The sequence below is a fragment of the Bufo bufo genome, chromosome 5 (assembly GCF_905171765.1).
Source record: "Bufo bufo chromosome 5, aBufBuf1.1, whole genome shotgun sequence".
NCBI lineage: Eukaryota > Metazoa > Chordata > Amphibia > Anura > Bufonidae > Bufo > Bufo bufo.
Window position 1 is genome coordinate 173,923,013 of NC_053393.1, and position 144,179 is coordinate 174,067,191.

Consider the following 144,179-nt stretch of genomic DNA (forward strand, 5'->3'; position numbering starts at 1 on the left):
AACATAATCAGATACTTTATGGGAACCCAGTTGGAGCCTCTGAACTGTGGAGAACGTATGATTATAACTATAGACGCTACCAAAGCCTTTGATACAATAGAATAGCCCTTTTTATTTGCTACATTGAAGACAATAGGATTTGGAGACCATCTTGTATCCTGGGTTAAATTATTATATACTGAAGTTTCTGCAAGGTTAATATTGAACGGTGAGTATTCGGAGAAAATACATATCGCTAGGGGGGTTAGACAGGGTTGTCCCCTGTCTCCCTTATTATTTGCTATAGCTATGGAATCCCTAGTGGATATGATTAGACAATATAAAGAGATTGTAGGATTTAGGTTTGCGGCATATGAGGAAAAAATATCACTGTATGCAGATGACATTATGCTGTTTGTCGGATCTCATGGCTCACTGAGGAAGATTTTTCAGGTATTTGAAGAATTTAGTGAATATACAGGACTTAAAATAAACTGGTCCAAGTCGGCATGTATCCCAATTGATCCTCTGAATGGGTTTGTACCGGGGCCACTTGAAATAAAAAAAAGGCAAGAATCAGTCAAATATTTGGGTATTCAGATAACATCTAATTCTAGGGACTACCTGCAGTTGAATGCGCTCCCCAAAATACAAGAGATACGTAAGAAAATAGACGTTTGGAAAAAAAATCATATATCGAAGGCAGGACGCATCTCACTGGTGAAAATGTTTATCTTACCCTCTTTAAATTACATGTTATGGAATGCACCAATAATAATCCCTAAAAGATTTTTTTTAATTATAGTCACTTTAATAACAGATCTGGTATGGCGAGGCAAGAAACCGAGAATAAGAGCACAGATATTGTATATCCATGAGAAAGAGGGTGGCCTGTCACTTCCAAATTTAGAGCTGTATTCCATTTCTGGACAGATTAGAAACATGATAATATGGAGTCACACATATAGATATAAAATGATGGTAGCTGGGATTAATAAATGCTTAGAGAACTGTAACATTTTTCAACTGATAGAAACAGATATTCTGTTTCAAAAACAACTCAAGAAAATACCCCTAATGGATATGTGGATTAAGTCTTGGAATAAGGTAAAAGATCTTTGGCTGTATAAGGGAAGACATCCAGATACTTTGTTATGGGGAAATATATACTTTACGGAATTAAAATCAATTGAACAAAAAGTCTGGTGGAATTTGGAAATATGGAATTTTTAAATTGGAACAGATATGGAGAGAGGGAGACATAATCACTTATCAAGAACTCAAAAAGGAATATGTAAAAGATGACAAAGATTTGAGTTTTTATTATCTTCAATTGAAACAAGCCTTGCGAGTAGAGATAGGGAAAGGAACCAAACTGTTCCTTTTCCGCTAACTTTAGCTAATATCGTGAATTTATCAATAGGGAGGAAAATGATATCGAAAATATACGGAAGTCTGTTACATCAGTTGACAAAAGATAAAGCTATCACTTTGCTAAACCATAGATGGCAAGATGTTCTGGGGTACAACGACAAGAATTTTGGGAAAAGGTTATACAAGCAAAAAACAGCGTGTCAAATAGTTTTGCTTTTAGAATTACTCCGTTTAACATTCTATATCGCCTGTATTATTCCCCCAAGATATAAATGAAATGCTATAAATCCAAACAATTCAGTTGTAAAAAATGTGGGGAAGAAGGTGTGGATGACGTTCATATACTTTGGACATGTATAAAGATCCAGAAATTTTGGGGTATAGTGATTGAAAAAATAGAGGAATATCATTTTTTCAAAGACTCATCTTCGCTCGAGATTTGTATTTTGGGCATCACTGATAATATAGAAAAGGCTAAAGAACGGGAAGTAGCATCCAAGTTACTTTTTTATGCGAGGAAATGTATTGTAGCACACTGGGGAGATAACACCCCCCCTACACTTAGGGAATGGGAGAACCTGACTAGACTCTCATTAGTCGGAGAGAAATTTCATATAGCATCACTTAACAAAAAACACATGTTCGCCAAGAGGTGGCGGAGATGGCTGAATCATTAGACTGTCACAGGGATGGTTCTGTGGGATTTCGAGGGAAGGGAGGAATCGGGGGGAGGAGTGCGACGAGTAGGGAAGCTGCAGAATTTTATTTTTTTTAATATTTTTTTTCATCGGTGGACAAAGCAACAAGTAGGGTGGGAGGAACAGGGTAAAACTGCAATTAATCGTTTAATGTATAAAAAAGAAGTATGTGTGTGACTTTTTGATCACTTTTTATTACATTTGTTTTGGGAGGTGAAGTGACAAAAATGGCAAATGAATAATGCCCATGATGTGTATATTTTTTTTTTATTGGCTATGTATTTTTATTTGGGGGAAAGGATAGTGATTTGAACTTTTTTTTTAAATATATTTTTAAAACCTTTTTCTTACTTTGTTTTACTTAAAAAAACCCCATCTTAATCATTAGATTGCCCATTGTGTTCTGTGATGGCTGTATAGTCATCATAGAACACTCCATTTACAATATACAAACACAGTGCTGCCACCTGCTGGCTTGTATTGGTATATTCTAGTAGTAGCTACTGAAGCCAGCTTGAGCTTGGGCTATTACTATAATGTAACAGGTTCCCTGATCTCAGATGGGGATTGCTGTTACCAGACTGTTTAGATGCCATGGTCACATTTGACTAAGGCATCTGAGGGGTTAAATGTATGCGAAACAGTTGAAACCCACCGGCTATGGCACCTGCTGCCCGCGTGAGCAGGCATACATTTTAAAGTGGTGACTTCCGCCGTACATGTACGGCGAAGGTCGCCAGAGGTTAATAAGTTAGGCACATCTTACTCCTTACTGCCTGGCCCCTTGTTTTGCTACTGACTGTGGATTAGTGGAAAAACAATTGAACCATGCACTACTTAGACCTTATTCACATGTCAGTGTTTGGTCAGTGATTTCCTTTATGATTGTGAGCAAAAACCAAGTAAAAAAACACAGAACAAGTGCAAATCATTCTATTATACCTTATCTCTGTGTTGGCTTCACTCCTGATGGAAATCACTGACCAAACAGTGGGGGGAATTTATCAAACTGGTTTGAAGGAAAACTAGCTTACTTGCCCGAAGCAACCAATCAGATTCCACTTTTTGTGTTCCAAAGGAACTCTGAAAAATGAAAGGTGGATTCTGAGTGGTTGGTATGGGCAATTAAGTCAGTTTTCCTTTTAGGCCTCTTTCACGTGAACGATACGGATTTTGTCAGGATGTCTTCAGTGAAACTCGCACCATTTCGCAAGTTCAGTCAGTTTTGCCTGCGATTGAGTTCAGTGTTTCAGATTTTGATGCATTTTTCACTTTTGAAAAAAACCCTAAAGGTTTACAAACAACATCTCCTAGCAACCTTCAGTGAAAAACATCCAGATGTGATGCACTTTTCACTTAGGCCCCATTTACTTCTATAGGGGCAGGGCTTTGTGAAAAACGCAGAATAAAAAACATGCTACGATTCTGACGCAACGCAGAACTAATGCATGAAAAACAACGCTCATGTACACAGATCCGTTGAAATGAATGGCTCCGGATTCAGTGCGGGTGCTATGCACTCACGTCACGCATTGCACCCACGCGGAAAACTTGCTCGTGTGAAAGGGGCCTTAGGGCTATTTCACACGAGACACAATGGACATGCTCATGTGAAAGAGCCCTAAACCAGTTTTGATAAATCTCCCTGTGTGAATAAGGCCTTGGGGCCATGTTGTGGAATAAATATACCCATTGAGGCCTAGTTCACACGAATGTATGGCTTTTATAGTTTTTTGCGGTCCGTTTTTCACAGATCCGTTGTTCCGTTTTTTGTTTCCGTTGTGTTTCTGTTCCGTTTTTTGTTTCCGTTGTGTTTCTGTTCCGTTTTTCCGTATGGCATATACAGTAATTACATAGAAAAAATTGGGCTGGGCATAACATTTTTAATAGATGGTTCCGCAAAAACGGAACGGATACGGAACACATACGGATGCATTTCCGTATGTGTTCAGTTTTTTTTGCAGACCCAGTGACTTGAATGGAGCCACGGAACGTGATTTGCGGGCAATAATAGGACATGTTCTATCTTTCAACGGAACGGAAAAACAGAAATACGGAAACGGAATGCATACGGAGTACATTCCGTTTTTTTTGCGGAACCATTGAAATGAATATTTCCGTATACGGAACACAAAAAAACGGCCCCTACACGCAAAAAAACCGATCGTGTGAACTAGGCCTGAAGTCTAGGTTCCATGAAAACCACTGATAGAACATGGATGGCTTCTTGGATGGTTTTCTGTCAGTGGTTTTTCACTGACCATTGGTAGGAGATGCTCTGGAAACCTACTTTTCAGCCTAGCAATGCATGTTGCATACGAATAACTTATGGAGGACAAAAGATGGGCGCACAGACAAAAAACAGACCTTTCATGGACTTGAAACACGGACTGTCACAGACTTGTGAACAAGGCCTTAGGGCAGTGGTCCTCAACTCCGGTCCTCGGGATCCACCTACCAGTCATGTTTTCAGGATTTCCTTAGTATTGAGTAGGTGATATAATTAGTGTCCATGCATCAGGTATTCTATGGGATATTCCCAAATCCTGACCGGCAGGTGGGCCCGAGGACTGGAGTTGGGGAAACCTGCATTAGGCCTCTTGCACGTTTACATTCCGTTTTTTGCGTTCCGTATACGGAACCATTCATTTCAAAAGATCCGCAAAAAATACAGAAGGTACTCCGTATGCCTTCCGTTTCCGTATTTCCATTCCGTACAAAGATAGAAAATGTGCTATTATTGTCTGCATAATGGACAAGGATAGTACTGTTCTATCAGGGGCCAGCTGTTCCGTTCCGCAAAAAACATTTTTTGCGGATCCGTTTTTTGCGGACCGCAAAATTCAGAAAAAGCCATACAGTCATGTGCAAGAGGCCTTCGGGTATCTGCGCACAGGTGTGGGTAAACATGCAGAAGATACGCACAAATCCCAGCACCAAAATCCACGTGTTACTTGGGAGTTTTGAAGCGGATTTGATGCTGTTTCCAGTAGATCTTACCCATCTGTTGAAAATCCAAACATCTGTTTGTGAAATCCAAACAAAACAATTGCACAACGAATTGACATGCTGTGTATTTCAAAATCCACACAGCAGGTCAATTTCTGCACGAAACAAAAAAGGATTTGTGTAATTTCATACACTTTGCTGGTACTGTATTAGGCTACATGCCCACGACCGTATGTGTTTTGCGGTCCGCAAATTGCGGATCCGCAAAAAAAAAAGAATGACATCCATATGCCATCCGTTTTTGGTTTTTTTGCGGATCCATTGCAACAATGCCTAAAACGGACAAGGATAGGACATGTTGTATTTTTTTTGCGGAGCTACGGAACGGACATATTGACGCGGACAGCACACGGTGTGCTGTCCACATTTTTTGCAGACCTATTGAAATGAATGGATCCGCATCCTATCCGCAAAAAAAATGGAACGGACACAGAAACAAAATACGTTCGTGTGCATGAGGCCTCAGCACTGAAAACACGTGCGTAAGGCTACATGCACATGACCGTATGTGTTTTGCGGTCCGCAAAAAAAAAGGATGACGTTCCGTATGGCATCCGTTTTTTTTTTTTTGCAGATCCATTGTAATAATGCCTAAAACGGACAAGAATAGGACATGCACTATTTTTTTTGCGGGGCAACGGAACGGAAATATTGACGCGGACAGCACACAGTGTGCTTCTGCATTTTTTGCGGACCCATTTAAATAAATGGGTCCGCAAAAAAAACGGAACGGACACAGAAACAAACAACGTTCGTGTGCATGTAGCTTAATCCGCATCATGTGCAGGTAGCCCTATTGTTCACACAGTGGGGGAGATTTTTCAAAACTGTTGTAAAGGAAAACTGGCTTAGTTGCCTATAGCAACCAATCGCATTCCACCTTTCATTTTCCAAAGGAGCGCTGAAAAATGAAAGGTGAAATCGAATAGGTTGCTATAGGCACTAAACCTGTTTTTCTTAAAGGGGTTATCCCATGACAAATGTAAAAAATGAAAATCAGACATCATAAAGTACATGACAATCTCTTTCTAACAAAGCTAGAACCAGCCCTGCACCTCACATGGATCCAGAGATCTCCACATTCATTGCTCTGCTAGATTTATATCAAGCTGACAGCTCAGGGGGAGTGTCTTTTCTGCTGCAGCTCAGGAGGCGTGTCCATGCTCTTCCTATCACAGCTCAGGAGAGAGTGGAGAGATGAAACTGAGCATGTGCGGCCTTCTCAGTGAGCAGGACAAGGAAATAAGAAAAAAACAAGCAGCAGGTGGCGCTATACAGATACAGATGCAACATTTTTAATTACATGCAATTACAAAAGTAATCAATTTCAGGTGCTGGTTGGAAACCCCTTTTAGGACCCTGTCATTTTTCACCTTAAGGTCCAGGCCATTTTTTTGCAAATCTGACATGTGTTACTTTATGTGGTACCCTCTCCTGAAGATTGAGGACACTTTGGCTGCATACCTGGCGACGGGACACTGATTTTTACATACCTATAATAGTGTTGTGCCTATCTCTAGCACAACCACTGAAGGTGAGCCTCCAATTCATTGTTCTATCAACTGGTCTCATAATCCAGAACATACTGCCCTATGTCGCGCTTTTTTTTTTTTTTGCATGCTTTTTTTTAGCTACATAACGCCCAAAAATCAGAACTTTAGGCCTCATGCACACGACCGTTGTTGGGTTCCGTGTCCGGTCTTTCCGTTTTCCGTGATTTTCTGTGGACCCATTGACAACTCGGAAAATGCACCGTTTGTCATCCGTGTCCGTGATCCGTGTTTCCAGTCCGTGAAAAAAATATGACCTGTCCTATTTTTTTCACGGACAACGGTTCGCGGACCCATTCAAGTCAATGGGTCCGTGAAAAAACATGGAGGCACACAAGATTGTAATCCGCATCCGTGATCCGTGTTCGTTTTTTTCCTATCATTTTCAAGGCAAACTTGACTTAGATTTTTTTTTCACTTTTCATGTCTGGTGATCCTCCAAAAATCAAGGAAGACACACGGGAAAAAAAAACGGAAACGGATCACGGAACAACGGAACCCCGTTTTGCGGACCATGAAAAAATACTGTCGTGTGCATGAGGCCTAATGTGGTGATAACTTTAAAACGCTTTTACTTATCCAAGCCATTCTGAGATTGTTTTCTCATCACATACAGGGAGTGCAGAATTATTAGGCAAGTTGTATTTTTGAGGATTAATTTTATTATTGAACAACAACCATGTTCTCAATGAACCCAAAAAACTCATTAATAGCTGAATATTTTTGGAAGTAGTTTTTAGTTTGTTTTTAGTTTTAGCTATTTTAGGGGGATATCTGTGTGTGCAGGTGACTATTACTGTGCATAATTATTAGGCAACTTAACAAAAAACAAATATATACCCATTTCAATTATTTATTTTTACCAGTGAAACCAATATAACATCTCAACATTCACAAATATACATTTCTGACATTCAAAAACAAAACAAAAACAAATCAGTGACCAATATAGCCACCTTTCTTTGCAAGGACACTCAAAAGCCTGCCATCCATGGATTCTGTCAGTGTTTTGATCTGTTCACCATCAACATTGCGTGCAGCAGCAACCACAGCCTCCCAGACACTGTTCAGAGAGGTGTACTGTTTTCCCTTCTTGTAAATCTCACATTTGATGATGGACCACAGGTTCTCAATGGGGTTCAGATCAGGTGAACAAGGAGGCCATGTCATTAGATTTTCTTCTTTTATACCCTTTCTTGCCAGCCACGCTGTGGAGTACTTGGACGCGTGTGATGGAGCATTGTCCTGCATGAAAATCATGTTTTTCTTGAAGGATGCAGACTTCTTCCTGTACCACTGCTTGAAGAAGGTGTCTTCCAGAAACTGGCAGTAGGACTGGGAGTTGAGCTTGACTCCATCCTCAACCCGAAAAGGCCCTACAAGCTCATCTTTGATGATACCAGCCCAAACCAGTACTCCACCTCCACCTTGCTGGCGTCTGAGTCGGACTGGAGCTCTCTGCCCTTTACCAATCCAGCCACGGGCCCATCCATCTGGCCCATCAAGACTCACTCTCATTTCATCAGTCCATAAAACCTTAGAAAAATCAGTCTTGAGATATTTCTTGGCCCAGTCTTGACGTTTCAGCTTGTGTGTCTTGTTCAGTGGTGGTCGTCTTTCAGCCTTTCTTACCTTGGCCATGTCTCTGAGTATTGCACACCTTGTGCTTTTGGGCACTCCAGTGATGTTGCAGCTCTGAAATATGGCCAAACTGGTGGCAAGTGGCATCTTGGCAGCTGCACGCTTGACTTTTCTCAGTTCATGGGCAGTTATTTTGCGCCTTGGTTTTTCCACACGCTTCTTGCGACCCTGTTGACTATTTTGAATGAAATGCTTGATTGTTCGATGATCACGCTTCAGAAGCTTTGCAATTTTAAGAGTGCTGCATCCCTCTGCAAGATATCTCACTATTTTTGACTTTTCTGAGCCTGTCAAGTCCTTCTTTTGACTCATTTTGCCAAAGGAAAGGAAGTTGCCTGATAATTATGCACACCTAATATAGGGTGTTGATGTCATTAGACCACACCCCTTCTCATTACAGAGATGCACATCACCTAATATGCTTAATTGGTAGTAGGCTTTCGAGCCTATACAGCTTGGAGTAAGACAACATGCATAAAGAGGATGATGTGGTCAAAATACTCATTTGCCTAATAATTCTGCACGCAGTGTATTGTACTTCATGACAGTGGTCATTTTGAGTCAAAATATTTCATTTTTATTTCTAAAAAAATACCAAATTAACAAAAAATTTGGAAAAATTCACAATTTTAAAATTTTCAATTTCTCTGCTTTTAAAACAGATAGTGAGTGATACCTCCTAAAATAGTTATTACTTTACATTCCCCATATGTCTACTTCTTGTTTGGATCATTTTGTAAATTACATTTTCTTTTTTTGGGATGTTAGAAGGCTTAGAAGTTTAGAAGCAAATCTTAAAATTTTTACGAAAATTTCCAAAACCCAATTTTTAAGGACCAGTTCAGGTCTGAAGTCACTTTGTGGGGCTTACATAATAGAAACCACCCATAAATGGCCCCATTTTAGAAACTACACCCCTCAAGGTATTCAACACGGATTTAACAAACTTTGTTAACCCTTTAGGCCTCTTTCACACGGGCGTTGCGGATTGGGGCTGGATGCATTGAGGGAAAATGGTGCGATTTTGACACTAAAACAAGTCAGTTTTCACTGCGATTGCGTTCCATATTTGTGTTTTCTCCGCGCAGGTGCAAAACATTGTAATGCGTTTTGCACGCGCGTGAGAAAAATTGGCATGTTTGGTACCCAGACCCGAACCCGGACTTCTTCACAGAAGGGTTAGGTGTTGTGTAGATTTTATTATTTTCCCTTATAACATGGTTATAAGGGAAAATAATAGCATTCTTAATACAGAATACATAGTACAATAGGGCTGGAGGGGTTAAAAAAAAATAATAATTTAACTCACCTTAATCCACTTGATCGTGCAGCCCGGCATCTCTTCTGTCTTCTTCTTTGAGGAATAGGACCTTTAATGACGGCACTGTGCTCATCACATGGTCCATCGCATGATCTTTTACCATGGTGATTGATCATGTGACGGACCATGTGATGAGCGCAGTGACGTCATCAAAGGTCCTTTTCCTCCTTCACAGCAAAGAAGAAGACAGAAGAGAAGCCAGGCTGCACGATCAAGTGGATTAAGGTGAGTTATATTATTATTTTTTTTTTTTTAACCCCTTCAGCCCTATTGTACTATGCATTCTGTATTAAAGAATGCTATTATTTTCCCTTATAACCATGTTATAAGGGAAAATAATAAAATCTACACAACACCTAACCCTTCTGTGAAGAAGTCCGGGTTCGGGTCTGGGTACCAAACATGCCAATTTTTCTCACGCGCGTGCAAAACGCATTACAATATATATACAATAAATATACTTGTTATAAGGGAAAATAATAATGATCGGGTCCCCATCCCGATCGTCTCCTAGCAACCATGCGTGAAAATCGCACCGCATCCGCACTTGCTTGCGATTTTCACGCATTCTCATTCACTTCTATGGGGCCTGCTTTGTGTGAAAAATGCAGAATATAGAACATGCTGCGATTTTCACGCAACGCACAAGTGATGCGTGAAAAAAACGCTCATATGCACAGCCCCACAGCCCCATAGAAATTAATGGGTCCGGATTCAGTGCGGGTGCAATGCGTTCAGGTCACGCATTGCACCCGCGCGTAAAAACTCGCTCGTGTGAAAGAGGCCTTAGGTGTTTCACAGGAATTAAAGGAAAAGGAAATTTCAGAATTTAACGTTTTTGGCAGATTTTCCATTTGAATCCATTTTTTTTCTGGTAACAAAGCAAGGTTTAACAGCCAAACAAAACTCATTATTTATTCGGCCGCATGCACACAACCGTTTTTCGGGTCCGCATCCGAGCCGTCGTTTTTGCGGCTCGGATGCGGACCCATTCACTTCAATAGAGCCGCAAAAGATGCGGACAGCACTCCATGTGCTGTCCGCATCCGTTGCTCCGTTCCGTGGCCCCGCAAAAAAAATCGAACATGTCCTATTCTTGTCCGTTTTGCAGACAAGAATAGGCATTTCTACAATGGGCCGCCCGTTCCGTTCCGCAAATTGCAGAAGGCACACGGGCAGCTTCTGTTTTTTTGCGGATCCACGGTTTGCGGACCGCAAAAAACGGAACGGTCGTGTACATGAGGCCTTACCCTGATTCTGTAGATTACAGAAACACCCCATTTGTGTTTGTAAATTGCTGTATGAGCACACGGCAGAGCAAAGAAGAAAAGGAGCGCCATATGGTTTTTGGAGGGCAGATTTCACTGGGATAATTTTAAGTTGCCATGACACATTTGAAAACCCCCTGATGCACCCCCTAGAGTAGAAACTACAAAAAAGTGAACCCATTTTGGAAACTACGGGATAAAGTGGCAGTTTTGTTGGTACTATTTTAGGGTACATACAGTCCTGATCAAAAGTTTAAGACCACTTGAAAAATGGCAAAAAATCATATTTAGCATGGCTGGATCTTAACAAGGTTTCAAGTAGAGCTTCAACATGCAACAAGAAGAAATGGGAGTGAGACAAAACATTTTTTGAGCATTCAATTTAATGAAAACAACGAATAAACTGAAACAGGCTGTTTTTCAGCTGATCAAAATTTTAGGACCACATGCCTTTAAAAGGCCAAATCTGTGCAAAAATGTGGATTCATTGTCATCACGTGTTTTTATTATTATTTTTTTTTCCATTATGGAGCTCACCGCACAGGACACTTTCGGACGCGGCGATAACTGTTAAGATCCAGCCATGCTAAATATGATTTTTTGCCATTTTTCAAGTGGTCTTAAACTTTTTTTTGGTTGCGTTAGATTACATTTCTTGTGAGGCAAGGTAACAAAAAAATAGCTGTTTTGGCACTGTTTTTATTTTTGTTTTTACAGTGTTTGTCTGACAGGTTAGATCGTGTGCTATTTTTATAGAGCAGGTTGTTATGGAAGCGACAATACCAAATATGACTACTTTTTTTGGTTGTTTGTTTCAGTTTTACATAATAAAGCATCTTTGAAAAAAAATTATTTTTGTGTCTCCATATTCTGAAAGCCATAGTTTATTTTAATTTTTTGGGCGACTGTCTTATGTAGGGGCTAATTTTTTTCGGTATGAGATGATGGTTTGATTGGTACTATTTTAGGGTGCATGTGACTTTATGATCGCTTGGTATTACACCTTCTGTAAGGTGACAAAAAATGGCTTTTTTGACACAGTTTTTATTTAATTTCTTTTACGGTGTTCACCTGAGTGGTTAGTTCATGTGATATTTTTATACAGCAGGTTGTTACGGACGTAGCGATACCTAATATGTCTACTTTTTTTAATTTATTTATGTTTTACACAATAAAAGCATTTTAGAAAAAAAAGAAAAAATAATGTTTTAATGTCTCCATATACTTGGATCCATAATTATATATATTTTTTTTTAGACGATTGTCTTAGGTAGGGTCTCATTTTTTGCGGGATGAGATGACTGTTTAATGGGTACTATCTTGGGGTGCGTATGACTTTTTGATCGCTTGGTAATACACTTTTTGTGATGTAAGGTGAAAAAAAATGGCTTTTTTTTACCCTTTTTTTTTTTTTACGGTTAACCTGAGGGGTTAGGGCATGTGATATTTTAATAGACCTGGTTGTTACGGACACGGCAATACCTAATATGTCTACTTTTTAAAAAAAAAAAACACTTTTAACACAATAAAAGCATTCTCGAAACAAAAAAAAAAATCATGTTTTAGCGTCGCCATATTCTGAGAGCCATAGTTTTTTTCTTTTTTGCCCGATAGTTTTTTTGTAGGGGCTCATTTTTTGTGGGATGAGGTGATGGTTTGATTGGTACTATTTTGGGGGGCATACGCCTTTTTTATTGCTTGGTGTTGTACTTTTTGTGATGTAAGGTGTACGGCGTTCAGGTGTGCGAGTGGATCATGTGATATTTTGGTAGAGCCGGTCGTTACGGACCGGGCAATACCCAATATATTTTGTTTTCAATTTTTTTTACAATTTTATGTGTTTTATGTTGGGAATTATTATATGTTTTTAACTTGAAACTTTATTTTATTTTTTATTAGTAAATACTTTTTTTACTTTTAATTTTTGGGACTTCAACTGCTGGGGTCTGATCCCCTCTGCAATGCATTACAATGCAACCTGTATTGTAATACATTGCATGTCAGCTTGCATGATGACAGCCTGCCTGTGAGACCCAGCCTAAGGCCTCATTTATCACGGTCCGTGAAAACCCGTCCTGCACGAGCGTACAGCGTCATTGGTTGCTATGACGCCGTGCACTTTGTGCCGTCAACGCTGTACAGTAATCCACTCGTATAGATCAAATCCACGTAAGTGTGAATGAGGCCTAAGGGCTGGATCTCACAGTCTTCCGTAGAAGGCAAGCTCCGATGTCTATGGAAGGCATTGGGCTTGCCTTCTCTGCCATTGGGTCCCCGCCACTGCACCTGTACCCTCCGTGAATAGTGTTGAGCAAACTTGTGTTTTAAGTTCGGCGTCTAAAGTTTGGGTTATCGAGGAATCGTGTTATGGATTCTAAATTCCGTTATGGTCCGTGGTAGCGGAATCTGTAACGCGATTCTTCGATAACCCGAACTTTAGACGCTTAACTTAAAACACAAGTTTGCTCAACACTATCCGCGAACCCTCTGCATACATACAAGGGGTTAACAAGTCGGCATTGGTCGGCTATCAGTGACTGCCAGGTCTGTGCCGCTGATCGGGCGGGACCAGCTCCTGCACCTGCAGGCGCTGATCCTTAAGTCACGTCCACCAGCACCGTACATGTACGGCGAGGGTCCTTAAGAGGTTAACACCAGTTTAGAAAAATCTTTCCTCCCTGTGTCCTTTCTGCTGCAGATTTCATTGTGGCTTCTATATCTGAGATCCACACAATTAAATGCTCATGCACACAAACGTAGGCCGTCGTGCCCATATTGCAGACCGCAAACGGCGGGTCCGCAACATAGGGGCACCGGCCGTGTGCAGGCCGTATTGCGGATGGGGTCCCATTGACTTGAATGGGTCCGCAATGCGCAAAATGCGGTGCGGGGGTACATATCGTAAGCCCACAGAAGCACTACAAATCGATTCCGTGGGTTTCAGTCCGTACATCCACAACGCAAAAAAAGAGAACGTGTTCTCTTTTTTGCGGTGCAGACAGTGTTTTGCGCATCACGGACCCATTCAAGTCAATGGGTCTGTATCCGCAAATGGCATGCACACAGCCATGCCCGTGCATCGTGGACCCCTATTTGCGGTCCGCAGCACGGGCCACACACACTCGTTGGCCTTAGCCCTAATGCTCCCAATTTGCCGCCCATATTTCATGCACATATTTTAATCCCACGTTTTGGCGAAATATTTTTTTTTTTTGAAAAGTTCATTGTGCAAATTAGTACCATTGAAAGGGACTAAATCCAAGTGCAGATGCATGGCATGTGCAACTGCAAATCCAAGGATCGGGATCCTCCATGTGAACATGCCTTAATCACATCAGAATTTCTGCAACTGAAAATCAATTCCACACAAATGAATGGGTTTGTTTCTGCAATCTCTCTCCAGATAAATGGAAGCAACAAATCTGCCCTGTGTGAATTCACCCTTACATATAAAATATTCATCGTGTATTCCTCCCGTGTGAATTGATCAAAGAGGTTGTGCGTGTTCTAGGACTCGTTAGTAGAAGAAACCACACTAGTCCCTTGTAGTCCAAGATATAAAGCAGCTCTGAGGGCTGTGAGCAGTGGAGGTATCTAACAGAAGAATACCAGTCATTTGTCTATGGGGATGGAAAATAGGAGGGAGGTGCTCTGGGAACTGACTGCTACTTTTTTTGTGAGCATATTGGGGGCTGGGATATCCCTGCTCCTCCTTCTCCTTTTCTTCCACACGCCATCAGAGTCTAGGAGGTTACAGAAAGCTGGATAGTTTGAGCCTTGTTGAAAAGGAGAAGTATAGTGAGACAAACCCTAAGGTGAAGACGAGGTCCCATCCCATACAATTTACTGGTAAGAACCTGGGAGGAGGTGGGTTTAGTTCTCCATGGAACATGAGAAATTATCCTTCCTTTTTCTTTTTCCTTGGGGTGAAATTCAAAACTGTAAGGAAACCAAATGTTCAGACTAGTGACTAATTCCTTTTCACTTTTTGTTGTCAACACAAGAAAGAATACAGGGTAGCCTTTTTTTATAGAACGTGCTTATAGGTAGAGGAGGCCGGAGAGAGATTTGGATCCAAACTTTACCTATGGCAGATGACTGCAAGGAATGTTATGCTGCAATTACTTACACTGGGCTGTGTTGCTGTTAACCCATTAAACCCCTTCTTTCATTCAGTAGTTATTGGAATTCTGCACAGTTTTGTGTTCACATTCGGATGGTTGCAGTGTAGATTATTATTACTATGCATTCATTATTAGTGCTATGTTTTTACATCAAATAAGTCTTAAGGAAGGGGTTACACTTGTATCACACTGGTATATATATTTTATCACTCTGCTTCACTTTACCTTTCCTAAAACCAATTAAATCAGGAATGCAAGAAAATCCGATGGGATGTGTCTGTTCATTTACATGACAGTTTAGGCTGATTCCAAAGGCAGATTGCAGACCTTTCAGTGGAACCTTTTAATGAATGCGACTCTTCTGGAGCAACTTTATTGAGCATCGCTAGCCCCCTATGGAAACCTAATTCTACATTTTATTTAACAGGTCAAAATCATTACAATGAAAGGGTTAAATGGCATGTATTTTGTTGTGTTACGCTCCAGTTATTATAGGGTCAGGAGAGGCATGTTTCAATTTACTGACCTTTTACATGAACTTCTTTCTGGACATTAGTGCATTTACTAACCCTATAATTAATTTTATGTGTTTTTGTGCATTTTAAAGCTGCATGACCAGGATAGGTCATCATACAACATAATACACTGTCATGTGCGCAAAACCAATAGAAATGTATTTCTTGGGTATATATGCTAAATAAAGCAACCTGTGGACTTTAGTATACAGCAGATGAGTAGTCTTGAGCTAACTTGTGTTTCAAGTTCGGCGTACAAGGTTCAGGTTGGGGTTATCTAAGAATTTCGTTATGGATTCCGCTACCATGGTCCGTGGTAGCGGAATCTATAACGGAATTCTTAGATAACATCCCAACCTGAACCTTGGACACCGAACTTGAAACACAAGTTGGCTCAAGACTACAGATGAGTGGTATAGTATATAGAACTTCACTGCCAAACACTCTCATCATATGAAATGCATGGATAGTATAATGGGGCCTGATCCACATTATATCATGGTAGTGTATGCGACACGATAGAGAAACTATAGTATTATCGCTCAATTACAGGTCATCAGTATAAAGCGTGTTAGGGTTGGTGTCACGTACAGCTTTTTGTGGCCTTTTTGGATCCATTATTTTCAGCCAAAGCTAGAAGTAGGTTGGAACGGAATAAGAAATATGAAGTAAGGACTTATACTTCTTTCCTGCTGAATCAACTTCTGGCTTTGGCTCAAAAAATTGCCCTTAGGCCCCTTTCACACGAGTGAGTTTTCCGCACGGGTGCAATGCGTGAAGTGAACGTATACCACCTGCACTGAATCCTGACCCATTTATTTCAATGGGTCTGTGCACAGCCTTTTTTCTTTTTTTCACGCATCAGTTTTGCGTTGTGTGAGAATCGCAGCATGTTCTATATTCTGCATTTTTCACGCAGCCCTGGCCCCATAGAAGTGAATGGGGTTTCAGTGAAAAACGCATTGCATTCAGATGTAATCCCAATGCAGTCCGGGTGTAATGCGTTTTTTCACTGATGGTTGCTCGGAGATGTCGTTTGTAAATCTTCAATTTTTGTTTTTCACGCTCGTGAAAAACGCTTCAAAACTGACTGCACCCACGCAGAAAAACCTGAAACGTTGAATGCAATTGCAGACAAAACTGACCCTGCTTGCAAAATGGTGCGAGTTTCCTGAACGCATCCTGACACAATCCGTATGAAAGAGGCCTTAGGTTCCCTACACAAAGTAATTTGCTTCTGGCGTTTTTGTTTTTTAAATGTCAAAATAAGAAATTATGGGTTTGTTTGTTCTTATCCATTTGCAGTGTAATTTGGACAAAGCGTTTCTTACTACTAGTATTTTATTAATGGCGTGTGGCCATATATTTGTGGTGAGGATCATCATATTAGGGCTGATTCACATGACTGTGCTCGGTCCATTAAAGAGGACCTTTCATGGGTCCAGACTTTATAAACTAAGTATCAGGGTATATAAAGGCATACAGTGTGGATCTAATAGCGCTTACTATTTTTTTCTGGGCGCTGCTCCATTCGCCCGCTGTGGTCCCCGTTGTATTCTCCCACCTGGTATGCTAATTTTTGCATTGGTGCAATGGGGAGGAGACACATTCTTTCTCCGTGGGCATCTCCTTCTCTCTGGCTGTAGCGCTGTCCAATCACAGCGGAGAGCATCACAGCCAGGGAGAAGGTGAGTTTTTTTTTTTTTTTTTTTCTCTCTCCTCCCTGGCTGTGACGCTCTCCGCTGTGATTGGACAGCGCTACAGCCAGAGAGAAGGAGACGCCCACGGAGAAAGACTGTGTCTCCTCCTCATTGCACATGTGAAAATTAGCATACAGGGCGGGAGAATTTAACGGGGGCCACATCGGGCGAATGGAGCGGCGCCCAGAAAAAATAGTAAGTGCTATTAAATCCACACTGTATGCCCTACATACCCTGATACTTAGGCCGAATGCAAGCCACGGTTGGTCTGGGAGATGCTACCATTGCATGGCCTGTGTTTAAAGAGGACCTTTCATGGGTCCAGACTTTATAAACTAAGGCCGAATGCACACGGCCGTGTTCCGCAGCCGAGAGCGGTCCGTGGTACCACGGCCTGGATTCCTGTTGAGAGCAGGAGCGCACGGCGTCATTGGTTGCGCATGGCGCATGGCAGGAAGCGCATGGCGTCATAGCAACCAATGACGCCGTGCGCTCCTGCTCTCAACAGGAATCCAGGCCGTGGTACCACGGACCGCTCTCGGCCGCGGAACACGGCTGTGTGCATTCGGCCTTAGTTTATAAAGTCTGGACCCATGAAAGGTCCTCTTTAAACACAGGCCAGGCAATGGTAGCATCTCCCAGACCAACCGTGGCTTCCCTGACCCCAACTGACTGCAGCAGCATAGTGATTTATGATGCAGTCAGTTCATATCTGATTGCGGGTCTATTGTTCTGTACTCGCATCATTCCCGGGCCGAGCATGGTCATGTGACCAAGCCCTAAATTGGCGACATTATGTTCTGACATGGACAACAAAAATTTTGCAAAGAATCAGTCACTGAGTGACAAGTTCTGGAAACCATTCTCATGCCTGATGAAGAGACCTATGTAGTCTCCAAAGCTTGACATTTGTCTTTAGACATTAAAAGGTAACCACCACTGAGGACTCTCAGCTTTTTTGTCTTCTACCAGTATCAGAGACTGCTTATTCTTATAACCTGCCCCCAACAGTTTTTGCGTACTTGAAATTACAGCTAAATATTTTATGCATAATAACTGAGTACTCTGTAAAATGTATTTAAAGGGACACTAAACCTAAAGGACAAAAAACCTATAACATTTTTTGCTTTTAAAAGATGCTATTAATAATTCACACATTATTACACAGGGAGATGTCCTGCTGATAATCGGACATCTTTCATTTTGATGATAGAAACTCATCAGCCGACAAAGTGTTAGCTGGTTTAGTGGCTGATCGGCAGCTCGATTATACGGCCAATTATCAGGTATGAGCATTCCTATGAATACTTGTTCCTGATAAAAATAAAAAAAAATTGGGGGGGTGGGAGATTTGTGAATTTCTTTATTACACTAGCAGAAGGCAGAGTTTAGAGAAGATACTTCTCTGAAATAGAGGTTTGAAACTTGCCAAGATAATTAGGTTTCCATCAGTCAGCAAATGAAATGTTTTCTGGTTATCTTATCTTGGTATGGGGTAAACCCGTACTAATGAAAAGATTTAACATTCCGCTTGTGCCAACTCTGTAACCAACAGCGGGAATAGAATCTGATCTTATTATCCTATAATGAAACTTAAGTCAGAGATAACTCTGCTTCTTGTACTGCGGCCTAGCAGATCGTGGTGTTTAGCTCAGTAGGCTAGAAGGACGAGGATACTTATCAACAGTCCATCTGAAATGCATCACTAGGATTAATGGTCATCTGTTTCTATATGGTCCTTAATCTCCGATAAAAGACACAATCTGGTATTTAACAAGTCACACGAGAGAAACTAAATATAAACTGTTCTATAAAATGCACAGTACTGGTAGTGTGTTAGTAAGATTTGCATTTGTGAGGTTCCTAGTGTATCTAAAACATCCTAATGTATTCACATGGAAAGAGGGTCAATCACTAGACATTCAGGGTTCTCCACCATGATGTCAGAGCATCATCAAGATTAATTAATAGTTCCAGCACTTAAATCCTCAGAGTATTTAGAAATTAGCTGTCTGATTCAGGGCTCATTCACACGGCCATAGTTTCTGCATCTGATCCACGTTTTTTGCAGGTCAGATGCAAACCCATTGATCTCATCTGGGCCACAAAAGCTGTAGACAGCATACCCACGTTCAGTCCTCATCTGTAAGTCCTTTTCGTGGCCCTGAAAAAGAGTAGATCATGTCCTATGTTTGGCCGTTTTGCGGACAAGAATAGGACTTTTTTCTAGAAGGGGGGGGGGGGGGAGGAGGCATTCTCACAGCTGGAATCTTTATTTTGCGGATCAGCGATTTGCAGACCACAAAACACTTACGGCCGTGTGCATGAGGCATTACACGTTTCAGGCCAAGCGGTCATAGAACAGTAAGAAAACCACACATACTGTCAAAATTTTTATTTTATTTTACTTTGCCACTTAACCCGTAGAGCAGTGTTTCCCAACCAGTGTGCCTCCAGCTGTTGCAAAACTACAACTCCCAGCATGCCCGCACAGCCAAAGGCTGTCCGGGCATGCTGGGAGTTGTAGTTTTGCAACAGCTGGAGGCACACTGGTTGGGAAACACTGCCGTAGAGGACCAGCGCTGAGTGCGGTGACATGTACGGCGGGCTGATTGGACGGGTGCAGGAGCTGCGCCCGTCCGATCAGTGGCACTGACCCGGCAGTCACTGACAGCCGGGCCCCTGCTGCATACACCAGCATCAGTGAAAACACAGATGCCGGCATATTAACCCAGCTTTGACTGCGGCATGCAGAGGGTACGGGTTCCCCACCGCTTTCCCATCGGGTCCCCGCACTGCAGTGACTGGGACCTGATGGCAGAGAAGTCAGCCCGATGCCTTCCATAGGAATCGGGGCTTGCCTTCTACAGAAGCCTGTGAGATCCAGCCCCTTAGGCTGGGTCTCACAAGCAGGCTGTCAGCATAAAAGCTGACATACAATGCATTACAATACAGGATGTATTGTAATGCATTGCAGAGGGGATCAGACCGCAGAAGTTGAAGTACCAGAGTGGGACAAAAATAAAAAGTTAAAAAAATTTATTTTTCATAATAAAAAAAAAAGAAGTTTCAAGTAAAAAAAAAAAATAAAAAAAACTTTCCCAAAATAAAACACATAAAATTGTGAAAAAAAAAGAAAAACAGACATAGTGGGTATTGTCAAGTCCGTAAAGACCGGCTCTATAAAAATATCACATGATCCACCCCCTCACCTGAACACCGTAGAAAAAATAAAATAAAAGCTGGGCTAAAACAAAAAGTGTAATACCAAGTGATTAAAAAGGTGTATGGCCCCCAAAATAGTACCAATCAAACCGTCACCTCATCCCGCAAAAATAAGCCTAAAAAACAATAAACAATCGGGCAAAAAATAAAAAAAAACTATGGCTCTCAGAATATGAAGACACTAAAACATGATTTATTATTTTTTTTTTGGTTTCAAAAATGCTTTTATTGTGTAAAACTTAAATAACTAAAAAAGTGTACATATTGGGTATCGCTGCGTCCGTAAAAACCTGCTGTATAAAAATATCACATGAACAGTTTTTATTTTTTTTATTTCTTTTACGGTGTTCACCTGAGGGGTTACTCAGATGAACATCGTAAAATAAATATAAAAACTGTGTAAAAGAAAAAGCCATATTTTTTTGTCACCTTACATCACAAAAAGTGTAATACCAAGCGATCAAAAAGTCATATGCACCCTAAAATAGTACCAATCAAACCGTTATCTCATCCCTAAAAGATGAGCCGCTACATAAGACAGTCGCCCCCCAAAAAAAATATGGCTTTCAGAATATGGAGACGCTAAAAAATTATTTTTTAGAGCAACCAAAAATCATATGTACCCTAAAATAGTACCAACAAAATTGCCACCTTATCCCGTAGTTAACAAAATTGGTTCACTTTTTTGTGAGTTTCTACTCTAGGGGTGCATCAGGGGTTTTTCAAATGTGACATGGCAACTTAAAATTATCCCAGTGAAATCTGCCCTCCAAAAACCATATGGCGCTCCTTTTTCTTCTGTGCTCATACAGAAGTTTACAATCACAAATGGGGTGTTTCTGTAAACTACAGAATCGGGTTAATAAATATTGAGTTTTGTTTGGCTGTTAACCCTTGCTTTGTTACCGGAAAAAGATTTATTAAAATGGAAAATCTGCCCAAAAAGTAAAATTCTGAAATTTCATCTACATTTTCCTTTAATACTTGTGGAACACCTAAAGGGTTAAGTTTGTAAAATCTTGAGGGGTGTAGTCTCTAAATTGTGACGCAAATAACCTTTGCGCCACAATCTGTCACATTCCCCTTTGGGCAGGCCCGACTTATTCATATTTTCTACACCTGTTTTAAGCGTAGAAAATGGTCCAAATTTAAGCCAGCAAGGAAGCTGTCTTACATTTAGATTGGCGCTGGATATGCTGAATTTATGTAGAAGCCGGCGCCTCTACATAACTTTGACGGATCCACAGTCGGCTATAGGAATTATTAAGACCAGTGTCTAAAACGCTGGTCTTAATAAATGACCCCCTAAGTTTGTCTACACTTTGTTCAGGTGGACTTTTTAATGGTATTTAAAGGGGTTCTCCGGGAATTAAGAAAATGGATATACTTAAATATTACTTTATACTAAACACCTTTCATTATTTATAATGGCTAGTTTTTGTCTGGGGAGCAATCGGGGGGGGGGGGGGGGGGGAATAAAATGGCCGCTCTCCCATTAGTTCACACAAAACCTGTCCTGATCACACATGAGGACAAGTTACTTTACAACACTGAGGTAAAGAGCTGCCTCATCCTCCTCCTCTCTACTTGTTAGAGATTATGATCCTGAATACAGATGATAAGAACTTTATCTGAATCTCTGGGGAATTTAGTCCATGAGGAGACATGAAGTACAGAGAGGATGGACAGGACGGACTGTGGTAATGTGTTGCTGTGGTAATGGAGACTGTAAACAAGTGCTGCTGCTCATTAGCCACACCTCATCCTCCTCTTATGTCTCCTCATCATCTCCATTCCCAGAGAGATTCACCTGTATTCAGGATCATGATTACTGACTGGCAGAGCAGAGAGGAGGATGAGGCAGCTCTTTAGCTCAGTGTTGTGAAGTAACTTGTCCTCATGTTTGATTAGGACAGGTTTTGTGTGTGCTGATTGGGTGGCGGCTATTTTATTTCTCCTAATGATTGCTCCCTAGACAAAACATGGCATTCTAAGTAAAGAAAAGTATTTTGTGAATATATTTATTATAAAATAATACTTTTTGTATTCCTGGAGAACCCCTTTAACTAAAAAGTCCACGTTTTTACAGTATCTGAGTGCTGGATTGTCTTTAAAAATCTGGTAGGCTGTTACTGAGGTGGAGTGTACCCTGGAACGCACTGGAATCTGGACACTTGCCTCTTCCAATGTGTTTACTGCATGTGTGAACATACCCTACAGTTTGACAAGAACTTTATGGAAGAACCTTTAGCAAACTGGAAATTGTATTATTTGTGCAAGAGTTTGTACACCTTTCTCCTGGACTCTGTATTCTTACATTTATAAATGTGGAAACTAAATCCAAATTCATGAAAATGTTCCTCACATACTTTTCTCCATTTTACACTAATGGTTATACAGTACAGACCAAAAGTTTGGACACACCTTCTCATTCAAAGAGTTTTCTTTATTTTCATGACTATGAAGGCATCAAAACTTTGAATTAACACATGTGGAATTGTATACATAACAAACAAGTGTGAAACAACTGAAAATATGTCATATTCTAGGTTCTTCAAAGTAGCCACCTTTTGCTTTGATTACTGTTTTGCACACTCTTGGCATTCTCTTGATGAGCTTCAAGAGGTAGTCCCCTGAAATGGTCTTCCAACAGTCTTGAAGGAGTTCCCAGAGATGCTTAGCACTTGTTGGCCCTTTTGCCTTCACTCTGCGGTCCAGCTCACCCCAAACCATCTCGATTGGGTTCAGGTTCGATGATTGTGGAGGCCAGGTCATCTGGCACAGCACCCCATCACTCTCCTTCATGGTCAAATAGCCCTTACTTTCAAAGTTTTCCCAATTTTTCGGCTGACTGACTGACCTTCATTTCTTAAAGTAATGATGGCCACTTGTTTTTCTTTACTTAGAATTTGTATTATGGCAAGAAAAAAGCAGCTAACAGTCTATTCAGTAGGACTATCAGCTGTGTATCCACCTGACTTCTCCTCAACGCAACTGATGGTCCCAACCCCATTTATAAGGCAAGAAATCACACTTATTAAACCTGACAGGGCACACCTGTGAAGTGAAAACCATTTCAGGGGACTACCTCTTGAAGCTCACCAAGAGAATGCCAAGAGTGTGCAAAGCAGTAATCAAAGCAAAAGGTGGCTACTTTGAAGAACCTAGAAAATAACATATTTTCAGTTGTTTCACACTTGTTTGTTATGTATATAATTCCACATGTGTTAATTCATAGTTTTCATGCCTTCAGTGTGAATCTACAATTTTCATAGTCATGAAAATAAAGAAAACTCTTTGAATGAGAAGGTGTGTCCAAACTTTTGGTCTGTACTGTATATTGCATTTTGTGTCAGGAAAATATGATTGCAAACCACTTCAATAAAAGACCTGCATATGACAAGAATCAACTTACCACTGAATGTATAGCTGAAAATGGCATGTAGAATGACCAGCCCATTTTTTTGTATTCCTGACAATACATTTTGGGCTATAGTTTGACCGGCAGGATATAACCTCTCTGTTCTGTATATTTTCAGCTTTCTTTGGAAATTTTCAGTGTCCTGTATAAAGAATGAAGCCGTCTGTCCTTCCCATTCCAGCAATAGCCGTTGTTTTGTGTCTTGCGTGGATTATACCCATTCAGTGCTGCAATAAAGCTCTCTGCGCGAGTGACGTCAGCAAATGCTTAATACAGGTACCTTCAGTATATTATTTATATAGTAAAGGACAAGCGTTCCCTCAGCCCACCAGAGGGAATTATGCAGAGGGTCCACCCATAATGTACACATCTACATGTTAACTGCATTCACAGGACATGGAATTAGTAAGGTCTAATTATATTATCTCCAAATCAACACATGAAATATAGACCCTAGTAGCAAGTGTTCGGCTCCAGTAGTTTACCACAAATAAGGATAATCTTCTGCTGGAGCTTTGAGGCCATTATTTTGGCGGATCATCTGGTACTCTGGTGGACCTGGTCATCTAACAACTTGGCTATCTTGGTTTTTTTATTTTATCAAATCCAATCCATATTTTCCAGTATAGAACCTTCAAGGGTACTTGGAAGGAGGTTTATGCTGCCTGAAAATGGGCATCATGGACTCTATTATTACAAACAGCATTGTTGACTCTGAAATATTGCAGAATAGGCAGAAGTCATCTCAACACCTCTACTCTGGATTCTCCCTGCCTAGCTTGGCTAGATGTGACATGTCATTCCCTATACAGAAATTGAGAGAGACCTGGTAATTGGGCCAAGTCGGGCATAGAGAAGACAATGGGAAGCTGCCATGATTACTCTTCTCATCTTCCCCCATCTGGGAACCTACCTGTCTTCTTTCCACACCTGGCTCTGCTAGATTGACAGGTATCTCACTATACAGAAATAGAGAGTGACCCTGCTAATTTTGCCATCAAGTATCAGATTGGTGTCTGAATGCATTTTATTCATGTCATAGTTCTCATAGCACAATGTGGTCAGAATCCCCATAGTATGAAAGGAATTCCCACCATAGATATGTTCTCACATAGCTTATTGATAAAATAGGATTGGAGCTGCTGTGATGCAGTTCCATCATGAGCGTGTGGTTGCATTGTCACCTATTCCTTTGAATAATACTTTTTTGTGAGAAGGATTTTCTGACAATATGTTCATCATATGGTGTAGTACTGCTTCGACTCCCAACTATCAACTGTAATCTGTATGGAAACCTGTCAACCATTCCCATGCATTGCCACCACAGTGAAAAATAAAGCTATGAATGGGTTGTCCACATAGTGCCTTTATATGACACGTTCTCCAAAATGAGAAGACTTCTTCTCGGGCTAATAAATGAGGGAAACCCCTTAATATTTTAAGTCTGAATTCCCCAAAAGGGTATCTAAACATACATCATCTAAACTAGAAAACCCCTTTATGCAATATTGTGTACTTTGTTAAACCGTCTGAAGGGGACTGGGGGGTTTCCTAACCATTCGTATAATGAAGACAGAACATAGATTGATACCACAACATTGATCCATAGCTTTATACTAGGAAAAGGTGTAGAGATGGAAGGAGTAACTATGACATAAATCACAGACTAAATAGTAGCCATAGGCAAGTTTTTCCGCTGCAGAAAAAGTGAGGAGCATGCCGCCATTATTACAGCTGTCTGGACTCTAAAGCTGTACAGACACCCTGGTGCCTACACAAGGCCTAGGAATGGAAAGACGCCCAGTCTTCTGCTCACTATGCCTTTAAGAGCAGACTCCACCACCACTTCTAAAAGCGATCTGCGCTGCATTGTAATTTTGCAGTTGTAGATAACATTTTTTTCTAAACTAGATTGTGAGCTGTTGTGACTTGTTTCATTTCGCTGCTCTTGTGCTTGGCTTTCCTAATGAGCCCATTCTGTTCTCTCACAATATTCGTTATCTAACCAAGAAAACCAAGTACTGGTGATCAGCATATCCCCACCGATCCACCTTTTGGAGCCCCCACAATATTACTAGAGAATCTTTGTCCATACATTTCCCCGCTACTGATAATGTATACTGATTATCCATACAGATGAGACAACTGTCGGCAGAAAGCTCTGGACCCCCCATACACCCGCCCGAACAAGCACGTGTTGTAAATGGGGAGAAAGCGGGTTAGTGGGCAGCTTATCTCCTGAACAACAAAATGATCAGGCATGTTGAACTCTAACATGCCTGTCTCTTCTCTTTCCTGATATTGGCTGAATATTTTCACCCGATCCTTTTATTCTCCAGGGAGATAAGCCGCCACCAGAACTGTCCGGCAGTGGCTTTCTCCTCTCTCTCCATAGCATACACAGTATATGTGCATAGGGAAGCCGGGAGGGAGACGGGAGAGACAGCTGGCTTGTTCGGCTGTCACCTATTGAATGTATATAGCCAGCTAAAGAATCGTTGTGCACTGAAAAGATTGCATTCAACTATTTGTAACCTTGTGCTCCATGCTTACAAAGGTAATGAGGCATCTTATACAAGATACATCTTGGAACTTTACTTGGAGTGTTCTTGGAATACCATTAGAAGGTTGTGGTGTAAACAGGAGCTTAATGACTTCCTTTTGTGTGACCCCCTCCAGACATTTGTTCTACTCCAGACCAGAAGTCTCCGCATTATAACATTTTTCCTGCTGGGAGCAATCATGAGCACTGTGACAATTTCAATGACTGTTGTCTGTCTTGATTTTATCACACTTTCAAATACAGCTACTGCTTTTTACATGGAAATGTACACAAACCAGAAACAGAAATTCCGGATGTCAATAGTTTTAGTTGTTTTTTTTTTTTAATTTTTTAATTTTGAGCTTGAATTTTTATTTTATTTTTTTACCAGGAGCTCTGCCAGTGTCGTCCTACAGACGGAAACTGTTCATGTTGTAAGGAATGTATGCTGTGTCTGGGTACACTCTGGGATGAGTGCTGCGACTGTGTTGGTAAGTCCCATCTTGCAATGTTAGATCCTGTAGTTAAAGGGGTTTTCTGAGACTTACAAACTGATGACCTATCCTGAGGATAGGTTGTCAGTATCTGATCGGTGGTGGTCTGACACCCAGGACCCCCGCCAATCAGCTGTTTGAGAAGTCAGCAGCGCCACAGCCTTCTCTTTGCTTTTCCTAGGCCAGTGATGACACATTCATCGGTCAAGTGGCCTAGGCGCAGCTCAGCCCCATTTAAGTGAGTGCAATACCAAGCACAACCTCTATACCATGTAGGGCGCTGTGCTTGCTAAGCATGGAGTAGGGCACTCACAAGAGCTCCGGTACTTTCTCAAACAGCTGATCGGCAGGGGTCCTTGGTGTCTGACTCCCACCAATCAGATACTAATGACCAATCCTGAGAATAGGTCATCAGTTATAAAATCCTTCAAAACCCTTTTAATATCTGGGCTGGGCAGTTGGAACTCTGTCCTGACTATTGGCCACAAGGCTTCTGTCCCAAAATAAAAGTTTCATATGGTCAGGATTTGCGCAATGTTTTAGCCACTTTTGGCACACTGCATAAAAAATTGCTGTAATATCGCTCTGAAATAACTGTTCGTAGGAATGTATTAAGTAGCGTGAAGCAGTAGCTAACGGTTCTTTTCTTCTATCGTTACATGCCAGGATTTTAAAAAGTAGCACATAGTTTTTCCTCCATAGGATATTCTGAAATTGCATAAAATGTCTTATGCTACTTTCACCCTAGCATTAATATTTCCCAGTATTGGGATCCGTCATAGTGTCTCAATATCGGAAAAAAAATGCTTCCTTTTTGTCCCCATTCATTGTCAATGGGGACAAAACGTAACTGAACAGAACTGAATTCTCCAAAATGCATTGCGTTCTCATAGCGGAGAGCTTCTCATAGCGTTCTCATAGCGGAGAGCAAATCACCTGGTCAAGTTAAAGAACTAGATGATCTACTAGTTGAAGAAATAGCTAAAATGACAATGAAAGGAGAAGTTATCATTATGGGAGATTTCAATCTTCCAGATATAAACTGGAAAACCAAAATAGCAAGTTCTACCAGGAGTACAGATATTCTAAATTCCCTACTGGGGTTATCTCTACAACAAGTGGTTGAGGAGCCAACCCGGAGGGAGGCCATTTTGGATTTGGTATTCACAAATGGGGATTCGGTATATGATGTCATTGTAGGCGAAACCTTGGGATCTAGTGATCACCAGTCAGTGTGGTTTAATATAAGAACTGTGAAAGAGTCCCACCACACAAAAACAAAAGTTTTAGATTTTAGAAAAACAGACTTTTCAAAAATGAAATTAGTCATAAATGAGTCCTTATCAGACTGGAACGGATTACATGGAGTCCAGGAGAAATGGGACTACTTAAAAGGTGCATTATTGAAGGCAACAGAAAATTGCATTAGACTTGTCAGTAAAAGCAAAAAAAGGAAGAGATCACTGTGGTACTCAGCAGAAGTGGCCCAAATCATTAAAAATAAAAAGCTAGCATTTTGTAATTATAAAAAAACCCAGAGCAATGAAGATAAGGAAATCTACAAGATTAGGCAGAGAGAGGCCAAGCAAGTTATAAGAACTTCTAAAGCGCAGGCAGAAGAAAAACTAGCTCAGTCTATGAAAAAAGGGGATAAGACATTCTTCAGATATATAAATGAAAAAAGGAAATTAAAACAGGGAATAACTAAATTAAAAACAAAGGACAGAAGGTATGTAGAAGAGAATAAAGGGCTAGCCGACTGCCTTAATGAATACTTCTGTTCAGTTTTTACAAAAGAAAAAGAAGGACCTCCACTAGAAAGGATGACTAATAAATCATTTGATGCATGTATCTTTACAGAGGAAGATGTTCTAAGTTTGCTGTCTAAGGTGAAGACAAATAAGTCACAGGGGCCTGATGAGATACACCCAAAATTATTAAAAGAGCTTAGTGGTGAGCTGGCAAAACCGCTAACAGATTTATTTAACCAATCATTAGTAACAGGAGTCGTCCCGGAAGATTGGAAATTGGCAAATGTCGTGCCCATTCACAAGAAAGGTAGTAGGGAGGAATCGAGCAACTATAGACCAGTGAGTCTGACATCAATAGTAGGCAAATTAATGGAAACCCTATTAAAGGATAGGATTGTGGAACATCTAAAATCCCATGGATTGCAAGATGAAAAACAACATGGGTTTACTTCAGGGAGATCATGTCAAACAAATCTTATAGATTTTTTTGACTGGGTGACTAAAATAATAGACGGTGGAGGTGCAGTAGACATCGCATATCTAGATTTTAGTAAGGCTTTTGACACTGTCCCACATAGAAGACTTATCAATAAACTGCAGTCATTGAGCATGGACTCCCGTATTGTTGAGTGGATTAGGCAGTGGCTGAGTGACAGACAACAGAGGGTTGTAGTCAATGGAGAACATTCAAAACAAGGTCATGTTACCAGTGGGGTTCCACAGGGATCTGTACTGGGACCAATTTTGTTTAATATCTTCATAAGTGATATTGCAAAAGGCCTCGATGGTAAGGTTTGTCTTTTTGCTGATGACACAAAGATATGTAACAGGGTTGATGTTCCTGGAGGGAAACGCCAAATGGAAAAGGATTTAGCAAAACTAGAAGAATGGTCAGAACTCTGGCAACTGAAATTTAATGTGGATAAGAGCAAGATAATGCACCTGGGGCGTAAAAACCCAAGGGCAGAATATAGAATATTTGACACAGTCCTGACCTCAGTATCTGAGGAAAGGGATTTAGGAGTAATTATTTCAGAAGACTTAAAGGTGGGAAGACAATGTAATAGAGCAGCACGAAATGCCAGCAGAATGCTTGGATGTATAGGGAGAGGTATAAGCAGTAGAAAGAGTGAAGTGCTTATGCCGCTGTACAGAACACTGGTGAGACCTCACTTGGAGTATTGTGCGCAGTACTGGAGGCCATATCTCCAGAAGGATATAGATACTCTAGAGAGAGTTCAGAGAAGAGCTACTAAACTAGTACATGGATTGCAGGATAAAACTTACCAGGAAAGGTTAAAGGACCTTAACATGTATAGCTTGGAAGAAAGAAGAGACAGAGGGGATATGATAGAAACTTTTAAATACATAAAGGGAATCAACTCGGTAAAGGAGGAGAGCATATTTAAAAGAAGAAAAACTACCACAAGAGGACACAGTTTTAAATTAGAGGGGCAAAGGTTTAAAAGTAATATAAGGAAGTATTACTTTACTGAGAGAGTAGTGGATGCATGGAATAGCCTTCCTGCAGAAGTGGTAGCTGCAAATACAGTGAAGGGGTTTAAGCATGCATGGGATAGGCATAAGGCTATCCTTCATATAAGATAGGGCCAGGGACTATTAATAGGATTTAGATATATTGGGCAGACTAGATGGGCCAAATGGTTCTTATCTGCCGACACATTCTATGTTTCTATGCTGCGGTTTGCTTTCCGTTCTGGGATGCGGAGCAAGACTGATCCGTCATGACCCACAATGCAAGTCAATGACCCACAATGCAATTCTCTGACACAATAAAAAACTGATCCGTCCCCCATTGACTTTCAGTGGAGTTCATGATGGATTCGTCTTGGCAATGTTAAAGATAATACAAGCGGATCCTTCATAACGGATGCAGATGGTTGTATTATCAGTAACGGAAGCGTTTTTGCTGAACCCTGTCGGATCCAGCAGAAACGCTATAGTGAAAGTAGCCTTACTCATGATGTTCTGAACCCATCAACTCTGGTTAGACTGGGCCTCCTGATTGTCCCCTGATGGCCGATGCTGGCGGAGATAAGGATTGGGCAGTTGGATTTCAACATGCCTTTTCTTCTCAGAGAGATAAGTCACAGCCAGAAATGCCTAGCAGCAGATTTTTCCCCCTTCTCTCCATTTAGCAGAGCCAATTCCACGTTCGGCTCAGCCAAGTGTGCATGTCAATGGGAAGGTCAGAGATAACTGTTGGCCGAATAAGTGTTTTGGCGACAGCTATCTAGTGTGTATGGCCAACTTTACTACAAAAGTCTCGACGTAGCCTAAAGGTAAGGCCAGATGGGGCCCATTGTAGTCCTACCATTACAGTATATGCAAAATGTGCCTAAGGCCTCATGCACACGAGCGTATGGCTTTGTCAGTATTTTGCGGTTCGCAAAAAATAGGGATGACGTCCGCGTGCATTCCATTTTTTGTGAAACTGAACAGCTGGCCCCTGATAGAACAGTACTATCCTTGTCTGTTATGCGGACAATAATAGGACATGTTCTATCTTTGAACGGAAATATCCATTGAAATGAATGGGACCGTATACGGAACACAAAAACGGAACTTAAACGGAAAGGCCGAACACTTGAGCAATATTAACCATTTACTTATAATACTGTAAAAATATCAACTGCCACTGTAAAGGGGCATTCCCTTCTGGACATTTATGGTATATCCACAAGATAAGCCATAAGTGTCCAATAGGTATAGGTCCCACTTCTGGGATCTGCACCTATGTTGAGAACGGGGACCCTGTCTTGTATCGCAATGAATGAAGAGGTGGCCACACGTAAGCGGCCCTCAACATTTACTTCCAAAAAAGGCAAATATTTTATTTATTCATTTTAGCTCCTATAGAAGTGAATGGAGAGAGCTGCACTTGTATGTCCATTTCTCCATTCACGGCTGTGGGAGTTAGGGCTCCGTTCAACCTGCTATAATTCACCGTGCAGATCCAGCCGAATTGAGCACTGATACAGGAGCACATGTGTACATGTAAGATGTCTAATATGGCCTATATAAGGTGAAAGCATATTATAGCTGGTCGTGTGAAGGTTGAGATGTGAGGCTGATCACACTTGGCATGACTTTACTGTCTCCAGGCGTGATTGAATGCAGGTGACTCAGCCGAGTACCAGATCAGGACCCACCCCGAGGGCCTGTTGTATGCACAGCACTTTTCTCCAGATGTGCAAAGTTATGAGCTGACATCACTGCTTACAATAACACAGGCCGGAGCTCCACTTCCATTACACCTCCTCTCGTGAACTCCAGTCCTTCACCACTTGCCTGATTTATTTTCTTACATAGAGAAACGATTCTACATTTTACAGATGTTTACCAGTCAGTTCAGGCTAGGAAAGGGATGTAGAAATAACCCAAGGGCCAAGTTTTTTTTTTTTTTTTTTTACTCCCTTCATCTCTCTAGCGGAGATTGCTGATGAACTACAAGTAGAAGCATCTCCTACCAGTTCAAAGACACGTAGTTTAATTGAGCCACTTTTATTATCTAGATCCGCAACCTCAGTTGTTGTGAAACTACGACTCCCAGCCTGCACACTTATGATGTAATTCTTGTAAGTCTCATAGACGTGAATGGAGCATTCTGGGAGTTGTAGTTTCATAACAGCTGGAGTGCTGGAGGTCGCTGATCCCTGATCTAGATCAATGAATGTTCTTTTGTTTTTGTTTTTAAATACATCAGTGTTATCAAGGACTGTTACTTTTTGCAGGACACAAATATATATACAGTGCTGCCCATAACTATTCATACCCCTGGCAAATTTTGACTTAAAGTTACTTTTATTCAACCAGCAAGTAATTTTTTGACGGGAAATGACATGGGTGTCTCCCAAAAGATAATAAGACGATGTACAAGAGGCATTATTGTGAGCAAAAAATACAAGATGTTCCGCACTGTGGAAAATCTCAAAGGACTTGGTCGGAAGCCAAAAGTGACACCTGTGCTGGCCAGGAGGATAGTTAGAGAGGAGAAAAATAATCCAAGGATCACCACCAAGGCCATCCTGATGAATCTGGGCTCTGCTGGTGGCAATGTCTCAAGGCAGACAATCCAACAAACACTGCACATTGCTGGGTTCCACTTCTCCAGATAAGGCACACAAAAGCTCGCTTAGCCTTTGCAAAAGCTCATCTGGACAAAGAAGAAGACTTCTGGTCTTCTGTTTTATGGTCAGATGAAACAAAAAATTAATTGTTTGGTCACAATGATGTTTCCTTCATTTGGCATAAAAAAGAAGCCTTCAACCCAAAGAACACCATCCCCACTGTCAAACATGGTGGTGGGAACCTAATGCTTTGGGGGTGTTTTTCAGCCAATGGACCAGGGAACCTAATCACCGTAAACGGCACCATGAAAGAGCAATACATAAGGATTCTCAACGACAACATCAGGCCGTCTGCAGAGAAACTTGGCCTTGGGCACCAGCGGATATTTCAGCATGACAATGACCCAAAACACACAGCAAAAGTGGTGAAGAAATGGTTAGCAGACAACAACATTAACGTTTTGGAGTGGCCCAGCCAGAGTCCAGACTTGAATCCAATTGAGAATCTGTGGAGGGAGCTAAAGATCAGGGTGATGGCAAGAAGACCCTCCAACCTGAAAGATTTGGAGCTCATTGCTAAAGATGAATGGGCAAAAATACCTGTGGAGACATGCAAAAAGCTGGTCTGCAATTATAGGAAGCGTTTGATTGCTGAAATAGCCAATAAAGGCTTTTCTATTGATTATTGAGAAGGGTATGAATAATTTTGGACTGGACACGTTTTGCTCAAATGTAAATAAAAGCTGAAAAATGTTGTTTTTTTCCCCACAATAATGCCTCTTGTACATCGTCTTATTATCTTTTGGGAGACACCTATGTTATTTCCAGTCAAAAAATTACTTGCTGGTTGAATAAAAGTAACTTTAAATCAAAATTTTCCAGTGGTATGAATAATTATGGGCAGTACTGTACGTTTTCAGTGTTTCACTTATGCAAGTAAAAAACAAAAAGAAAAAAGTCTCTGATACGTTGCCTGGACTCTTGGCACTGCTGATCCTAGAGTGATGTGGGTCAAAGTCACCATGTAATTCTCTGTATTTCATGTATAGGACCGCGCTGCAAATTTTCTGGGATCCCTCTTTATACCATAAGGCTCCTTCTTGTTAACCCGGACATGGAAAAAAGATAGATTCCACAGAAACTTCTCCCCTAATCCACACAACCTGTAGAATGGCAAGGGGTCGCAAGATAGTGAAGCACTTCCTCGTCTGTTTCAAATAAAATTCATTTATTATACTCTCAAGCATCCACTTGCAAAAGGCATACCACAAAGATAAAATCACCATGCTGCCCGACCCAAGTTTCGCAATTAAGCTTTGCCAGGTACGCCCCTGATGAAGCATAATTGCGGCACGGCAGCGCATGCCAAGAGGCAGCCGGAACTCCGCCCTGCCCTCATAGTCAATGGGGCTGAAGCGGTAGTCCGGGGACACGCGTGCACTAGCGCCAGGACGGATCCGACAGGCTGTTCACCCGCCGGAACAGCCTGCCGGACTTCCTTGCCACTAGTGTGAAAGTACCCTTATTTCAATATTTATTTTATTACTTTTAACGGTCTGTCGCCGTTGGGTCTTTTGCCTTCCAGCAGCAGGGACAGACATTGAAGTCCTGTGTCCCTCACTGGAGGGCGCAGTCTGCATCAGACTGCAAGGCCTCTTCCTTTCTCCTGTAAGACATGTGCAATGTTCCTGGGTCTTAAAGGGCCAGGGCATAACTGCTTCAACCTCTGCCAGCCAATGTCTGGTACCTGTGGGTACTTGAGGTGCTTTTCCCAAGGGAGACGCCTGAGCTTTAGTTTTCTAGCTTGCTGGTTTACCAGTAATGATGTGCTTTCTGTCTGTCTGCTTAGGTGCCAAACTTCTGTCAGTTTGCCGAATCTGACCCTCTGCTACCTGCCCTGACCATAGCCTGTTTACTGTATTTGATCCATTGCTGCCTGCCCTGACTCTAGACTTGTTTTAAAGATTTACATAGCCACAAGTATTGCCTGATCCCTCTGTGCTTTGCACTGGTGTCTCTGACCCCCATGAGTCAGCCATAAACTAAACGGGACTATTCCAAGAGGTGGCGGCCTGGTTGGTTCCTTGCAATGAAGGCCAGATCCCTGTATAGGGGTTAAAAGGATGAAAACCAGGGGACTGCCAAGATAACATCCAGAAGTCTAGCCCAAGCCAGTTGGATGACAAAACGTCTTCAAGAAAAAAAAAAAAAAGTCCAGTTGCTCTGACTTACCACTACTAACATTTCTGCTGCCTTTTTCATAACCTATTTATTCTTTGCCCTTTTAGCCTATTGTGGTATCATGAGCAGTTCTTTATTGGTCCCTTTATCCCAAACTCTAGGGCCATTTATTCTGCATCATTCTATAGTATATGCCTGTAGGTCTCCAGAAATTTTAGGTTGATGTTTATAACCTATAATATGGATTGCCTTGTACAGGGGGAAGACTACCTTCTCTGCACAACATATTCTGTAGGCCGTAGCAGCCATTTCTTCTCTCCCTATGGAGAACACATGCACACTTAGTTGTGCCAGGCTTGCATATATATGGGGAGGAAGATTTGAACTCAGAAGCAATAGCTGGTGGCCAAATCAATGTTAATCTGACAGCTTTCTTAGGTGTATAGCCATGTTTACTATTAAAGAGAACCTGTCAACTCTCATGACCTATTTTAGTAACTACCCGCATTCCCCAGTTCTGGAGCATCTTGTTGGTATGTTGTGACTTTCTTCTATTATTCCTCCTATATATTTATGAATAAATTGGCAACTGGGTGTTACTGTTCACCTTGACGAAGGGGTGCGCCCCTGCACAGTCTGCGACTGCCAGCGCTGATTAGACAGTGTCCAGGCTCTGTAGGGACACACCAGTGGCAATTTACTCAAAGTTCTAGCAGAGTTAATATCGGAATAGTACAACATACAGTTATCAATAGAGAATAAGCAATACAGGAGCAAAACAAGGGCTCATGCATAGAAACGTGTGCGGCCCATGCCTGTGCTGTGGACCGCAAAAAGCGGTTTACAATGTACAGGCACTAGCCATGTGCCCGCGATTTTCGGATGCGGACCCATTCACTTTTGCGGTGCAGAGGCACAAACTGCTATCTGGTGCACATAAAAATAGGATTCTTTCCATTTGTCTTTAGGCATGTGCAATCCAAGGAACTACAGTGACACCCCTCCAACCTCTAAGAGTACAGTGGAGGAACTGCATGAGCCCATTCCATCCCTCTTCCGAGCACTAACTGAAGGAGAAAGTCTGAATCAGCTCAACTGGAACATTGTGTCATTTCCGGTGATAGAAGAACTCTCGCATCACGAAAACCTTGTATCCTTCCTTGACTCGGTAAATCAGCAGCAACATCACAATGTGTCTGTTCCTCAAAACAGAGTCCATGTGTCACACTCAAGTGAGAAAGGTATGTGAGCATTGTGATGCAATTTTTCTGCCCTTGATATATTGTTTTTGTTTTTAAAGGGCTTGTTCAGGGGGGAAAAAATTCATAAAAAAGGCCAGGTTGAGTCTTGAGTTTTTATTTTATTTTTTATTTTTTAAATCATTACTCTCCTCACCCATCCCCTGTGACTGCCGCCTCTCCTCTCCATTTCTTGGTTCCGACTTGACACACAGAAATGTTAGGAAAAGCTGCTCAGCCAGTGTCTGGAATAGGGACCAGGTACTGCTAATTAACTGCGATCATGAAGAATCCCTAGCTAAACATCAGAGGTGGATCCTCAGCCAGGGCATAAGGCCTAGTTCACACGAACGTATGGCTTTTATAGTTTTTTGCGGTCCGTTTTTCACGGATCCGTTATTCCGTTTTTTGTTTCCGTTTCTGTTCCGTTTTTCCGTATGGCATATACAGTATACAGTAATTACATAGAAAAAATTGGGCTGGGCATAACATTTTCAATAGATCTGTTCAGCAAAAACGGAACAGATACGGAAGACATACGGATGCATTTCCGTATGTGTTCCGTTTTTTTTGCGGACCCATTGACTTTAATGGAGCCACGGAATGTGATTTGCGGCCAAATATAGGACATGTTCTATCTTTCAACGGAACGGAAAAACGGAAATACGGAAACGGAATGCATACGGAACACATTCCGTTTTTTTTGCGGAACCATTGAAATGAATAGTTCCGTATACGGAACACAAAAAATGGCCCGTAGACCCGCAAAAAAAACGTTTGTGTGAACTAGGCCTAAGGCTGGGGCTACACGTTAGAGTTTTTGTAGCCCTTTTAATTGATTTTTAACATGTGACAGCTGTAATCCAGTAAATTGACTTCTATGCAGTCTTGTGCACTGCAGTTGCCAAAAACATATGACTGCCGAAGTCAGTGATTGGCTGCAGCGGTCACAGGTCCAAGCCACTTCCCATCCAGCAGGAACCTGAAGAGACCAGAAGTGGTCCCACGGTGCTGGAATGGCAAGACTGTGAACAGGCGATATTAATAATAATAATAATAATTTATTATTTATTTTCTTTTTATTTGGGCACATTTGGATGAATGGGTAAGTTGGCTCCTAGGCCAGACAACCCCTTCAACTGTAGGATTTGAGAGGGATTAGATAATTATCACCATTTTCAAATCACTTTGTGCAGCATTCACTGAACTCATTACCTGAACCTGCATGACTTAAGTTCACATTCCTTCCAATGTCCACATAGATTCTGGAAATGAATTATCCTCAATTATCTTCATTATGGATGTTTGCTATTTCCCACCACTATTTGTTTCCAGCAATGTTCAAACGTCAAACATCACTCTTCCTGCAATAGCTGGCTGCCAGGATAAACTGGAGTGTCCTTCCTGTTCATTCGCAGGACTATCCGGTTTTCCTTGGCAGAAAAGGGCATGCAGTAATAACTGCAGGTGACTAGGCACATTATGGGCTTTAGCTAAAACTCTCCTATAAAGAGGGGATAGGGAGAAGTGTTATTGCCCATCTAGATGGCCTGCCAACTAACTGGAGAAGAAAAACAACATACTTCTACAGGAGTGAGAAATTGTCAGCCTAAGGCTACATGCACACAACCGTATGTGTTTTACAGTCCACAAATTGCGGATCAGCAAAAAAATAAATAAAATTTATGACATCCGTATGCCATCAGTTTTGTTTTTTTGCGGATCCATTGTAACAATGCCTAAAACGGACAAGAGTAGGACATGTTCTATTTTTTTTTTTTTTTGCGGGGCTATAGAACGGACATACTGATGCGGACAGCACACGGTGTGCTGTCCGCATTTTTTTGCGGACCCATTGAAATGAATTCACTTCAATGGGGCTTAAAAAAAACGGAAATGACACAGAAATGTGCATATATCCGTTCCGCAAAAAAATTTAACATGTCCTATTCTTGTCCGTTTTGCAGACAAGGACAGGCATTGCTGCAATGGAAAAAACGGATGTAACATGGACATCACATGGATGTCATCTCTTCTTTTTTTTTTTCTGCGGATCCGCAAAATACTTATGGTCCTGTGCATGAGCCCTTAAACAGTCATCTCATTTTCATCACAGGCAAAATTACAAAAAAATACTTCACAACTCTGTATAGATAACACAGAATCCACCATTCACAATACGCAGTGGTCAGAACTTATCTACTCCCCCTCTCTGCACAACAACCTCTTCACAAATCACAGAGTATGTCTAGAAAACACTCCCATAAAAGTCAATTAACATTTCCTGTCTATTGTGCCCTGTGTTCTACTTGTCTGCTGTAAAGCATATACGTAAATGCTGCTCAGCTGAAGGGGGGTGGCTGACCCTATAATCATGTACAGAAAGTAAGATAGAACTAGAATCAGAAACTAAAATGACTAAAAAATAATCTTTCATTTTAATTAGTAACAAAAATATAGGTGCTACATATAGAGTCCTGATGAGGCTGGTGTACTTATTTTGAAAATCTGTGTCAGAATGGTTATATAATCCTGCCTGATATTTAAAATGATCATTTTACGAGTCTAGCTGTAGATGAACTCCTAAAATGCTAATGAACGGTTTCTACAAAATTATCCCTAGAATTTTCCACACGCAATTTAGAAATGTACTATTTAAATAACATACTGTATGTAATTAGCACAGTTTATTAAGCTGTCTAATCAGCATTAGACAGGAGTTTTTCAAGACTCTAATCTTCACAGTGTAAGTGAAGCAACACGATCCAACAGAAAATAAGGGCTTTTTTTGTGGCAGTTTTTGTGGTAGTTTTTTGAGCTAAAGCAGAACTGGTTTGGAAAGTAATTAGAAACATAAGGCTTCATTGACATGATGGTGACAAAAAATGGCCATTAAAAACAGATGAATTTCATTTTTATTTTTTTACTTTTATTTTTTTTAAATCCCAACCCCTGCAGGGCTCTAAGTATATAAAGTACCCAGGTCTATCTGCTTCCACTGAGGAGTGAGTAGACCTCAAGTGGATGACTTTTTTTTTTTTTTTTTTTAATGTCTGAAATGCCCCTGTAGCCATTTTTAATGGCCGTTAGATGGATGCCCTCCTGTCTATATGGTTGTTATGGCCATTGGGGTCCATCTGCGCCTTGAGAATGGGGTCCATCTGTCTTTGGTTCTCAAAAACCGCACTAAAATCTGCCACTATGCAACAAAAATTATTTAATATATCTGTCGGAAAATTCACGTCCTATTTCTGTTTGACTGTAAAGTGGGATAGGGTGAGGCTTCATCTAGCTTGTCCTGCACTGCAGACCAAGCATTGAGAAGTTGATTGATCTAAGCCAGGCCTGTGAGCCACGTGTGACCCATGATGCCATTCCCTGCACCCACAAGCACCTGGACACAGAAATGCTTGTGAATTTGTGGCTGTTCACACGCATTTTCCATGCCAGGAAAGGTGGGTTCTAATGGTGTACTGTGTAGCTATCTCTGGGTCCTCCATATTCCATATATACGGAAAATAGGGTCTGTTGACCAGTTTGACACCCCAGAAAGCAGCAGATGAGATGGAGGTGGCCCTCTTTGCATGCAAGGCCCTCCATTGTAGTTTGCATGCCTAGGCTTCTACTCTTTAGAGTGTTGATTGGGGGGAAAAGGGAACCCCCATTCTCACAAAAGTAGGGAGTGGGTGCCACGTCTGGGAACGTGCTCCTATCTCATATTTATGGCCTATCCTAGAGATATGCCATCAGTGTCCCAGTTGGGCCATCCCTTAAAGTTTTATTGCAGCCCTTGGGTGTGGTTCAGTGTGTCACTAGCTCTTGAACCAGAACAATTGTGCATGCCTGCTGTAAGCACTGCCAGGGTGCAGGTGGAGTAGATAAAATGAATGCCTAGGAAGTATATACAGAACCTTTTTCCAATCTTTGGACTGTGATATACAGCAGAATATAGTCAAAGACCAGAACAGTGTTATTGTAAGTGCTGCTAGTACATTTTTTATATTTTTGGTGTCCTTTTAAATACCTGTAACATTTCCCCCTAGTAATCAGTGCTGGGTTTTGTGTCCATGTATAATTCATTTTGGCAATAAATCCTGATGAAAAAATTCTCAAAGTATTAACATATTTAAATAGTTATTTATCACCATTTAACCACTGAAAAGCAGGTGCAGTGCCTTGTGCCTATCCTCCACAATTTCCCATTTACCTTGTCATCTATTCTAATTTCCATGATTTGGAGTTGATTATGCTCTTTATGCAATCTGTTAGTGATCCAGATGAAGTTATATGCACCCATTCACATTTGTTTATCTACTAAAGTATACAGGCTATGGAGCACTTCCCTACAAGGTTATTTTTCCTCTAGGAGCTTCCAGGCACATGTTTTATGTTCATTTTTTCTGACATAGTTGCTGAACAGCCAGATGTAGTGTTATGTGGATAATTTCTGAAATTCCCATTCACACATATAGCAAAGGCAGCAACTAGAACGAGATCCTCCCAGTGCTTGTCACCTGGTGGGCTCAGTCCATACGAACATACAGATACCGGTATATACCAAAAATAACGTGGAACCATGTTAGCCAGAAAAATTACATAAAAAAACATACCAATCAGTATATCTGTAAAGAATAAATCAAGGCAACTGGACTTACTGTAGATTTCTTGAAAACATTTCACTTGTTCTTCCAACGAGCTTTCTCAATGACTGTACAAGAATTCTCTGGGAATAAATATGTAACTGAATCAACATCTGGTAATTATACCCAGTATGGGGTCAGAGGTCATTATACCCAGCATGGGGTCAAAGGTGTTGATTCCATTATCCTAATTGGAGTCAGTAGGTGATAATGACCTCCCAGAAAAAGGTGTCAAGACAGCATTGTATGCACTACAGCACTACAGAGGCAATTGAAACAGTCAGGAAACAGTTGCTACTAGACAACACCGTTTTTACTCCCAGAAAACCACTTCAAGAGAATCTCACTGCAGTCACATTACGCTATTTCAACAAGATGTTGATTCCAGAGAGACACGGCACCTGCAGTGGTGGCCGTGGAGCGATGGAGCTGGAACCCAGCGGTGGGGACCAGCTAAGTATGATCAGTACCTCAAGTCTGGCCACTCTGTAAGGTCTATAAGGGTAAGTGCCTTCACACACTGCAGATTTTGTTTCAGAATTACCTTTGAAGGGTTTCTGTCATCAGAAAAATCGTTATGTATCGGGCTGATATTAGCGATGGGCTAATGTCAACAGAACATAACTGTATGATTTTTAACTCCCTGCCTGCCACCGTTCCCTCAAAATAAAGACTTTTATAACATGCTAATGAGCCTCTAGGTGCTAGTGGGGCGTTGCTGCAGCACCTAGAGGCTCCGTCCTCTCACCCTTTGGCACGCCCAAGTACAGTTGATTGACGTCCTAGTTCTCCTCTGTGCCCGTAAAATACCGCGTGTGCGCCGTCCCGTTTAGTAATCGGCACAGGTGCAGAGAGTGAAGGACGCTCTCCTGCTGCCGGCTTCACTTACTGCGCCGAATACTAAACGGTACGGTGCACGCGCAGGATTTTACGGGCACAGAGGAGAACTAGGACGTCAATCAACTGTACTTGGGCGTGCCAAAGGGTGAGAAGATGGAGCTTCTAGGTGCTGCAGCAACGCCCCACTAGCACCTAGAGGCTCATTAGCATATTATAAAAGTCTTTATTTTGAGGGAACGGTGGCAGGCAGGGAGTTAAAAATCATACAGTTATGTTCTGTTGACATTAGCCCATCGCTAATGTCAGCCCGATACATAACTATTTTTCTGATGACAGAAACCCTTTAAGCCCTCATGCACACGACTGTGTTTTTTCATTTTTTCGGATTGCACATGGACCCATTCATTTCTATGGATCTGCAAAAAACAAACCGCACACGGATGTCATCTGTATGTCTGTTCTGAAAATGATAGAACTTGGCTTATTCATGTCTGTATTTCTAGTAATGGTAGTGAGAAAAATGCGGATTGCACATGGAAGGTGTCCATCAGGGGCAGACATACCGCCTGTGCAGCAAGGAAGGGGGCCCATCCCAGTGCCAGCAGAAGCATTTTTTAACTTATCATATTTTTCATTTCCTACCTCTGCCAACAGGGTAACCTGGGCACCTTGGTGTGGAGGTCGGGAGGGGGTGGTGTTTTGGGGGGTCTGATTAGCACTTACTGCGAATCTGCTGCCTGTTTGTGTCTACACTCCATAGCTGAAGGACCTTCTATGACATCATGAAGTCATGTGATCTTTTCAGCTGTGGAAGTTGAGGTAGGACCTGTGATGAGGTCACCGTCATGTGACCAGCCCAGAAAGAGGCAGCCCTCAGCAGTGGAGACCTGTGATGCCATGGAATGAATGTGTCAGAGAAATGCTGGGAGATGTGGTTCTCCCCATTATACCTCCTCCCTGCTTAGTGGGAGGGAAATATGTTATTTAACTGGGACTGTATGTTAGAGGGGCTGAAGGGAGGGGAGGGGTGTCAGTTACATAGGACTGTATGTTATAGAAGACCATAAGAAAGATATGTTTTTTACATGGGACTGTATGTTATAGAAGATTGGAGGGAGATGACTGGTGTTATTTACATGGGACTGGATATTTTAGAAGACTAGAGGGTAAGGAGTGATGTTATTTATATGGGACTATGTGTTGGAGGGGGGTGAAAGAGGGGATTTAAGTTATTTACATTGGACTGTATGTTATAGAGAACTGTAAGGAAGAGAAGTTATTTACATGGGTCTGTAGGGAGAGGACTGGTGTTATTTACATGGGACTACATGGTATAGAAGACTGTACGGAAGATAGTGTTGTTTTTTTTTACATGGGACTGTATCATATAGAAGACTGGTGGGAGACGACTGGTGTTATTTACATGGGACTGCATGGTATAGAAGACTGGAGGGGGAGGACGGGCATTATAATTTATGGGGGCACTACAGAGATTATTATAACTCCGCGGGTACGGCAGGAGGTATTATAATTACAGGGGGCACTGCAGGAAACATTATAAATACTGTGGACAGTGGTGAAGGGCATTACTACTACTACTACTGAGGGCTCCATAGAAGTGCCTTATAGATTATAAGAGGTGCCCTATAGGGAGGCCTTATTAGTACTGAGGGCACTGTAGGGAGCCTTATTACCACTGTGAATACTATTTGGGCGTGGCTTCCGCCTGGCAGTGAGCCGGGTGACACTAATGGACATGCTTTAGTGCTGCCTTAGCCTGTAAAATGCTAGGGCAGCGCTAAAGCCACCCATCAGTGTCGGTCTGTGTTGGGCCCATGTTCATATATGCCTGCATTATTGAGGGAAAAAAATGAATATTTGAATATATGCAAATTATCCTCTAGGAGCAACGGTGGCATTACCATTACACCTAGAGGCTCTGCTGTCTCTGCAACTGCTGCTCCCTGTCTACTTTGACAGGGCCTGGCAGTGAAAATGTCATCCCACCGGGCCATGTTAAAGTGCAGAAGGCGCGGCAGTTACAGAGGGAGCGGAGCCTCTAGGTGTAATGGTAACGCCCCCGTTTGTATATAATAAAACATAATTTTTCTCAGCAATGCGGACACATAAGAACATGGCACCAACACAGATGCCTTCAGCTGCCAAGCGCACACGTAACAGGTCAGTCCTTTAATTGTCCAAGTGTATGAGGGAGTCCTGAGGGATAGCTGAAGGCCTAGGGAGCATTTTACCATCAGCTATGGACTTCATTGGGGGGGAGAAAGCTGGCACTAAAGTGCTTAGAGCAGCATCAAATCTAAATATGGACCTGGCTCCAGAGCACTAGCAGGATGTAGTATCGCACATCACACTGCTGGTCTGTGTAGGAGGAGGAGCGGTGCGCCAGGGAATCTGCTGTGCTCCTCCTCCTACACAGACCAGCAGAGCAATGTGTGACACTACATCCTGCTACTGCTGTGGAGCGCCAGCGGCTGAACTGTGATCATGAGGAACTAGGTGTGTGTGTGTGTGTGTGTGTGTGTATATATATATATATATATATACGGTGGGATGCGAAAGTTTGGGCAACCTTGTTAATCGTCATGATTTTCCTGTATAAATCGTTGGTTGTTACGATAAAAAATGTCAGTTAAATATATCATATAGGAGACACACACAGTGATATTTGAGAAGTGAAATGAAGTTTATTGGATTTACAGAAAGTGTGCTATAATTGTTTAAACAAAATTAGGCAGGTGCATAAATTTGGGCACCACAAAAAAGAAATGAAATCAAAATTTAGTAGATCCTCCTTTTGCAGAAATTACAGCCTCTAAACGCTTCCTGTTGGTTCCAATGAGAGTCTGGATTCTGGTTGAAGGTATTTTGGACCATTCCTCTTTACAAAACATCTTTAGTTCATTCAGGTTTGATGGCTTCCGAGCATGGACAGCTCTCTTTAAGTTACACCACAGATTTTCAATTATATTCAGGTCTGGGGACTGAGATGGCCATTCCAGAACGTTGTACTTGTTCCTCTGCATAAATGCCTTAGTGGATTTTGAGCAGTGTTTAGGGTCGTTGTCTTGGTGAAAGATCCAGCCCCGACACAGCTTCAGCTTTGTCACTGATTCCTGGACATTGGTCTCCAGAATCTGCTGATACTGAGTGGAATCCATGCATACCTCAACTTTGACAAGATTCCCAGTCCCTGCACTGGCCACACAGCCCCACAGCATGATGGAACCACCACCATATTTTACTGTAGGTAGCAGGTGTTTTTCTTGGAATTCTGTGTTCTTTTTCCTCCATGCATAACGCCCCTTGTTATGGCCAAATAACTCAATTTTAGTTTCATCAGTCCACAGCACCTTATTCCAAAATGAAGCTGGCTTGTCCAAATGTGCTTTAGCCCACCTCAAGCGGCACTTTCTGTGCTGTGGGCGGAGAAAAGTCTTCCTCTGCATCACTCTCGCATACAGCATCTCCTTGTGTAAAGTGCGCCGAATGGTTGAACGATGCACAGTGACTCCATCTGTAGCAAGATGATGTTGTAGGTCTTTGGTGCTGGTCTGTGGGTTGACTCTGACTGTTCTCACTATTCGTCGCTTCTGTCTATCCGAGATTTTTCTTGGTCTGCCACTTCAAGCCTTAACTTGAACTGAGCCTGTGGTCTTCCATTTCCTCAATATGTTCCTAACTGTGGAAACAGACAGCTGAAATCTCTGAGACAGCTTTCTGTATCCTTCCCCTAAACCATGATGGGGAACAATCTTTGTCTTCAGGTCATTTGAGAGGTGTTTTGAGACCCCCATGTTGCTACTCTTCAGAGAAAATTAAAAGAGGAGGGAAACTTACAATTGACCCCCTTAAATACTCTTTCTCATAATTGGATTCACCTGTGTATGTAGGTCAGGGGTCACTAAGCTTACCAAGCCAATTTGAGTTCCAATAATTAGTTCTAAAGGTTTTGGAATCAATAAAATTACAACAGTGCCCAAATTTATGCTCCTGCCTAATTTTGTTTAAACAATTATAGCACACTTTCTGTAAATCCAATAAACTTCATTTCACTTCTCAAATATCACTGTGTGTGTCTCCTATATGATATATTTAACTGACATTTTTTATCAAAACAACCAACGATTTATACAGGAAAATCATGATGATTAACAAGGTTGCCCAAACTTTCGCATCCCACTGTATGTGTGTGTGTATATATATATATATATATATATATATATATAATTTTTCTTTATATTTTTACTTCCTGTGAAGGGGGCACATATCTGGACATAACTACTATGTACTGGCACAAAGGGGGAATAATTACTATGTGGGGGCATTAAGGGGACTGGGTGTGTATAGTTATGCTTCGCCCCATCCTTTGCACAGGGGCCCATGGCTGCCTGTGTCCGCCCCTGGTGTCCATATTTTGTGGATCTCTGGTTTGCAGACCGCAATACAGACACAGTTCTGTATTTGAGGACTAACTATGTTTCTGTGTTAAATTATTTCACAGCAAGATACGCAGAACTTAACTTCTTGCATGAAGGAAGGGGCGAAGCAGATGTGTCACATTAAAGTAATTTATTGGAAATGTTGCTGTTTGATCCCGGTTAAAGGAACAAATAAAAATCCTTGGGGCAGGAAGAAATGGAGTGTGTTTACACTGTGTTCATGACCGTAAAACTGGAATGTCAGCAAGTCATATGTGCAATAGGCGGTTGAAATCTCTAGGACAGTCATATTTCCACTTGTTGCCTGAAATGTTAGAACCCCTTTAAAATGGCCGTGTAAATACACAGTGAAATGCTGTGCTTACTTGCACTCTACTGACCTTTCTATTTTTAGTGACAGCATAGTGTGACCATGGGTCTGCAAATTTTCCAAGCTTTGCACGGCCTATAAAAACGCAGGTACCAAGAAAACCTTTAAAATGTTTTTCCGAGATTCCGATATTGATGACCTATCTTCAGGATAAGTAATCCATATCAGATCATCACAGGTTAAACACTAAGGACTCCCCTGCTGATCAGCTGTTTGAAGAGGTTGCTTCACTGTAATGAGTGCTGTGGCTTCCTTGCAGCTATTGGATAGTAGCCATGTTTGGTACTGCAGTTCAGCCCCATTCACTTGAATGGGACTGAGCAGCACCTAGGCCACGTGACCAATTAACATGATGGGACTGGCCTAGGAAGAGGCCGCAGCGTCTTCAAACAGCTGATCATAAAGAGTCTGACCCCCACCGATCTGATGCTGATGATCTATCTTAAAGGGGTTGTCCCACTTCATTAAATAAGGTTACATTAAATCATTGCCCCCCACTGAACATTTCTTCCAATACATGTAATTAAAAAAAACTTAGCATTCAGCCTAAAAACGCTCCTTTCTCTCTCCTTTGTTTGTGCTGGTATCCCATGGATACGGCCACATCTCGCCGGCCGCATCCATGCCGCACCTGCGCACTGGTAACTATTGCGATCCTACAGCCGGCCTCTCCCTCACACTGTGAGCGCGCACGTCCCATAGTTTTGCGCGGGCGCCCAATCATAGCAATGTATTACTGTTTTCTGGCAGCAGGAGGGAGCGCACAGCGTCATAGCAACCGAGGACGCCGTGCGCTCCCTCCTGCCGCCGGAATACAGTGATATACTGCTATGATCTATATGCTTTTTATCCGGGGCCAGGGTCCCGAATCAAACTACCACTGCCCCAAACCTCGCGACAAAGTCAGCAGGAGCCCCAGCATCTCCTCCTATACCTTGCCCGGCGACATTCGCAGCTCCAGCCGCCGCATCTGCAGAGGCAACGGGATGGGCTGTGACATCATGCTGAGCGTCCAATCAGCTGGCGGCCATTGGACGGGACGCAGCATGTCCTTCTACTCCGGTCCTGTGGTAGTTCTTACCTCATAACCATGAGTGCTGTCGGCGAGCCGCCTGGGAGCTTCAGCAAGAGGCTGCTGGTGACCGGCGGGGCGGGCTTCATGTAAGTGACTTGGCCCGCCGCCAGTGCTAGTAATCTTCTGATGACAGCCTGTGGGTGCAGTGTAGGGACATTACTGGGGGCAGTTTGGAAAGTTACTATGGGCACTATAGGGAGATTACTGGGTGCATTGAAGGGAGATTACTGGGGGCAGTGAAGGAAGTTACTATGGGCACTATAGGGAGATTACTAGGTGCACTTTACTGTGGGCACTATGGGGACATTACTGGGGGCAGTGGAGGGAAATTACTGTTGACACTATAGGGACATTACTGGGGGCATGAACATTACCGGGGGCAGTTGGGGGTCATTACTGTGGGCGTTATATAGAGACATTACTGCAGCCGGAATACAGTGATATACTGCTATGATCTATAAGAGAGTATCACTGTATTCCAGCGGCAGGAGGGAGCGCACGGCGTCATAGCAACAGAGGACGCCGTGCTCTCTGGTGCCCAGAAGGAGTCCAGGCGGCAATCCACAGATGCCCCCCACCCCATAAGTGCCATCCACAGATCCCCCCACCCCATAAGTGCCATCCACAGATCCCCCCACCCCATAAGTGCTATCCACAGATGCCCCCCCCCCCATAAGTGCCATCCACAGATGCCCCCCCCCCCCCCCCCCATAAGCTGGGTAATAGGTCAGTGATAATATCAGACACCGGGAAAGCTGGGTAATAAGTCTATAAGACTTATTACCCAGCTTTCCCGGTATCAGATATTATCAGATACTTATTACCCAGCTTTCCCGGTGAACAATATTATTACAGACTTATTACCCAGCTTTCCCGGTGTCTGATATTATCACTGACTTATTACCCAGCTTTCCCGGTATCAGATATTATCACTGACTTATTACCCAGCTTTCCCGGTGTCAGATATTATCACTGACTTATTACCCAGCTTTCCCGGTGTACAATATTATTGTACACCGGGAAAGCTGGGTAATAAGTCTGTAATAATATTGTTCACCGGGAAAGCTGGGTAATAAGTCAGTGATAATATCTGATACCGGGAAAGCTGGGTAATAAGTCAGTGATAATATCAGACACCGGGAAAGCTGGGTAATAAGTCAGTGAATATATCTATCTATATCTAGCACAGATCATATGGCTACTAGCTAACATGCATTTGGGCTGTAGTGATTTATTGTTTTTGCTGCACAGAATGGGTTTGTAACACAGGTTTTATGTGTAAAAGTGTATTAGAATGCAGGACAGCCACAAGTTACTACATTAGTTCACTATCATTGGTCAGTGGTCACTTAGTGATTCCCCAGCAGGGGGATGGGCTTTACATACTCTGCAGGCTCCAGAAGGATGACTCATCCACATGAACGAGCACGCAAGGACTGAACTCTCAGGGTGAGTCATGAGGAGGCGTGGCCGGCCTTCACTCAACTGCCTGAGCCAAACCAGGAAGTTATCAGGACATTTACTGCTCGTAAGACTGAAAAAGCAAAGTGGGACAACCCCTTTAAGGATAGGTCTTCAATATCAGCATGTCAGAAAATCCCTTTAAATGGATTATCCAGATAATGATGACCTATCCCTAGCCCCATTCACTTTAATGGGGCAGAGCTGAAACTAGGCCATGTGACTGATGTACGGTGATGTCACATGGCCTAGGAAATGGCCACGGAGCGCCGGCCTCTTCATACGGCTGATCAGAAGGGGGGGGGAGGGGTCATGGGTATCGGACCGATTTGATACTGATGATCATCAATATTGGTCATCAATATTTATTACTGGATTACACCTTAACTTGATTCTCTGGTATATCATTAGTCATGCACAAGGACCCGACTCAATCTCCCATCAGTCTTGCTTCTCGCCTTCATAAAGCCAAATCATGGCCTAACTGAACAGCACGGTCAAAGAGAACATTGGTACTGCATCGTAGTTTAGAAAGGTCCAAGCATTTTTGGAACAGATAAAAGTTTTTGAAAGTCTTCTGAATAGGTCAGCCCGGTCCATTCTTGTATAAATATCTTTCAAAGTCTAGACACCTTTTGCAGAAGAGTTATGGCTATGTCAAAAAAAATCTGAAGAAATTGTTACCATAAAATTTTTTCCTACAAGTGCTTGTTTTTTTTAATGTTTTACATGAAGTTTTCTTGGCAGCTTTTTCACAATAAAATCAATAGGGGAAAACTACCACCACAATGACTAGGATAAAGCATATTGGGGGAGATTTATCATACTGGGGTAAAATAGAAGTGGCTTAGCTGTCCATAGCAAAGGAGTTATGAAAAATCTGGTTGATATGGGCAACTAGGCCAGTTCTACTTTACACCAGATTGAAATATCTCCCCCATTGTTGCTAGGAAAAACTCCATTAATGCATTGCTTGAAGTTACAGACCAAAAGTCTGAAGCTGACACTTCACATAAGATAGTGGTCTGCTATGTATGCTCAGACAGTCAAGGACTATTACCGGGGACTTCTACAGGGCTACATTTCCTCTTATTGGTATCTAGCTAACCATTTATTCCATAAGATTGCCACATACATTAAATTAACCCTTTCCTGATGCAGCGATTTTCCATTTTTGCGTTTTCGTTTTTCGCTCCCTGCCATAACTTTTTTTCTACTTTTCCGTTCACATAGCCGTATGAGAGCTTGTTTTTTGTGGGACAAGTTGCACTTTTTAGTGCCACCATAATATTGCAATGGATGTAGTGGGAAGCAGGAAAAAATTAAAAATGGGGTGGAACTGGAAAAAACTGAGTTCTGCCACAGTTTTACATTTTTTTTTAATTTTTTTTTTTTATATATTTTACGACGTTCCTTATGCAGTAAAACTGACTTGTGCTCTTCATTCTCCAGGTCAGTACGAATCCGGCGATACCACATATGTATAGTTTTTCTTGAGTTTCAATACGAAAAAAAAATAAAACATAATTATTTTTTCTTTACATCACCATATTCTGACCCCTATAACTTTTTTTTTATAGTTATGTCTCTACGGAGATGTGTGGGGACCATGGATCACTTTTTATTAAAACATTTTTGGACGTAAAGTGATGAAAAAAACAGCAAATTGGCCATCTCTTTTTTCCGTTACACCATTCACCGCATGGAATAACTTTTTTTTATATTTTAATAGTATGGGCATTTCTGGATATTGCTGTGCCCATGATGTTGTTTTTTTTTTTTTTTACTGTTTATTTTTGTTTTGAAGGGGGGGTGATTTTGAATATATAGTTTATTTATTTATTTTAAACTTTTTTTGTTAGGTCCCCAAGTGGACTACAACTTGCAATCATCAGATTGCAATTTGTACAGAATAATGGAAATTGTTCCATTATTCTGTACAGAAATCACTATATCCTAGTGCAGTGCTGCCACCTGCTGGCCTGAACTGGGAACCATACTTACAATGAGCCTGGAAGCATTGTACCGGCTCCGGCTCATTATTACATTTCCACCGGGGAAAGCGCGCCTGACCTTGAACCGCGCAATTGCAGGTTTTAGCCTTCTTAGACACCATGGTCACATTTTATAACCGCATCTAAAGGGGTTACATGTCTGCAGTCGGCATTACACCAATTACAGACATTACCTGCGGGTGCCTGCTGTATGAAACGGCAGGCACTTGGTGGTTATGGCAACTGCCACGGAGCGGGCTCCACATTTAAAGACCTGACATCCACTGTACATGTACGGCGGATGTTGGGAAGGGGTTAATGTTGGCCAAACACGCTGATTTAATTGAAATTTGCCAAAGCTCTAAAGTGTATGGGGACAGCAGGTGCATTGCCAGGGATGCACCTAGCCTTTCTGCTGCCTGAGGTAAAAATTGAAATGGTGCTCCCTGATGCCAAATTCTCAACCTAAGCCCTTCTCTCCAGCCCTACTGTTAGACATACTTGCAAAATATTACATACAGCACTGCAGAACATACAAGGTAATACAGTACTACATACAACTTACATGCAGTGATGTTTCCCCTGATGTAAGCGTTCTGTTTTCCTCCACATCTTCATTCGGACCAGACCGCCATCATCCTTTCCACTTTCTGAATACCTCATTGTGCCATCCCAAATACTGTTCCCACACTGGGCTCCCTAATACTGAAGAAACAGATAATCTCCCGGAAAAGCAGTAAAAAGCAACTTGTTCAGCAGGTAAGAACCCAGAACAACTAGCACTTACCTGCCGCAGCAACACATTGGAAACTGCCTGGACCCCCATACGAACCGGATACATGATGGCACCAGGCAGAGCTGTTCACTGACTTGTAGTTCGCCCTCCGGGGAACCAAGGAGCCCTCTCACCGAAGACACAGACATACAGGGGAATTTCTAGCATCCATGCAGGACAAAACACACCAACGACCGTCCAGACATGGAACAACAACGAGACATACAACAGACCTGAACATAACCCACACCAAACAAATACAAGGGAAGGTAGGGTAGAATACATGGAAACATAAGGAAGACATTGATGTCAAACTAGGTGGCCCTCACAATGGACAGATGGAATATCCAGGACAGGAACAAGGCTCCAGCACCAACCAAGGCTGGAATACAACTAACCTCATCTCACAGCAACAGGATAAGTAGAGCCATGAGACCACACCAAGATACACACTTTAACCCCATAACCATCAGACTGGGGAGAGGCCAGGAAACAGGAGCAGTGCACACACATGCAGAAACAACATGTTGCCCCAGGCAACTGCATGCACGGCAGATGTGTCACGGCAAACTACACCGGGACCAAGACACGGCCATGACACTCCTCCCCCTCAAAGCCCTCCCCAAAACTAAAAGGAGAAGCTAAGTGGAACACCCAAAACAAAGGGGTAGGGGGGGAAATGCGTAAAGATCAGCGTCAGCACAAGTAAGTCACCCAAAACTGCCGCCAGCACGTCCGTACCATCAACAAGGAAACAGGCAGCCAGCCAACAAACAGCCAGGAGAGACCGCACTGAACACTGCATCCAAACTCATACCCAGTTCAGACACAAGGTCGCTGCCAGAAAGCATCCCCAACCAGCAAACACCAAAGCCAGTACAAAAGGAATGCAGCCAGCACACGCGACAAAAGAGTCAGGAACCACTGAGAAATGGACGAGGGGAGATTCAAACACAAGTAACGGTTCATACAACAACGTCAACCACTGTTTCCGAGAACTGCACTGTTAACAGAAAATCCCCTTTCACCCTCCCTCCGGAGGACAAGCATGCACACCATAAAACGTCAGGCGACACATGCTGACACCCTCTTCCGAAGGCCAGCACAGAGAGGCCTTAGTTTGACATACTGTCACGGTGCGGTGTGGGGAACTCCACATCGAGCAGCAATGGGAAGCAGGAATAGAGACTAAGCTATGACACCGGGGAAAGGGAGCAGGGAACCTCCTAATGCATCCCTAAACCTCGCCCTGACTCCTAACCGTATGAGCGGACCCAGATGATAGGAGGACTCCTACACAGGAACCTCAGGCCCTACTAACCCTAAAGATCCCTTAAATAGAGTCAGGACCAGAGACGACTGGTTCCTCCAAAGCACGGATGAACCAGAAGTCTCCCACTGGCCTAGCTGCAGGAAAAGGGTAAGACAGTGAAAAGCAACTTGTTCGGCAGGTAGGAACCCAGAACAACTAGCACTTACCTACCGCAGCAACACACCAGAAACTGCCTGGACACCTATATGAACCGGATACATGATGGCACCAAGCAGAGCTGCTCACTGACTTGTAGTTCCCCCTCCAAGGAACTCAGGAGCCCTCTCACCGAAGGCACAGACATACAAGGGAATGTCTAGCATCCATGCAGGACAAAACGCACCAAAGATAGTTCAGGCAAGGAACAACAACGAGACATACAACAGACCTGAACATAACCCACACCAAACAAATACAAGGGAAGGTAGGGTAGAATACATGGAAACATAAGGAAGACATTGATGTCAAACTAGGTGGCCCTCACACTGGACAGATGGAATATCCAGGATAGGAGCAAGGCTCCAGCACCAACCAAGGCTGGAATACAACTAACCTCAGCTTACACATACACTATAATAATAGATGCAAGCATAACATATGGACTAACCCCTCACTCTATTGGTAAAATCTGAGACACTTAGTCAATACATTTTGATCAAAACACATCTAAGCCCACCTACCAAGCGACAAAGTGGTCTCAGTTCAGGCGGGTCCAACGCTAAACCTGCCTATGCCGTTATGCATTTATGTTCAGGAGCGCAGACCCCACACATATAGTGTGTTGCTCCTAGTTACCTCCATGTGCAGCAGCAACCGATGGGAGGAGGAGCACACACAACTATATGTACCATCTTAATCAAGGTCGTCTATTAGATAGGTGGGGCAAAGGTGCACATAAATACTACTCCCAAGATAGGAGTGTATTACATAGAAACATAGAATGTGTCGGCAGATAAGAACCATTTGGCCCATCTAGTCTGCCCAATATACTGAATACTATGGATAGCCCCTGGCCCTATCTTATATGAAGGATGGCCTTATGCCTATCCCATGCATGCTTAAACTCCTTCACTGTATTTGCAGCTACCACTTCTGCAGGAAGGCTATTCCATGCATCCACTACTCTCTCAGTAAAGTAATACTTCCTGATATTACTTTTAAACCTTTGCCCCTCTAATTTTAAACTATGTCCTCTTGTAGCAGTTTTTCTTCTATTAAATATTCTCTCCTCTTTTACCTTGTTGATTCCCTTTATGTATTTAAAAGTTTCTATCATATCCCCTCTGTCTCGTCTTTCTTCCAAGCTATACATGTTAAGGTCCTTTTAATCTTTCCTGGTAAGTTTTATCCTGCAATCCATGTACCAGTTTAGTAGCTCTTCTCTGAACTCTCTCCAAAGTATTCACAAATGAAGGTGCATAGGCAGGTTTAGCGTAGGACCCGCCTGAACTGAGACCACCTTGTCGCTTGGTAGGTGGGCTTAGATGTGTTTTGATCAAAATGTATTGACTAATTGTCTCAGATTTTACCAATAGAGTGAGTGATTCTTTAGATTACACTTGATCGTTGGTGGTTCTAACAGCAGACACCCTATGATCCTCTTATCACTGGAGACCATTCTAGCACAAGGGCATTGTCCAAGGAGGCTTTTGATGTTATTCTATTCTTGACATTTATTGAGACTTCTGATGATGATCGGGCTGTGAGTTTAAAGTCGGACATAAAGAGAGGCCAATATAACCTTTTAACAACATCTTTGTAAAGGATTGTAAAATGTTTCTTGGGGATTATGAAGTAAAGCAATGGTTTCCTGAGAACCTTGTATTTACTCAGTGTGTCCTGACCTCCTTGAGCTTGGCAGTACAGATGTGTCTTTTTTCAGGACGTCCTAATATAACCCAGAGTCTAAATCTGATCTGTGACTCCGGAGGTGATGTAGTTGAAAGATAAACATCTTAGAAGTGTCGGAAGAGAACTTCCTGAAAAATGGGTGGCAAAGATGGAAAAACAAACATGTCCTGGTTATAGAAACTGTAACGCCTATATATCTGTACATTCACTACTTTTGTTTTCTTATTACATTACTAAACTAGCATGTTGGAAGTGTGTGTTAACCACCCAAAGTATTTAGGGTTTGCCAAGTTTCTCTCTTTGACTCTGGTCATATTTTCCAGCAGTAAAGTCACTATAATATTTAATTCCTGTGGGTTTTTGGTTTTGTTGCGTTTCCTGCTAAGTCACCTCACGCCCTATTTTTCATATGAGTATAGATTTCAGAGACTGTACTTCTTTTACATAGTTTGTTAAAAACAGTGAGAAAATTTATGAAGACTAAATTTCCTTTATGAAGACTAAATCAGAAAAAAAAAAAAACTCGCTAGCATTTTATGCGTGAAAATTATTAAAGGGGTTGTCCGAGTTATGAAAAAAATAAATATATAGCACTGAAAATCTGATATAACCAAGCTAAGCAAGTTTTATGTAAAAAAATATATATATTTCCTCATTTCCCTGGTTCTTTTCTGGCCCTTTGTTTACAAAAACTATCTCTGCCCCTCCCCCTGCTCTGCTAAGGGAGTGGATACAAGAGCTGCCCTGAGTGACATGTCTGCCTGCTGGGAGACTCAGCAGCATGTTGTATGTGTAGGACTACAAGTCCCAGCTGTATAATGACACTGCTAAGGGAGTGGATACGAGAGCTGCCCTGAGTGCTGTGAGAATCAACAGCAACTTGTAAGTGTAGAACTACAAGTCCCACCTGTATAATGACACTGCTAATACACACAGGATCTTCCCCCTACCTTCTTGTGCAATGCTCTCTCTAGTCTGTCAGCTTCTGTTCCCAGAATTGTCACTGCCTGCAGCTACCCAGTCTGTGCAGCTGAAGGGGTTAAGAATCCTAGGAGAGAGCAGACAGCTCGGCAGTGAAGGGGGGCGTGGCCAGCACAGTGACTCTCATTTGCAGGCTTGTGCAAAGAACTTTATCAGAGCAGGGAGAGAAGCTGACATTACAGGTCATGTGACCCTCAGTGAAATCTGATAAATCAGGCACTTCAGATAAAGTGAGTTAATTGTAAAGTTGTTATATTTGCCTAGTTAGGAACATAGAACAAAAAAAACCTTTAATACTTTTCTCCCATTTTCAGGAGTGCACAAGAAAATGAAATCTACACCACTAAGGAGCTAGCGTAGATATTTGATGTAGTGTGCATCAGTTTTCTGGTGCATTTATTGGTAAGAGTTGGGTTGTGTAAGTCTCACCCCTCCCACCCCATGCCTCATCCATTTTTTTTCCTGAAAATTGTGACTTTCACCAAAATTTTTGAAATTTCTATGCCATAAAACTGGTATACGATTATGATAAATTCACTCCTTTGCATCCAGCTGCAGGAAGAATTTTTTATGCCACCAAATGTTGGTATATTTTAAGTTTGGGGTTTTTCATTGAGGGCAGCACAATATAATAAAACTTTATAGAGATGTTCATGTGATACTTCATAACTTTGAACTTAGGCAGAAAAAAAGGACCATGGCAAAGACCCACAGTTTTAGAAGTTTCCAAATTCAACCCCTTTGCTTCATTGGATTTATTCCATGAAAAAAATTATCTAAAAAGGTGTGGTTGTGGTGGAGTAGAAATGGTGGCTCCCCTATTTGCATTTATATAAGAGAATGGCTCTTTACGTAGTGAGGGATAATGCCTGTCATACAGCATCATTCTGGAATTTCTTGGGCCTACCAGAGGAATTTTTTCTGAAAGCCAACCCTTCATTTATACAGTAAGGTCTAATTATTACGGTATATTTGTGAATCCACCCTTTGGTAGGGTCACGGAGCTTGCCTGGAACACTCTCCTATAGAAGTCTATAAACATCTCTTGTCGTTTGAGGCCTAAGGACCACGTGACTGCTGTAAAGCATATCTCTAAGCAGTTTAGGCAAGATGGCCACCCCCATAATCTTGTATAGATTACCAAAAATATGTTTTTGGTTTTAATTGGTAAAAAAAAAAAATGTGGGTGACACATTACCTTTAACAAACTTGTACCTGAGTTCCTTATTCCTGTAGCTCTTCAAAAGAAAGCATTCATAAAGATTAGAGGGAAGGAATAATTTACATAGCGTTCATTCTATACCTACACTTGCCATTTAAAATCATAGGGGAGATTTATCAAAACTGGAGTAAAAGAAAACTGGATTAGTTGTCCATAGCAACCAACTAAGATTCCACCTTTCATTTTTTTAAACTTTCAAAATCTGATTGCTTGCTAGGGGCAACTAAGCCAGTTTTCTTTAACACCAGTTTTGATAAAATCTTTACAACTAGGCAGCACTACAAGTTCTTACACACTATTCACATTATGTCTATAGACTTCTACTCAAGACTATTCACCAGTTACCAGTGATTTACCATATAATTTTTTCTGTCTTTATTTTGCAGAACACATGTGCACAGTGGTATACTTCGACGACTGCATGTCTATCCATCAGTGCAAAGTTTCCTGTGAATCTATGGGCGCATCGAAGTACCGGTGGTTTCACAACGCTTGTTGTGAGTGTGTTGGTCCAGAGTGCATTGATTATGGCAGCAAGACGGTGAAATGTATGAACTGCATGTTCTGAGAGCATTGCCTCCAGGCTCTTTAGTGGGCATAAAACTCTATTCCTGCCACTCAGACATATGATCTGTATAGTACAAGAGTAGTACAAGGCGCTCTCTACTTAAACGGTCAAGATGGTGAAGAAGAATATCTGCTACGTAGAAAGGAGCATCCAATTTTTTGGTAACGATATTATATTTTGTTGTTTTTTATATTCTAAGTTTATGTAAATTTTTAGACTGCTGTGTACCATTTCAGATTCACAGAATGTATTTTTATAAACCATGTAAAATTAAATTTTATTATATAGTTTACAGTATCATTACCATTTAAAATGTCTTAACATACCTATGTTTCATAGTATCCAGAATATTAGGACTTTCCTGTCTCAAATTGCATTTGCTTTGGTTTGTTCTTTGCGTTGCATTATAAACTGTAAAGACAAAGCCATTGTTTACCAAAAAAGTATATCGTAATATTTGTATTTCTTTTGACCTTTTAGATTTAGTTCCGGGATTTTTTAAAATGTTTTTATAAATTGTTGCACTTTTGGTCAATACTTCAAAAAGTTCCATAAATCAATTTAGCTTACTTTTTTGTATTTTGTGCTTTGTTCTTTACAAAAATAGGTCTTTTTTTTAATTAATAACAGCATGGTGGTATACAATAGATTTAAACAAATTAGGCCTAGTTTCCATATTGATTTTTTATTGAGAAGAGTTTATCTTCCCATATCTGCATCATCACCTATAAAGTATAGGTGTCCTGCATTCCTTGAGGAAACTGATCTATGTTCTTTAGACTGAGAAGAAGTCTATGTGAAGAAAATAATTAATCTGTGTCTGTATACAAGTGTATATATACTCATGAACACCTTCCCAAATTAAAATATACCTTTTAATGAATATGCTTTAAAAACTGGCCTACGTACAGAAAAAGGGTCAGAACAGCACATACAAGATGAACTATGTGATAACACCCAGTATTCGATATATACAGTATTAACTCACGGTTAGCTGAAATTGCATAGGGTAAATGCACCAACTATATAATCGAATTCAGCACTGAAAAACTCAGTATATACTCACGGTTAGCTGAAATTACATATGATACACGCACAAACTATATAATCGAATTATGCACTGAAATACTCAGTATTTACTCACGGTTAGCTGAAATCACATTAGATGAGGTAATTCAGGATAAAGATCGGCAGCCAGTGATGATGTAGCAGGAAGGGGTTTATCCAGAATAGTTGGTACAAAAAAGTCCTTGGTGGATAGTATTCAATAGCCAAGGTCACACTTGTGAAAAATAATATAAAATAAATAACCTAGATAATTCTCTATATGACCCTAGAAACAGGCTCATCCCAGGGACACCCCTTAAAGGTAGGGGGCTCCCTGTCCTCGTACCTAACCTAGTATACCCTATAGTGCCCTATCCTATAGTACACTGAGTGAAAAACATAATCACAACATACTGACATAAAAACAGGACAAAAAACAAATCCCAACGTTACGTTTCCCTAGCCGCTATGTACTACGGCTGGTTCGTCAGGAGAGTGGAGAGTGATGCTCCAACAGCAAGATTCCACAATGAAGATTTTCTATTAGGTGTCCCACAGTCGAGACCCTCTAGGAGCAGGAGCCCAGATGTAGGCTAGAGATGACCGGTGTCCCCATGTCTAATCCAAACTTGGCGCCTTATAAAGGATCCACCTATCCTTAATCCCTCCCCCCTTCCCTCCCTCCCCATCACCAAATCCCTCATACACAGAATATAAAGGTCCCAACTTTTAGACAGCACCTTCCCCCATCTGTTCATCAAATATGGGCTAATTACAATAAAATAGGTGTCCAGGGGTACCTTGAACCAAGTATAACATAGTAATCCATGAAGACGCCGGTTTGGAACGCACATGCGTTCCAAAGACCTGAAATGAGGTAAGAATCCGGCGACCAGACAGGAAGTGATGTAGGTAGATGGATTCGATAAACCGGGAGTGGCCCAGCTGATTGGTGGGGGTGTCGGGTGTTGGGCGATCTGATATTGATGACCTATCCTCAGGATAGGTCATCAATAGAAAAAGCCGGACAACCCCTTTAATTACAGAAGAAAAAAAAAGAAAAAAATTTCCCCATGCATTTCTGTTGCAGATGTAGAAAATTTTTATGTCAGCCATCAAGTGTAGTAATTGTCTTTTTTTATTTCTTAAATCGGAGCACTCACAGATCACTGGAAGGCAAAAAAATATATGGTTTTGTTTTAGTCCATTGTATTTATTTTGGGTTAAATAAATGTTTTTCCTGTAGGTCTTTATTAATATTCTTAAATACTTCTCCTCTACATCCAGCACCTTTTCACACATAATTCATTTTGCTCTGTCTGTTTCAGTAAAATCCATCAGTCTAATAGCTCAGTCTGTAGCCATGATCTCTGAACTCCTGAGAGCTCATAAACACAAATTTTAAGTGTAACTGCCATTTTTCCAAATGTGTAAGGCAAGTGATACTAATAATTTTTGCAATAAACTTTACGTATTGATTTTTGCTTTTTTCATGATAAAACTGCCCCTGAAGTTGTCTTTTGGCAAGGAGTAGCCGATCTTCACTGTCCAGCACAGCGCAATACTGAGCAGTGAAGACTCTCCTCGCTCCCTGCTGCTGCCCACAATGTCTCCCTTATATATATAGCTGAAATTAGCCATAAAGTTTTGGCACCCCTAGCCAAAATTACTGTTATTGTGAACAGTTAAGCAAGTTGAATTTGAAATGCTCTCCAAAAGGCATAAAGTTAAAGATGAAACACACTTCAACATTTTAAGGAATATCTGTGTATTATTTTGGTTTTGTACAATTTTAGAGTAAAAATAGGAAAGCTGGACCTTGAAAAAGTATGGAAAACCAAGGAGATTTTAGCATTTTTAGATAACTTTGATTGAGGTCTCAGACCTTAAATAGCCTATTAGGGTTAAGGCTTGTTCACAATCATCATTGGGAAAGGCCAGTGATGCAAATTGCAAAGCTTTATAAATATCCAGACTCATTTAACCTTGTCCCAAAAAAACAGCAGCCATGGTTTCTTCTAAGCAGCTGCCTAACACTCTCTGAAAATGGAAATTGTTTAGGACCGCAAAGCAGGAGAAGGTTATAAGAAGATAGCAAAGTGTTTTCAGGTTGCCATTTCCTCAGTTCAAAATATAATTAAGAATTGGCAGTTAACAGGATCAATGGAGGTCAAGAGATGGTCTGGGAGATCAAGAAAAATTTCAGAGACAGCTGCTCGTAGGATTGCTATAAAGGCAAATCAAAAACCCAACTTGACTGCAAAAAAGACCTTGAGAAAAATTTAGCAGACTCTGGAGTTGTGGTACATTATTCTACTGTTCATATGCACAAATATGGCCTTCATGGAAGAGTCATCAGAATAAAACTCTCATGCATCCTCGCCACATCAGAAGTTTGCAAAATAACATCTAAACAAGGCTGATGCATTTTGGAAACAAGTCTTGTGGACTGATTAGGTTAAAACAGAACTCTTTGGCCACAATGAGCAAAGGTATGTTTAGAGAAAAAAAGGGCACATAATTTAATGAAAATAACACCTCTCCAGCCATTAAAGGGTTTCTACCATCAGAATTTCTGTTATGTAGCTGACTGACATTAGCGATGTGCTAATGTCAGCAGTACATAAGAGTGTTTTTTATATTTCTCCCTGCAGCCGTTCTGATAAAATAAGCACTTTTATAATATGCTAATGAGCCTCTAGGTGCTATGTGGGCGTAAAATCAGCACCTAGAGGCGGTCAATCCTTAAACAGTGGTGGCCCCTCTTTATTTACATCAGCATTAATAGAGGGACACCCATCATCCAGTGGGGGTCAAAAAACTCCCAGTATGAACTTTTCAAGGAGTGCCACTACAGTTACTACAACAAGGACAGATCAGGTACCGCCTGTGGATCCCACAACAAGTGGTTTGTCATTAACAATGCCTATGGGACAATTTCCCACAAATCCATCTGCCATGCCATCAATAGCCCCCCTTTTTTTAGGTCAACCAGGGGTGCAATTAAGGGACAGGGAGAAATGGGCTTATTCAACCAAGTAATACAGCAGAAAGGGGCAGTTTCCGGTCTGGAGGGAACTGAGGTACAGTCCCAAAGAGAGTTAGTACACTGTGATGGGGTTGGCAGCATGGCGGTGTATGATATGCCGAGTACAACTCGGGTTATAAATCTATCCTCCTCTAAAAACTTCACGAAGTCACAAATTGACTTATTATGTAGGGGCCTCACATTTACACCAGTACCACAGTGTGATAAATTTAATTGGGTTAAAGATATAAATCTTTTTGCACGCAAACTTGCACTTCATAAACAGCACTTGAGTTTCACACAGGATTCACATAAATTAATTCAGAAGGAACAGAAGGCACTTCAAACCTTGGAGAGCCTATATGCGGAAAGCGAAGGCACCTGTACTGCAGTTGAACCCCCACTAACTGATTTGAAACCTAGATCTAAATGGACTCCAGCGTTCTCTCAGTATAAAAACATAGAGACCTTTGTGGACATGGTCACTGAGGAGATCAGAACTGTTAAAAATTAACTGGGTAGTTCCATTAACCTTGGGAGCGAAGAACTAGCTGCCCTGGAATCTCAAAAAAAAAAAAGGATAATGAGATTGTGATTAAGTCAAGCGATAAAGGGGGGAACATAGTGATACAAAACCGTATCGACTATGAGTTGATGGTGGAAAGATTATTGAGTGACAATAAAGTCTATGAGATCTTGGACAAGAATCCTACAGACTAGTACCTTGCGGAACTGCATGTAATTTTAAAAGAGGCCAGGGATGGTCAGTTAATCTCCAAAGAAGAATATGATTTCCTGTTTAATAAACACCCCACCATTGCAACTTTCTATGCACTTCCGAAAGTGCATAAGAATAAGGTCCCAATACCGGGTAGACCCATATTATCTGGAAATGATGCACTTACTCAGCCTGCTAGTGAATACGTTGACATGATATTAAGGCCTTTTGTCACGGTTTTACCGTCCTATATAAAGTACACTAATGATGTCTTATCAAAGATAAATAATGTCACTTTATCGAAATCCACTTTCTTGGCCAGCCTCGATGTCGAGGCCTTGTATACTAACATTGAGCACAAATTAGTTATTCAGGCGGTAAAATCCTTTCTGTACACTAAAAGCACGTCTTTCTATGCACATAATGAATTTGTTTTGCGGTTACTACAATTTATTCTCACGCACAATTATTTTTTATGTAATGGCACTTATTTTCACCAGATAAATGGGACCGCGATGGGTACACCTTGTGCACCAACCTTCGCAAATTTATTTCTTGGGTGGTGGGAGGGTAAAATTGTTTTTTCTGAGGCCTTGGATCCGTACACAAAGCATATTAGTTACTGGGGTAGATTTATCGATTATGTTCTGCTGTTCTGGGAGGGGGAGAGGGCATGTTTCCATGAATTTGTGGACAAACTCAATAATAATGATATTGGAATGCATTTCACGTTTGAAATTCATCCAAATTAAATAAATTTTTTGGATCTTAAAATACAGAAGGATGAAAATGGACAGATCCAGACAGATATTTATCGCAAGTCCACATCAACTAACAGTTTTCTTCACTGGTCGAGCTGGTATCCAACTGCCCTGAAAAATGGTATACTGTTTGGGCAGTATTTACGTGCCAGAAGAAATTGCTCGACAGATGAGCTGTTCAAAATTCAAGCAGATGACTTATATAGAATATTCCGTGCTAGGGGATACCCTCGGAAAGCTCTAAAAAGAGCCTATAACCGAGTGAGGGACACCAGGAGGGATACCCTCCTTAATTGTGGGGACATTCCCTCTGGGACCTCCCAGGACAGCAGAACCATTCGATGTATAGGCACATTTGATAGCCATCATCATCTCATGACTAACATCTTGAGAAAGTACTGGAAAATACTCACGAGTGATCCGGATCTGCGCCGGGTGCTGCCGCCCCACCCAAGTGTTACGTTCAGACGGGGACCAAACTTGAAGGACCAATTGGTACATAGTTTTCTCCCTAAGATTGGACAGGATAATAGCACATGGTTAAAATCTAAGGTGACAGGTTCTTATCCATGTGGGAACTGTACTTTCTGTAAATTTCTACCCAAAATAAAAAGATTTTCTAACCCAGTGGATGGACGAGAATATGAAATCAGAGAATGGTTCAACTGCAAAAGCAGTGGATTAGTCTATATAGCTTTGTGTACATGCCCTAAATTATATGTTGGAAAGACAGTTCAAGAGCTAAGAAGGAGGATTTCTGGCCATATAAGTGCAATAAATACGAAAAAGGACACGTCGTTATACAGACATATTTCATATGCTCGTAATGGCAAAGTTGATGTTTTAAAATTCTGGGGCCTATCCCAGGTCAAACTGGGTCCCCGGTGTGGAAATATTGACCTGAAACTTCTTAAAGAAGAGGCCAGGTGGATCTATAGACTATCAAACATGGCCCCGAACAGGCTGAATGAAGGCTTCTCCTATTCTGCCTTCATATAGGTATTGGTTATGTGCTAGTTATGTAATTCACATAACTTGTGAATTACAATATAATTGTTATTGACTAACAATAAAATATTATTATACATTTTGTAAGTCAATCCATATCCTACAAATGAGGAGTGGCCGGAGGTGGAGTTTTTTCTTATAGGACTAGAATAGTATATGATGTTACAGAATGATATCCATCTCACATAGGGAACTATGGGTGAATGACGCAGTAGGGTTTGTAAACTTAATATAGAATGGGGATGAAACAATGGGACAGGGACGCATCTGAATGATGCGATGATCACGTAATCACTAGGCTCCTGTGGATACATTGTATCGATGTCACATCCCCTCTGCTGCGCCCAATAGTGTTAGGGATCGTCAGCAAATGAGGGGTGTGGCTTGGCTAATAAAATCTGGCTCTCCGTCGAGCGCCGATGCTAATACCCCGAACCCCTGACGAAGCCGCATCGCGGCGAAACATGTCGGGTGGGGAGTAGTGTTAGGCGCACATATTTTAGGCAGGTTCACTGGCGCTTTCATCTCTGAAAACATTGAATATATCCGTTACTCAACTCGCAATGTATGTGGCTGTGTTGAGGGAATGTGCTGACGTTACAGCCCAGCTGGCAATAAAGATGCAGTGAATAAGCAGTGCATATATGAGTGAATACCCAGGAGACATTAATAAACGATCCTGAAGCACCAAAAAACAAATATATCATAAATATCTCGCATGGAGTTATTCGTATTATCACCTACACAGCTCAGAGAGCAACCACACAGAGAGTAATTTTAATTAATTATTCTTTATTAGATATCCAGCATGATAGATGGTATATCAGTTAAAAAACATATACAAAAGACAGTACATACTGGGAACAGATCGGTGTTACAATAAATGTATAAAAACAGAGTAAGCTCCAAACCAATAAGGGACTAGTATCCCCCCGTACACAGTAGCGCAGTATCAGCTAGGTGGGGCGCATATAGCAATAGAGGCATCCAGAGCATACATACACCAACACTCCAAACATTTAAGGGAGTGTAAGCCTGGATGCCGCCCACAACAAGCGGAGACTGCAGGAGATAAGGGGGGAAAAAACACTGTTTAAAGTGCAAATGCAATAAATACCTACTGACCCTGGTCTGAAACAGCCGCCCTGGGCGGCTGTTTCAGACCAGGGTCAGTAGGTATTTATTGCATTTGCACTTTAAACAGTGTTTTTTCCCCCCTTATCTCCTGCAGTCTCCGCTTGTTGTGGGCGGCATCCAGGCTTACACTCCCTTAAATGTTTGGAGTGTTGGTGTATGTATGCTCTGGATGCCTCTATTGCTATATGCGCCCCACCTAGCTGATACTGCGCTACTGTGTACGGGGGGATACTAGTCCCTTATTGGTTTGGAGCTTACTCTGTTTTTATACATTTATTGTAACACCGATCTGTTCCCAGTATGTACTGTCTTTTGTATATGTTTTTTAACTGATATACCATCTATCATGCTGGATATCTAATAAAGAATAATTAATTAAAATTACTCTCTGTGTGGTTGCTCTCTGAGCTGTGTAGGTGATATTAATAAACGATCCCTAGATGATTTTTTGAGATCGGTGCAAACCTACTCATATTCTCCTGGGGGGACACATTGTACTCAGGGCATTGCAAACTGCACACATAAGGAGTAGTTATCCACATTCCCATTCCCTGTCGTAACATTGTTGAGGGGATTAGAAAAACAAACCAGCGCAGTTACCTGAGAGTTTTAACATTGTGGGGTTATGGTTTATTAGAGACTATTAATTTTTTTTAATTGATTGAATAAAGTTTATGCTTTTAAGTAGTAATAAGTAGTGCCCCTACAGGGATTTTCGGTCTTGTGACCGGGGGAATATTGAGATCCTCCATTAGGGACACTGCTCGTCTTGCAGGAGCGCATGGCATTATACTGATTTTATAATAAAATGTGCTTCTGCATGACCTTTTTGCTACAGAATTATGTCAGTATGATCCTGTAAGTAAGGTCATCCAGAGGTACATAGCATTATAAATCAGTATAAGGCCGTGCCCTCCTACAAGACGACCAGTGTCCAGAATGGAGAATAACGTGCACACATATATACACTGCTCTGTGTGGCTGACATTGCTTTGCTACAGTGTCAGCATTTAGCGATCTGTATGTCCGGCACGCTGACTGAGTCCCCAGGAGTTGCAGGAGAGCTGGCAGTGATCTCCTGCATTTCCCAGCAGCGAGTTAGTTAGGGAGCGTGCCAGAGATTTAGATTAACCCCTTAAGGACTCAGCCCTATTTCACCTTAAGGACTTGGCTATTTTTTGCAAATCTGACCAGTGTCACTTTATGTGGTGATAACTTTAAAACGCTTTTACTTATCCAGGCCATTCTGAGATTGTTTTTTCGTCACATATTGTACTTCATAACACTGGTAAAATGGAGTAAAAAATATGCATTTTTATTTATAAAAAAAAATACCAAATTTACCAAAAATTTGGAAACATTTACAAATTTCCAAGTTTCAATTTCTCTACATCTATAATACATAGTAATACCTCCAAAAATAGCTATTAGTTTACATTCCCCATATGTCTACTTCATGTTTGGATCATTTTGGGAATGCCATTTTATTTTTTGGGGACGTTACAAGGCTTAGAAGTTTAGATGCAAATCTTGAAAATTTTCAGAAATTTTCAAAAACCCACTTTTTAGGGACCAGTTCAGGTCTGAAGTCACTTTGCGAGGCTTACATAATAGAAACCACCCCATTCTAGAAACTACACCCCTCAAGGTATTCAAAACTGATTTTACAAACATTATTAACCCTTTAGGTGTTCCCCAAGAGTTGATGGCAAATGGAGATGAAATTTCAGAATTTCAATTTTTTGACAAATTTTCCATTTTAATCCATTTTTTCCACTAACAAAGCAAGGGTTAACAGCCAAACAAAACTCTATATTTATTGCCCTGACTCTGCGGTTTACAGAAACACCCGATATGTGGTCGTACACCACTGTACGGCCCCAAGTCAGGGCGTAGAGGGAAAGGAACTCAGTGTGGTTTTTGGAAGGCAGATTTCGCTGGACTGGTTTATTTACACCATGTCCCATTTGGAGCCCCCTGATGCACCCCTAGAGTAGAAACTCCAAAAATGTGACCCCATTTTGGAAACTACGGGATAAGGTGGCAGTTTTTTTGGTACTATTTTAGGGTACATATGATTTTTGGTTGCTCTATATTACACTTTTTGTGAAGCAAAGTGACAAAAAATAGAAATTCTGAAATTTCATCTCCATTTGCCATTGACTCTTGTGGAACACTTAAAGGGTTAACAAAGTTAGTAAAATCAGTTTTGAATACCTTGAGGGGTGTAGTTTTTTAAATGGGGTCACTTTTTGGAGTTTCTACTCTAGGGGTGCATCAGGGGGGGCTTCAAATGGGACATGGTGTCAAAAAACAAGTCCAGCAAAAACTGCCTTCCAAAATCCATATGGCATTTCTTTCCTTCTGCGCCCTGCCGTGTGCCCGTACAGAGGTTTACGACCACATATGGGGAGTTTCTGTAAACTAAAGAATCAGGGCAATAAATATTGAGTTTTGTTTGGCTGTTAACCCTTGCTTTGTTACGGGAAAAAATGGATTAAAATGGTAAAAATTTGCCAAAAAATACCTGTTTTGGCACCGTTTTTATTTTTTATTATTTACAACGTTCATCTGACAGATTAGATCATGTGCTATTTTTATAAAGCAGTTTGTTACGGACGCAGGGATACCTAATATGTTTACTTTTTTAAATTTATTTAAGTTTTACACAATAATATCATTTTTGAAACAAAAAAAAAGTTTTTTAGTGTCTCCATAGTCTGAGAGCCATAGTTTTTTTTATTTTTTGGGCCATTGTCTCATGTAGGGGCTCATTTTTTTTGCGGGATAAGACGACTGTTTGAATTGGTGCTATTTTGGCGTACATATGACTTTTTTGATCACTTTTATGACCTTTTTTGAGAATTAAGGTGGGCAAAATTAAAATTTCATCATAGTTTTTATTTTTTACTTTTTATGGCGTTGTAACATGTTCTTTATGTAACATGACCGTTTTATAGATCGGGTCGTTACGGATGCGGTGATATATAACGTGTAGGGAATTTTATTTTTTTAATTTTTAATCAGGGATAAATGTGTTTTTTTTATTTTTCCTTTTTTTTTCACTTTTTTTTTTACCCAGACCCACTTGGTTCTTGAAGATCCAGTGGGTCTGATGTCTGTATAATACAGTACACTATATAGTGTACTGCACTGTATTTCACTTACACTTTGTCTGAACAGATCTCTGCCTTTAGCACAGATCTGTTCAGCACCATGGACAGCAGGATGCCTGAGAAGGCGTCCTGTTGCCATGGGAACCTTCCCCGTCTGCCACGGCTGTGCGGCAGTGATCAAAACTACACAGGACGTACCGGTACGCCCTGGGTCCTTAAGGACTCGGCAAATATGGCGTACCGGTACGTCCTAAGTCCTTAAGGGGTTAAAGTACATCTGTCAGCATATTTGTACCTATGAAACTGGCTGACCTGCTGCATGTACTCCTGGCAGCTGAAGGCATCTGTGTTGGTCCCATGTTCATATGTGCCTGCATTGCTGAGAAAAATGATGTTTTAATATATGTAAATGAGCCACTAGGAGCAACAGGGGCGTTGCTGTTACACCTAGAGGCTTAGCTTTCTCTGCAGTTGCCCCGCCATCTGCACTTTGAATGACAAAACCAGGCAGTGAAAACAGGCCCTGTCAATCAAAGTGCAGAGGGCACAAGCAGTTGCAGAACAAGCAGAGCCTCTAGGTATAACGGCAATGCCCCCGTTGCTCCTAGAGGCTCATTTGCATATATTAAAACTTCCCTTTTCTCAGCAATGCAGGCACATAATAACATGGGACCAACACAGATGCCTTCAGCTGCCAAGTGCACTTGCAACAGGTCAGCCAGTTTCATAGGTACAAATCTACAGATTTTTTTTTTTAAACGTTCACATTTTGTAATATTATATTTGTTTATGTTGCACATTTAACTAATGCAATAATGGTCTCTGAGGACTGGTATTTGGACAAATCCTTTGATTCCACCTTACAGTCCTATTACTGTACTCTTACCGTCTTACATTCCAGTCATTCTGCACATGTGAAGATCAGTTTACATCATATTTGTTTTTCTCTGCATGGGTGGTTTTTCTCATGGGTCTGGTGCTTTGTTTTTAAAATAATGTATTCCTGGGAAGGAAACTGACGTAGGAATGTTTTCCTCTCCAGTAATCCAGGTGCATAACAGTTTATATAAGAGCTCTCCGCACAATATTTCCTACTCCTATTGTCACTTTACAAGGGTGATACAGGGCCCAGCTTAGTATTGAAAAAATTGGGCGCAGCTTAGTATTGAAAAAATGACAATCCTGGTATGGAACCGAACTGGGTATAAAAGTATTGAGACTTCGCTACTCGATGCAAACCTAGTCTGGCTGGTGGACAACAAAACTGTGGGAGCTGCTTCTGCTTGTCGACGGAACAAATCCTCTCTACTAGTGGTCTGCCTGGGCCTTCCAGAGCCTGTTCATAGGGTGCATGCCCTCAAGTAACCACTGCTCTTAAAACCTCCTAACAGCTAGGTCAGAACTGCCTAGGCGGAGGGCAATTTATTGAAACGACCATCCTGCTTCTCTCAGTCCAATGGTGCACCCCATCTCACGGTCTATCAGCTGGGAAAAATGTCTTTGAGCGCATCGTAGAGGCATATCTAGCAATCAACAATCTTTCATCAAGAGGTAGCATACCCAAAAGTAGCCTCTGAGAGACTTATTTGCAGCAATCTGACTTTTGTATTTGGGTGCGTTATTAAATTTTTTGTCATTGAGTGTATTTTTCGATTAATAATATTTATTTATATAGCGCCACCATATTGCTTCACAAATTCATAGGGTTCATGTGCAAAACAAAAGTAACTGGCTAATATACAACTGAAACACTAGGAGTCAGGGCCCTGCTTTCAAGAGCTTACAATCTATGAGGAATTGGGGGTGACACGTAAGGTAGTTGATTGTGATAAGTAGGATTCGAGCCATTATTGAACTGACAGGAGTGGTGCCGGCCAATCGGCTTCGGGTTTGGGACTACTAGAGGATCGAGTTTAGGCCAGAGACCATAAACTCCTCCTCACCATGCTCCACTTAATTGGCGTTAAGGACACTGCTCTCTCTTGGTTCTCTTCCTATCTCTCTGGCTGCTCCCTTAGTGTATCATTCGCTGGCTCTTCTCCTCCTCTTCCTCTTGATGTCGGCATTCCTCAAGGCTCAGTACTAGGTCCTCTTCTCTTCTCCCTCTATACAGCCCCCATCGGACAGACTATCAGTAGGTTTGGCTTTCGATACCATCTCTATGCTGACGACACCCAGCTATACACTTCATACCCTGACATCACTCCTGCTTTACTCCAAAACACCAGCAATTGTCTGGCAGCTGTCTCTAACATCATGTCCTCTCTGTATCTAAAACTGAACCTCTTGTCTTTCCCCATCTCTAACTCACCTAAACATGATATTTCAATTTCGGTCTGCAGCACTATCATAACTTCTGTGGAACATGCCCGCTGTCTTGGGGCCACATTTGACTCAGATCTTTCCTTTGTTCCCCATATTCAATCACTTACACGCTCTTGTTGTCTGCACCTCAAGAATATCGCCAGAATCCGTCCTTTTCTTAAGGTGGAAACTATCATTAACCATCATACATCACTTGGTGTTTAGGTGTATAGCTACCAGCCTCCTAGACCAGCAGCTATATTATAATGAATTGCAATATTACCCTAATCAATCAATTATAAAAAAAAAATCCATCTCAGAAATTTATGGCATATTGCTAGGATTTTGCCATTAATGTTCTGGGGAATGAACAAGGCCACATTGATGAAATGTGCAGGTAAGTTATATATTAAAAGGGGTTATTCGGAAATTTATATTGATGACCTATTCTCAGATGGCCGGGGGTCCGACACCTGGGACCGCCGTTGATCAGCTGAAAAAAGACCGGTGCTCAATGAACAATGCATCCTCTTCCTAGGCCATATGACGTCACAGTACATTGGCCACATGACCTAGTTGCAGCTTTACAAATCCTGTGAACAAGACAGACATAGCAGAGCTGAAGAGGGTTCAGAGGAGGGCAACTAAAGTAATAACTGGAATGGGTGGATTACAGTACCCAGAAAGATTATCAAAATGAGGGTTATTCACTTTAGAAAACGACTAAGAGAGATCTAATAACTATGTAAAAATATATCAGGGGTCAGTACAGAGATCTATCCCATCATCTATTTATCCCCAGGACTGTGACTGTGACGAGGGGACATCCTCTGCGTCTAGATGCAGTGAGCCAGACCGACAGGGGAATTATATGTGAGGTCACGGTGTGAGCATTAGGTGGGCCGAGGTAAACATAGTTCTGATTACTCACGGTTATGTCGTCCCTGGGCAGGCCTGCACAAGTGATGAGGAGAACGGCACAGGAATTCTCTGGGGCACACTCTGGTGTAAGGGACACAGGCCAGATGGTGGTTCGAGGTGCCCTTGATGGTCTGTATTAATGTGCCTATGGCAAGGTCCCTTGTAGTCATGACGCCAGTACCTTTTATGGTGGTACAACCATTTACTGTAGTGTTAACTGAGAAATTGGAGACTGAGACAGCAATCCAGCTTATAACTTTTACTGAATATTGCTCCTGGTAACGGTTACATTAAAGTACAAAACAGTCTCTAGTACATCCAGATATGAAATACAGTTTCTCATGCATACGGGGGTAGGATATTGTAAGTCCTCAGATAAAACAGGCTCTTTGTCTTTTATATATATATATATATATGGAAGCTACTGCTTCAGACTAGGCTTTTGAAGTATAAAAGTCTTAGGCTGGTATTAACTCTCACCTTATTTTAACCTGAATTAAAGGTTTTTTTCAGAATCCTTGAACCTCTATTTCCAGTGCTTTTCTGACAGTTGGCCTAACTGTCCTCAGGATTTAAACTGGAGGTGTGGATGCCGGAAGTTGTGCCCTACACCTAATTGCAAAGGTGCCTGGGAAGCCTTTGAGTATGGCCTTTCGCTATCCTTTGACTTGAATAAAATATACTAGTCCCCTTGAATACTTGCTGTTTGCAGCTTATTACTGGTCATCCCGGAGGAGTGAGCTATAGAAGTGGATTTCTCACCCCTGGGTGGAATCTTGCGGCTTTAACTCTGGACTGTGGAGCCAACAGGGAGAGAGCAGAGAGGCAGGAGGCCTCTCTCCAGCAGGCAGCTACATCATGGCTGCTCACGGACTAGACTTCAGGAAAGACTCCCTCTAACTAGGCCTGAGCTAAGCTATATATACACTGTAACACTGCCCCATCTAGTGGAGAAACTAGTGTAGTGCACACTAACTAGGCCTGTATAAAGAATCTTACACATACAATCACATAGTGACATGGGAGAATATGACATGAGATGAAGTACAGCATACAGGCATAATATATGACAATAAAACACAATCAAACTAGTTTGCGGTGGCCACGATCACGAGTGGGACACTGCATAGAGGAAAGAAGGTTTCTACACAAACATAGAAGAGGATTATTTACAGTAAGAGTAGTCAGACTATAGAACTCTCTGCCTGAGGAGGTGGTGATGGTAAATTCACTAAAAGGGTTCAAGAGGGGCCTGGATGTATTTCTGGAGTGTAATAATATTACAGGTTATAGTTAATAGATTTCTGGAGAAGGGTCATTGGTCCAGGGAGTTATTCTGATTGGAGTTGGAAAGGAATTGGCTTCTACTAGACCAAATATTGCTAGAGTCCTTTCAGTGTAATGCCTCATTCACATGTCAGTTATTTGGTCAGTGATTTCCTTCGGTGATTGTAAGCCAAAAGCAGGATTGGAGCCTCCACAGACATAAGGTATAAGAGAAAGATCTGCACCTGTTCTGTGTTTAGAGCCACACCTGGTTTTGGCTCAAAACTACTGATGGAAATCAATGACAAAAACACTGACGTGTGAATGAGGCTTAAAGGGGTTATCCCATGACTAATATAAAAAATTGAAAATAAGGGGGTGTGGCTTGGCTGCCGAACAGAATGGTCGCCTGAATCTAGAGCTTCGGCACAAAGCGCTTAATTAAGCAAGATCCCTCGAATCATAACACCTTATAGACCCCCATTCCAGACCTTAGGCTCCAGCAAGATGCTCCGGGGAAAAAGACCTCCCCAGAAGCAGGGGAAACTGGAGTTCTACTTTGATAAAGAGGGGGACGGCGCAAACCCCGGCGCTTCTCCGCCATCTTCTCAGCCTCCATCAGTGTCTCCGCTTCTGCCGCATGCAGAGGTCGACTCACCCCGCTGAGGACAGCAATCTCCTTCCTCGCCGGTTCTCCTCCACTGCCGCAACGGAGACCGGCGAACTCCTCGCCCCCTGATGGGGTACACAAGTCTCCTGCCTTACCACCATCTCCGTCCACCAAAAGTCCAGAGAAGCAGAAACCGAGGCTTCAGGAAAAAACTGCACACGAGGTAGGCCCAGACTGTGAACCAAGTCAATTGAGTCACCTTCTCCCGAATCGCCCCACATCTGACCAACCTGCTTCTGGGAACCTAATGAAAAATATGCTGATAGCTTTTAGCTCAGCCCTTTATAAAAAGTTCTCCTCTTTACTCACCCCTCTTAAATCCTCCATTGCAGAGGTTGAGTCACGGGTAACACATATTGAAACCAAAATGGGTGAATTTGCCTCATCGCACAATCAGCTCATTGATTCTCATGAAGAGATGGTAACAGACTTGGAATCTATTAAGGCTAAGCTTACTGACCTAGAAGACCGCTCAAGGCGGAACAACATTAAGTTTAGAGGGGTGCTTGAAGATATCAACCCATCTGCGCTAACTCCATACCTACAAGCCCTCCTTAAACAACTCCTTTACTCCTGCTCCACCATGGACTTCACCGTAGACAGGGCTCACAGAATCCCAAAGCCCCACCATCTACCTGACACAACGCCTAGAGACACTCTGGCACGCTTACATTTCTATCACATAAAAGAAGCTGCCCTAGCAGCAGCAAGGCAAATGCTAGATCTACCTGCACCCTATCAAACAGTAAAGCTGTATGCAGACCTATCAGCAGCAACCCTGCGGCAACGCCGAGCGTTAGCCCCAACTACTATGGCTCTGAGAGAGCACAAAATGGCGTACAAATGGGGCTTCCCGGTAAAAATTTTACTGCATCAAGAGGGGAAACAATACATCATCACCACGGTGGAGGAGGGCAAAAAACTACTGGAATCATGGAACATTTCGGTTGCAGAGCCCACTATACTCAACAAGCATTCACTGCAGCATCTAGAACTGGAATGGCGTACTATCGGCGCCCGTCGAGGGACCAAACACTGACTGAATCAAATTTCCAACAATGCCACAGAGCGGCATGTTAGTCAGCGGCAACAACACGAACTTTGCTCCCCCCCTTAATACTCAGCCAATGCCAGGATGACAGATCCAAGTCTACTACTACTTAGACAACTGAACCAACACATAAGAACTTTGTTTTTTTGTTTCTTTCTTGTTCTCTTTTTCCTAATATATAGTTCTACTACTAGGTCACTCTTGGGGATTGCTGTCTTTGACAAATGTTTTCTCTTTGTACATGTTTTATACTTCTACTATGTATCAAACAAAAATAGCACAATAATCCTGTTACCATGGTGATCAAAGTATTGTCCCTTAATGTTAAGGAGAAAGGCCATTGAACTGCACGCAGATATCTTGTGCATTCAGGAGTCACATATTATATCTCAGGACCCACATAGAGTGACTCACCATTTATTCCCTCATATCATACAATCCCACTATTACAAAAAACAGAGAGGAGTGGTGTTATCTTTTAAATCCTCCATCGCTGATCAACCAATCGCCTCTAACATAGGCCTTAATGGGAGGTTTATAATTCATTTATGCAATTTAAACAATATCACATACACAGTGGTTGTGGCTTATGCACCCAATAAACACCAAGTATGCTTTTCCAACAAACTGATAACTAAAATGAATAAGCTAAAACAAGGTCATGTACTACTGTGTGGTGATTTTAATCTGGCCCCTGATGCGGTGGTGGACTCCACGGCCCCCTCAGGAACTCATGGGGTGGCCCTGAGACCTCTACTGCATAGGGAAGAACTTTACCACATATGGAGGATCCACCACCTCCAAGAACGTGACTTTTCCTTTTTTTCCTCTGTGCATAATACGTACTCAAGTATAGACCTTTTCCTCCTAGGCAGATCCCTGTTACAATTAGCCTCTAAATCTACTATCGAGACCATCAGATGGTCAGACCATGCCGCTATCTCTCTTTCCATTACAGAAACCTATAAGGTCAGAGACACTGTATGGCGCTGTAATGACTATCTTGTATCCCATCCCACTTACAAATCAGAAATAGAAAGAGAGCTACTAGAATACTTTTCAATAAATTAAGGTTCTGTGTCTAGCCCCTTTAGTCTTTGGAACGCTCACAAAGTAATTATTAGGGGAATTTTTATCAAACTGGGTCACCGTGCAAAGAAGGAGCGAGAGCGACAAATAGACACTATCACATCCCAACTATCCACATTAGAAACCTTAAACAAATCCCTTTTTACGGAAGAACGCAAATCACAAATCAACTCCCTGAGACTACAATTTAAGGAGTGCTTACTCCACAGGTATGAAAAGCAACTTAGCTAAGTCAAAGCCCGCTATTACTCTTGAAACAATAAAGCAGGGAAATTACTAGCGAACAGGATTAAAAAGAGATTATTCAAATCCAGAATCCTCTTCTTACTCCACTCAGACAATAAAAACTAAATATACAACCCTAAAGATATAGCCAACCAATTCATGGACTACTACTCATCTTTATATAATCTGAATAGATCCCAGCAAACCTATCAAGCTACTCCAGAGGAAATTAATACATTTCTAACCTCTCTGCATCTTCCCTCATTAGATACACTCTCTATCTCTTCCATTCACAGCAACAGAAATATCCCAAATTATTTCTTCCCTACCTCTGCATAAATCCCCAGGCCCTGACGGCCTTTCTAACGCCTATTATAAAGCCTGGTTTAATCCCTCACATGATGTCAATGTTCTTACGAGCATTTAAAGAGGGATCATTTCCACAAGAAATGTTAGCTGCTACCATTGTAACCTTGCCTAAACCCGGCAAGACACAAGACAAGTCCCAAAACTTTAGACCCATCTCCCTCTTAAACGCGGACATTAAAATATATGCTAAAGCACTAGCTAACAAGCTTTCAAAGATCCTTCCATCACTAGTGGGTGTAGACCAAGTGGGGTTTGTTAAAGGGAGACAACTTAGGGACAATAATCTATAGGTCAGATGTCGCACTAGGAGAAATGGACACCAAAGAAGGTGCTCCTGTCAAAATGAGACCACTCACTCAATTAGGGGAAAAAATATTATACCACTGAGGAAGGGGTGAACGTTGGACCCCGAAACTCGTCTGGTGCTACATCCCCCACTTTTGTACCAACTATCGACTACCAACTGACCAGAGGTGGGCTGTATATCAACGAAAGTCTTTGACATAACATCGCTGTGGAACTATCATCATAAGGCCAGGATCTTTTGGCCCAAGCAGTGAAGTCAAATTCATCAATAGAGCCGTTTTCAACCTCCCGATAAAATAGTGCTGTACCTATAGAGGCACATTTGGGGAGCTACGACACATCGAGGTCTGGATGATATTCTGGTCGATAAATAAGGTAAAACTTTACTTGCAAGCAATTCAGTAGCGGGACGCCGCTACCCACTCCGCTTCAGCGGGACGCCGCTGCATTCAGGTGTGGAGCTTTGGACATATGGTCTTGGTCGCGACAATTTTATCGATACTCTGTCTTTGACTTTTATAGGATCGATTATTTTACTGGTCGTTATATCGAGAAGCATTGAATATTCTGTCGAATATTGCTATTACTGGTTGTTATATCGAGAAGCATCGAATATCCTGTCTATTATTTCTATTACTTATTCCTTGAGTCAGTACTATATCGAATATTGTCATCCATTCGTCGATTATTGTCGAATATTGATAGCGGGCGTCCATTGTCTATTGTATGGATTGCTGCTATCATTTATTCTATGAGCCAGTATTTTATTGAATACTGTTATTTATCCCATGTTTATTGAAGACCCAGTTGAACATTGTTATCAACTAGCCATCAGAATCAGAGGTTTTCGAATATTATTGACATTTACTATATGTAAGATATATTGCCTAAATATTACTGTTTTTAGCACAAAATAATAAAAGTATATTATTTATTTAAACCACATGGTCACAGTTTTCTTTGAGTGCCCTGTCCATTTATATAATAACTTACGGACAATACAAGAAGGGCGCTAAACATCTTGGACCATATTCTACATAAAAAAAAACTGTGTTTCTTATCACACTAGATGCCGAGAAGGCTTTTGACCGCCTAAATTGGTCGTATGCCTTCTCGGTCCTCAAGCAGATGGGCCTAGAAGAGACTTTGATTACAGCTATTAAAGCATTATATTCAGTTCCTACAGCGAGTGTTTTTCTAAATGGAGCAGTGTCATCTACTTTCCCAATCTCTAACGGAACCCGCCAAGGTTGTCCGCTGTCTGCACTCATTTTTGTCTTAGCTATCGAACCCCTGGCCCAAGCTATCAGGCTAAACCCCGACATCATAGGAATTAATTTCGGGAATAAACACCACTGTATATCTCTCTATGCAGTTGACATTCTTCTGTCCTTATCTTCTCCTCAGTCATCATTGGAAACCGCTTTGTTACTTATAGAACAATTTGGGCACCTATCATATATTAAAGGGTTTCTATCACTTTGTTTCACCTATTTAGCTTTCAGACACTAGCGATCCGCTAGTGTCTGCTTTATCTAACCATCCTAATATAAGAGCTTATTGTCCTGCCGTTTAGCTAAAAAAATAACTTATATAGATATGCAAATGAGCCTCTAGGTGCTATGGGGGCGTGATTAGCACCTAGAGGCTCCGTCTACCTTAACAAACTGCCGCCGCCCAGCGCGTCCCTCCAGCCCGCCCATCTCCAGCTGAAGCGATCCTCTCCGTGCGCGTCTCTGTTTTGCGCATGCGCAGTGAATGTCTGATCGCTTCCCTGCTCAGACATCTCCACTGCGCCTGCGCCGATGACGTCATAGTGCTCCGAGGAACAGGCGCAGTGGAGATGTCTGAGCAGGGAAGCATCAGACATTCACTGCGCATGCGCAAAACAGAGACGCGCACGGAGAGGATCGCTTCAGCTGGAGATGGGCGGGCTGGAGGGACGCGCTGGGCGGCGGCAGTTTGTTAAGGTAGACGGAGCCTCTAGGTGCTAATCACGCCCCCATAGCACCTAGAGGCTCATTTGCATATCTATATAAGTTATTTTTTTAGCTAAACGGCAGGACAATAAGCTCTTATATTAGGATGGTTAGATAAAGCAGACACTAGCGGATCGCTAGTGTCTGAAAGCTAAATAGGTGAAACGAAGTGATAGAAACCCTTTAAGATGAATGAAAATAAGTCACAACTCCTCTTAATATCCCCTCCTACCAATTAGCTCAATTACAGTCTAAATTCCCATTAGACTGGCAGTTCACTTCTATTAAATACCTGGGCATTAATCTAACTTTATCTATCCCCTTACTGTTCCAACATAACTACCTCCCCCTTTTAGAAACCATTAAAGAAGATATCTCTACCTAAGATAAATACGAGATATTATGGGTGGGTCGCATTGCGACTTTCCAGATGATGACTCTGCCTAAGCTCTTGTTCATTTTTCGCACGGTCCCCATCAAAGTACCTTTACACTTCTTTAAAAAAGCACAGGGTCTTCTTAACTCCTTTGTATGGGCAGGACATAAACTAAGGATATCCTCGACACTATTGTGTAAAACCAAACGGGGAGGAGGACTAGGCCTACCAAAGGTAGAATACTACTTCTTGGCGACACAAGTTAACCTCCTCTTGGATGGATTCAAATGGAGTCCTTCCTGGCCCATTCGAAGCATTTTAGATCACTCTTAATCGACTGTCTGAATTCTTCCCCAACCGAGCTCCCCAACCTTCCTTACCTTTTAGAAGGATTCTTATACCATTAGCGCATATTTCACAATAAAATTGCTCATACAACCATCAATGTATCATCCATGTCCCCCCTACAATTTTTAGAGCTGAAGCTCCCTGATCCAAGATTCACATCTTAGAAGTCCCATGGTCTTCTTTGGATATCACAGCTGTACAGCGGAGGTCAGGTTAAATCCTTTACAGAGCTCCAACAAGAATTTGGTCTCCCTCGCACAGACTTTTATAAAGTCGCCTTACTGGTGGCGCCGGCCCTGCTTGTCTTCTTCCATTGCTGGATTGTTTGCAACTGTGTTCTGTACTTGTTTCTATGCATGATTTATTTGCATAATCTCAATAAAAATTTTTTTTTAATCAGACATCACACAGTACATGACAATCTCTTTCTAACAAAGCTAGAACCAGCCCTGTACCTCACATGGACCCAGAGATCTCCCCATTCATTGCTCTGCTAGATTTGTATCAAGCTGACAGCTCAGGGGGAGTGTCTTTTCTGCTGCAGCTTAGGGGGCGTGTCTCAGCTCTGCCTATCACAGCTCAGGAGTCAGTTGAAGGATGAAACTGAGCATGTGCAGGCTTCTCAGTGAGCAGGTCAAAGAAAAAACAAACAAACAGCAAGTGACGCTGTAGATACATTGTATTGAATAACTCAGTGGCTATGCTAAATATTTAATTACATGTAATTACAAAAGTATTCAGATCCAGGTGCTGGTTTGAACACTGTAGAATATTTTTCGTGGGACAACCCCTTTAACTGAAGCGGGTCCCACTATGTGGCTACAATTCCCTGCAAGGAACCTTAGGCTACTTTAACACTTGCGGCAGAGAGATCCGGCAAGCAGTTCCGTCGCCGAAACTGCCTGCCGGATCAGGCAAAATGTATGCTAACTGATGGCATTAGTAAGACTGATCAGGATCCTGATCAGTCTTAAAAATGCCTGATCAGTCGAAAAAATGCATTGAAATGCCGGATCCGTCTTTCCGGTGTCATCCGGCAAAAACGGATCCGGCATTTATTTTTTCACCATTTTTTCAGTCTGCGCATGCGCATACCGGAAGGACGGATCCGGCATTCCGGTATTCTGAATGCCAGATCCTAATACATTCCTATGGGAAAAAATGCCGGATCCGGCATTCAGGCAAGTCTTCAGTTTTTTTAGCCGGAGATAAAACCGTAGCATGCTACGGTTTTCTCTTTTGCCTGATCAGTCAAAACGACTGAACTGAAGACATCCTGATGCAAACTGAACGGATTACTCTCCATTCAGAATGCATGGGGACATACCTGATCAGTTCTTTTCCGGTATAGAGCCCCTGTGACGGAACTCTATGCCAGAAAAGAAAAACGCAAGTGTGAAAGTAGCCTAAAAGGGGTTTTTCGGAATTACTTTGATTTTTAATAGATATGCTCCTGTAGTTTCTTACGTCATGTACATCTTTCACATGCTTCTTTTTTTCAATTTGGACTCTCCTGTCCCATTTTCACCATGTAAACAAATCACTCTGGCTTGTTTCCATCCTGTATGTAGCACTTCATATTACTGTATCCAACCAAACCCATGATGCACTTCTCCTTTTTCTGCCACAGCTCCAGCACCACCTCTAACAATACCCAGCTAGTCTATAGCTCCTCCCACCCAGCTAGTTACATAGACTACGCTGTTGCTGTTTTTACATGCCCAAGGACATAACGTCACAGGAAGAAAGAAAGAGCTGCATGGACACGGTCATGTGACCACAGCCCAGAAAGAAAGACATTACAAAATTACAGCCAGCTTCATAAATGATTATTTTAACCCCTTAAGGACTCGGCCCTATTTCACCTTAAGGACTTGGCCATTTTTTGCAAATCTGACCAGTGTCACTTTAAGTGCTGATAACTTTTAAACGCTTTGACTTATCCAGGCCATTCTGAGATATTTTTTTCCTCACATATTGTACTTCATGACACTGGTAAAATGAAGTAAATTTTTTTTATTTTTATTTATAAAAAAAATACCAAATTTACCAAAACTTTGTAAAAAATTGCAAATTTCCAAGTTTCAATTTCTCTACTTTTATAATACATAGTAATACCTCCAAAAATAGTTATTACTTTACATTTCCCATATGTCTACTTCATGTTTGGATCATTTTGGGAATATTTTATTTTTTGGAGATGTTACAAGGCTTAGAAGTTTAGAAGCAAATCTTGAAATTTTTCAGAAATTTTAAAAAACCCAATTTTTAGGGACCAGTTCAGGTCTGAAGTCACTTTGCGAGGCTTACATAATAGAAACCACGCATTCTAGAAACTACACCCCTCAAGGTTTTCAAAACTGATTTTACAAGCTTTGTTAACCCTTTAGGTGTTCCACAAGAATTAATGGAAAATAGAGATACAATTTCAAAATTTCCCTTTTTTGGCAGATTTTCCATTTTAATAATTTTTTTCCAGTTACAAAGCAAGGGTTAACAGCCAAACAAAACTCAATATTTATGGCCCTGATTCTGTAGTTTACAGAAACACCCCATATGTGGTCGTAAACCGCTGTACGGGCACACGGCAGGGCGCAGAATTAAAGGAATGCCATACGGTTTTTGGAAGGCAGATTTTGCTGGACTGGTTTTTTTGACACCATGTCCCATTTGAAGCCCCTCTGATGCACCCCTAGAGTAGAAACTCCCAAAAAGTGTCCCTATTTTAGAAACTACGGGATAGGGTGGCAGTATTGTTGGTACTAGTTTAGGGTACATATGATTTTTGGTTGCTCTATATTACACTTTTTGTGAGGCAAGATAACAAGAAATAGCTGTTTTGGCACCGTTTTAATTTTTTGTTATTTACAACATTCTGACAGGTTAGATCATGTGATATTTTTATAGACCAGGTTGTCACGGATGCGGCGATACCTAATATGTATACTTTTTTTATTTATGTAAGTTTTACACAATGATTTCTTTTTTGAAGCAAAAAAAATCATGTTTTAGTGTTTCCATAGTCTGAGAGCCATAATTTTTTTCAGTTTTTGGGCGATTACCTTGGGTAGGGTATGATTTTTGCAGGATGAGATGACGGTTTTATTGGCACTATTTTGGGGTGCGTGTGACTTTTTGATCGCTTGCTATTACCCTTTTTGTGATGTAAGGTGACAAAAAATGGTTTATTTAGCACAGTTTTTATTTTAAATTTTTTACGGTGTTCATCTGAGGGGTTAGGTCATATGATATTTTTATAGAGCTGGTCGATATGGACGCGGCGATACCTAATATGTATACTTTTCTTTATGTAAGTTTTACACAATAATATCATTTTTGAAACAAAAAAAAAATCATGTTTTAGTGTCTCCATAGTCTGAGAGCCATAGTTTTTTCAGTTTTTGGGCTATTATCTTAGGTAGGGTCTTATTTTTTGCAGGATGAGATGACGGTTTGATTGGCACTATTTTGGTGTGCATATGACTTTTTGATGGCTTGCTATTACACTTTTTGTGATGTAAGGTGACAAAAAATTGTTTATTTAGCACAGTTTTTATTTTTTACGGTGTTCATCTGAGGGGTTAGGTCATGTGATATTTTTATAGAGCCGGTCGATACGAACGCGGTGATATCAAATATGTATACTTTTTTTTATTTATGTAAGTTTTACACAATAACAGCTTTTTTAAAACAAAAAAAATTATGTTTTAGTGTTTCCATATTCTGAGCCATAGTTTTTTTCATTTTTTGGGCGATTGTCTCAGGTAGGGGCTCATTTTTTGCGGGATGAGGTGACGATTAGATTGGTACTATTTTGGTGGGCAAACGCCTTTTTGATCGCTTGCTTTTGTACTTTTTGTGATGTAAGATGACAATTTTTTTTTTATTTAGCACAGTTATTATTTTTTACGGTGTTCATCTGAGGGGTTAGGTCATAGAGCTGGTCAAAACGGACGCGGCGATACCTAATATGTATACTCCCCCCCCCCCCCCCCTTATTTTTTACCAATTTTTTTAACTTTATTTGCAGAAAATGACGTTTTTGTTTATTTTTACTTGAAACTTTTAATTTTTGGTGGGAAAACTTTATTTTTTCAACTCTTTTTTTCACTTTTTTTTTTGTCCCACTTTGGGACTTGAACTTTTGGGGGGGCTAATCCTTTACAATGCATTCCAATACGTCTGTATTGGAATGCATTGGCTGTATGAGTAATACAGTGTGTATTACTCATACAGCTTCCGGCCTGCTAGATCCAGGGGGCTAGATCTCACAGACTCTTCACCGGAAGGCAGCGCGATGCCTTCCTTAGGCATCGCGCTGCCTTCCATGCTATCGGGTCCCCCCCACAGCCCCATGGGGACCCGATGGCACCGCCGACCACCGCCGGGCGGCGGTGATCGGAACAACACATGACGTACCGGTACGTCATTGGTCCTTAAGGACTCGGGAACCATGCCGTACCGATACGTCATGGGTCCCTAAGGGGTTAAAGGAGGTTGATGCAAACTGGAAAACCCCTTTAAGAAGGGTTATGTGACCTCTGAGATCAGATTAGGACTACAGATGGGAATCACCTCCATTGTTGTGCAATAAAAGAGTTGTCTGAGATTTTCATATTGATGGCCTATACTCAGTATAGGTCATCAATATCAGATCAGTGTGGGGGCTACAACAACCGGCACCCCTGCCGATCAGCTTTTTAAAGAGATCACGGTGCTCCGGTGACCTCTATCTACGCCAGTGATGTCACATTCATCGTTCACATGGCCTACATGTAGAAAATTCCCACCAGCACAGAAGCCAAGGCAAAGGAATTCAAACACCTCAGAGGGGCACTTAAAACTTGTGGGTATCCAGTTTGGGCCTTTGTCAAAACAGAAGGAAGGAGAAGAAAGAGCACCAAGACTACCAGTGAGGGCGAGAAGCATGACAGACGCAAGAATATGGTTATCCCATATGTAGCTGGGGTGTCTGAGAAACTCAAAAGGATTTTTAATAAACATCACATCCCTGTCTGCTTTAAACCCAGCAACACACTGAAGCAATAACTGGTTCCCCCAAAAGACCCAACGCCTAAACACAAGATGGACACATTGTGTACGCAGTCCAGTGCAATGAGGAATGCTCAGAACTGTATATCGGCGAAACAAAACAACAACTACATCAGCGTATGGCTCAGCATAGAAGAGCCAAAATCTCTGGTCAAGATTCAGCCGTGTACTTACATCTAAAAGAAACAGGTCATACCTTTGAAGACAGTCAAGTACGTGTTTTGGATAAGGAGGCCGATTGGTACAAACGATGTGTGAAGGAGGCCATCTACGTAAAAATGGAGAAGCCAAGCTTGAATAGAGGTGGTGGTGGTGGGGGGGGGGGGGGGGGGGGGGGTTAGACATCTATTGTCTGCCACATACAATGCTGTCTTGACACCTTTTTCTGGGAAGTCATTATCACCTACTGACTCCAATTAGGATAATGGAATCAATACCTTTGACCCCATGCTGGGTATAATTACCAGATGTTGATTCAGTTACATATTTATTCCCAGAGAATTCTTGTACAGTCACTCAGAATTGAGAAAGCTTGTTGGAAGAACGAATGAAACGTTTTCAAGAAATCTACAGTAAGTCCAGTTGCCTTGATTTATTCTTTACAGATATACATGTAGCTCAGTCCTATTCAAGTGATTGGGCCCGAGCTGCAATACCAAGCACAGCCACTATCCAATGGATGCCATTGTGCCGTGGCCTCCTCGATCAGCAGGGATGCTGGGTGTCGGACCCCTGTTGATGTTTTTTGATGACCTGTCCTGAGGAAAGGTCATCAATATTAAACACCCATAAAACCCTTTTAAAGTATGTCACATGCACATAAGAGGTATTTATGGGTCACGGTGAGTAATCACAAGCTTATGTAGGGGTACACATGCCCAAAGTGGGCAACAGAGGCAGGCACACCTGCAGGATGAAGGGCTAGGAGCAAGTGGGGTACTGTAATCGTTGATGTCACAGCTTTTTTGCCATACTATAGTCCAGGGTTCCCAAACGTCCATAAATTTACGGACAGTCTGCAAAAACCGAGTGTTTTCTCTGTCCATAATTTTGCGCCTGCCTTTCTGAAGACTGCACTGCGCACGAGCACGCAGAGTAAGGAGATGGAAGCTGCTGCGCTCATAGCTGGAGACGAGCAGTGAGGGTGCCACTTTCCTGCGCTGCCCCTATGTAGGCCGGTCAGAGTATATACTTCCAGTCAGAGGTAGAACGGCGGCCGGTCAGGAGGAGGAGCGGAGAAGTTGACTCTGTTGTTGCCAGTCAAATCACGTCCCAACCGTCCCAGAGTCCTACTCCTACCAAGATGTACGGTAGGTCGGTAAGAAGAAACACTGCTGCGGTGACTGATGATGTGTACACTACACATCAGGTTGATGGCTCAAGCACACAACCGTTGGATGTTTTGCAAATTGCGGATCCGCAAAACACAGACACCGCCCGCGTGCGCTGTTTTTTTTTTGCGGAATGGAATAGCCAGCGCCTAATAGGACAGTCCTATCCTTGTCATTAAAATGGACTAGAATAGGACATGCTCTATTTTTTTGCGGAACTGCCATGCGGACACGGAATGCACAGATGCTAATGCGAAACACGTGTTGGGGTGTCCTGTGGAAGCGCCTTTTTCCGGGTCTGGATACTGTGCAATATTGGGTTAGTGTGGATGTACCACAGTGCGGTTTTATCTGTTTATGTTTACCTCTTATATTGTGTGACCATGGTTCTGCATCTCCATGTGGTTTTGGATATCAATACCATGTATATATATATATATATATATACTGTATATTTTAACTATATGTTATTCAATAAAGACCCGTTTTCCTTATGAACTTTTGGAGCAGTGTGCCCATTTTTGGTTTATCGGTGTTTGCTACTTTGGCACTGCTCCTGCGGTTATCTGTGTGTGTATTGGGCCTACTTTAATAGGTGTCTCTTGGTTGCACAGAGGTACAGTCCGCCCCTGTACAAGTGAAATCCTTCATAAAGCCTGTACAGTCCCTCCTTTAAATTCTATTTCTACTCCAAACTTGGGTTAAAAAGGCAGCACAGAAGACTAAACAACCTGCCATAATGCCATAATACCATAAAACTATTCACAAGTGGCCGCACAAGGACCTCTCTACTCCCTGTAGACGCCAGCTCTGTGGATGGCGGCGCGCCAACCACAACATGGCAGCCCCTACAGCTACGAGTGATCACATGACTGTGAGGCGCACGCTGTCACGGAAAAAAAAGAAGCCCTTTCATAAACTAGAGGCCAAAATGTACCAGATTCATCTGTCTCCTCCTAATGCGTCGCTGAACGCAGACGGGCTGCTTCTACCTTGCGTTAGCTGGTCTCCCGAAAAATGGAGAAACCACCACCAAATAGAGACAAATGTGAGAGCTCGGTTTTTACTCTAGCGATATCCTGTTGGAAAAACTGTGCGCTACGCCGCTTCCTGCCGAGTACTGAGTCCAGGAGGAAGAGGAAGAAAGGCTCATAGTGACAGAGCGAGGCGGAGGGGGAGGACACAGGTGAGAGAGATGTGTACGCTAGTCAGCGGGATTACCTGGAGTTTATGTATCCATCCGCCAGTGCTGTATGTGTGACTACAGGCTGACAGAGTATGTATAATATAGCTGTTATATATTTAGTATTACATGGGGAGTCCTAGGCGAGGAGGTCCTATTATCAGCCTGAAAAATGTCACCAGCCTTATTGACCAGTGGCCCTTATACATGATGTGGGCTATGGACCTGGCCCCCTGTGGCAGGCAGCAGCTGTCACTTCTTTAGAGTTGGGCTGGGCAGATCCCAGGAGCCTTTTAGCCAATGTGCCTAATGTTCTGGTTGTCTGTGGAGGTTTGCCTGGATCTCGCCCTGTATCCATGGCAGGTTGTCCACCCTGGAGTAGTTACCAGTAAATGCTGATGGAGGATCTGGGGATCTTTATCAGGCGGAGACCTTCTTTTTGAGAAATGGTTTGATGACTGTATTTGCGGTGTAGACTGTATCTCTGTAATGGAAAAACCTTCAGTCCTGGATTATCTGTCGCTCATGTAAAAAGTATACGAAGGTTTCTTGCAGTTCATGCTCCGATGCTCTCTTTTGCCCTGCGCTGAATCGCGCAGGGCAAAGGCATTTTAAGGGGATCCGGTGACGTACCGGGCTCTCCTTAGGGCTGCCAAGCGGAGGCTTCCGCCCGGCAGTGAGCCCAGTGACGTCACAGTCAGTGATGGGTCAGCTTTAGCGCTGTCCTAGCCTGTAAAAGGCTAGGGCAGCGCTAAGGCGAGCCCATCAGAGCCGGTGAAGTCACCGAACACTCTTCTGGGCGGAAGCCTCCGCCCGGCAGTGTTATTGTAAATAAAAAAGCCCTTGCCCTGCGCGATCCTGCGCAGGGCAAGGGAGAGCATCGCAGCATAAAACATCAGGGGGGCTGCCTGGGTGAAAATATATGGGTATGTCTGGGTTGAGCTCTGAAGCTGGACAACCCCCTTTTAAGCCAGAGCTGGATAAATCCCTGAGAAATGTGCTGCTGGTGCTTAACTTTTTTTTTTCCATTACCATGAATGGTCCTATTGTCTAACCACTAAATAAAGGGTAAAATGTCGCTAGTGTAGTAATGTAAATCCTAAAGGCTTTATAATATATTCAGTACCTGGAATCTTGGCAAAAACTAGAGCTTGACTTTTTTTTTACTTGGTGGGGTCATTCAGAATCCCTAATAAATCTGTTTTTACCTTTTGCTGTTTAATATATGTTCATGTTTTGTCTTGAGAAGGTTATTTTCACACACAGCATGTCTACGACTGAAAAACCCATTCCATAACCGTGTATGGCAACCCTTTTTCCCAAAAATGTCTGCAACAAATCTTCCCCATTTGAATAGTGTCTACTAGGCATCACGGAGTAGACTGGTAGCATGTGTACTTTTATTATTTCTGACTAATTAGGTTACAGTGGAAGCAGATTAATGAAAAATATATAGAAATGTAGGTGATGTCTGTATTATCAGGCTGTAAATATAAAACCTGGCACTTTCGGAACCATCGAGGTGCCAGATTCTTGATTCCCTTCACCTTGTAGATAACGCTAGATGTGCTTAAAAAAAAAAAAAAAGCAACCAAAGATTTAAAGAAGCTTCGTGTTTAATTTTTTCCCCCTAGGTTTAGAAATACAGTAAATAACTATATGTATTTAAATGCTTACCGGAGGCAACATCTACAGCTCAGAAGTAGTTATTTTTCATGTTCACTGTCCTGCCTATCTCTGTGATGCACCTTTGTTTTGTTGCTGCTGGGGATTTCTCTTGGTGATGTTACATATGTGAAGAACTACAGTTTCCATGATTCCTCTCCCCTTGTACAAAGTTTGCCACTATATACAGCTTCTACATGCTTGTTCCTCTATAAAGCACAGTCACGCTGCAGATTTTGGCGCTGTCAAAAATCTGCCGCACATACTACCAGTGTAAGCTGCGGTAGTTCACTTTAAATACCACTGACCTACTGACTGCTTAGCTCCATTGAATGGAGTTAAGCCGTGTGTAGACGGCCACTGCGACTTCAAGCAGTGGCTGTCCACACACCAACCCAAGAATGGGCGTGTCTGTTCGTGACGTTTTCATGGCTTTAAACTGCCGGCCCACGAACTTTAGCGCTGCGTCCCATTGGAAACCATGCGAGGCAGACGCTGCACCAACATTTCTCTAACAAATTCCTCCATGTGAATGATTTCTTGCAGATTTTAAGGGAGCGCTGTAATTATTTCCTGTCTGCTCTGCTATACTACTTTGACACACTGACTCTGTATGATTTGCTGCCCAGCACGTGAAACACAATCCCTCTAGAGACAAAGGAGTGACGGCCAGCGAGCAGGGGCGATAAAAGGCATGTGATGTGTATATCAGGGAGGAGGAGAAGGGAGATAACGGGTTCATTATAGGGGACGTCACACCGGAGATGCACAGTTATGTGACTGTATGTGAGACGGGCTTACATGTCAACTACAAACAGTACATTAATAAGCGACAGATCTTACTGCGTATAAACCATTTGTGCGTACTAATATTGGTTAATATTTGAAAGGCTTTATTTTTAACTAGAGCTGTGATATAATCATATCGAGCAATCAGGTTTAGTAAGTCTGAAGAAACCAGGCAGGACTGCTTTTACATTACAGTTGCACAACTATTTGTCATCAATTTCTGAAACCTATTATCTTTTGCTGTGACCCATGTGAAGGGGAAGCATCGCTGTTGTACGGAGAAAGGGCACCAGGGGGAGAAAAGCAAATAGATCTATTGTTGTTAATTTACAGCCTCTATTTTAGGCCAGCGAAGCATTCATAATTCAGTTTCCCCAGCTAAAACTGGGACTGGATCCAATAAAAAAAGAGAAATACAAATCTGCTGTATACCTTTGTTCTGTTCCACACCTTACCTGCGTCATTGAAACCAAGGCCTAATAGCAGCTTAGCTAACCTGCTGTGGCTGTGTTTGTCAGTTGGTGACTATATACTTTTAAGTGCTCGTCCAGGGTTTGGATATTGATGGCCTGTTTTGCACCTCTCGGTAACCAGTTGAGCCCACTAGGCAATGGATGGTGCTTAGTGTTGCTACATCTGAAGTCGCTTTGTTCAAAACTTCAGATTAATACTGTATGGAGAGCCGCCTGCGTACAGTATTAGAATGTATAGGCTCCAATGAGCCGGGGTAAGTTATTCGCGAAGTCGTACGTGACTTTGTTGAATAACTTCGATAGTTGATTTTTAAAGTGGAAAACCACTTTAAAACTTTAGAACTATGCTTCGGTTCAGACTAGTACTTAGGAATTCGGTTTCAAGTTTTAAGTGGTTTTCCACTTTAAAAATCAACTATCGAAGTTATTTAATGAAGTCACGTACGACTTCGAGAATAACTTACCTCCGGCTCATTGGAGCCCGTACATTCTAATACTGTACGCAGATGGCTATTGAACTTATTCAACTAAGTCACGCACGACTTCACAAATAACTTTGGCTCATCAGAGCCCATCCGTTTTAATACTGTATAGAGTACTCCATACAGTATTAATCCGATGTTTTGAACGAAGCGAGTTCGGATGTAGCATATGAAGCGAGCTTCCCTCATCACTAAGCACCATCCTCTGTCTAGTGGGCTGAACTGGTTACTGCAGTGTTGCTCCCATTTACTTTACTGGGAGCAGCGCCGCAGTTACAAGCTCTGTCCATCACATAATGTGCGCAACTGAGTAGTACAAATGCTGGAGCTACAAGGTAACGGCTAATCAGCGAGGTGCGGGATGTCACACTTCTGCTGATCTGATATCAATGGCTTATCAATTTTAAAATCCAGGACAACCCCTTTAAGGCTACTTTCACACTAGCGTTTTTTGCGGATCCGTCATGGATCTGCAAAAACGCTACCGTTACATTAATACAACCGCATGCATCCGTCATGAACGGATCCGGTTGTATTATGTCATCTATAACCCTGACGGATCCGTCTTGAATACCATTGAAAGTCAATGGGGGACGGATTAGTTTTCTACTGTACCAGATTGTGTCAGTGAAAACGAGTCCGTCCCCATTGACTTGCATTGTGTGCCAGGACGGATCCGCTTGGCTCCGCTTCGTCAGACGGACAGCGTTTTGGTGTCCGCCTCCAGAGCGGAATGGTGACTGATCGGAGGCAAACTGATGCATTCTGAGCGGATCCTTTTCCATTCAGAATGCATTAGGACAAAACTGATCCGTTTTGGACCGCTGGTGAGAGCCCTGAACGGATCTCAGAAACGGAAAGCCAAAACGCCAGTGTGAAAGTAGCCTGAGGTGTACAGTCACATGTGGCTTATCTCCTGGAATTTGCCGGCAGCCAGGTCCGTAAATAGTGAGAATTTGGTTGTCACAGAAATGCTGTGGATTTGCATCAAATTTCACCTTCTGCACAAATCTGCAACATAAATTGGCATGTGATGGATTTAAAATATTTATAGCATCTCAAGTTCCGCATGGTTTTTATTTTTTCATAGTATGAATGTGATTTCTTAAAATGTCATCCACTTTGCTGCTGTAACACATGAGTCCATAGCCAACTGACTCGAATTTCCCTAAAAATCAGGGACAGTCCTGGACTGAAATGGGTGATGCTAATTTAAACACCACCCATAGGTGGGCATTCCTGGGTGGGTTTGGGACATTCTCGGGGCTGGGGCTTAGACGCCCTGATTGTACAAATGAAAACGTTGGTAAGTATAGGACTCGCAGCGAGACTGAGGATGTTCTAGGAGTGAATGCCTCTGTAATACAACTTTTGATGGATCTTGCAGTAATTTTGGAGGTACGCTGAAATACATAGGCCCCATGTGGCTTTGTAAGTAGTAGAACTAGAATTAGTCTGCATGCTTCTTTGAGCGTAGCGGTATGACGTGAGCACATAGGTGTGCCGCGATCCCTCCTCGCCGATGTTCACCTCACGCTCATCGCTACCTATCTCTGTATGGGAGGAAGGCTTAGGAGTTTTAGACTGAACCCTCACTGGATTAGCCTTGTTAAAGAGCAAGAAACCATAGGTAATGAGATCAGAGTTTTGGCATTCCAATGTTGGTTCTACCCATATTCACTTCGTATGGGATGCCTTGAAAGCATTCCTGAGGGGATTATATGGGTAAAATTAAGAAAACTAAACACATCTTTGCTAAATCCGAGAAACAGCTTGAGGATCGGGTAAGGGCTCTGGAGGGTGAGCTTATCAAAAATAAAAACATAGTAACTCAACAGCGATTAACACAAGCAAAGGAGGAATATAAACCTTACTTAACCAATAAAGCTCGGCAAAGAGTCGTTTTTTTTGCTGGTTAGAAATATTTCTGCGAGTCTGGTAAAACTGGTAGATTACTCGCATCTATTATTCAGAATCAAAAGGGTGATAATAAAATAAACTGCATCAGATTGAGAAATGGCAATGGAATAGACGGACCTGAAGATATCAAGCAGGAGTTCGTAGACTATTTCTCATCCTTAGGGCTCATTCACACGACTGTATGCCCTCCGAGACATACGGTCCGTGAGCGGGCTATATGTCCAAGAGCGGCATGCATCATGCGCACAGCATCATGTTACTATGATGCTGTGTGCATCGGGCCGCCCGCGGGGCTATTGTCCCGCACTCGTAAGATCTTATAAGTGCGGGACAATAGTCCCGCAGGTGGCCCGATGCACACAGCATCAGAGTAACCTATGATGCTGTGCACTCCTGTGCGCACGATGTATGCCGCTCCGGGACATATGGCCCGCTCACGGACCTTATGTCTCGGAGGGCATACGGTCGTGTACATGAGCCCTTATATAAATCTGATTTGGTAGGGAATGAGGATGGCATCGACCAATTCCTCAATAATACTGTAATTCCTGCACTTTTGGATGAAGAAAGTGCCTCATTGAATATTCCAATCCAATTGAGTGAGCTATATGAGGCGATGAGATCTACTCATGGGAATTCTGTCCCCGGTTCTGATTGACTCCCGTTTGAGATCTACAGATGTTATGGAAAGACATTGCTCCCCTACTTATTACAAGCTCTTAATGAATCTTGGGATTCAGGTTGCTTGCCGTTATCACGATATGAAGCAGGGTAACTTTAGTGTTAAAAAAAAGGGGTAAGGACTGTTAGTAGATTGGCTCCTACCGGCCAATATCTCTGTTAAATACCGATTTCAAGATCTGCGCTAAAGTTCTTTAAAACCGACTTAAGAAAGTGATAGATAAACTCGGTTTGGTCAGGATGAATCAATTTATCTCTAAGAGGCATCTGAAGAGCATTGGTTAATATCCAAGTGGGGGAGAGTGTGAACCGCTCCATTTTGTCTTTAGATGCTTCTAAAGCATTTGACAGGGTGGAGTGGAACCATCTTTGGAAGATATTGATTAAGATAAACCTGGGACATAATTTTATTAAATGGGTACAGTTATTATACACTGCTCAAAAAAATAAAGGGAACACTTAAACAACACAATGTAACTCCAAGTCAATCACACTTCTGTGAAATCAAACTGTCCACTTAGGAAGCAACACTGAGTGACGATCAATTTCACATGCTGTTGTGCAAATGGGATAGACAACAGGTGGAAATTATAGGCAATTAGCAAGACACCCCCAATAAAGGAGTGGTTCTGCAGGTGGTGACCTGACCACTTCTCAGTTCCTATGCTTCCTGGCTGATGTTTTGGTCACTTTTGAATGCTGCCGGTGCTTTCACTCTAGTGGTAGCATGAGACGGAGTCTACAACCCACACAAGTGGCTCAGGTAGTGCAGCTTATCCAGGATGGCACATCAATGCGAGCTGTGGCAAGAAGGTTTGCTGTGTCTGTCAGCGTAGTGTCCAGAGCATGGAGGCGCTACCAGGAGACAGGCCAGTACATCAGGAGACGTGGAGGAGGCCGTAGGAGGGCAACAACCCAGCAGCAGGACCGCTACCTCCGCCTTTGTGCAAGGAGGAACAGGAGGAGCACTGCCAGAGCCCTGCAAAATGACCTCCAGCAGGCCACAAATGTGCATGTGTCTGCTCAAACGGTCAGAAACAGACTCCATGAGGGTGATATGAGGGCCCGACGTCCACAGGTGGGGGTTGTGCTTACAGCCCAACACCGTGCAGGACGTTTGGCATTTGCCAGAAAACACCAAGATTGGCAAATTCGCCACTGGCGCCCTGTGCTCTTCACAGATGAAAGCAGGTTCACACTGAGCACACGTGACAGACGTGACAGAGTCTGGAGACGCCGTGGAAAACGTTCTGCTGCCTGCAACATCCTCCAGAATGACCGGTTTGGCATTAGGTCAGTAATGGTGTGGAATGGCATTTCTTTGGAGGGCCGCACAGCCCTCCATGTGCTCGCCAGAGGTAGCCTGACTGCCATTAGGTACCGAGATGAGATCCTCAGACCCCTTGTGAGACCATATGCTGGTGCGGTTGGCCCTGGGTTCCTCCTAATGCAAGACAATGCTAGACCTCATGTGGCTGGAGTGTGTCAGCAGTTCCTGCAAGACGAAGGCATTGATGCTATGGACTGGCCCGCCCGTTCCCCAGACCTGAATCCAATTGAGCACATCTGGGACATCACGTCTCGCTCTATCCACCAACGTCACGTTGCACCACAGACTGTCCAGGAGTTGGCAGATGCTTTAGTCCAGGTCTGGGAGGAGATCCCTCAGGAGACCGTCCGTCACCTCATCAGGAGCATGCACAGGCGTTGTAGGGAGGTCATACAGGCACGTGGAGGCCACACACACTACTGAGCCTCATTTTGACTTGTTTTAAGGACATTACATCAAAGTTGGATCAGCCTGTAGTGTGTTTTTCCACTTTAATTTTGAGGGTGACTCCAAATCCAGACCTCCATGGGTTAAAAAATTTGATTTCCATTTTTTTTTTGTGTGATTTTGTTGTCAGCACATTCAACTATGTAAAGAACAAAGTATTTTAGAAGAATATTTAATTAATTCAGATCTAGGATGTGTTATTTTTGTGTTCCCTTTATTTTTTTGAGCAGTGTATAATCACCCGACGGAAAGAATAAGTATCGATGGGGTATAGTCAGACTCTTTTAAATTGCATCAGGGTACTCGACAGGGTTGCCCCCTCTCCCCACTACTTTTTGCGATTTTTATTTTTTTTATTTATTTTTTTCCTCCTAGAACCTTTAGCCTTAAAATAAGATCGGATGAAAGTATAATACGGTTTGGAGGAGGGAGGCCCTATGATAAAATAAGTCTATACTCAGATGATCTCATATTCATAAAAGATGGCTGGACAGCAATCCCGCGTGTAATGAAGGCTATAAATGAATTTAGCTCTATCTCGGGTTTTGAAGTCAATTGGTCTAAATCGGTGCTACTCCCTCTGAATTGTCCAGTCCCCAGTAAGTGCAAATATCAGGATATTGAATCCTACCGATAAGTTCGAATATTTAGTGATCAAGATTGGTGGTAGGTTACAGGATTTCGATAGATTGAGTTTGTTTCCGCTGATCGACAAATTTAAAGGTAAAATAAGAGTATGGCAGAAGCTTATGCTAAGTCAATCTGAGAGAATCTCCTTGGTAAAAATGGTTCTGCTCCCGCAAATTATATATATCTGAACCGCATGCCCAATCTGAATTAAAGACTCTTTCTTCAACCTTATGGAACGTCTAATAAATGACTTAATCTGGGGAAGAAAGAGAGTTCGGATGAAACAAAAATTCCTTTGGTTAGCAGAAGAGGAAGGGGGTTTGTCCCTTCTCTATATGCACGGTTATTTTCTGGCTGCTCAAATTCAATGGGGCATGGGGTGGGTAGCTCTGCTCAATACTTTATAAGAGAGTTTGCGGGTTCTCAGCGTGATATATTCAGTGTATTGGAATCTGGATATTTGGGTACCCGTGGTAAACAAAGTCCTATAAGTAAAATGTTACAAATGGTATGGAATAAAAGTAAAATGGTTCTTGGACTCTCACATGCTTTAAAGGGAACCTGTCACTGGGATTTTGTGTATAGAGCTGAGGACATGGGCTGCTAGATGGCCGCTAGCACATCCGCAATACCCAGTCCCCATAGCTCTGTGTGCTTTTATTGTGTAAAAAAACCGATTTGATACATATGCAAATAAACCTGAGATGAGTCCAGCGTGAAGGAGCCCAGCACCTCCCCGCATCCTCAGAATCTGCTCCTTGCTCCCTGACATCAGAAAGCTAGAGCGCAGTAATCTCGCGATACCGGAATGCATGACGGATCCGTCCTTTCGGTCTGCGCATGCGCAGACTGGTAAAAATGTGACAAAAGATACAAGACGGATCCGTCTGTCCGCATGACAAGCGGAGCGATAGATCGGTTCTTGCAATGCATTTGTGAGACAGATCCGCATCTGGATGCGTCTCACAAATTCTTTCAGTCACACCAAGATCGGCGGATCCGGAACGGAACTGCCCGCCGGATCACACTGCCGCAAGTGTGAAAATAGCCTAATTTGCATTACTGAAATAAATGGAGTTTTGCACGATATTCAAATTTTTTGAGTTTCACCTGTATAAAAGAATTAAGATGGGTTTAAGTTTGGTCACAAAATTTAAGAGTGAGAGTACATGGCAAATAGAGATTGGGAATTCAATTTCACTTAATTAGGGGGGCTATTTATAAGAATATTAAATGGGCATCAATATCCAGGAACCATAGGCTTATTCAATTCAACATAGTTCATCATTTATATTATACTCCCCGGCTGCTATCCAAGATATATAGAGATTCGGATTATAGCTGCTTAAAGTGCTAAAGTGAGCAAGCAGGTTTTACACATTTGAGGTGGAGTTGTCCGACGATCATCCAGTTGTATTGGGCTAAGATTTTTAAGGAAATGGGTAGCAGGACTTCCCTAAAATATACGTTAGGAATAGAACTACCAATATTGGGACATCTTCCCTCTGTCATCATAGGCAAAAAGATAAATATTCTTTGGCTGAAAGAATTGGGGATTGGCCAAAAATCCTGAATTTGAATTTGAAAATGCTTAATGTACAAGATAAAGAACTATGAAAGGGTTCTATATTGGGGAAAACAATTGACTTCTCAATGGGAGCGGATATGGGCAAACTGGACATAGATATTCTTACGTAGGGGTGGCTTTGTACTTGGATGGATCACCCGGATCAGATGGACACTTTATTTAAGTGTCCACAGGTATGTATGATGGCTCCTGAGGTAATGTGGGATGGATAGGGGAACATATATGCATTGATTATTATAATCATAATATGATAAATGTGTATTGTAGCCCGGCACATGTCTGTTTTTTAGACAGGATATTTTCAGGGGATCATACAGGGAATTGTTAGTCGACATGTGCTGGCCTACTTGATGTAGTGTTTATGGTTTTTTCTTTAATATGTTTGTAATGAATAATTTATTGAATAAAGAATAAAAAATAAAAAGTTAAAAAAGAATTAGTCTGCATGAGGTTTCTATATTCACAAAAATAAAGCCACAACCATACTGGAGCTCCTTGCTCAAACCATTAAAACGAAATAGCTCTCTGAAAGGGGAAGGGGGAGTGGTTCAAACAAATCCCAAGTTGATAATGATTTGCTGGGGAAATACTATGAGCGTCTCTACAGCGACACTCCAGAGGATCCCGAAAAGGGCGAGCGTTTTCTATTAGACGTCAAACTGCCTTCCCTGACTGAGGAACAACAGGGATCCTTAAATGCGGAGATAACTGCTGAGGAAGTACTACATATAATACGCTCCTTACATAATGGAAAGGCGCCAGGCCCTGACGGATTCTCAGGGGAATTTTATAAAGTGCTACAAGAAAATCTTGCCCCCACGCTAACGGAATATTTTAATCACCTACTACACACAGGTAGTTTTCCTGCTCATGTGAATGTTGCCCACATTAAATTGATACTTAAACCTAATAAAGACCCACAAGATCCAGGCTCGTACCGCCCGATCTCGCTCATTAACCAGAATCTCAAGATCTTGACTAAAATATTGGCTGACAGATTGAGCCTACTAATGCCCGCCCTGGTAGGTCCTTCCCAAGTTGGTTTCATTAAAGGGAGGTCAGGAGTGGCCAATATCAGGAAGGTATTGGCGACCTTGGATTGTGTTCGGCGCCGCCCTCAGCCAGCCTCGACCCCTATTTTGCTGGCTTTAGATGCAGAAAAAGCTTTTGATTCATTGCGATGGGACTGGCTGGGGGTGGTGCTCGATAAATTCAAGATTTTGGGGGATATCCGTACTTTTCTGAAGGGTCTCTATTTCAGCCCAGCGGCGCGCATTCATACGGGTGGTTTCTTGTCTCAGGTTTTTCCCCTTCAGAGAGGAACTAGACAGGGTTGTCCGCTTTCCCCCCTCTTTGACCTAGCCATCGAGCCTCTAGCTAGATTTTTAGAAGACTCTGATTTGTACTCAGGTATCACTATAGGTAAGAAAGAGGTAAAACTAGCTTTATATGCTGATGATCTTCTGATTTTTATGGAAACTCCTCAGCAACACTTAGGCCCCTTTAATGGAGTTCCTAAGTTTTTTTGGGTCCTTCTCGGGATATAAAATAAACTTGTCTAAAAGTGAGATTCTGGAGTTACACACCACTAATCCACCGCAGTTTTGGTTGGACACAGGTTTCTCTTTGTCTGTTGTTAAGAAATATGTCGCTTACTTAGGGGTTAAAATCGGTAAGCTCCTGGGGTCACTGTACTCGCTAAACTACCCTCCCCTCATAGCGAAAATAATATCTGAACTACAGAAATGGCATTCACTTCCCTTGTCTCTATTAGGAAGGTGCCAACTCATTAAAATGATGAGTTTTTCTAAGTTGCTTTACCCCCTCCAAACGCTTCTGATCCTACTGAAACATACCGATGTCACTGCCCTGAATAAAGCGTTTACCACGTTTTTGTGGTCCGGCAGGCGCCCTCGTATCTCTCTTTCGAAGCTTATGCTGTGGAAACCAGAAGGAGGGGTGAAATTCCCGAATGTACGGGGTTACAATTTATCATGTCTTATGCGTCACATATCCGATTGGGTGCACAATACTGATCTTTTCTCCAATAGGGAATTGTAACAAAACCTGGTAGCTCCCTGGAACTTGGTATTGTGCCTTCACTCTAACCTGGCCGCGTTACCTGGGGATATTAAATCCTCGCTTTTATTGAGAGATACGATAGCAGCCTGGAAGGCGATCAGGAAGACAGCAGATCTGCCTCATGCAATCTCTAAATGGATGCCGCTATGGGGTCATCCAGAATTTGCGTCAGGAATTAGTTTGAGACCCCCTGAGCTGTGGGTATCTAGAGGTTTGACTAGGGCGGAACATCTGATGCACCAAGGGGAAAAGCGTTGGCTGACCCCAAAAGAACTGAAGGAAAAATACGCCCTGCCGGATTCCCATTTCCTGCAAATAATGCAGATTGTGGGTTTCTGTTCGCATAGACTGCGTGATCTGTCAAGGGAGGCGACCACAAATTCCTTTGACGAGATCCTCAGTTTCTCTCCCCAAACAGTTTCTCTCTCTAGGTTGTATAGGGCTTTTTCAGGCAATTTCACGAAAGCCAAAGTGTCCACACTTTTTAAGAAGTGGGAGCGTATCACCATGGATGATGAGATTGGGGTAAAGATCCTGGAAGGCTGGAGTAAGGTACGCCAGTGCGTGATAGGTGAGACTTGGCGTGAAACGTATTTTAAAATGATGCATCGGGCAATCTATGGTTTTAATTTTCCAGCCTCGCCTCAGTTTCTGGACCGTATCACACATTGTCCAAATTGCAAATTGGCGGCTACGGATTTCTGGCATGGCATATGGACATGTTCTGAGGTAGTCAAATTTTGGGCCACTGTGATCGATTATATCAAGACTAACTGGTTGGTGGAATTGCCTATGGAACCCCAGACCCTGGTCTTCCATTATATACGTCCGGAAAACCCAATTCAGATACCAATCATATTGCACTCTGTTTTATTAGTAGCCAAAAGAGGCTTGCTTCAAAGATGGCTCATAGATGCCATGCCAGACATTCCAGCTGTGATCTCTGATTTGAAAGTTCTATTGGGATTTGAGAGGATTGAAGCGTCTAGGCACAAAGAAGGCTCAGCTTCCAAATTCTTCAATAAATGGCGCACTTTTATCACTGCGCACTTTAGTTCGGTAGAGATTGGGGAATTAGTTAAACCCTTTCAGTACACCTCATGGTATCTTAAAGCATCTCTAGGTAATACCTTGGGACCCCTGGCAGTATAATCCTGCCTCCCCCCCCCCCCCCCCCCCCCCCATGTCTCTCTCCCTCCCACCTCTTCTCTTTCTTTTTCTTTTCTTTTCTATTTTTGTTTCTACTTACTTTAAGTTAAAATAAAAAATGCAGTCAGATTCATATATACTGAACTCATGTCCCCTATGATGCTGTATTTGACTCCCTGACTTCCTTTTGGAGGCCACGTGGGGAAAGTATGTATAATGTATGATATGCGGGTACATGACCCTTGCTTTGTTTTTTGTGAATCTGCTCCAAATAAACCAGAATAAAAAATTAAAAAAAATAAAAATGGCTCACTTTTATGGTATCACAGTTAAGAGTTGTGATGGAAAATTTCTTCTGTACTTTCTGCATTATGGGAACATAAGGGAAACTTCAAAATATTGCGTGGAGTAATGATTATTTATGTCTTATCTGTCGCAACTCAAGCCAAGGAAAGTGCTCCTGGTAAATACTGGCATCTTTGTAGAGCTTCAAAGTCTACCTTGTAGTGAGATAAGATCTCAGTGTGGATAAAAAAGCAAGAAAAACACCAGACGTTCCTTTCGTTGGAGATCGTTGCTCGTAAAAATTCCTGAATTAACTGTGGCCTTTCATAAAGCCGTGATGCAAAGTACCTGCATCATTCCAGTTACAACAAAGCTCCACCACATGTATGTAACAAAAAAATGCAAAGATCCAAAATATGTAAGGGCGAGAAAAAGAAGCAAAAACCTATAAAAACACACACAGCAGAAAAAAGCATCTGTTTGTGAATAGAAAGCGGAAACCTTCCTGTGTTCTCGGAAGAGCTCTATTCTTGTACCAATCTAGTGAGCATGTATCCTAACAGTACCACTGGTCAGTTCCTCTGGTCTTCAGTCTGATAGATGAGTAAAATTGATGTGATGACATGGGATACCGATGTCTGTTTTAGGTATATGATTTTTTTTCTTAAAAAAAAAATTAAAAAAATTTCATTGAAAAAAAAATATGGTTGGGTGTTTGCTTACTTGTTACACCGGGCTGGTCATAGACGTAAAATGTCCAGTGTCCCAGTTAATACAGATTTTGGCTTTGTCAAATATTCATATTCAATGTATGTAGATGAAGCTTGGGAACAGCTGGTAGAGGCCTACAGCATTGGTTTACAATGGGGAAAGAATAGATTTGACAAAGAAGAACCCAACTTATCAGGTCTATTCTAAATCTAGACCTTGGGTGAACGTTCTGCCAGCCATTATACATATCAGGGATTCTCAGCCTTTTCATCTAGGTGGTACTCCATTTTTCTTTTTTCCCCATCCTATTTACCCCAACGTAAAGGGTAGGCCAAGCATTTCATAATTCTTTTAGAATGGGTCATCAGTAATCTATGTTACAGTAAGCACCACCGTGTGACAATCATGTGATATAGGAGGTGGTTTTTGTAACATGGATTAATAAAGTATGGAACTGGGTTTTTTCACCTGTAAATTGATGTTGACCCATTCTTTTCTCCCATGTGGGAATAAATGGGAACGTGACGAGGCAGGGAACGTGAGGAAACTGGTCCCTGGTATGCACTCCTTGATGTAATGTGAAGCAGCTAATATAGCTTATTTGTAGGGTCCTCTCATGGGTTAGAAACAAATAGTCTTCACTTGAATGAATAGGAATGTTGATTCTAAAGCTACAATGGATCACTTTTGTGTTAATATATATATATATTGTGTTTTTGTTCCTCATCTAGGTAAAATGGACAGGTAACAGAAAACCGGGCTCAGTTCCTACCGTAAGTTGTCATCGGCAGAATGACTGAGTGCTTTCTGCCTCCCACCAGTAGCCCCAGTGAACATCGGAGGGCTGAGCATGGCGGGGGACTGGCTCGTACACCTAGCTCAGAAGAAATCAGCCCAACGAAATTCCCTGGACTGTACCGTACTGGAGAGCCATCCCCTCCACATGACATACTCCATGAGCCTCCTGATGTAGTGTCTGATGACGAGAAAGACCATGGCAAGAAGAAAGGGAAGTTTAAGAAGAAGGAGAAAAGAAGTAAGTATGCAGGAGATGTCCACATCCTGGATCTGGTGGTTCTTGAATTACTTAGATCATTTAGGAGGAACATAAGAGAACCAGCATTCAGTGATTAGTTGCTGGGGACGTGATGCCACCACGCATTGTGCTCTGAAGGTGGAGTGACACAGGACAGCAGAGTTTTTGTGTAACCCTCTGCAAAATCTATTTAGTAGTATAAAGGCTAATTTCACACTGGTGTTGGAGCTCTCCGGCAGGCTGTTCCGGGAGAGATCTCTGGATCCGCATAACTGGATGTTATCGCGTGCCCGCTCGTCCCCTTTGCCTATAAAGAGATGCAGCCTCTACCTGGCAAATATGCTTGGATCCGGCCGGACAAAAAACGCTCTACGCAACTCCAGAGAACAGCCTGCCGGAGAACTCTGTAACACATGTGAAAGAGGCCTAAGGTGTTAATTTCTATTTCATTATGTACTACGTATAATTTCTTTTTTCTCTCATAACTGAGGTCATGCTGGTTATTGATTGTCATTTCTTGTTATTGATTGTGGTCCTACTGAACTGATTCTCATAAGTTTAACATTTAATCTTGATGATGGGTGATAAATGCTTTTGGTTGGAGTTTAAAGGGGTTGTCCAGCTGTTAGAATTGATGACCTATCGTCGGGGTAGGTTATCAATTACTGATCAGCAGGGGTCCAACACCGGGCACCCCTGCCGATCAGCTTTTTGAAGAGAAGTCGGTGTTTCATGTAAGGCTGTGTAATGATGAGGAAGCAGCCATGTCGTCTCCCCCGTAGCTGTGGCGTAGTGTAATCACAAGTACTAGTTCCATTCAAGTGAATGAAGCGAGTACTTGTACTACACTGCACTTCCGAGACTATGGACGGTGTAATGAAGTGGAAGTAAAGCTCACATGGAGCATCGCATCCACTTTAAACAGCTGAACGGCGTGAGTACCGGGTGTTGGACCCCTGCCGATCAGATATTGATGACCTCTCCTGAGGATCGGTCATCAGTAGTGTTGAGCGAAGCAAGCTTCAGATGCTTTATCTGAAGTCGCTTCGGAATAATACTGTATGGAGATCCGTCTCCGTACAGTATTAGAATGTATGGGCTCCGATGAATCGAAGTTAGTTACTCGCAAAGTTGTTGAATAACTTCACTAGTACCTCGGAATCAAAGCAGAGTTCGGTTTCAAGTTTTAAAGTGGTTTTCCCATACACTCTAATTCTGTACGGAGACGAATCTCCGTACAATGTTGTTCCGAAGTTTTAAATGAAGCGACTTCAGATGAAGCATCAACACTAGTCATCAGTAAATACCTGCAGCGTATCCAGCTGTAGGTTTCCATTTTGTCTACAGATATATTCTTTACTACATGCACAGCCTCCAGACTGTAGTAAAGTAGAATTCTAGTTGATGCCATATTAGCAGAGCAGCAGCCAGGGTGTAGTCCAGGTTTAGCGGCTACCTGCTACTCACTGTGAGTGAGTCATTTCTTTAAGGATGTTTTGCACATACCTGAAGCTTAGTAATTACATATGGAGGAGGGTGATGTTTTCTGTGTTGACCAACTTGTTTAATGACCAGATGCAGCAGAGTTGAATCTTTTGAAACTTTTTCATCTTAACAAGAGCAGTAAACTTGTTTTCTACTGGCTAAGGCTAGCTTCACCCTATTGCTAGACATCGGCAGGTTGTTGTGTATTTGAAGGGTATTAATGCACCTCTTCTGTTCTCTTCTAATTTAAAGACTTTTCCATAAATTAGTGAAATAACCTTACTAATTCATCCCTGTTCCCATACTGCCACTATATGAATCTTGGGGTTCAGATGAAGCTTCAGACTATCCTCGCACAGGACCACTAAGGCCTCTTTTCCTATCGCCCATGACAGCACCACCGGAGAGAGGAGGATCCACCCCACAGAGACAGGAAACCTGCAGAATAAAACGGGCGGGCATACTCCTCCTCGTCAGTGTGGTTTCCTGTCTCTGATGGGAAGCCTGCAGAGCGACATGCTGGATCCTTCCCTCCGGTGGGTCCCCCACTTACCTGAGATCCTGGAAGCTGCAGCAGAGGCACATCTGAGCTCCGGAGGGGGCGGCAGTGTGCGGGGAGACGGCGGCATGTGTGGCGCCGGAGGAAGAACGCTGACCACCAGGGGGAGGAAGAGGAGCGGCTCCGGCTGTGAGTAGGCCGTGGAGCGCTCCTAAAGTCACATGACGCCGGCTGTGACGTCATCTGCAGGCGCCTATGAGAGGTGCACGAGTTGTCGGCCGGCGTCTATTCCGGCTAGAGCATGGAGGATGAGAGCCTTCAGAAGCGATCTGAGGATCCCACAGTTCCTGCCCCAGCTAAGCCCAAGAAAGTGGGGGCAAAGAAGAAGAATAAAGAATGTGCGTTATGCAGCAAGGGCTTGCCATCTGAATGGGATAAGAAGATGTGCCAGCCCTGTATAGATAGGACGGTGGCTGAAGAGTCTCCCTCATTTTATAAGTGTTTGCAGACGTTGGTGCGCTCTGAGATTAATGCATCCCAGGTAGCCCAGAAATGGCAGAAACCTAAAACCAGAGCACCTTCCAGAGAACCCCCATCGTCAGACGAGGGTGAGATCCCTTCTTCAGTATGTGGTCCTTCTGATATCTCGTCACAGGACTCGTCAGGGGAAGAAGAAATAGGGGGGAGACCCTGTTTTCCGGTTGAGGACACCGAGAAACTCCTTAAGGCTATTCGCTCGACTATGGGCATAGAAGAAATTCGGGAGCCCCGCTCAGTTCAGGATATTATGTTCGGGGGGTTGGAGTCCCGGCAGCATGGTACCTTTCCAGTGCATAGGAATGTATCAGCTCTGATTAAAGGAGAATGGAAAAAACCCAATAGGAGGGTATTTATTTCCAGGAGTCTCAAGCGTAAATATCCTTTTAAGGAGGAAGATTCTGCGTCTTGGGATAAGGCACCTAGGATAGATGTGGCTATATCCAAAGTTTCCAGGAAAACGGCCCTACCATTTGACGACACGGGAATCTTGAAAGACCCGCTGGATAAAAAGGCGGATGCCTTTCTGAAAGGGGCCTGGGAGGCATCTACCTCTTCCTTTAGGCCTAGTATAGCCTCCACCTGCACGGCCCGGTCTCTTATTGTATGGTTGGATGAGCTTGAATCCCAATTAAAAAATAGATGCCCCCGTGAAGAGATATTAGCCTCCCTCCCTACAATTAGGAAGGCAGCAGACTTTCTGGCAGATGCCTCAGCCGACTCAGTTAGATTGGCGGCCAGATCAGCGGCTTTGTCAAATTCTGCACGGAGATCTCTTTGGCTGAAGGGCTGGTCTGGAGACATGTCTTCTAAATCCAAGCTTTGTGGTGTTCCATGTGAAGGGGAATACCTTTTCGGTCCAAGTCTGGACGACCTGCTAGATAAAGCGGCAGACAGGAAGAAAAAGTTTCCGGGGTTTCAAGGATCCTTTTCTAGCAAAAATAGGTTTAGTCGGTCCTTTCGTCCCTTTAGGGGTAGCCAGGAACAGGATAGGAGAACTAGGGAGGACCGATTCAGAGGTCAGAGGAAAAATAGAAATTTTTTCTTTAACCAGTCCTCCGCAGACAAGAGAAAGCCTGAACAACAATGACGCCAGGATTCCGGTTGGTGGCAGGCTGAAGGGCTTCTTAACGGAGTGGAAGAAAATTTCCCTAAGTCCGTGGGTTTTAGATACAGTCAGCCAAGGGTTCAAGTTGGAATTCCTTCAGTCCCCTCCGGCCCGATTCCTTCCAACCATAGTCCCCCCTTCAGTCCTAGGGAAATCAGTGATACAGGCAGAAGTGCTGAATTTAATAGAGAAATCGGTCTTGATCCCAGTATTAAAGGAAGAAGTAGGCAGAGGATTCTACTCTCCACTTTTTTTGGTAAAAAAACCAGACGGTTCTTTCAGGACCATTATAAATCTGAAAAGATTAAATCAGTTCATTCAGCCCAAAAGATTCAAAATGGAAACAATACGATCAACAATCAATCTTCTTTATCCATTATGCTTCATGGCCGTTCTCGATTTAAAAGACGCATACTACCACGTCCCCATTTCAATAGAACACCAGAGGTTTTTAAGGGTGGCCATCCAGTTGAAAGGTCAACTGGAGCATTTCCAATTCCAGGCTCTACCCTTTGGCCTTTCCATGGCCCCAAGGGTGTTTACAAAACTAGTGGCGGAAGTAGCAGCCCACATAAGGGAAAAGGGACATTCTCTTCGTCCCTTACCTGGACGACTTCTTAATAGTAGGTCAGACAGAAGAAGCATGCATCTGGGCAGTATCAGAGATCCGGGTTATTCTGAACAGGTTAGGGTGGATAATAAACGAGGAGAAGTCAAGACCCCGTCCATCGAGGAGGCAGACCTTTTTAGGCCTAATACTGGACTCTTCTCTCCAAAAAACCCTTTTACCTACAAGCAAGGTAGTAGTTATCCAGAACAAGATCCAGGATCTAACCCGGAGACCGGTTACTTCAGTAAGAACAGCAATGTCGGTCCTCGGCTCCCTCACATCCTGTATTCCGGGAGTAAGGTGGGCTCAGCTGCACTCCAGAGCCTTACAGTGGGAAATCCTGTCTGCTTGGAAGGAAAGCCGGTCCTTGAATGCGAAAATGGAGATCTCAGTCAGACCTTACAGAAACTATCATGGTGGCTGGATACGGAAAATCTCGTCCAGGGGATCCCGTGGAAAACAGGAAGATTGGTGTGCCTGACTACAGATGCAAGCCCGTGGGGGTGGGGTGCCCACATTCAAGGAACCTCCTTCCAGGGTCGTTGGGACCCCCTACAAAAAGTAGAGTCCTCCAACCTGAAAGAATTAATGGCAGTCGGCCTTGCGATGAGGGCCTCCCTTCCGAAGATAAAAGGGAAGGACCTAAGGATCCTTTCGGACAACAGGACTGTAGTCTCCTATTTGAACAGGCAGGGAGGGACAAGATGCAGGGCTCTTATGGAGGAAGCCTATGTCACTCTGAGTCTAGCAGAAAGAATATGCACCTCGATTTCAGCAGTCCACATCAGAGGGGTAGAGAACAGACAGGCAGATTTTCTGAGCCGCCATACCCTGTCCCAGGGGGAATGGTCCCTAGACCCCATTGTTTTCCAGAAGATAGTAAATCTCTGGGGAGTTCCCGAAATTGACTTGTTTGCCACGTATTCAAACAAGAAGGTGGCCAGGTTCTATTCCCTAAGCAGAGCGGGATCCCCCTGTGGGATAGACGCCCTGACACAGGAGTGGAATTTCCGCCTGGCTTATGCCTTTTCCCCTCTTCCCCTGATTCCCCGAGTTTTACGGAAAATCAGGGAAGAGCGGGCCACAGTAATCCTGATCGCGCCCTTCTGGCCCAGGAGGTCCTGGTTCACGGGACTCCGAACCATGTCTATCGCCGATCCCTGGGTGCTTCCGACGGTCCGGGGCCTTCTGAGCCAGGGACCAGTGAGACATCCAGCTGTAGACAGCCTACATTTAACGGCCTGGATTTTGAAAGGTGGTTATTAGAGAAGGAAGGGTTCTCTAATGCCTTGGTTTCTACCCTGCTAAAAAGTAAAAAGGAGGTTACTATAAAGATCTATAGCAGAGTTTGGCATAAATTCTTAAATTTTGCCCAGATCCAGTTAAGAAGCCTACCTAGGGTTGCTCCCTTGCTTTCTATTCTTGAGTTTCTCCAGAAAGGTTTAGAAATGGGTCTATCAGTCAGTACCCTGAGAGTTCAGGTCTCTGCCCTGTCGATTCTGTTTAATCAGAACATAGCTAGTAGCCCTTGGGTTGCCAGGTTTTTTAGGGCTGCGGAGAGGTCTTCCCTGGTGGTAGTTCCAAAAGCCCCCCCCTGGAGTCTAGAGGTGGTATTAAAAGCTTTGTCTGGGCCTCCCTTTGAGCCCATTGATTCTATTTCGATTAAGCACCTTACCCTAAAGCTATCCGTTCTGATAGCCTTGACTTCTGCTCGGAGGATTGGGGAGATCCAGGCCATCTCCATCAACCCTCCGTATACCTTGATTTTAGAGGACAAAGTTATCATCCGTCCTGACCCGGCTTTTCTTCCAAAAGTCGCCTCCAAATTCCACCGCTCTCAGGAGATTTTTTCTTCCCACTCTCTGTCAAAATCCTTCCTCTGAGGAAGAAGAATCTCTCCACTGTCTGGATGTCAAGAGAGCCCTTTTGGCCTATCTGTCCTCTACCTCTTCCTGGCGAAAATCTTCCTCACTCTTCTTACAGTTTCAAGGGAGAAACAAAGGTTCTGCTGCCTCAAAGAGTTCTATATCTCGGTGGGTCGTGTCAGCCATCTCCTTATCCTACCTTTCATCGGGGTTGTCTCCCCCGGGGGGCCTAAGGGCCCACTCAACCAGGGCAGTGGCTGCCTCCTGGGCTGAGAGGTCTTCTGTTCCAATGGAGAAAATTTGTGAGGCAGCGACCTGGTCTTCCCCTTTGACCTTTTTTAGGCACTATAGGTTGGACTTGAACTCTTCTGGTGATCCTTCCTTTGGTAAAGGGGTTCTTCTTTCTACTTCCCACCCTTATGGATTACTCTAGTAAATCTCCGGTGGTGCTGTCATGGGCGATAGGAAAAAATGGTATTACTTACCGGTAATTTGATTTTACAGAGCCCATGACAGCACCCTGGGTTTCCCTCCCTGGTGGTTCTTCTTTATTACACTGGTGTGCAGAGAAAAAAATAAAATAAAAATAAATTAATTTTATAAAAAAAAAAAAAAAAAGAATATATATAATATGTTCCCTGTATACAAAATGCATGTCTAATTCATGTGGCGGCCTTCCTCCGATACTTGGAAAACTCACTGACGAGGAGGAGTATGCCCGCCCGTTTTATTCTGCAGGTTTCCTGTCTCTGTGGGGCGGATCCTCCTCTCTCCGGTGGTGCTGTCATGGGCTCTGTAAAATCAAATTACCGGTAAGTAATACCATTTTTCACACGGGCGTTGCGGGAAAAGGTGCGGGTGCGTTGCGAAAACACGCGCAATTTTTCCGCGCGAGTGCAAAACATTGTAATGCGTTTTGCACTCGCGTGAGAAAAATCGCGCATGTTTGGTACCCAAACCCGAACTTCTACACAGAAGTTCGGGCTTGGGTTAGGTGTTCTGTAGATTGTATTATTTTCCCTTATAACATAGTTATAAGGGAAAATAATAGCATTCTGAATACAGAATGCATAGTAAAATAGCGCTGGAGGGGTTAAATATTTTTTTTTTTAACTCTCCTTAATCCACTTGATCGTGAAGCCCGGCTTCTCCTTCTGTCTTCATCTTAGCTGTGCAGCAACAGGACCTGTGGTGACGTCACTCCGGTCATCACATGATCTTTTACCATGGTGATGGATCATGTGATGACCGGAGTGACGTCACCACAGGTCCTGTTGCTGCACAGCTAAGATGAAGACAGAAGGAGATGCCGGGCTTCGCGATCAAGTGGATTAAGGTGAGTTCAATTATTTTATTTTTTTAACCCCTCCAGCGCTATTTTACTATGCATTCTGTATTCAGAATGCTATTATTTTCCCTTATAACCATGTTATAAGGGAAAGTAATAATGATCGGGTCTCCTAGCAACCGTGCATGAAAATCGCACCGCATCCACACTTGCTTGCGGATGCTTGCGATTTTGACGCAACCTCATTCACTTCTATGGGGCCTGCGTTGCATGAAAAACGCAGAATATAGAGCATGCTGCGATTTTCACGCAACGCGCAAGTGATGCGTGAAAATCACCGCTCATGTGAACAGCCCCATAGAAATGAATGGGTCGGAATTCAGTGCGGGTGCAATGCGGTCAACTCGCGCATCGCATCCGCGCGGAATACTCGCCCGTGTGAAAGGGGCCTAATACACCTTGTGGCAGTGGCATGTGACCACGGTAGCCTGTGGTAACTTGTAACCCATAGCAGGGAGAGAATTACTGTTCATGATGATGTCCCTTTAAAATTTAAAATTGTAGTGTATATATAGTAAACTTCTATTCAGCCAGATATACTGTATATCTGTGTGTTCTTGGAAAAAGGTGGGATTTCATTGCCACCTAAAGAAAAAGTCAGCTCACTGCTACTGACTATCCCAAGAGCTGGTGTCTGTGTAAGGCTACTTTCACATCAGTGTTTTCTGGTTTCCAGCAAGCTGCGGTTTTGTGTCCGGTCTGCGAAAATGAGCAAACTGGATTAGTTTTTTCTTCGTTATCGAAAAAACTGATCCGGCACCCATTGACTTACAATGATTTTAATGCCAGATCCGGGTTGTTTAGTTTCAATTTAATACAACCGGATCCAGCCAAAACGGATGTATCCGGATGTATTAAATGAAATGGAAGCGTTTTATTCAGGTTTTGAGGTCCTGTGCCGGATCTCATAACCTGAATTAAAAAAACATTGACGTGAACGTAGCCTAATGAGAGGCGAGGGTGCACCTTCTTTCATCCAGATGGAGTCCTGGTCTGGAGAAGGAGAGGGGCAGCCTTGTACCTGAACAGCCTGTACCTTCTTAATCCCCACCCAGGGTGGATAAAAATCAATGATTTTGAAAAAAGAAAATCTAAAAAATCTGAATATTTTTTTTTTTTTTTAAATCTGATTTTTTTTTTTTATATAAAATGCTTTTTGAGGAAAATATATTACCATCCAAAGGTTATTCCATCATGAAATAAAGATTAGTTTTTTAATTATGTAGAATAAGGCTGTATATGTTTAATTTTTTTGCAAAATAAATTTAATTAATCCATTCACAATGTCATGCTCTTCCAGAGGTTTTGTAAGATTATTGGGCAGTTTCTCTGCCTACAAGATATTATCACAGATGCTTGGTTTACTTTTGCAGTTCTCAAAACACAATTTGACTCAGCAGAGATCACATGCCTCTTCACAGCAAAAATGTTATAACATGAACAGAACTAAGAAAAATACCTTAATCCTAACTTCTACAAACCTATGAATGCAGAATCAACCTAATCAAACTAATATGAAAAGTTGTTATTCTAAAAATCAGTTTGATTTAAATCAAATCCACCCTGTCCCCACCCCCAAGGTCCTGGAAAAGAGAAAAAAAAACACAAATAATTTTTCCCTCTTTATGATGATTTTGACAGTCTTAAACATTTGCGCTATTGGTCCCCATATCTGCCTATAATAATTATATTTGTTTAGTTTTTTTTCCGTATAATACATTTTTTCCAAAGTCATTGTCAGATGTACTTTCCCATCGCAATCTATTAATCCTGGAATGCTATTTTATAACTTAAAGGGGCTTTCCCATCTCAGACAATGGGGGCATATTGCCAGGATATGCCCCCATTGTCTGATAGGTGTTGTAAACGCAGCCATCAGAGTCCCCGAGGGCGCACCGTGCATATGTGGCTGCTCTCCAATCATTTCTATGGGGCAGCCAAAAATAGCCTAGCGCGGGCTCGGCTAATTCCGTCGGCCCCATAGAAATGAATGGGAGTTGTGTGCGCTCCTATTCACTTCTATAGGGAGAGCGCTTGGTGGTGCCGGATCCAGGGAAACCTAGATGAATTTTTTCCAGGAAACATTTTACATTTAGGACATAAACTTGTGGAATTCAGTTAACACTGAATATTGCAGAATTCCTCAACAAACTGAAGGAGAGTTATTCATGGCCGATGCCTTCATTCGACTCCAGGCCCAATCATCAATGAGACCCATCGCCTCGTCCTTTTCTCTTTTACTTGAAGGTTATCCATAAGTAGCTTTTGTCTAACATGTATTTTTGATAGAGCCCACCTATATTTATCATTGGCAAAAAGTGGTCTAATTTCTTCTAGCAAAAGAAAAGGGGGTTTCCGTCCCAATCGTTCCTTTATCAATGAATATTTCAATGGTAAATACCTTATCCACATATTACTAGGGCTCCATATTCCTTTTGCAGTTGGGAAAAAGATACCACCCCCTGATGATCATACAATTGTATAAGCCGCGTAACCCCACAACTTTTCCACTGCGCACTTTCTTGGCTTTTATATTGGGGGGATTTAAATATATAATTAGACTTTTCTGTTCCTAAAAGAGATTTCATTCTTTGCCAAATATTATGTATAAGAAACAACTTGGGGAACTTCCTGTTTCTCAATGTATTCTTCTCCAGTGGATCCAGCAGGCTCTTTTGCCTTATCACAGTACTTCATAAATTGCAATTAGGATCCTGTATTTCCTCCATATTACCACCCATTAAAGGGGTTGTCTCACTTCAGCAAGTGGCATTTATCATGTAGAGAAAGTGAATACAAGGCACTTACTAATGTATTCTGATTATCCATATTCCCTCCTTTGCTGGCTGGATTCATTTTTTCCATCACAATATACACTGCTCGTTTCAAGGGGTTACGGCCACGATTGAAGTGCAGATACAAGGTGGCCGGCGTGGGAGCTGCTGCGCCTGCGTGCCTATGTGCATTCTCAGTCCCGGCCACCAGAGAGGCTGGTGCTTTTTTCTCTATGTGCAAGCACGGCCACTGCTGATGGATTGCAGGGAGGTTGTTAACTAGTGTTGAGCGAAGCGAGCTTCGGATGCGTCATCCGTAGTAGCTTCATTCAAAACTTCGGAATAATACTGTATGGAGATCAGTCTCCTCACAGTATTAAAATGTATAGGCTCCGATGAGCCGAAGTAAGTTATTCACGAAGTTGCGCGTGACTTCGTTGAATAACTTCGGTAGTTGAAAACCAAAGTGGAAAACCAAATTTATTCAACGAAGTCACGCGCGACTTCGGGAATAGCTTACTTCGGCTCATCGGAGCCCGTACATTCTAATACTGTACGGAGACGAATCTCCGTACAGCATTAATCCGAAGTTTTGAACGAAATGACTTCGGGTGAAGCATCCGAAGCTTGCTTCGCTCAACACTAGTCGTAACCCCTCGCAACATGATTGAAAAATGAATCAAGTCAGCAAATACATTAGTAAGTGCCTTGTATTAACTTTCTCTACATGATAAATGCCACTCGCTGGAGTGAGACAACCCCTTTACGTGAATGATTTGTCAGTTTCAGGTATGATCTGCATCACGGCTACGGCTCATGTCACTCTAATCATTGTGCAGAGATTTATTTGGTGACACCTATTGCCTCCTTTTTTTTTTTTCTGGTTAAATGTTAAAGAAGCACTCCCACAAAAATGTATATTCTCTGACCTATTAGAAAGGTACATGATGTAAAGTGTAGGAAGCATTAGATGGGGATCAAACCTTGTTTCCTCATTTGTACGGAATGTAACGCCCCCACAACGTATGCCACTGTGTACCATATGTTGCCTATAGGATCTTCTGCAGACTAAACGTTTACCCTTTCGTTGCGGGATGCCTCTGCACAGGGTATTGTAGTAGACTACGCTTTCCAGGCCAGTTTTTCTTTTACACAATTTTGATTCATGACGCTCAGTGTGTTTGGTTATGCATTGTATTCATAGCATATTCATTCATGGGGCATCCTGATCACCCACCACCACCGATGAAAACAGCTTACTGGTCAGTGTGACCTGAGGCTTTAATTTATTACAATTTATTTTTTGCATTCCAAATTTAAGCCATTTATTAATATAGCTTATCTGGTATATGTTATATAGGTGTTCTCAATAATGGACATAGGGATCCCTAGGATAGACCAGAGGAGCAGTATAGTAGGAACGCATGTCTAAAGATCACAGAATGTTCTAATTTTAATAAAACCTCCAACTATAAAGTAAAGAAAAGGTATAGTGACCAAATCTATTCAAGGCTATAACTTCAAACTTTCTTCCCCAGCCGAAGGCTATGCTGCCTTCCAAGAAGACAGTTCCGGTGATGAAGCAGAGAGCCCGTCCAAGATGAAGAGGTCCAAGGGAATCCATGTATTCAAGAAGCCCAGTTTTTCTAAGAAGAAGGAGAAAGATTTTAAAATAAAGGAGAAACCTAAAGAAGAGAAGCACAAAGAAGACAAGCACAAGGACAAGAAGTCCAAGGATTTAACTGCTGCAGATGTAGTCAAGCAATGGAAAGAGAAAAAGAAAAAAAAGAAGCCCACGCCAGAGCCAGAGCCACCACCTGTAGATGTGCCCAGGCTGAGGCCAGTATTCGGGATCCCGCTGGCTGCAGCTGCAGAGAGAACCATGATGTGTGATGGGATCCGGCTGCCAGCAGTATTCCGGGAATGCATTGATTTTATTGAGCTGCATGGCATGAAATGTGAAGGCATCTACAGAGTGTCAGGTAAAACTGGTCGGATCACTAGGATTTCATTGCTGTTTGCTTTAGCGATTTATAAGGATATGACTTTTATTGATTTGCCCAAATGCACTGGGATGCATTCTGACAAAAAAAAACAAGTTTCTCTATCGTAACTCTCCACACATTTCGTTACTAACAAGAATACTAGCAGAAAAATATAGAAAAATGTCTTGGTGTACATAAAAAATTGGAATTGGATTTTTTTTAAATGTATTCTGTGCCAAATCCATTTAAGAGGACCTTTCATCAGTTTTGACATAGGCTATTTATGGTATTACCTTGTAGGACGGCCCCCACTGATGCCATGGGTGTTTTCTTTTCTTCAAAAGCAGCACCCCCCCCCCACCCCCCGATGATTTGGCGTGCTGTATTTTAATGAGCTGTAAACTCGCAATGGGGAGGAGACGCAGTCTTCCGCTGTGGGCGTCTCCTTCTCCCTGGCTGTGATCGGTTTGCTCTGATTGGATCGCGCTCACAGCCAGGGAGAAGGAGACACCCACAGCAGAAGACTGCGTCTCCTCCCCATTGCGAGTTTACAGCTCATTATAATGCAGCACGCCAAACGATCGGGGGGCCACAGCGGGGAAAAAAAGGGGGCTTTTGAAAAAAAGAAAAATACACCCATGACATCAGTGGTGGCCGCCTTGCAAGGTGTAATACCCTAATTAGCCTATGTCAAAACTGATGAAAGGTCCTCTTTAAGGTAGTGAGTGATTACATTTCCTGTTCTGCTCAGGGGTTTTCTGGGAGTCTGACTGTCTGCGGAGGCCCAGGCACTCTAGGAAGTGATGCTTCCTCTTCACTATTTACCTGCACGCCATCTAACTTGCAGCACTGCACCGCCACTCCAAGCTAGACGGCGTGCAGTAAACCGTGAAGAGGAAGCAGCTGGTACCGGGAGTCAGACCCCCACCAATCTGATATTGATGATCTAGCCTGAGGTTGGATCACCAATATACCAACACTGCACAGAGGTCACATAGCGTGTGAGGGTCACATGACTGACGCCATACTTAGTTTTATTCAGTTCTTTTATGGATTCATTTTACAGGGCAAAAAACGGAGGGTGATTATTGTGGCTCGATTTCATGTCCACACCACACTGTCGTTGGCACTTTATGGGAGGCACATTCGTTTCCGAATTGTAACATTTCTTTGCCATCAATAATTATTATTTTTTCATCAGGAATAAAGTCAAAGGTGGATGAGCTGAAAGCAGCGTATGACCGCGAAGAGTCTCCAAACCTTGATGACTATGAGCCTTACACAGTTGCCAGCCTACTGAAGCAATACTTGCGTGAGCTACCTGAGAACGTCCTCACCAAAGAATTAATGCCTAAATTTGAAGATGCCTGTGGCAAGGGCACCGAGGCCGAGAGGCTGCAGGAATGTCAGCGTCTTTTAAAGGAGCTGCCAAACTGCAACCTTTACTTGATATCATGGCTGATTGTGCACATGGACCATGTCATAGAGAAAGAACTTGAAACTAAAATGAACATACAGAATATTTCGATCGTGCTGAGCCCAACCGTTCAGGTACATTTGACAGATTTACTAGAGGTTGACATTGTTTGGACAGAGGGATTACTGATTTTTCTCAAACGGCATTTCAGCTGGTACAGTTCATGATCATGACACAGCTCCATAGTATTGATGAAACAGGTTAGACTTGTGTATCCTGCAGAAGTGGCAGCTGCAAATACAGTGAAGGAGTTTAAGCATGCATGGGATAGGCATAAGATGGGGCCAGGGGCTATCCATAGTACTCAGTATATTGGGCAGACTAGATGGGCCAAATGGTTCTTATCTGCCGACACATTCTATGTTTCTATGTATCGAGGAAGTTTATGATAATCCATGGGTCTCTGTTCAGTTCATCTAGTGTTCTGTTGTTGACTAGTTGCCCCGTGGCGCATTCTTCTGGCACAGGAAGCCATGACCAGCCAGACCTTTCCCTTGCAGTCACAATGCCGAAGGCTTGAGTCTGCCACAATAAGAGCTGCTCATACAATGCAACTCTTCGTTCTGGCCCATAGAGTAGAGTCCTGGGTGGGAGTAGATAAGATGCACTGAGTGGCTAGAGCCTGCCCTTGGTTTCTTTTAAATGCCTCAACAGATTAGGGGAAGAAAGGTACGGTTTTAATTAGCTAGAGCAGCCCTACCAGGCATATCTGGTTTGATGGGGTTGATCCTGCTGGCATATGGTCTTTAACCCTTTCCCTGCCAAGAACATATTTCACACGTCCCTGCAGGGTGGCAATTCGGTAGTCAAAGACGTTCCTTGTATGTCCTTGCTATTGATGGCTAGATCTCGGGCTGTGTAATAGCTCGGCTTTAAAACAAGACCAAGATCGAAGATCTAGCAGCGATAAATCACTGTTATAGCCCTTAGAAAGAGGTCTCTGTGAAAGTTGCGTATACCTGCACCTAGGGGTGGGCGATATGGCCTAAAATCTATATTGCAATATAATTTTAAGCATTTGCGATATATTGTTTTCTATATTTGAAGGGGGTGTTAAAAAGTAAAAAAATAAAAATAAGTTTAATTTCATAACTATTAGCCTCCTTAAGGGCTAGAACCCTTGTCATATTCACCCTAATAGAGCTCTATTAGGGTAAATAGGACTTTACACTCTCCCTGCTGCTCTGTGCTTTGTGCACACAACAGCAGGGAGCTGACCATGGCAGCCAGCCACTCATGTGCCCCCCAGCCACTCATGTGCCCCCAGCCCCTCCCTCTTATCAGCCCCCTCTAGTAACTAAAACCCACCCACCCCCCCTCCCTCCCTCCCCAGTATTAATCATTGGTGGCAGTGGCCACAGGGTCGTCATCCCCCTCCCCCCCATCAGTGGTGGCAGTGGGCAGTTCCGATCGGAGTCCCAGCAGTGTAATGCTGGGGCTCCGATTGGTTACCATGGCAGCCAGGACGCTACTGAAGTACTGGCTGCCATGGTATGTTAATGAGCAGCATTATACTCACGTGCGCCGTGGCCGCCGGGCGCTCCTTCTCATAGGTCTGTGTGGCGTATTGCTAATGCTATAAGCATTAACAATGCGCCGCACAAACAGAAGATGGAGCGACCGGCGGCCACGGCGCACATGAGTATAATGCTGCTCACTAACATACCATGGCAGCCAGGACTTCAGTAGCGTCCTGGCTGCCATGGTAACCAATCGGAGCCCCAGCATTACACTGCTGGGACTCCGATCGGAACTGCCCACTGCCACCAATGCAGAGACTGAAGAACATTCCCGGCACCCGACCTCTGACAGGACGCTCTGATCCGCGCGATTAACCCCTCAACTGATTTTTTTTTTTAACCCCTCCAGCCCTATTGTACTAAGCATTCTGTATTAAGAATGCTATTATTTTCCCTTATAACCATGTTATCAGGGAAAATTAATAATGATCGGGTCCCCATCCCGATCGTCTCCTAGCAACTGTGCGTGAAAATCGCACCGCATCCGCACTTGCATCACTTCTATGGGGCCTGCGTTGCGTGGAAAACGCACAAAGAGGAGCATGCTGCGATTTTCACGCAACGCACAAGTGATGCGTGAAAATCACCGCTCATGTGCACAGCCCCATAGAAATGAACGGGTCTGGATTCAGTGCGAGTGCAATGCGTTCACGTGACGCATTGCACCTGCGCGGAAATCTCGCCCGTGTGAAAGGGGCCTAAGAGTTTGTTACAGTTACACAGTTTTAATCCAGCGTTCCTAGGACCTTGAAAGGCACATCTGCCTACCTATGGCACTATTCGGGAGTGAGAAAGTTTTATTTAGTTAGACTAAAGTGTTACCTAGCTTTCCCGGGACCCTGAATGACAAATATGTCTAGCTGTGCTACATGATGGAGGATGTTATGGGGATTCCTACCTTCAGTCTCCTGCCTAGCAACTATCACTGTGTAACTGAGCAGGTTATGTATTCAGCTGTATATATTATACTAGAGCTTGTACACTTCGCATCATGCCTGGCAGTTACCAAATCTATTTTGTTCTATTAGTAACTAGGAGGTTCCTTCCAACAAAATAGTCACTCTTAGGGTCCATTTACATGACTGTATTTCTGGGTCCTCATCCGTATTGCAATTTTGAGAAACAAGTGCGGACCCATTAGTTTCAATGGAGCCGCAAAAGATGCAGACATCACATTGTGTTCTGCGGCCCGAAAAAAATGATAGAGCATGTCCTATTCTTGTCTGCACTAGCATCGGAGGTATAGGGAGAAGTGGTAGTTGCAGCCTGAGAGAACAGTGCACTGCTCTTTTATTGTATTTTTCATGGTCTGGAATTGTTATATCTAACGAAATGAGCAAATAACAAAGGTGGTTCTTTTTTGTGTGCGTTTTTGGATTCTGGCATTAGTGACCCTTTAACAAGCTGGGAATTGAGACAGCCCTTGAGAACACTGTGCAATAGCCGGAAGCTCTATAATTGTGGTAGTGCTTACTTTATGTAATTATAAACTGACTAAATATAAATCTGGACCCAAATAAACTGTTCTACGGTACTGCTTGGCATTGCGTTGCTTAACCTTTTTATGAGAGCTGGTCCTAATACACACAACCTCTTTCATGCAGCTTTGCAGCAAACGGTGAGCATGAGCAAAAATTGGACAAAAATTCAAATTTGCGACTAATGTGTACTCCTTATGCAAATAAAATATAGACTGAAAAAATGTTAGATATGAGGCGTTCATAAATGCCACACGTGTCTACTTTCAATGCTGCATGTGTTTTAGGAATGCACTAACCAACTTTTGCATGCAAGTTCTTGTTCCATTACGACGACTGCAATCTGCATATAGAAATATCCTTGCTCATGAAAATCAATTAGTGGAATTCGGAATAATAGTCGTAATGCAAAGGCATCAGCTATTTTGAATATACAAAATACCCAGGACAAACCAACGTGGAGCTCCACTGGCCTACTTTCGTAGACACTGGTGGAACTTATTGTAAGCCGCCGCAGGCTTTTCTTTTGTTAGTGCATGTAATTAAAATATTTCCTGATGAACAACATTGCGGGTATACTTTGTCACCGCTCACATTGTACATTCCCATGCAGTGATTTGATGTGGGCACTGAATGCAGCAGGAACGGTTGGCCACAGGTTGGTGTAGCAGAAGAATCTGAGCCAAACCAGCAGCTTAGTGTAGTGGGATGTGCTCTGCTACACTGCGGAGCACAGGGCCCAGTGGAGTGATTTTGGGTGAGACCGCTTCCTCCTCTACTAACCCCCCTCCCCCTTGGTACCGCCAACATCACGCTGTATTTTCCTGTACAGCGATTTGATGTGGGCGCTGACTGTGTGTACAGGACCTGCCCTCTGCCACACTGGTGAGTGGGTGGCGTGGCATCGTTCCCTCAATCCTCACACCCCAGCTGGTGAGTGTGGACCACACTGTCCTCTACAGTAACAATTGGGTGTCAAGTCTCCCTCTATTGGCCCACGTATATAAATGTCTTAGTGCGTCATGTGGTCATCCAACCACATGGTGGCAGTACTTCAGTTACAAACTGAAACTGGACTCGCAAAGACATATATTATCGATAATTTTCCATCCTATACAAACTGTAATCCTAATTAATGATAAATTGCTAAACCTAATATATTGCTTTAACTAAGGGCTCATGCACACAAACGTATTTTCTTTCCGCTTCCGTACTATTTATTTTTTTTGCGGACCGTATGCGGAACCATTCACTTTAATAGGTCCGCAAAAACAACGGAAGGTACTGTGCGCACATTCAGTTTCTGTATTTCCGTTCCGCAAAAAAGTAGTGCATGTCCTATTGCCCACAAATCACGGTCCGAGGCCCCATTCAAGTCAATAGGTCCACAAAAAATACGGAACGCACACGGAACACATCCGTATGTCATCGGTATTTCATCTATATTTTGCGGATCCATACTGTAGAATTGCTATGCCCAGCTCATATTGCTCATGTGTTTGTGGTGATAAGTTACTGTCTCCGTTTCCGATCCGCAAAAAACGGATCACATACGGAAACCATACGGATATGTTTTGTGGAATATCGGAACAGAAGAGGACTTAAATCAGAGAAAAAAAAACTCAGATACTGAACAACGGATCCGTGAAAAATGGACTGCAAAAGAACGGTCGTGTGCATGAGCCCTAAGGCCGCTTTAACATCGGTATAAGATGGGTGCTTGATTTTCTTGCGGTTTATCAGAAATTAGTTAGAGCACCATAACTCTGGTTCTGTTGAACTGCAGGAGGCTTGGGTGTTGAGTCCTTAATATGTTCACAAAAAGCCTCTTAAAACCTGCACGCCTTTTTTTTTATTTTTAAGATTAATTGAAAAAACGATTATTTCTGGCGACAGTGAGTGAAAATGTCTTTTCTGTCCCATGAAAATCTTCTGCATCTGTCAGAACTATGTTAGACGCCTCTTGTGATGATCGTTATCGCTGTTACTGCTAGAGACATTTGCATATTTTACTCTTCACATCGGGTATGGAGAGGATAGGGACAATGTGAAATGTAAACTTTATTGAAGTTTTTGTATTTTGCGCACAACGTTTTTGGCCCTGTAACATAGTTTAGAAGGCCGAAAAAAGACATCTGTCCATCCAGTTCGGCCTGTTATCCTGCAAATTGATCCAGAGGAAGGGGAAAAAAAAACTGAGGTAGAAGCCAATTTTCCGCACTGAAAGGGAAAAAAAAATTCCATTCCCGACTCCAATAAGAATAACTCTCTGAATCAACGACCCCTCTCTAAAAACTATAGCCTGTAATATTATTACACTCCAGAAATACATCCAGGCCCCTCTTGAATTCCTTTATTGTACTCACCATCACCACCTCCTCAGGCAGAGAGTTCCATAGTCTCACTGCTCTTACCGTAAAGAATCCTCTTCTATGTTTGTGTACAAACCTTCTTTCCTCCAGACGCAGAGGATGTCCCCTCGTCACAGTCACAGTCCTGGGGATAAATAGATGATGGGAGAGATCTCTGTACTGACCCCTGATATATTTATACATAGTTATTAGATCTCCCCTCAGTCGTCCTTTTTTCTAAAGTGAATAACCCTAATTTTGATCATCTTTCTGGGTACTGTAGTCCACCAATTCTAGTTTACTTGCCCTCCTCTGAACCCTCTCCAGCTCTGCTACATCTGCCTTGTTCACAGGAGCCCAGAACTGTACACAGTACTCCTTGTGTGGTCTGACTAGTGATTTGTAAAGTGGCAGGACTATGTTCTCATCACGGGCATCTATGCCCATTTTGATGCAACCCATTATCTTATTATAAGCCTTGGCAGCAGCTGCCTGACACTGTTTTTTACAGCTTAGTTTGCTGTTCACTAAAATTCCTAAGTCCTTTTACATGTCAGTGTTACCGAGTGTTTTACCATTTAGTATGTACGGGTGACTTGCATTATTCCTTCCCATGTGCATAACCTTACATTTCTCAGTGTTAAACCTCATCTGCCACTTATCTGCCCAAGCCTCCAATCTATCCAGATCCCTCTGTAGTATTATACTGTCCTCTTCAGTGTTAATTACTTTACACAGTTTAGTGTCATCTGTGAAAATTGATATTTTACCGTGCAAGCCTTCTACAAGATCATTAATAAATATATTGAAGAGAATAGGGCCCAATACTGACCCCTGAGGTACCCCACTAGTGACAGTGACCCAATCTGAGTATGTACCGTTAATAACCACCCTCTGTTTTCTATCATTGAGCCAGTTACTTACCCACATACAGACGTTTTCTCCCAGTCGGAGCATTCTCATTTTATATACTAACCTTTTATGTGGTACAGTGTCAAATGCTTTGGATTAGTCCAGATACACGACATCCATTGATTCACCGCTGTCAAGTCTAGTACTTACCTCCTCATAGAAACTGCTGAAATTAGTTTGACATGACCGATCCCCATGAAGCCATGCTGATATGGCGTTATTTGCTTATTTTCCTTGAGGTAGCATCTCTTAGTAAACCTTCAAACTGTTTACCTACGACAGATGTTAAACTTACCGGCCTATAGTTTCTGGGCTCTCTTTTTGGACCCTTCTTGAATATTGGCACCACATTTGTGATCTAGACACTGGTAAACATCCGGGTCATGGCCTCAATAAATGGCCTAATTAGGCACAAAGGAGCTATTGGATGAGTAAGCACTCATCATACCCACCATATGTGGTAATCAAAGAACAAATATGCTTTCTGATTGCTGGGGGGGGGGGGGGGGGATTGAACTTGCACAGAAGTCCTTGTTTCCCTCCTCATCATTCTATGTACATTAAGGCTTGGAGAGAGGAGAACATCAGTATGTCCCTCCCCCTCCTCCACCATATTGGCTGAGAGCACTGCTGGCTGAAGGGGAGAAAAGCTGATATAACCTGGAATATCTCACACTGAGTGGCAACTAGAGATGTAAGCCTGGTTTCTTTAAAAGCTCTTTAAAACAAGACCAGGATTGCAGTGCTAGCTGCTCAACATTGGGAGATACAGCCTTTAAAAAATCAGGTTGGAAGTGAGAGCTGCACGTGTATGCTGTTCTCACTGCGACACTTTTCCAAGGGCTGTCACTCATGAGCAGCTAGCACTGCAATCCTGGGGTTCTTGTTTCAGAGCTTAGATTGTCAGCTTTAAAACAAGACCTGACTGATATCTCTAGGTGCTACAAAGGCTGCATTCACGCGTCCATAGAACACGGTCCGTGTGATACCGGCCTGGATTTCTTCAGAGTGCAGGAGCGCACGGCGTCATTGGTTGCTATGACGCCGTGCGCTTCCTGCTGCCGCTGCAGTACAGTAATACACTGGTATGATCTATACCAGTGTATCTCTGTACAGCGGCGGCAGCAGGAAGTGCACGGCGTCATAGCAACCAATGACACCGTGCGCTCCTGCACTCTGAAGAAATCCAGGCCGGTATCACACGGACCGTGTTCTATGGACGTGTCAATGCAGCCAAAGCCTGAGATCCAGCCAGCAATAGATAAGGCTGATTGCATATGTTCTTAGCTACTGAAATGCCACTATGCAAGGATGTATGAGAGAAATCCCTAAGGGTTAAGGTGAGGTCATTTTATAGATTTAAAAAATAAAATAAAATTTAGGGGGGATTTTGAGCTGAAATAACAATGGATCAGATACTGCACTTGTTTGGAGGCCAGAACTAGGCTGTCCTCACAATAGCGCATACGTTGCCATAATTTACATCTTTTTTTTTTGTCTTCCAGATCAGCAACAGAGTCCTGTATGTGTTCTTTACACACGTGCAGGAGCTGTTTGGTGGTACGGTTATCAAGAAGGTGATAAAACCTCTCCGCTGGTCTAACATGGCCACCATGCCTGCCCTTCCTGAAACCCAAGAAACTATTAAAGAGGAAATCAGGCGGCAGGTTTGTTGTGATAGTATTTATACCTGTAAGGGCTGTCCTAATTGTGTGGACTTCTTCTTTTTTTTTTTTCTTGCATCATGTGGATGAGACTTAGAATATCGAATTTGCTGTTACTGTTCAATGCTGCCTGTTTGCCACACACAGGCAGGTACACATTGTATCTGATGTGGACATAGCCTTAAATGGGTTATCCCATCAATGTAAAAAAAATGAAAATCAGACATCATATAGTACACGACAGTCTCTTCATAAAGCCTCATTCACACGTCCGTGTCCGTGCTCAAATCCGTGAGCAGGTGGTCAGTGATGCATCCATGAAACTGTCTGTGAAGGATCCGTGTTGGGTCCGTGTGTCCGTCTTTTGCTGTCCATGTTGCATCCATGTTTCACTGACGCTAAACAGCTGAAAAATAATTTTCAAAGCTTCTCTTCCTAATGATCTGTGAAACACGGATGGCACCTGTCTTGCATCCGTGGTTTTCAGGGACCCATAGACTATAATAGACGTGATGGATCCGTGAACACGGACAAAATAGAGCATGCATACATGCTGAAAACACGGACCTATGGACCGTGCTAAAATGCTGATGTCTGAATGCACACATTAAAATGGATGGGGACGTGTGCTGTCTGTGAATGAGGATTAAAAAAGGGCTTCTGTCACTCCACTAAACAAATTATTATTTTTTGTCTCCTTAAAATCCTTATGCTGCGATTTCTCAATATATAGGGCTATTACTCAGTTTGGTTCAGTAGTTATATAAAAAAAATGACTTTTATAATATGCAAATTACCTCTCTATCAGCAGGTAGGGCGGCCGCATCCTCCATTCATAATGACGCCCCCTCCTCATGTTGATTGACAGGACCAGCCAATGCGCTCGTCCTCTGACTGGCCCTGTCTGCGTTTTAAATCTCGCGCCGGTCTTCAGTTGGCGCAGGCGCACTGAGTGGAGGACGCTCGCTCGGCCGCTCCATCCTCAGTGCGCCTGCGCAGATGACGTCACATGTACACCCGGCGTAGGCGCACTGAGGATGGAGCGGCCGAGCGAGCGTCCTCCACTCAGTGCGCCTGCGCCAACTGAAGACCGGCGCGAGATTTAAAACGCAGACAGGGCCAGTCAGAGGACGAGCGCATTGGCTGGTCCTGTCAATCAACATGAGGAGGGGGCGTCATTATGAATGGAGGATGCGGCCGCCCTACCTGCTGATAGAGAGGTAATTTGCATATTATAAAAGTCTGTTTTTTTATATAACTACTGAACCAAACTGAGTAATAGCCCTATATATTGAGAAATCGCAGCATAAGGATTTTAAGGAGACAAAAAAATAAAAAATTAGTTTAGTGGAGTGACAGAAGCCCTTTAACAAAACTAGACTTTACCATGTCTGGATCCAGAGATCTCCCCATTCACTGTTCTAATTAGTCTGCTAGGGTGATTTAGTAAAAGGCCACTTGGGCTCTGCCCTCTGTTACAGCTCCGGGGGGGAGGGGGGGGTCCATTCAAGTGCAGCTGTCTCACTGTTTATTTTAATCTATTTATAGTATTTTGGTAAAATTTCCTAGAGATCTCCTTTGCGGGTTAAACGTTTGCATGTGCCATATATCAATGTGGGTGTTTAAATAGGTAGAATGGCTCTGTGGATCTGTACTTTTCATGATGCCATTCTGAGGTGTACAACTTTTTGGGCTTAATAGTTTTATATTTTGATAGTAAGGGCGTTTTCGCATGTGGCGATACCCATGATGTGTATTTTTTTAAAAAATGTTATTCTCATTTTAGGGAAAGGGGTGTATTTTGAATCCATATCTTTTTAAGTTTGTTTATTTATAGGGAATATAACAATCAATCATCAGATTGCTATTGTCATAGACTCCAATGCACTAGCATACCATCTTTAAAGACCCGACATGTGACGCAGTAGTACGTCACACGTCAGGAAATGGCTAAAACCGGCCATACATTTTGGTTAGTGTCAGCCAAATGCTTGTTCAGCTGACTGTTCTCCCATACGTATATGTGCTGTGAATAAGGATAGGGGAGTCGAGCGGTCCCACCAGAACATCAATATACAGTTTCTTTTCTCACAATCTCTCAGATCCTACCTTATAGACATCCTGATCCACAGATGGTTTGACTAATGTTTCTGTTTTTTTTTTTTTTTAATAGGAATTTCTCTTAAACTGTTTGCACCGAGATCTGCAGGCTGGCATAAAAGATCTGTCGAAGGAAGAACGGCTGTGGGAGGTGCAGAGAATTCTAACTGCGCTTAAAAGGAAGTTGCGAGAAGCTAAAAGGCAGGTGTGTGATATTCTGGGTCTCGGGCTGTCTGCTCTGTTAAACATTTCCTCAACAGGCATGCATAATGGCATGGAGGACAAGGCTTCCCCTTGTATGGTTCTTGGCGAGGACCCAGTGTGCGGATTTAGGGCATCATGTGACTTGGTTGGACTGTCCCATGTCCAGCACAGCTGCACACATTTCACACACTGTCCACCTCTTATCTAGTCGCTTCTATCTTGTGCGGCTCTTTGATTTTTTTCTTCTGCAGCTGATTAACCCCTTCCTGATTTTCTCTGCTGATTAACCCCTTCTTGATTTCTGCACCTTCCCGATTTCTCTGCTGCAGCTTATTAACTCCTTCCTGTACCGTGACATCATAGTATGTGAAGGTGCTCAAATAGTCATCTCACTTTGACATATTATTAAAGGGGTTTTCCGGGCCCCTTAGGATAGACCATTAATATCTGGTCGGTAAGGCTCTGACACCCCGCACCCCCATTGATCAGCTCTTCCTTACAGACTCTGGTGCTGGAACTAGCCCTTTCAACCTGAGCTGTGCTTCCTGTTCCATCCAAAATGTAGTGGCCATGTCGGGTTCATGCAACTCTGCTGCCATTCTCTTCAATGACAACTGAGCTGCAGTACCCAGCACGGCCACTACACTTCCTGTTCCATTCAAAGTGCTAGCTCCAGCATTGGAGGCTTACAGGGAAGAGCTGATCAGTGGGGGTGCAGAGTGTCAACCTGTCACTGATCGGATAATAATGATCTATCCAGAGGCTAGGTGAATAGCAGGAGCCTGGAAAACCCCTCTAAGTCAAGGCACCATCAGTGTGCCCTGCAATTACCAGCCGGTGGATAGCTGTAATACACAGTCACACTCCTGCTGCAACTGCTTGGATTAGAGAAAAGATGGTGGAATGGTGTTTGCTTCTATTTACCCCAGAATGGTACTTGTAGAAACGTCATCTTGTCCTGAAACATAACAAGCCCCCATATTGCTGTATGGAGATGAAAAATCCAAAAATGTTATTTTATACCTGCTGTATTTATTTACTTTCCACAATTTGTGTATTTCATCGTATAATTTTGTGATTAATACGTACACTGATGGATAATGCAACAGATCAGGAAAATTCTACAGCCTTAGGCCTCATGCACACGGCCGTTGTTTGGGTCCGCATCCGAGCCGCCGTTTTGGCGGCTCTGATGCGGACCTATTCACTTCAATGGGGCCGTAAAAGATGCTGTCCACATCCATTGCTCCGTTCCGTGGACCGCAAAAAAATATAACGTCCTATTCTTGTCTGCGCTTTGCAGACAAGAATAGGCATTATATTGAAGGCTGTCCGTGCCATTCCACAAATTGCGGACCGCAAAACACACCACGGTCGTGTGCATGAGGCCTTAATTTGTTAAAACAATATGTATATGTGTCTTTTAAACAGAAACACACATTTAGCTGTATATCTGCACAAGCAGTGTGCTGTACATGTCAGTGGGACTGAACAGAATACAATGTAGAGACAGCATTGTACAGCATGAACAGTGTTTCTCGCTGGTATCATTGGGGGACACAGGACCATGGTATAGCTTGCTGCTGCCACTAGGAGGCGACACTAGGCTTAAAAAAGACTTAGCTCCTCCCCTGCGGGCTATACCCCCTCCAGCCTGAAGAGAGCATGTCAGTTTTTAGCTTAGTGTCGTAGGAGGCAGACCTCCCTGCTTTATGCAGGGCGGCTTTCTTAGTTGATTCTTTTTTTATTTAATATTTTTCCTTTTAGGTTGGGAAACAGAGTTGCCCAGCCTCTCTGTTATCCCAGGGAGCAAGACTGGTGAGAAAATCCACCGCTTACCTCCCATAGAAGCAAAAGGAGGACCAGGGCAGCCTCGCTCCCCTGCTTCCCGCCAGCCAAGGGGTCACCTAGGTCCACCAAAGAAGACCCTCCTGCCATACCAGACTCCTGCCACTCCGGTGCCAGCAGCTGAGGAGGTGACCCTGCTGGAAAAGCTGACCTGCCGGTCCACTAGGGAGGGTGAAGAGAAGAGGAGGAAGATGGGCGAGTACACTGGACTAGGTAAGTAGGTTTAACCATCTCCCTGCCTCCATCCCTCTTTGGACAAGTACCGGACTCCCTCTTCCCTCTCTCTCTTTTCGGCCGGACACCAGGCTCCACTCTCCTCCCATTTTTTCTTTGGCAGACATCGGGTTCCAATTTTTGTGCCCAGGATTTCTGAGGGCATCCCTCCACTACCCCTCGCGGCGCATAGGGGGTTAATGGCCACGTCCCACAGACACTGTCCGCACGCAGCGGGCGGCCGTCCGCGCTGCTGTGGTCCGGACCTTACTACCAGCGGTCATGCAGGGAGGGGAGCGGAGGAGGCTTCCCGCTCCCCAGAGCTATTATCCACCCTTCTAGGCAGCAGGCGCCGTGCGCGCTGCTCCGGAAGGGTTAAAGCCCGCACAGGGCGACCGGACCCTGGCTTCACTTGAACCTACCTCCCTTCCGTTTCCGGTCCCAGCAGCACCAAGTCGCTCTGTACTCTGGCCGGTCGGCAGTGACATCCGACCTTTGGGCCCGGACAGCCACCGCTTTGAGGCTGGCAGTGGCACAGTATTATACTATCTGCGGTGCAAGGGTTTTATTGCTGCACATTTTAACCCCTCCTTGCCTCTTGCCCACTTGAGGCTGGGCATCCATTTTAAAATAAATAAAATAAAAACTAAAGTGCATCCCGGATAGAGGAGGACCTCTGTGGTTTCCCAATCCACCATCCTGAGTTGCTTGATTGATGAGCACCGACTGCGCAGGACCTTCCCACTCACCCTCCGAGGTTGTGTGGTTGATAAGCTCCGCCTGCGCACTCCAGTGGAGCATTTCTAGACCTCCCCAATCAGCCTCAGAGGTCGTTTGGTTGATAAGCATCTCCGGCGCAATCCAGTGGTGGACCCCCAGACCTTCCCAATCACCCTCCGGGGTTGCTTGGTTGATGAGCACTGCCTGCGCAATCCAATGGAGGACCACTGAACCGCTAATCACCCTCCGGGGTTGCTTGGTTGATAAGCACCACCTGCTCAGTCCAATGGAGGATCTCCGGACCTTCCCAATCCACCCTCCAGGGTCATTTGGTTGATAAGACACCGCCTACACAGTCCGGTGAGTGAACCTCTGGAGGTTCCCATTCCACCCCCCGGGTAATTTGGATAATAAATCCCACTAGGGTAGTTTGTGGCTGCCATGGACAAGACTTTGAGAGTCAAGATTGCACACATAAGATTGCACTTATTTCCTCCTCTGTCACGCTCAGACGCACCCTTCCTCCCTGTAGAGGTTCTGTCCGAGGGGGGGGGGGGGGGGGAATAACTGATTCGGTCTCTGTCATTGCCCAGCGCAATCTTCCAAGTTTGCGTTCACGGTAGGCAGCAGTATTTGTCATATGCATTTCTCCCTTCCTTAGGCGGAGTATTTGCACTATTACTAGATACAGTACTTGCCTTAGACATTACCTCCTTCCTTAGGTGGACTAACGACGCTAGCACGGGCTGCAGCGCCGGCGGTAGGCGTTCCCCCTTCTGTAGGTTGCGGAATTGCATTTCTATGGGTACCATACTTACCGTATGCATTAGCCTCTTTCATAGGTGGCGTTACAGCACAGTGTTTCCCGTATGCGTTACCCCTCTCTAGGTGGGGTAATTGCACTCTCACCGGATATAGGACTCGCGATATGCATACCCTTTCCCTTTTGTGGCATAATCTCTCTGCCATTGGATTCAGTTCCTGCAGTATGCATCACCCCTTTCCTTAGGTGGGGTGCTTACACTTCCTTGGGATACAGTTCTTGCTGTATGCGTTTTCCCCCCTTTAGGGCGGAACTTTTGCACTACCACCTGAGGCAGGGCTCAATGTACGCATTGTCAAACTCCATTGATGGGGTACTTCCAGTACCGTTGGATACGGTTCTGACGGTTGCGCTACCCGCTTCCTTAAGCGGGCTATTGCACTACCACTGGAGGTTATTTCTTCAGTCACATCCACATCTCCATGCTTACTGTTATTTTACCCTTTCGTTAGTGATAGCTAACGGTTGGGTAACTAAGCATCTTGAGATGCTGCACCTCCACTGTGCCAGGGCTCTAGTTGCCTTAGCTTCTTTTGGGCCCTGGACTATTCATCTGGTAACTATGGATGCCTACAGTGGATACCGTGGCTATTTCCCCGTTGTGCCCCTTTTTTCTTGCCGGTACTGGTTTGGGGCTTGAATATGTCGCCCTCTGTCCTCTCAGGGAGTTACCCGGCAACACTTCAGTATCCTAGAGACCCACAACTCATCTGGTCATGGTGTTTGTTCTCAACAAGGTGAATGGCATACGCCAGTGCACATAATATTGTGATTCCGCTCCAGCGAGTCGAGGGTCGCACTGACTCTGTATTCTCTAGCTCCACTCCTCCTTATCTGGGAAAGTGGTTATGCTGACACTCTGGTTTAAGTTTTACAGTGTGTTCTCCTCCGCATGTGCACCTTTTACGCTGGTGCTAAGGGTCGTAGCTGTTGCAGTGGGGCGTCCCCCCTCAGGTAGAGGTTTTTCCCTGACGCTAGCTTGGCGGTTGCTCCTGTTTGGCGCCCTTGTATGATGGGGTGTTTTAGGCTAGCTCTACTTCACTGGGGCAGTAGGGTTCCATGACTTATACAGCAAGTCCTCAGACCTTCCCCTCAGCATTGACGGGACATGCTGTGAGTACAATGACACGAGGGATCTTTACGTTGTCACGACATACTAGGGTTCTTCCTCCGCAGCTCCTTCGTTTGGTGGCGGATTCTTCTAGCGACACATTTGTGGCCCCCTCCTCAGTTGGAATATGATGCTAGCAATACACTTGTGGTTCCCCTTGCATGGGTTTCTTCTTAGGCGGAGGATGGCACCGTCACTATCATCCTGTGGCTTCTTCTGCATAGTGCTAGTCCCAGATGGGGGATGAGCTTTGCCCTGACTTTTTCTCTCTTTCCATCTTTTTCCTTCTCTGGCTCCAGGTTCACGGCCACCCCACAAGCCTTGGTGGCTCCTACGTTACTACCTTCCCCTCATCTGCATTGACACGGGGTATTGGTTCCGGTCCCGGCTGGTGGACTGTGACTCCTCCACACCCTCCTTCTACAGGTGAATCCTTCCTATTGATCATGGGCTTGCTACCTGTATCTACAATTATCTCTCTTACGGCATGAATAATGTCTGTCACGTCAGTCCGATGGTGATCATACCTTTTCACTACCCATTCCGTGGGTAGACTACGAGACTCCCCACGGCAGGCGGAGCGGGGGTCCTGTCATGCCTTACCATCGCTGATGGACGTTTCGTTCCTGGAATGGAACATCTTTTCTATTTCTTCTTCCTCCTCAAGCCGCTGGTTGCTTGTTTCTCCCTTCTATCTACCTGACCAGTAGCCATGCGTGGCACGGCTCTGGACTCCCCTCATCATTTTTTCTCCTATCTAACCAGTGTTCTCTGGTACGGGAGGGGCGTTGGAAGTCGTCATCGCACTCCATCCAGCAGGGTTATTTCTCTTATCTTGGCCTGGTCTAAATTTTCGGCGATTGGCGTTGCCACGCTGTTTAATATATGGTCACTGACGGAGCTCCTCACCGTCGGCGGTCCTCGCAGCGGCTTTACTCTACCTATCTCACATGTATTGGTTCCTTGGCCTGCGGTGGGGCGTGTCTGACTCAGGCATTTTTCTCTATGGGTTATCAACCAGCTTTTCAGTCTCCCTGCAAGCCTCTTCGGCTCTGGGGGCAATGGTCTGCCAATCGACCGCTTCTGTGGAGCGTCTGTATCCTGTGGTCTGGGATTTTGGTTCTGCATCCAGAGTTAGGGCCAGGTACCTGGTTTCGTCCAAACGACCGTGGCGTTTCATTGAGGAGCATGACCCCTCTCTGCAAATCTTCTTCCCCTCTTTATTTCTGCGAAGGTGGCATTCCTGGTGGCGGGCTTTTCCACCCAACGAATTTGGGAGTTGGGAGCGCCTTTCTTGTACGTACGTTTTTCTTGTCAGGTACTCGCATAAGGCAGTGCTCTGCCCATTACCTTCTTTTTTTGCTGAAGGTAGTCGCCGCCTTCCACGTCGACAGGACATTGTTTTCCCTTTTTTCCTTCTACCTCGCACTCGAGAGAGTGAGCTCTCTCCGCTGTGCGGATTTTTACCTGGTCATTCCTGGAGGTCCTTGGAAGGGCTCGATGGGGTGTTCCAGGTGGATCCGTTAGCGGCTGCTTAGGCATTCCGCTCCTGGGGCAAGGCACCACCTAGTGGAGTTCGGGACATCTGACCAGCGGTCAGCTCTACATGAGATACATGTTTCGCCCTGCATCAGCTTTGCGGTTGTATAAGGCAGCGCCTTGGTCTTCCTGGCGCGCGTTCTCCAAGTTTTTTTGCCAGGTGCTTCCTAGGCATCGCCAGTGCTGCTCCGGGCCACCGGGTCTCGCAGGCAGTAGTGCATTAAGCATTCTTGAGTGCTATTTCCATCGGCGTAGATTTTTCTTTTTTTTTTTCCCCTCTCCGTGGACTGCTTTAGGACTTCCCACGGTCCTGTGTCCCCCAATGATACCAGCGAGAAAACTAGATTTTTGTGAAACTCACCTGTGAAATCTCTCTCGTGTAGTTCATTGGGGAACACAGCACCCACCCAGTATTTATTATTGTTGATAGTGATGTCTGGTTGCCGGTCGGGTGTTTAGCGGGTTCGCTTCTGCCGGCGTTTGTTGCATTTTCTTTTACTTGGCACATGTTTTCTACTGCTCCTACTGCTTGAGCACAAACTGACATGCTCTCTCCAGGCTGGAGGGGGTATAGCCTGCAGGGGAGGAGCTAAGTCCTTTTTTCAGCCTAGTGTCGCCTCCTAGTGGCAGCAGCAAGCTATACCACGGTCCTGTGTCCCCCAATAAACTATACAAGAAAGAGATTTTACAGGTGAGTTTTACAAAAATCTCGTTATTGCATACTATCAGCAATTTTATCACTTGGCTACAAGTGCTAACAACATCCTAATCCTTATGGGCTCTATTCTGATTACTTTCTGTTAGCGATAATTGACATATTAGTCTGACAGAAAAAGAACAATTGGCAGTTATTTGATCCCAGTTGCTCTTGACAGGACTGTGAAACCAAGATTGCCCAAGAAATTGCCAGCCTTTCAAAGGAAGATGTTTCCAAAGAAGAAATGACAGAAAATGAAGAAGAGGTGCTCAATATACTGCTGGCACAGGTATGTCTATAATGACCGATATGCACATTTATAGCCCCCTGACCAAGTTCTGAGCCTTTTCCAAGTTAGTGCTTAGCCCTGCATAGATTTACAACTTCCCTTACTGTGGAAATGACTAGTGCATATGTACTGTATGACCTAAAGGACTCCTTTTACTAACTTTTTACAGCATTTAAAGGGGTGGTATTAGACTAGGGGAAAAGTCTGCCCCCCAGTGGTAATAGAGTATGTCTGCATGACTACACATTATTTCAAGCCTATTACTAATGTTTGCGTGTTATGTTAGGAAAATGAGATCCTCACAGAGCAAGAAGAACTGGTGGCGATGGAGCAATTCTTGCGACGACAGATTGCTACAGAGAAAGAAGAAATAGATCGCCTGCGAGCAGAAATCTCAGAGATACAGAGGTGGGGAGATTGTGTTGTTCTCCTATAAATTCTTGTGGCTTCTCCACGCCCGATGTCAGATTGGGCAGATAAATGGTGCTGCTGCATGTCTGCCCGGGACATTTGCCAAGGCAAACATATAATGCCCAGCAGATATCTTGCACACATCCTATTAAATAGAATAGGACATGTGCATGATGCCTACTGAGTGTCCGACAGTAGCCTTGTCGGCAGCTCTTCTGTTTCTCCATGTCTTCACTTTTTGGGGAAATATGTAAAATCTATGTTTACTGTATAAGCCCATATTAAGCGCTCAGTGCCCGTGCTGCGGACTGCAAATAGCGGTCTATAATATACAGGCACTGGCCGCGTGGACTCCGCAAGATATGGCCAAAGATAAAACATGTTTTAGGTGAAGTCTCATCTTTGTCGTATCTTGTACATTGCGGACCCATTCCAGTCAATGGGTCCGCAACATGAAGTGCACACAGCTAGTGCCCATATATTGCAGACCAGCCGTTGACGGTCCGCAATACGAGCACTGAGCGCTTGCGCTCATGTGCATGAGCCCTAACACTGCATATCTGTTTGTGGCTTTTTGTTAAGGGGCTAATTTTATTTTAACCAAAATATAAGAATCCAATTACTGTTCCGTGTTCATCTTTTGTCTTCTGCTGTTGGATTGTTATTCTTACCTTTACCACGTTTATTATTATTTTTTGGATAAAAATAAAAGTTGGTGTATGCTATGTTTTTAGCTCTTCTGCATTGAATAGCATACTATTCCATACAGCAAAAAAGGTATGCAGATACATACCACTCAAGTGTATGCCAGTCAGTGGAGTCTTATAAGCAAGTGCGGATGAGATGCGTTTTTCACGGATGGTTGCTAAGAGATGTTTGTATACATTCAGTTTTTTATCACATGCGTGCAAAACTCATTGCACCCGTGCGATAAAAAGAACCGAACGCGATCGCAGGCAAAACTGAATGACTTTGCCTGCGAAATCACGCATTTTTTCACTGAATGCATTTGCAACGCATCCGGACACGCTCGTCTGCAAGGGGCCTAAATGTGCGGGCCATCATCCGTTTGGATATGGGCTGATTGGATAGTTTGTGAGCATTTCAGCAGGAGGGATGTGTTGTGTTGCCAATGTAATGTAACAGTAAGGGGGAAGGTTTGTCTCCATGCACTTTCTATCAGCCTGTGCAAGCGCTTTTAATTGAGTGCCGATTGGCTGATCATTGTAGCCCAGAATGGAGCTGTGTAAAAGGATCCTTACAGGGTTTCCTGGAAATAATATGGATGGCGTACCATTAGATATGCTGTCGATGTCTAATCGTTAGGAGGTCCATACTGGATTACCAACTGATTTTGAGAACAGGGGGGTCATTATGTTTTGCAATTATGCTGTCAAAACTAGTGGCAGATAGAGAATGGTGGGTGAGGGGATGCAAACCCTTATTCCTAAGCACATACAGAGATTGGATGCTTGTCTTTTTGCGAATTTCAAATGTGACTTGTTTCATTGTAGTCGCCAGCAACATGGCCGGAGTGAGACAGAGGAATATTCATCAGAAAGTGAGAGTGAAAGTGAGGATGAGGAAGAGCTGCAGATTATTCTGGAAGATCTTCAACGGCAGAATGAAGAGCTAGAGGTGAATCACTGCTCACAGTATAGAATTACATTCATTGGCATTTATCGCCTTTGTCCTGATATCAATGTTAATTTCCAAAAAATACATCGGACCGTTTCCAAGCTAACTTCTGATCGTCTGTTTAGGGTCACATCACACAGTACGATGGTCAATAGTGAATTCTTATGGACAATGTACAAGTCGCTCCATAGTCGTTTTGAAGGGGCTTTAACATTATGATTCCTTCCTCACCCCCTGCATTCAGTTTGCATACTATTGGCAGCACATACAATGTTTACACAGGAACGTGTTGCCAACAAAGAATGATTTTAGGTGCCGCATTAAAGGTGCAATCACCCAAAAAACTAGCACTGTGCTCGTTTGTCAGGTGATCAGGAGCACCTTTTACATGGGCCCATTATCAGGAACAAGCGTTTATGGATTCGTAGGAACATCCCTTCCTGATAATTCAAGCGATCCTTGACCTGTGTAAAAAGGCTCTTGCCATCTTGTGTTTCTCCCTTTTTCTCCTGTTTTGATTTTGGGGATGAGTGATAAGCGAATCGATTCATAAGAGTCAAATTTGTAAAAAATCTGTCTCCTTCAGCTGTGAAGGACTAAGCCCCCCCCCCCCAACCTGGCCCTGTCAATCTTGCATCTGCCCTGTTGCTCCGAGTAGTGGCGCAAGCTCAGAGGATCTGCTGCTATTTGAGCAGCACAGAATCGGTCAGCTTCTGAGCTGCTCAAGTAGCAGCACCAGATCCTCTGCATTTGCACCGCTACTCAGAGCAGTGTTTTATTCCAAGCTTACAACTTTATTTTTTATTTTTTTGCCAGATTAAAAACAACCATTTGAACCAAGCCATTCACGAGGAGAGAGAAGCGATCATTGAGTTGCGTGTGCAGCTCCGGCTGTTACAGATGCAGCGTATTAAATCCGACCACCTGCAAGATGAAGAGGAGCCAGGGAAAGCGGGCAGCAGATCCCAGCTGCAGAGGGATGCTGCCTCCGAGACAAAGACGAAGGAGCAAGCGAGACCCTCGCCAATTAAAGACTGGAAGGAAACACTGATTTGAGAAGGAGAGAATCGCATGTAAAGTGCTCATTAACCCTTACAGGCCATTGCTGTGGTTTTTATTTGACAAAGGCACTCCCCTTCTGAGGAAAACTGTCCTTTTATGTACCAGTCTGTTCTTTGGGTTCTAGCTTTTCTGGGGTTACTTATATAAAATTATTTTGTACACAGAATTATGGTGAGAAAAGAATGTTGTGTTCTGATTGACAGGACTTGTGGCAAGTGTTTCAGAAATGTGGCTATGAATTTTTTTAACACTTATTTTTAGGTGATTTTATGATGCGGATGTTACCAGGCACACCAGTCTATATTATTTATTCATAAGTATCTTGGCATCAGAGCAGCTTTACCATGTAGTTTTTTTTTGTATTACCTAAGCCAGGGATTTTGCAGCTGTGAATACACCTGTTTGAGACTACTACAAATAAATTTTTTATTCTATTGGTGTACATGGTTCTCTATGATCTGATCAGCTCTCCAGTGTTGCTGGCTTGCTGCTGTTACTGCTTTCTCTTATGGCCATGGGTCATGCAGCAGTGCTGTAGAGAACAGCATTCATTTTGCAGTATGACTTTGTCCCCAGGCCTGTGTTGTAAGTAGTCTGAAGACTTTCACCATGTATCTAAGTAGTATGGCTTTCCATGGGGTGAGGAACCAGGACTAGCCTTCTGATTTCCTTACTGTCGCAGCAATATAAATTGGCATGTGACCACTTCTCTATGTATATATTCTGTTGTGGTCATCAAATGACAAAGTACATGCACAGAAGACAATTGATGGTACTATGTCAACCCCAGAGACAGCTTAAAGGGGTTTTCCTTGAGTAAAGTATTTATGACCTTTGCTCAGGGTTGAGGATCAGTCTCAATCTGGGTAGGGGTTCGGCCAATCCCAGCACCCGCGTGAATAGGCCTCAGCACTCCCGTTAGAACATCAAGTTCATTGTCCCATGGCATGTGTACAGGGCTGTACAGTGTACAACACTCTGCTTGGTATGCTGTGCGGAGTCCTCAGCACTTACCGGAGCGCCACAGCTGATCTGAGGGGGATGCTGGGTGTCAGACCCCCACCGAGGATCATATCATGAGGATAGGGCATCAGTGTTTTAATCCTGGAAAACCCCTTTAATATGTACATTGCTGCAGTGGTTTGGAGATTGAGTAAAGGTAAAAAAAACAAATTAACACTGAAAACAGTGAAATAAATACACTGCATAACTACAAGCCTTTTAAAATGTGTTGTAAATCAGCAGATCTCCAGCCACTAGTGGTCTACCTTAGATGAGTGTTCATGTACCCCTTACAAATGACATCAAAGTACACCCATGTTAGTGATTTATATACTGTACCACAATGTGAGTAACCCCTAGGGATATGCCTTGTATAACTTTGGGGTACACTTACCACAGATTGAGAACTTAAGTAGCCCATACTCCTTCCATAGCTGTCGGCAAAAGGCTCAGTTGACAGCTACCTCGTGACTCCACCATACACATATATTGCTTGGAAGAGCATTTAGGTCATTTCCATTGGGAGAGAGAAGAAGGCCAATGCCTGACACCTCCCATGGAAACAAAAGGATCGGCCTGGAAATACATACTCCTCATAGACCTTGAACGGCAGATTCAGCCTCCAATAGTGTCATGTGTATGGGCCTTCAGGTTACTCAGCTCTTCGGTTCAAGGATAAGTTGCCAATGAACTGATGGCAGAAGTGGGGAAACGTTTGGCCGGAATTAACCCTTACTGTCTCTATTTTTACGGGACATCTTGGGTAGATTTTGCACCATTACTACAAAGAATGGTTGCTCTTTCCATTTCCACTGAAGAGCATCAGTAACAGTTATAAGTCCTTCACATCTGTTGTGAAGATCAAGAATGTATCGGGAGGGATCTTAAGATTTGAACTAGAAGAATATTGACAGATGTAGGCACATTGATTTCACATATATTCACTTTTAGATTGCTTACCTGCTGCCCCTTAGAACGTAATGAGCTTTACCGTTCAGCCCTTCACTTACCTTTTTGTGCCTTTTATGCTTCATGTGAAAGCTACTTGTTGGTTATCTTATTATACTATCTTTCTTTGTTGGCTGTGCAGGCAGAAATAAATGTTAGGCTAATCAGTTTTTTGAGAAATCTTATCTTTCTGGTGAAGACAGAAAGCTGAATTGTCATCAGTTGTTCTTGTAATGTGCTGTATTCTCTCATGGCAATCAGTCTATGGATATGACAAATGCCTCAGTCCCTCTTGCAATTCTCTTTCAATCCGAGTGATGTACTGGAGTCAGATACTTGAGATAAGGGCAGCTGATATTTGCCATAGAATTACTGTAGGGTTGGGTTTCTTCTGTGACATTGCTATATAGGCTCAAATGACTTTGAAGCCTGTGAATGGGTCTTCCTTTTTTTTGGTATTATAGGTTTAAGCCACATTTGCTAGTTTACCGGTGATTTATATTCAGGTATCACGCATGGTTGAATGAATCGCTTCATGGTTCCATGCGAAGGTGATCCTGAAAGCCAACACAACAAAGAGAAGTGTTGAGAATGAAGTCCATTGCTCTTTTTGGCACGTCAATCGTGTACAGAATTCTTGGACATTAGCTTGGACCTGTCCTTAAGTGACCTGGTCACATTCAATGCTTGTCTCTTGTTGTGGCTGGCATCAGAGCTGTGAAACGGTATTATATAATCATTGTGCATGTTTATGAAGTCCCAGCAATACTTATGGGCTGGATAACATTTTTCTTGGAGCCATTTAAAAAAAAAAGCACATTCCAGTCCCATTTTTGGAGATACAGGGTTCCTTGGTGCTTAGATGTATACGATGGATTTGTAGTGTGACAGTGGTCTCTGGTACTTACAAGGTACCATCACTGTCTGAAACGTACTGGCAGTGTGATCCTATGTGTAAAATAGCATTGTACCTCTCACTGCTGGGTGGACGACCATTTCCTATTCCCAGTGCGAATGACCATTTAACTGGAATGAACAACCCTACAAAATTCTACACGTTCCATTCAATGTGTACACAGGTAGAGTGCAGCTTTGCTCTTTTGTCATTTTCCTGTTGTTTTAAATGACTAAAAGTATTAATATTTCCTTCTGTCTGTTACAAATACATTTTGTATTTACTGATGTTGGTCCATTTTTAAAGCAATGAGTTCCCATTAATATTGTCATCAGTATTTTTATTTCTCCCAACTTTATGTAAGTCTCTTAGCTAATGTTTCTTATCCTGACATCATGCAAACAGAGCAAATAAAGAATCAATTTAAACCTGCATATTGTGTAAAAAATTTATGGAGGTTCCTTGAGACGCTATCGATATTGTATTGTGTTGGCACCCATGAAAATGCAGATAAGATGGGCAAGAATTACCTTCCCACCAAAGCGGTGAAAATGGGGGGAAGGGGGTGCGCCCAAGCTTGCCTCATGGGTGCAGGCCAGCTGCCTAAATATCTGATGCTCTTGGCATTAAGTAATTCAGGAGCATCAGGTGTATTTATCCATCTAACCGGCAGCACTGTTATTTGGTTCTGCTGAGGCAGTATTTTTTGCTGCGCTGGGGTATTTGGTTCTGCTGGGTTGTATTTTGTGCTGCTCTATGGTCTTGCTGGCCCAGCCTAATTGTATTGGCATGCATTCTGTCAGTTTGGACCTGCCTACAACACGGGGTCACTTTTAGCTTCCCAGTCCGACCCTGAAGGGATATACCCATCATAAAACTTGCGACAAAGACCCCGCTTCTAGTGTAGGGGCACTATAGTCTTCATAATCATGCAGCCCCATCCTCTGGATGATTAACAGCTTTATTCCTATATTTGTACAGAGAGAAAGCTACCAATCAAAATGGGTGGGGTGGTCAGCTGGGAGCTCATGAATACAAGGACTATTGAGAGCACATGCATTACGTTGAGCAGACTCCACCGCTTGGGTCCTGCTGGAGATGTTCAAGAGGGATTGTAAAGGGAACCTGTCATCAGATTTATGTTGTCCTATCTGAGGGCTGCCTAAACTGGTGACAGAGGCCCTGAATTGACCCTGTTATTTTGCTAAAAATCCGTATTGAGCAGCACCACAGTGACCCGAGCACTACAGTCCACTCAATACACTGCACAAACTCAAGAGTCCTCATGTTCACGTGCCACTGACTGACAGCTCTCTTCCTATGTTGTGTTTCTTTTACCAGTTTATGTTGGGGGCCAGGGTGGACTGGGAATGTAAAGCGGTCCTATAAAAAAAACAGAAACAAAATGGCCAAAGATCACAATACGCGTTAGACTTTTTCCTGCCATTCATAAGTGCAAGGGGAGCTGTGAGCAGCACTGTCAGCCCAGCGATGCGGCTGATGCCTGAAATAACCAATAACAAAGCTCCATACAGCAATGAGCTTTTGTTTCTGGTCGGTTTGGGTGGGCTGCTGGACAATTCAGCACACTGCTCTGAAACTGAGGATGGAGGCTCATGCAGCAGTCTGGTGGGGTAAGCAGCCTCTTGGGCAGCGGGCTTTAGTTTTTGAAACTTTTGTTAAATCATACGGATGTATCAAAACTGTTGATTGGCCCCCACTGATCTCTAGAATGAGGAGTCTGAAGCGCTCAGCAGAGCAATGCTTCTCACTGCTGAGCACGGTAGTGAAGATGGTCTCATAGACTTTCTATTGAGACTGTCCTTACCATTGTGCTCAGCAGCGAGGAGAAGCAGCGTTTGGCTGAGTGCCTTCTGACTCCTCATTCTAGAGATTAGTGTAGTCTCAACACTGGGACCCCCGCCGATCAACACGTTTAGTATGCCCCTATAACATCAAAAGTAAAAAAAAAAAAATTTTTGTTAATTTTTAATGTTGGACAGGGGGGAGTCTGGAATGAATACACGCTATTATAGTCAAGCGATAAAGTACAGGGAAGATGCACTATATTGAAACAAAGCTTTATTACCCTTGGCTATAATAGTCTGTGGTGCTTTCAGTCCAGACCTGCTCATCGGCTAAAAATACTCCTCCAAAATAGTAAGGAGTATTTTAAACCTTCCACAAAAAATCACCAGACAACTACCTGTTCCAACTGGTTCAGGGCCCGACTAGAGAAACGACCATACTGGACTTAGTACTAACCAATGGACCTGACATAGCAAGAGAGGTACATACCTTATGGGAATAAAAGTGTAAGGAACAGATAAATAGAAATGTAAAGAAAACCATAAATGACAAAAAGAAAGCATTTAAATCACTAAAACAGGAGGGTAGCAAAGAACCATTGAAACACTATAAGGAAAACAATAGAATATGCAAAAGACAGATAAAAGCAGCCAAACTGTAGACAGAGATTCATTGCCATAGAGAGTAAAACTAACCCTAAAATGTTCTTCAATTATATAATTGGTAAAAAGGCTAAATCTGAAGGTGTTGGCCCTTTACAGAGTGATGAGAGGGGAGTTGCAGAGAGAGAGAGAAAAGGAGAAAGCAAAGCTATTAAATATTTTTTTCTCTCCACTGTATTCACTGAGGAAAATAAACGGTCAGATGAAATGCAGAGTATAAAAGTAAATTCCTGATTAAAAGTGGCCTGTCTGACCCAGGAAGAAGTGCAGCAGCATCTTAAAAAGATTAAAATAGACAAATCGCTGGGACTAGATGGCATACACCCCCGTATCCTAAGAGAAATGTCATAGGCATACCCTTATTTTTTATATTTAAGGACTCTATAAAGACGGAGTGTTCCACAGGATTGGTGCTTAGCAAATGTGGTGCCAATAGTCAAAAAGGGGTCAAAAACAGAGCCTGGAAACTATAAGTTTAACATCTCTTGTGGGTAAACTGTTTGAAGGTTTTCTAAGAGATGCTATCTTGGAGTACCTCAATGAAAATAAGCAAATAACGCCGTATCAGCATGGCTTCATGACAGATCGGTCATGTCAAACTAATACGTTTCTATGAGGAGGTAAGTTTTACCGGTAGACTTGACCAAGGTGAGTCAATGGATGTCATATATCTGGACTTCTCTAAAGCATTTGATAATGTGCAACATAAAAGGTTAGCATTAAAAATGAGTGCTTGGACTGGGAGAAAATGTCTGTATGTGGGTAAGTAACTGGCTCAGTTATAGAAAACAAAGGGTGGTTATTAACGGTACACACTCGGATTGGGTCACTGTCACTAGTGGGGTACGACAAGGATCAGTATTTGGCGCTATTCTCCAATATTTTTATTAATGATCTTGTACAAGGCTTGCACAGTAAAATATAAATTTTTGCAGATGACACCAAACTGTGTAAAGTAATTAACATGGAAGATAAGTGGCAGATGAGGTTGCATTATTCCTTCCCATGAGCATAACCTTACATTTGTCATACATATTAAATGGTAAAACACTAGGTGACACTGACATGGTAAAGGACTTAGAAATTTTAGTGAACAGCAAACTAAGCGGAAAAAACCAGTGTCAGGCAGCTGCTGCCAATAAGCTAAAGGGGTGTATCAAAAGGGGCATAGATGCCCATGATGATAACATACAGTGCCTTGCAAAAGTATTCACCTCCCCCCCTTGACTTTTTTCGTGTTTTGTTACATTACAGCCTTAGGTTCAATGTTTTGTTAATCTGAATTTTATGTGATGGATCAGAACACAACAGTCTAAGTTGGTGAAGTGAAATGAGAAAAATATATAAATAAAACTATTGTTTAGAAGTATAGAAAATTGGCATGTGAGTATGTATTCACCTTCTTTTGTTAGGAAGCCCATAAAAAGGTCTGGTGCAACCAATTAGCTTCAGAAGTCACATAATTAGAGAAATGATGTCCACCTGTGTGCAATCTAAGTGTCACATGATCTGTCATTACATATACACACTTTTTTTTTTTTTTTTTAAAAGCCCCAGAGGCTGAAACACCTAAGCAAGAGGCATCACTAGCCAAACACTGCTATGAAGACCAAGGAACTCTTCAAACAAGTAAGGGACAATTTGTTGAGAAGTCCGGGTTAGGTTATAAAAAAATATCCAAATCTTTGATGATCCCCAGGAGCACCATTAAATCTACCATAACCAAATGGAAAGAACATGGCACAACAGCAAACCTGCCAAGAGACGGCCGCCCACCAAAACTCACGGACCAGACAAGGAGGGCATCAGAGAGGCAGCACAGAGACCTAAGGTAACCCTGGAGGAGCTGCAGAGACTGGAGTATCTGTACATAGGACCAGTGGTGTATTTTGGTTTTGTGCTGCCCTAGGCGAGACTAAACTCTGGCACCCCCCTAATATAAATTTGACCCACCCCTTCCTGTCAAGGCCAAACCCCTTTCTCTCTAAACCCCACCCCTTCCTGTCAAGGCCAAACCCCTTTCTCTCTAAACCCCACCCCTTCCTATGTGCCATCCACAGATCCCTCTCCCCTAAACAGTGCCCTCCACGGATCCCCCTCCCCGAAACAGTGCCATCCACAGATCCCCCTCCCCTAAACAGTGCCATCCACAGAACTCCCTCCCCTAAATAGTGCCATCCACAGATCCCCCTCCCCTAAATAGTGCCATCCACAGATCCCCCTCCCCTAAATAGTGCCATCCACAGATCCCCCTCCCCTAAATAGTGCCATCAACAGATCCCCCTCCCCGACGCTCACAGGAGAACATTTATAAACGAATCATTAACTTTAATCATTGCTAATCTCTTTACTGGATATCTTACTCTGTCTT

General features: G+C 42.9%; 2 protein-coding genes and 1 long non-coding RNA gene across 5 annotated transcripts; 2 read left to right on the forward strand and 1 right to left on the reverse strand.

Moving 5' to 3' along the window:
* The first annotated feature begins 14,551 nt into the window (after window positions 1-14,551).
* On the forward strand, window positions 14,552-58,500 carry TWSG1 (twisted gastrulation BMP signaling modulator 1). The gene is made up of 5 exons (XM_040432928.1): window positions 14,552-14,689; window positions 23,944-24,101; window positions 26,759-26,858; window positions 35,853-36,125; window positions 57,490-58,500. The coding sequence occupies exons 2-5, from the start codon at window positions 23,979-23,981 to the stop codon at window positions 57,669-57,671; spliced, it is 678 nt and encodes a 225-aa protein (XP_040288862.1). The 5' UTR covers window positions 14,552-14,689; window positions 23,944-23,978; the 3' UTR covers window positions 57,672-58,500.
* On the reverse strand, window positions 30,449-37,033 carry LOC121001738. Its single transcript, XR_005779124.1, has 3 exons — window positions 37,019-37,033; window positions 33,544-33,546; window positions 30,449-30,590 (listed from the first exon to the last, which is right to left on the reverse strand). It is a non-coding gene; the product is annotated as an uncharacterized LOC121001738 (long non-coding RNA).
* A 28,388-nt stretch (window positions 58,501-86,888) lies between the features above and the next one.
* Window positions 86,889-139,769, forward strand: RALBP1 (ralA binding protein 1). 3 transcript variants are annotated; one of them, XM_040432931.1, is made up of 10 exons: window positions 86,889-86,959; window positions 101,920-102,224; window positions 113,989-114,432; window positions 115,637-115,986; window positions 123,679-123,840; window positions 126,011-126,142; window positions 133,271-133,381; window positions 133,668-133,789; window positions 135,307-135,430; window positions 136,247-139,769. In XM_040432931.1, exons 2-10 carry the CDS (start codon window positions 101,981-101,983, stop codon window positions 136,484-136,486), a joined length of 1,929 nt encoding a protein of 642 aa, XP_040288865.1. In that variant the 5' UTR covers window positions 86,889-86,959; window positions 101,920-101,980; the 3' UTR covers window positions 136,487-139,769. The 3 variants fall into 3 exon arrangements, with proteins under 3 accessions (XP_040288865.1, XP_040288867.1, XP_040288866.1); XM_040432932.1 differs by having other exon boundaries at window positions 86,936-87,049; XM_040432933.1 differs by lacking the exon at window positions 135,307-135,430.
* Window positions 139,770-144,179: the final 4,410 nt, after the last annotated feature.

What these genes read in the sequence shown, in the direction of transcription:
- TWSG1 (XM_040432928.1), top strand. Translation starts at nt 23,979, where the DNA reads ATGAAGCCGTCTGTCCTTCCCATTCCAGCAATAGCCGTTGTTTTGTGT. An exon ending in TCAGCAAATGCTTAATACAG is followed by an intron (nt 24,102 to 26,758) that starts GTACCTTCAGTA and finishes TTTTTTTACCAG; the next exon opens with GAGCTCTGCCAGTGTCGTCC. An exon ending in GTCACACTCAAGTGAGAAAG is followed by an intron (nt 36,126 to 57,489) that starts GTATGTGAGCAT and finishes TTTATTTTGCAG; the next exon opens with AACACATGTGCACAGTGGTA.
- RALBP1 (XM_040432931.1), top strand. Translation starts at nt 101,981, where the DNA reads ATGACTGAGTGCTTTCTGCCTCCCACCAGTAGCCCCAGTGAACATCGG. An exon ending in TGCTGAGCCCAACCGTTCAG is followed by an intron (nt 115,987 to 123,678) that starts GTACATTTGACA and finishes TTTGTCTTCCAG; the next exon opens with ATCAGCAACAGAGTCCTGTA. An exon ending in TCAATATACTGCTGGCACAG is followed by an intron (nt 133,382 to 133,667) that starts GTATGTCTATAA and finishes GTGTTATGTTAG; the next exon opens with GAAAATGAGATCCTCACAGA.